General features: G+C 39.5%; 4 protein-coding genes and 1 non-coding gene across 8 annotated transcripts; 3 read left to right on the top strand and 2 right to left on the bottom strand.

Moving 5' to 3' along the window:
• The first annotated feature begins 40,719 nt into the window (after window positions 1-40,719).
• LOC129776722 (class E basic helix-loop-helix protein 23) lies at window positions 40,720-48,026 on the top strand. Of its 2 annotated transcripts, none has more exons than XM_055782527.1 (5): window positions 40,720-41,126; window positions 41,201-41,846; window positions 46,943-47,176; window positions 47,246-47,506; window positions 47,564-48,026. In XM_055782527.1, exons 3-5 carry the CDS (start codon window positions 46,956-46,958, stop codon window positions 47,760-47,762), a joined length of 681 nt encoding a protein of 226 aa, XP_055638502.1. In that variant the 5' UTR covers window positions 40,720-41,126; window positions 41,201-41,846; window positions 46,943-46,955; the 3' UTR covers window positions 47,763-48,026. The 2 variants fall into 2 exon arrangements, with proteins under 2 accessions (XP_055638502.1, XP_055638501.1); XM_055782526.1 differs by having other exon boundaries at window positions 40,725-41,126; window positions 47,237-47,506.
• A 13,590-nt stretch (window positions 48,027-61,616) lies between these two features.
• Window positions 61,617-126,829, top strand: LOC129777482 (uncharacterized). 3 transcript variants are annotated; one of them, XM_055783761.1, is made up of 5 exons: window positions 61,617-62,304; window positions 62,367-62,409; window positions 112,700-113,076; window positions 120,159-120,989; window positions 124,380-126,829. In XM_055783761.1, the coding sequence occupies exons 3-5, from the start codon at window positions 113,009-113,011 to the stop codon at window positions 125,980-125,982; spliced, it is 2,502 nt and encodes an 833-aa protein (XP_055639736.1). In that variant the 5' UTR covers window positions 61,617-62,304; window positions 62,367-62,409; window positions 112,700-113,008; the 3' UTR covers window positions 125,983-126,829. The 3 variants fall into 3 exon arrangements, with proteins under 3 accessions (XP_055639736.1, XP_055639737.1, XP_055639738.1); XM_055783762.1 differs by lacking the exons at window positions 61,617-62,304; window positions 62,367-62,409 and adding an exon at window positions 111,945-112,257; XM_055783763.1 differs by lacking the exons at window positions 61,617-62,304; window positions 62,367-62,409 and adding an exon at window positions 112,299-112,569.
• Window positions 72,126-72,842, bottom strand: LOC129780206 (uncharacterized). The gene has a single exon (XM_055788230.1). The coding sequence runs from the start codon at window positions 72,840-72,842 to the stop codon at window positions 72,126-72,128; it is 717 nt and encodes a 238-aa protein (XP_055644205.1).
• LOC129780880 (U4 spliceosomal RNA) lies at window positions 107,806-107,940 on the bottom strand. The gene has a single exon (XR_008744037.1). It is a non-coding gene; the product is annotated as a U4 spliceosomal RNA (small nuclear RNA).
• A 7,020-nt stretch (window positions 126,830-133,849) lies between the features above and the next one.
• LOC129778127 (trans-1,2-dihydrobenzene-1,2-diol dehydrogenase-like) lies at window positions 133,850-135,761 on the top strand. The gene is made up of 3 exons (XM_055784832.1): window positions 133,850-134,165; window positions 134,291-134,829; window positions 134,885-135,761. Exons 1-3 carry the CDS (start codon window positions 133,961-133,963, stop codon window positions 135,152-135,154), a joined length of 1,014 nt encoding a protein of 337 aa, XP_055640807.1. The 5' UTR covers window positions 133,850-133,960; the 3' UTR covers window positions 135,155-135,761.
• Window positions 135,762-144,179: the final 8,418 nt, after the last annotated feature.

Below are 144,179 nucleotides of genomic sequence, written 5' to 3'. Positions count from 1 at the left end.
CGGTAAACAGGCAGGTTTACCTTAAGGAGTGCCTACAGAAGCGCTTACTACCACTATTGAAGAAGCACGAGGGCCTTCTGGCCGGATCTCGCTTCGTGCCACTATTCAAAGGACGTGTTGGAGTGGTACGAAGCCAACGGGGTCACCTTCGTACCAAAAGAAATGAACCCGCCCAACGCGCCGGAGCTTCGCCCAATAGAGAAATATTGGGCGATTATGAAGCAGGCCCTCCGGAAGAACCCAAAAGTTGTCAAATCGGAGGCGGACTTCAAGAGAAAATGGATTTCTGTTCAAAAAAAACTACAACCTGACGTTGTACAGAACCTTATGGACGGGGTAAAGAGGAAGGTGCGAGCATACTGGAATAAAAAGAAAATGCCAAAAGTTGTTTAATAGTTTTTATTTTACTGTCTAAAATTTTCAAAATGATCGGTCTACTGGGCGTATTTCTACAGCGTTTTTTTCGTGATGCAATTTGATGTGACACACCCTTTAGTTCTACGGTAAAATGGTTTGTCAGTGCTAATTAACGACCGAACCAAAGTTTTCTCTGAAACAAGCTGATTGATAAAGTGCACTTAAGATCGTTGTAAAAATTTTTTTTTCGGCTTGACTATGTTACTTGAAGCCAATTTTTGGAGCAGGTTATGACCACGGAAACGTCATCTTGGTACATGCAACGAACCTCTCAAAACTGATAAATCAGTAAAAAAGCTCATCTTCCACACAGTATACACACTTTTCAACTTACTCGGATACTGGGAAACTCCTCGAACACTATTATGCACAACGTACTTCATGAACCCACTATCATCTCCATTCGAAACGTCCCACCAAGGTTTAAGTACACCGTTATCCACTTACCACCCTTCCACCCCACACTTACGGCGCTACGGCCTCTGGTGTGTGGAAGGCCAACTCCGAAGGGGTGACGAATAAACACGAGGGCCTCAGATTAGATTAATTACGTCTCCCAACGATGGGGTGTGGAAACGATGTGACTCAGTGAACTACGCAACCCAGAGGGCACTTGCACGCAACATCGGATCGAAATGAATGGGAAACAGCACCCGCAATGGTTTCTCGTCGAGGTGAAATTGCGGAAACCACCCCCTATCAGATCCGGGCAAACGCATTGGGATGTTCCAAGTGTTCGAGGTCGAGAGCCCTGTAGAAAATTGCCCGGTTTCGGTTGTCGCAGAGACAAAAAGAACCGATTGTGATGCGTATAGTGCCCCATCATTTTCCACCACCTCTGCAATCCCTGTTTTTTTTCTCGTTCTCACATAACACCCTAAATCGTACCGACTGTCACTGCTTGTAAAGCACATCTATCTCTCTGCAAACCCGGGATGCTGTTTAGCGCTTACGGCTGACAGGGCAAACATGATTGATTATAAGATTAGGTCTAATTTTCCTTTGTTCGGTGTGTTTTGTGTTTGCGTGGGTTGTCTTGTTTCACCCTCACTTCTCTGCCAGGGTTGGGCTCTACCCGTTGGCACTGCCAGAGCGCTTCCCTTTCTCGTATGTCTCTTTTGATGGCAAAATCTAATAAAAATCCCCCAAAGCGAAATAAGGACGCAAATGAAATTCGGTGGCATGCGGACGAAGATAAACAGTCATAAATCGGCTAGGCGACCTGGTTGAGCTGCTTGTTCATGCTGCTGCAATAAAATGATAAGCAAATTTAATTAAATGATCCTAAAATTGTAAAGCTTATCGAAGCCGCGATTGGAAAATGTAATTACTGTCGTCACACAACCGTTGTACATCGCGCCCTGATCGAATTTACAACAAAAGCCACAAATTGTACAATAAAATAATGAAATAAACTTGGTGGAATCGATTGGTGCAGCTAACAAACCGTGAGCTCGAAAGCCAATTCAATCAAATTTGTCCTGAAAAGTGCCGACAAAAGCAATCAAACATTTTGGTGCCTGTTTCGCCTCAAGCCACAGGTGCAAATTGGGGGTGGAAGGGAGTCTGGCAGCGAACGAAAAAAAACGCAAAGCCTTTCACCACCCACCATGACTCTAGTCCTTCCCGTCCGGACACAATCGCTTCTCCCTTTTCGTCTTCTGACAGCAGCAACAGTACACGCGCATTATGAAATTGCATCACCACCAGCAGCATCGGCAGCATCAGCAGCAGCAGCAGCACCAAGCCAACAGAGTGCGCCCTTTTGCTTCGAAAATAAGCTCCCTGGCCATTGCCATAGCAACGCTCTGGGATTTCGCACGACACATCACGTGACGTCAGAGATTCTCGTTCGGAGCGAAGAGAGATAGAGAGTCTGCAGATGTGATGCAAAACGAGCGCACACAAAAAAAAATTCGAATTCAGTGCAAATTAATACACTTGACACAACGAGAGCCATTTATTTTCACTGCAATTAATCGAAACGGCGATATATTCGGTTCAGCCCGAATTTTTAACAGCCATTTGAACGCATTCGCACCATGGAATCAGTTAGGACAGGGAACATCTGGGCTGGTAAAATTATTTTTTCGAACTAGCTTAAAATGTGAAACGCTCGAAAACAGCCCTCTACAGCATTCTTCCAAAGGCTATGGAAATAAACATTCAGTTCTGGAATCAATACTTTTCAATTTTTGTTCAAAAGAGTAAATCTCATTTCATTCAAATGATTATTGTTCTGATTCGCAAGGATTCAAAATGATACGAGATGAAGGTCTACTCTAAGTATCGTATCTAACATCGAACCATTGAGAAACCCTTCTCTAATGCCGTCGCTTCAAAACCAAAAACTCCACGTTTTGAAAAACCAGTGACTGTCAATTAAAAAAAAAACCCAAAAATTACATCGGTAAACTCTCTGATTTGGTGGCCCTGAAAATGGCCGTTTTGTTTGGTTGTTCGATTTTGTTTATTCACTCCACCAGTGTTTACCGAGTGATGATGATGAAGGATGGTAAACAGTCGTTGGATTGTGCGTATCAGATAAAAGATGCCGAAGTGGAACGAGATATGACGAAAACCGTCCTCTGTGACCCTAGACGAGATGCCTCCTGTGTTATGTATGGATGAAATGAAGGAAAAAAACTCACCAATGTAAAGATAATTACCAATACCGTACACAATTATCAATGTTTCTCATCAGTAAAAACTTGTTACTTTAATATAGAGAAAACATATTTGAAATGGAAAAGGTAATCTTCTTTTATAATTTATACTTTCTGAGTGTTTATTCAACCCAACGCAAATTTTAATTGGACTAACAACACCTAATACTATATGTAGAGCATATGGGAAATCACTTTTTCTAATATTTCTTCATTTTTCCAATTTTTCTCGCCGTATAAACTTTCCTTGGGTGAAAATGAACACAACCAAACAGACAGCTTGAACCGAACGACCCGTTCTCGAGCGGGAACACACCTTGGTTTTTATTGGCTTGTTTTTTTATCGTTTCATATATCAAGTTATTTTCAACACAACTGCTACCATATACAATTTTACACCTACACTTGTGCAAAAATTTTCACAATACACGATCGGTTATTGATATGAAATTTCACGAAGGAACCAACATTAAAGTTCCAAGTTTAAATTGTATTCGCTAGAATTGATCGTATCACTCACCTCACTTGCAATATAAAAATGCCCCCGACTTGCATATATTTGCCATGCCGAGTTCACCCGGACATCTTGGTTTTGATGTCTCTGTTAAGGAACGCTTTTCGGTGGAAACAAAAGCTCCCCCTACTTTCATGTATTTGCAATGTCGATTTCCCCCAGGCAGCTTGGTTTTGATGTTTCTGTTAGGGAACACATTTCGGCGAGAGCAAAAGCTCCCCCTTCTTTTATGTATTTGCAATGCCGATTTCCCCCAGACTGCTTGGTTTTGATGTCTCTGTTAGGGAACCGCCGCATGTGTCGTCAACTACGACCAATCAAAAGAGGGTATTTCCGTTAGGATAAGGGTTGAGATTTTTCAATTGTTCGATAGTTAATTTCATGACATACATTATTTTCGTCATTATAAAAAATTGTTGTGGAGTGCCGAAATCGATTGACGCAAAATTTTCATCAATCCATCACGAAATGTCTGAGTAATAAGCGTTTGAAATTGGACAACATTCACGATGTACTCGACTTTAGATTTTCAATTTGTACCCCATTATGTTCCCGAAGTTGTAGGTGTATACACATGGCTATTTTAAGCAACTTTGCACACTTGAAATATTCAAAAAAGAATTAGATCTTGATTTTTTACAAAAAAATATAACCCAAAAACCATAATACCTACAAAATTCTGGTCAAAGGATGAAATATGGGGAATTGTCAAACAGTGTATGAGCATCCTCAGCAATGTTTTGTTGATATTCCTTACGCACAATCAAATTGCGGATCTGTGTTGAGATTTGCTTTCCATCAATGTTCCGGAAGCATCCTCAGCGTTACAAAAACTCGTCACTACGCATAAAAAGTTGACTAATTTATTTATTTATTTATTTATTTATTTATTCATTCATTTGCTATGACTCTACATCCCATTGAGATTAGATCTGGTTCACTACTCTTATCCAATATACCCGGTCCATGGCTGCAGTTCTCCAACTCCCGGCTGCACCGATTCTTGCCAAGTCCTGCTCCACCTGGTCCAACCTCGCTCGCTGGGCTCCTCTCCTTCTTGTTCCTACCGGATTCGATGCGAACACCATCTTTGCAGGACTTCTGTCCGGCAATCTTGCAACATGCCCTGCCCATCGCTCTCGTCCAGCCTTGGCGACTTTCTGGATGCTGGGTTCGCTGTAGAGTTGCGCCCGTTCGTGGTTCATTCTCCATCTCCATACTCCGTTTTCCTGTACACCACCGTATATTGTTCTGAGCACTCGGCGTTCGGAAACTCCGAGCGCTTGTGAGTCCTCTTCAAGCATCGTCCATGCTTCGTGCCCATAGAGAACAACCGGTCGAATTAGGGATTTGTACATGGTACACTTCGTACGGGGTCGGTGCTTGTTGGACCTCAAGGATTTGCCGAGCCCATAGTAGGCATGACTTCCATTGACAATGCGTTTTCGAATTTCACGGCTGTTGTTGTTGTCAGTTGTTATCAACGAGCCAAGGTAGACAAATTCCTCCACCACCTCAAGCTCGTCACCGTCGATCACAACACTACTACCAAGAAGAACTCTGTTGCGATCAGTCCCTCCAGCTAGCATGTATTTAGTCTTAGACGCATTGATCCCAAGCCCAATCAGCCCTGCTTCGTGTTTCAGTCGGGTATACAAGTCGGCTACCGTCGCATGTGTTCTTCGGATTATGTCCACGTCGTCGGCGAAGCAGATAAACTGACTAGACTTGTTGAAAATCGTGCCCCGCATGTTGAAGCCCGCTCTCCGCATAACACCTTCCAGCGCCACGTTGAAGAGCAGACAGGAGAGTCCATCGCCTTGTCGAAGTCCCCTGTGAGTCTCAAATGATTCCGACAGCTCACCTGAGATCCGCACACTGCACCGCACACCGTTCATCGTTGCCTGAATCAGTCTTGTCAGCTTTCGGGGAAAGCCGTGTTCGTCCTGGATCCTCCATACCTGTCGTCGGTCGATCGTATCATATGCGGCCTTGAAGTCGACGAAAATGAGGTGTGTAGGGACCTGATACTCGCGGCACTTTTGGAGGATCTGCCGCAATGTAAAAATCTGGTCCGTCGTCGAGCAACCGGGCATGAATCCGGCCTGATAACTTCCCACAAATCTACTTACTATTGGCGATAGACGGCGGAAGAGGATCTGAGACAAAATTTTGTAGGCACCATTCAGGATTGTGATGGCACGATAGTTCCCACAATCTAACTTGTCGCCTTTTTTATAGATGGGGCAGATTACTACGTCCTTCCACTCCTCCGGTAGCTGTTCTGTGTCCCAGATCCTGACTATCAACCGGTGCATACACTCTACAAGTTTTCTCGGACGTCCCTTGAAGAGCTCCGCTACGAGGCCATCCTTACCAGCTGCTTTGTGGTTCTTGAGCTGATTAATGGCCTCCTTAACTTCACCCATCGTCGGGGGTGGTACGTCGTCGTTATTCATTGCACCGGTGCAGTCCTCCTCAACGCCGTCTTGGTCTCCTGTCTGCGCGCTGTTCAGGTGTTCATCGTAGTGCTGCCTCCACCTTTCGATCACCTCACGTTCGTTCGTCAAGATGCCTCCTTCCTTTATTTTTTTTTATCCCATTTATTTATTTAAGGCTCATTAGCATTTTAGATGTAACAGAGCCGAATTTTAATCGTGTACATATCACATGGTTATCATATCTATAATTAGCACATTACACAGTAGTTGTCATTCGCCAGTATTCCTTCTATACCATTACATATGGTACATTCACACAGTAGCCATTTAGGCGTAAGAGTATTCTTTCTGTTCTTCCATTATCCAGTTGGACCACCGGACAGCGGAGACAGTTGATTGATCATTGTTGAGTTATTTATAGAACAGTAGCCCGATGTGTCTGGCAGAGCAGAGCAGTTGTATGGATGAATCGATCTTATTTCGACCGTGGATCGATCTCCATCGCTGATGATTGTTGCGTGGGCGTAGCTATTCTGTAACAACACAAAGATGGTCAATGAGGGCCCTGAGTTTTGAACTCACGATCGATCGCTTACTAAGCGAACACGCAACCAATGTGGCTACGGAGACCCCCACCCTCCTTCCTTGTTTCTGCACATTTCGGCCCGCGGCACAAAGCCTTTGTACGAGGCGTTTAGTTTCTTGAAGAACTTCCGCGATTCTCGAGAACGATAAAGCAGCTCCATCTCATCACACTCTTTCTCTTCCAGGCGGCGCTTTTTTTCCGAAAGAGATGTGTTTGCTGCCTTCGCTTCAGTTTGTATCGTTCCACGTTTTGTCGAGTCGCTCGTTGCTGCATCCTTATCGTTCAGGAGCGCTCTGCACTCGTCGTCAAACCATTCGTTCCGTTGTCCTCGTTGTTCATACCCGATGACATGTCTTATGTTATTGTCGACTGACAGTTTAGAACGCAGTTTGACCATCACCAGGTAGTGGTCTGAATCGATGGTAGCGCCACGATAGGTTCTGACGTCGATGATATCTGAGAAGTGCCGACCGTCGATCAAAACGTGGTCAATTTGTGTTTCTGTTTGCTGTACTGATCTCCAGGTGTAACGGTATTGGAGGCTGTGTTGGAAGAAGGTGCTACGTATGACCATGTTCTTGGAGGCAGCGAAGTCGATAAGTCTTAGGCCGTTTTCGTTGGTTCGCTGATGGTCGCTGAACCTACCAATTACCGGTCTGAACTCCTCCTCTTGGCCGACCTGAGCGTTCAAATCACCGATAACGATTTTGATGTCGTGTTTTAGGCAGCGATCGTATTCACGCTCTAGCTGCGCGTAGAATTCTTCTTTATCGTCATCGGTGCTAGCTAGATGGGGGCTGTGGACGTTGATAGTGCTGATATTGAAGAAGTGGCCTCTCATTCTGAATCTGCACATTCTTTCATTGATCGGCCACCAACCAATCACCCGTTTTTGCATCTCCCCCATTACGATGAAAGCTGTACCCAGCTAGTGTGTGTTGCCGCAGCTCTGATAGATGGTGTACCCACCATGGAACGATCGCACCATCGAACCTTTCCAGCACACCTCCTGCAGCGCTACGATGTTGAAATTGCGGGCTTTCAATATTTCCGAAAGAATTCGGGTACTCGCAAGAAAATTGACAGGCTTGCAGTTCCATGTTCCGAGTTTCCAATCTCTAGTCCGCGTTCTTTGCGTGGGTCTAGTCCGATTGTCCTGTCTCGAACTTTTTTGTGAATTTTCCTGTGCGTTTTATTTTTACGGATGGCTTGCAGGGCCTGTACCTACCCCCTGTCTCGCAGGAGGACCGTCGTGCACAGCTCTTTTTATCAGACGCCGTTTTGAGCCGCACCTCCATGGTGAACAGACGCTCGGATAGGCCCCCTTCCCTGTCAGCATACGACCAAGATCCCACCGGGGTTGGTTACCCGATCTTCACTATGGTTGCTCGTACCCCAGCCGGCACCACGGGGAGGTAGGGATAGGAGTTACTGGACAGGAAGCTAGGGACCACGAATGGGGTCTATTTTATGCCTGCAGGTACGCGAAGTACCGATGGTTGACTAAACAGATACGAAAATTATGTTTGAGTCAGATGTAAACAACCAGCTGTCAAAACCGAGGGGTGCATCGATGAACAAAACGCGGTAAAACAAATTTATGCAAGTGGATTTTTTTATGTCATACCCTGAAAGAGTAACCGGAATGAATAAACCGCTCAGAAAAATAAATTACCTCCGCTTCTGTTATAAATAATTTGTTTCGTTTTAGTATTTCGTGTTTTGGTTTGGATGTATTTTCCCTTCGTATTTTGGTTGGGACATTTAGGGCGCAATATCATAACTCGTATACTCACGTATAACAGTATCACACTTTCGTAGATTATAATCGTAATTTAAGTTAATTTGTAAGTCACGTCGTGCAACTCGATAGATCTTAAACATGCGTTTTCCTAACACGGGCTTTATCGATTTTATAATTCGTGTTAGAGGAACGCATTGTGGACACAAATGTATGAGAAAATCGACGTTATTTTAACATATTCACTATTGAGAATTTTATAATGATTTAAATTATAATAGATGAATGAAGAGTGTTCAAATCGATTGCAACATCTCATAAATTCATCAAGAATTTATTGAAAAAAAATCAAAATGAACAATTTTCGTGAAGTGATCAATGTTCAAATGTTGAGTTTTTCAATTTGTACTCCAAATATATTCCCAAAAGACGTAATACAAAACGTATCTTTTTTTTCAGGTATTCTCAGTCCTAACAACAAGAACTTAGCAAAATAGAATTTAACGACAGTGTGAGCGATAATTTCACTTTCGCATTCCAAAATAGAGATTCTTTATAGATATTTTAAAAAATCTGTATATTCTGTATAAAATCCAAAAAATCTGTAATCTATTAAGAATCTTGGTTCGAAAAAGTCTTCATACCATCCGTTTTGTCAATTTTAAACCACCCTGTACTGACAGTAAATATATACCCTTTTCCACCAAACCGGTCATTTTGAAGTATGATATTTAGTTTTCGAAATATAAAATTTCTAATCGATATAAAATGTCTATATACAGCCATTCCATGCCAAACCGATATAGTGGTTCTCAGATTTTCGTGGTAGTTTTGTTCTTTATTGCAAATTATTAGACCCGTTTTATTTTTTTGTTAGGGTGACCATTTCCATTTTAGGGAGGTCCGAAAAATCAATTTTTTCGCATTTTTGCCAAAAATGACTTTTTTTCAAAAATTCATAACTTTTGAATCACTGGACCAATTCAGGTGTAATTAAATTAAATTGTTAATTTAATTTGTAAAAATTAAATTAAATTAGCTGGTCTTTTTTGGAAAAATACTACAGTAGCAGAAAATTTGAATTATGTTTTCGTTATCATTGATTGTATTTGTTTTTTATAGTTTTCATGGTCTCGGGACCAAGGGCGCTATATTTTTTTATATTTTTTATGGAAAACTGAGAATTACACAAAACATATCATGAAATCAGGTAGGCGGTTTTCTTTCGTTTTTGGGTAATGATTTGTCAAAGTTAACCGATGGTCCGAAAAATCTTGTGTCATTTTTTCAAGAAAGTCTAGCTAGTAGGCTTTAATTTGATATATCGATCATCTAAATCGGTCCAGTAGTTCAGAAGCAATAAATTTTTGAAAAAAGTCATTTTTGAGGAAAGATGGAAAAAATGATTTTTGGACCATCGGGTAACTCTGAAAAATCATAACTCAAAAACGAATAAAAAGCCTCCCTGATTCCGAGATATGTTATGTGTAATCCTCAGCTTTCCATAAAAAATATAAAAAAATATAGCGCCCTTGGTCCCGAGACAGTGAAACTATATAAAACGAATACAATCAATAATGACAAAACCAAAACCTGGAATTTTTGCAAGCGTAGCATTTTTCCGAGAATGACTAGCTAATTAGCTTTAGTTTGATATGTCTAAATCGGTTGACATATTATGTTCACAAGTTATGATTTATTTCACCAATGAAGAAAAAATCATACAAAGAAGAGTTAACGCCACCGCAGCGCAATTTTTTTTATAAGTTTATTTTTTCGGGATAAAACTGAGATCAATGTAATGAGGACGAGGAATCCGTCTAACGAGGATAAGGTAGCGAGTTTGCCCCAAGCCGCTGAGGTGACGCAATCAGCGGCAGCCGAAGGAAGCGGTAGCTTCTCGCAAGCAAACCTATGTTCCATCGATTACCCGGTTAGTTGAAAACATAGGAGACGATGCTTTAGTTAGGTAGCTCCTTTTTTGTAACACATTTCCTTTGACACTGTGGGGATTCGGTTTAATCCTCCCCGTAATTTCATCATAAATGAATCTGACAGTTGAGAAATCAGATAGACCAATAACCACATGAGACCACTCTGTACTGAATTATAATTGTTGAAGAACAGAAGCTAAGGTGATTTCTATTCAAGCATAAATTCCGAAATCTCTTTTCAAATCGTATCTCTCTTTAAAGAGAAAACTCGGCCTGAAATCACTTCAAATCCTATTTCTTCGTATTCAACCATTCCATTGAAAGCCCGTTTTGCTATGCAAATTATCCTGCATTCGTGACAAGAGTCAGAAATCAGAAATGGAAATATTTCTTCCTAACCCTCAAAGGGGTTTCTGTAAGTCACAGACTAGAGATGCGTCTACTGCAGACTCAACACATTCTTACCCGGGCTGTTGCAACTTTCTTCAAGAACTTCCCGTCTCGAGCTCGTAATAAATCATCGGAAGGAAATCCCTAGAAATCATTTCATATCTCGCAATGTATACAAACACACTCGCACGAAGATGGAATCCGCTTTTCAACCCCCCCTTAGCTCAGGACCACCCTTGTCCCGAGGGACTAGATTGCCTAAATCATCTCTCCTTTCGTCGCGCGCACGAATCGGAGTTTTGATGGATTGACTTTAAAAGTAGATCGGAAACAACCTACTCCATGTATGTCAAATAAAGAAAGGATGCTTCCCACCGCCCACCTCCCACCACTCACCAGTTGGCATTGAGCACCAAATCAATTGTATTCGGAATCCTGTCGTTCCAATACATCGTACCGTTCAAAAATAACTTTCTCCAATCATCTAATGTGAGTGAGTGCATAGGCGAGAGTGTAGCTGTATGTGTGCATGTGTGTGTGTGTGCGTGGGTTGAATAGAATCCATTCCCAGCAAGCGACAGCATAGCACAAAGCACTCTCCAGGGGAAGATGTGAAACTTCAGAAATGCTTCTGCCGCTGACATCAGAGTGCTTACAGAGGGATGCTGTGGCAGGGGGATGCGAAAGAGAGGGAGTGTGTGTGCTATTAGTTATATTGTACATAATGCGGAATATGCATTTTGTATCCTTTTGACTATTTTATTCCCAGATGTAATTGCATATTTCCGAGAGTTTCACTTCCGTTCCGAAAGCAGAGCGGCTTCGCTGGCTGGCAAAAGTGACCGAAGCGCCACGTGACAAACTTTTGAATTAGATTCTTTGGTAGGCATTTGGCATTTGGAAATATTCGTTGAAATCTCAATACAACACTGTTGTCTTAAAATATCGTGTTTAAAAACAAATATAATGTGCAAGGTGTTTTTAAAAGTATGGAACTTCGAATTGATAGGAAACACACGTAAATGGTGTCAATTGCCATGAGTTTGGCTGTATTCGAAAGATAATTCTTTGCATGATTTTTTTCTCGGCTGACTTGGAGAGAGCTCGAACTTTTTGCTGCAATAAGAGTCCCCGCAGACTGCAGACTTTTGTCGGCCGATTGATTGGTCGGACGACTTAATCAGTATGGAGCGATATGCAAATGCGCACACTACACTGATTCAGTACCGGCCGATAAAAAAAGTTTGATAGGCTTCCCGATTGCATTCCCAGCAAACATTAAATCGTATAATTTTACACGTGTTAATGTAAGAAATCAGAATAAATCATAATCGCATATAATATCAATCAAAGTATGTATCGTGTATATTTGAAATCGCACAAAATGTAAGAACTAGATTTTATATATCACTAGCTGACCAGGCAAACGTTGTTCTGCCAAATATATTATTTCTAGTGAATATTTTGGGTGTTGAATAAAACACACTAATGTATTGTAAGTGTGTTTGAATATTTTAACGATCTTTAAAATAAATCGAATGTGACCGATAAAAAAACGAATTAAATGATTCGAACGAAAGGTTATATGATGTTTCTTGGTGTATTTCATTAACGTAACTGACATGTTTGATCTCTTAAAAGTTAAACGTCTACTGAAAAAAGTAATATAAGTTTGTCGTAAAGTAGAAAAAATGAAATATAAAAAATCAATATTTATTGCTGTCTCCTTGTTAGAAAATACTTGCATGTGATTTTCAACATGGCTTAGTTTATAACAGCTTGGTCTCGTTCATAAATTGGAAAACAGCGATACGCCAGCTAACTTCAATGGAGCTGATTAATCGGCCTGTTTGGAATCGCGTTATTTTATCGTTGTCATTCAATCGAGGAGTATTCATATCGATAATCTAAGTTTGAAACACAGCCATATTGCTTCCTTTATTCATGGATGTTTTTATTACTCTTCACCGATTTGTAGAACTCAATATTCATATATACATATGAGTGATCGGATTTTACAATTCGATCGAAATCGACTTATACACTCTTAAATTCGTTCGCCTTGTCGCAATGGTCAAAATAAGTCATCCGTATTTGTGGTTCAATTTACTCTCTATCTGATCGGCATAATTCCGGAAACAATTCTAAATTGTTGAAATTTGAATGAATGATTCGATTTCGCTTGGTTGCTAAATTTGTTTTGAATGTGTTTGAATGCTAAATTTTGCGTGTTTATTCCACCCGGAAAACCATTACTATTTTTGCTTCATAGAAATGGAACATGGAGACCAATGTTGTTTACGTCGAATTGCGTGGCAAGGATGTCACATTTGCTCAACTCGATTGGACTTGAGCTTGAACAGAATGCAAAATTGCGCTTTTTCCATTCAACAGAATACAACCAACAATATGTGAGGACGAATACGATCGAACTTCATTTTGTGTTTGAACACACGCGCAATGTCATGACAATGCATTGCGCTTTGGCCTGGCTATAACTAAAACTGTGTCGGCGTTGCTCATGATAGTGTCTCGCAAGTGAATGTATTATTCCTCGCACCGCTTTTGTTGATTGTGTAGTAAGAATTGCAGTCGTTCAATCTCTACCATCGCGTATATGTCGACCATAAATTGTTGGCACAGCTTACGATATCTTGAATTGGCGTTTCTTGACCATGTCAAATCACCATATGATAAACATAAAAATCCTTCGAGCGCGCCCTCTGTTTGTTTCGTCGCATGTTCATAAATATTAAATCAAAATGAGAAATGATGTTCATAATGAATTAAGTATCTGTGACGAGGTCTCGTTGATCTAATGTTTATGCAAGAGATTTTTCGTTAAAGAAACCCTTCTGACTTGCACTGTAGTCACGCGTATTCTTCAGCTTGCCACTCCAGAATACATTCAAGGCGTATTGTTCGTTATCGAAATCTCAACTATTTACTAATAAAAATGACGCAAGTAGTACTACGTTGAGAAGGCAAAACTTGGGAACGTTAGTGACATTAAAGAAGAAGATAGCGAGGGTCGTATGAACGGTGTGTGTCAACGATGAATTCCAGATTATTGTTTTTTCTTCGCATTAAATTTCTAGTGTCACCGTGCTATCATGATTCCAGCAGCGCTTGTGCTTTGGATCTACACACGTCCTCTCCAGCTGATGTTTTATCAGGGTTGATGCCAATAGCGTGATTGTCATTTTGTAATCCGAGCAAATGTGATTTGAAGAATTTCGACAACTCATTGTGCTCATTCAAAAAGGCTTCCAGATCGTCGGAGATGCTCCCTGCTTTAGATGAATTGATGTTACTTGTGTATTTGTAGATGGATGTTCAATGAAGCGGGCGTTACACCATCAGTCATTGAACAACTTAAATGAATTCGTTCTGTTGAAAAAACGAACAACGGTTAAATTATTAGAATATTTTTGACACAAAAATAATATAATCGCAATTAAAAATAGGGAATTGGGATCAAAATTTAAGGTTATATGTATAGTATGAATTCAAATTTTTGAAACAAAATATCCAGATCTTTTTTTCTGCATAGAGCCACCTTATTCGGTATTAAATGTATGGTTATTGGTATCCTACCGGTATCATATATAGTTTACAACCTATTCTCATACCTACCAAGTATTTTGAGTATAATTTCATCAAAATCGGTCGAGCCGTTTCGGAGGAGTTCGGTAACAAACACCGAGACACGAGATTTTTACATATATAGATTATCAAAATAAGTCGCATTTCGGTATAATAAACATCAGTTTTATAATGTACATTGTCGTGAAATAGATTGATTCCGCATCATATGCGTATATCACGCTGATGTAGTTTGTGTGTCGTATAAGCGTATAGTTTAAATCGATTCAGTACTGCAGTAAATCGTGTTGCATGCTGAAGAAAATCATGAAACAGTTAAGTTAATATTAGATCCTAATAAAACATATTACATCAAATTGAAATGGCAATGAAATGCTTTAACATTGACAAGTTTCGTTTCATAACAGTAATGTCTGATAACATATGGAAGACTAAAATAATTAAATTTTTAAAAATGTGGCTCTTATAGTCGATTACTCACAAAACATCGTAATCGCTGGAGAGAAGCTAAACGGATCGAAACAAATATGAGCAAAACTCATAATCAATTAACAGATGAAAATGGAATGTTTAATGAATCACCAAAACAAAACAATTTGTATTTTGATTAGATTGCAGGAATAGAGCAATTCAATGACTTAATTGATGATGGTAATTTATTTTCAATTTTTAATGATTTCATAAAACGTATTCAATTTCAATCTATTACAGGAAACCATAGATTTTTTATGGATTTACAAAAATAGACTTCTGAATATCGGATATCTCAAACTGCACTGAAATCACTGATTACTATTTTGAAAACGAACCTGGAATTGAATATGCCACGTGATCCAAGGACTCTGGTGCAGACACCAAAAAGTGTAACCATACTCAATATGAAAGGGAATGGACAATATTGGCATCAAGGATTGGAATTATGCCTTCAACGTTCTTTCAATAATCTTACTATGCCAATGACAATATCGCTTAGTATCAACATAGATGGTTTACCACTGTTTTGGTAAACCGAAATGTGTGTTCGAATATCTCTCACCCTTTGTGGATGAAATATTGCCAATATTGAAATCGGGATTAGTAGTAAATGGTCACATTTTAACAGGTAAGATCCGTTGTTTTATATGTGATACCCCAGCAAGATCATTCATCCAAGGGGTTGTGAATTTTAACGATCAATTCGGTTGCATTAAATGTACTACAGAGGGACAATAATGTCTTACATCCCGCACAATGATTTATCCAGATCTGCTCCTATACGAGTGGACGAGATGTTTCGTGAAAAAAAATATCAATGTCATCAAGTTCTTGATACTCCTCTTGCAAATCTACCAATTGATATAATAGAAGATGTCATTGTAGCCGATTCTTTACATCTGTTAGAATTGGGGGTGATGCGTAGGCTTCTCAATCGATGGGATCTCTAACTAGTAAACTAAAATGAAGTACATTTGAAAAAAATGAGATCTCGAAGTACTTGTGTAGCATAACATTCCCATCAGAATTGCATCGTCGTATGCGTTCTTTAGAATTTATTTCTTTTTGAATAGGTCTTGAATATAGTTATTGTTTAAACCGCGTTGGAATAGTTCTATTCAAAAACTATTTACCAAGAGTTTTCTATAATCACTTTTCGACATTATTTTGTGCAACCCGTATATGTTCTGCCACAAGAAACAAGCATTTTCTACCTGTCGCCCGTGAATTATTCATCGACTTCATAAATAATTTCAAATTGCTGTACGGTATTCAATATATAACAAGTAATATGCATAACATATGTCATATCGTTGATGAAGTGGAAAAATGTGGAAAGTTATCAACATTATCAGCTTATCTTTTCGAAAATTCTTTACACTTTTTGAAAAAAAACTAATACACCCCGGAGTAAATCCTTTTATCCAAGTGGCAAATCGACTATCAGAATCAATGAAACATGACGTATCTATTACTATGAATTCGAGTAAAACTAGAAAAAATCAAGTCATTTCAGTAGAACACGGTGAAAGCAATTGTAAAATAATATTTTCTGCATTCATTATCAGTACTGATTTCATAGATAACTGGTTTATAACTAACGATTCAAACATTATTGGCGTAGTAGGAGCTGAAAAGAACAAATCACCTTGGTTAATCAAAGGGTTCGTTTGAAGCTAAAATGTGATTCCTTGCTAAATCCAATGAAATCTTCTTTTCTAGATATATATGTCGCTAAGATACACACAGAGAATATGTCAGACGTTAGATACTGTGATGTAGGTTTGATCATGTGTAAATTACTTACAATAGCTGATGAAGATTACACTGTATTTATTCCTCTTTCACATACATTTCTAAATCACATACAATCACATACATTAATAAATCCTATAAATATAAGAGATCATAAAACAATAAATCATAATTTATCCTAAACAATACGATTTTTGCTAATATGGCCTTTTTATACTATTCTAACGAGTATGCCGTACCGTACGTTGAGGTCAGTAGCGTAAGTCATAGTTTTCATCCAAATATTCTTCTTCGTTCGAATTTTCTCCATTGTTTGTTGGCACAAAGATTTCATTGTTCACAGCTTCATGCACATCTTCATTCACCAATGATATGTTTTCGTAATGTTCATCTATGAATTCATCATTGTCTGTCTGTTCACCTTCGATAGCAGAGTTTCCATGGATTCGTTTATCCGAAGTGTTATTACTTTTACAGTCAACCTTCTCTGTTAAACATTTGAACTTTTCTCACGGAGATTCGGCAGTAAGTCGGGTCTCTTACATGGGCCTCCCCCAGGGCTCATGTTTAAGCCCCCCTTTGTACAACTTCTATGTAAGCGACATCGACAATTGCCTTACACAAAATTGCAGCCTAAGACAACTTGCAGATGATGGAGTGGTGTCTGTCGTAGGATCAAACGAATCCGACCTGCAAGGACCCTTACAAGATACTTTGAACAATTTTTCAACCTGGGCCATTGGGCTAGGGATCGAATTCTCCACGGAGAAAACAGAGATGGTGTTTTTTTCTAGGAAGCATAGACCAGCAAAACCAAAGCTTCAACTTTTGGGAAAACCGATCACTCATGCTATGTCATTCAAGTATCTTGGGGTCTGGTTCGACTCCAAATGTACTTGGGGGGCCCATATTAGGTATCTGAGTAAAAAATGCCAACAAAGAATAAACTTTCTCCGTACAATTACCGGCACCTGGTGGGGAGCCCATCCCGAAGATCTTATAATGTTGTATCGAACAACTATTCTCTCAGTGATGGAGTATGGCAGTTTCTGTTTTCAATCAGCTGCCAAAACACACCTCATTAAACTCGAGCGAATTCAGTATCTTTGTCTCCGTATCGCGTTGGGATGTATGCCCTCAACGCATACCATGAGTCTCAAGGTTTTGGCAGGCCTACTCCCACTAAAAGATCGCTTCAAATTATTATCTCTTCGGTTCTTCATCCGGTGTAAGGTCATGAACCCATTGGTGATCGGAAAATTTGAGCAGCTGATCGAGCTAAATTTTCACTCCGGATTCATGAGTTCATATCATGAATTCATCTCCATGCAGGTTGATCCTTCTTCGTATATTCCCAACCGTGTTTGTTTCCCTGACTACATCAATTCCTTCTGTGCATTTTGATCTGTCCATGGAGCAAGATATCCATGGATATTCAGATTACCAACGATCGAGGATCGCTCCAACGATCTTCGATGAAAAATATAGGGGTATCAATTGTGATAATATGCACTTTACTGATGGGTCCACTATAAATGAGTCCACAGGATTTGGAGTGTTCAACGAATTTTTTAGCACCTCACACAGTCTTCAGAATCCTTGCTCAGTGTATATTGCTGAATTGGCAGCAATTCATTGGTCGCTGGACAGCGTCGCCTCACGACCTGTTGAACACTATTACATTGTAACGGATAGTCTTAGCTCTGTCGAAGCTATCCGTTCAGTGAGGATCTTTAATCCAGGACGTCGCAGCTGTCAGCACTCGAAATTGCTGATGTTCGATGAAAGTAACAACGGCGAACATTCCTTCTAATGAAACATGCAGCAAAACGAAGAGAACTACGCCATTGAACGCCAATCTTTGATATATACTAATCGAATTTGACACATTGCAGCCCATCGCTTTGCAAGGTTGCCAGATTGATTTATTATATGTATTATAACAGTAATCAGAACTTAGTTGATATGATTGAGAAAACAAATTGTACAGTGAAAATTGTAATAAAAATGATCTTAAATTGCAAAATATTTGCATATTGCATATTCATCCAAACTAATTCAGTAAGCATTTGCCATGTATGTATATGGCCTCCAGTTTTGCATGCATATGCCAGTTAGGCGCATTATATGCCAACCAAAATTTAGGGCATATGATGTTATATAGGGCTGGGGAAAAAGAAATGTCGTATTTCTGATCGAAATTTGACGCTTAATTTAACATACTTTAAATTATCCAATTTAGGTCAAATATGCTCTGTTTTGTTCGCAAACTTGTTGCCATTTATAAGGCAACTTATTATCCCCCCTTAAGAAACCCCCCCTTCTAATTGCAAAAAACTCAGACAGCCAGTTTTCGCAAGCCTCTTTTGAGGCCAACTTAGTATCACCAAGGAGTTTGGCATGGACCGGAAAATATGATAATCGATTGGAGCAAGGTCCGGACTATACGGTGGGTGCAATAGGACATCCCATCCGAGCTCCCGTAGCTTCTGGCGGGTCATGAAAGATGTGTGAGGCCGAGCGTTGTCCTGGTGGAAAACAACACCATTCCTATTGATCATTTCTGGCCGCTTCTGGACAATCGCCTGCTTCAAACGGTCAAGTTGCTCACAGTAGAGAACCGAGTTGAGGGTCTGGCCATAGTTGAGCAGCATAGTGGATTATACCCTTCCAATCCCACCAAACACACAGCAAAACCTTCCTGGCCGTCAATCCGCGCTTGGCGATGGTTTGGGCCGGCTCACCGCGCTTCGACCACGACTTTTTTCGCTTTAGGTTGTCGTACGTGATCCACTTTTCATCATACAGTCACCACCTTCTTCAAAAATGGGTCGAGTTCGTTCCGTTTCAGCAGTGCATCGCTAATCGTATCACTCAACTTATTTGCAATATAAAAATACCCCCGACTTGCATATATCTGCAATGCCGATTTCCTCCGGGCAACTTGGTTTTGATGTCTCTGTTATGGAACACATTACGGTAGGAACAAAAGTTCCCTCCACTTTGATAAATTTGCGATGCCGATTTCTCCGTATCTTCAATTTCGACCAATCAGTACGAGGTATTTCCGTTTGGAGATTTTTCGATTGTTTGATAATTATTTTTCATATAATATATTATTTTAAAGGGTGTGTCACATCAAATTGCATCACGGAAAAAACGCTGTAGAAATTCGCCCAGTAGACCGATCCTTTTGAAAATTTTAGACAGTCAAATAAAAATTATTAAACAACTTTTGGCATTTTCTTTTTATTCATACTTCGAGCCCAAGCCCGTATGCTCGCACCTTCCTCTTTACCCCGTCCATAAGGTTCTGTACAACGTCAGGTTGTAGTTTTCTTTGAACAGAAATCCATTTTCTCTTGAAGTCCGCCTCCGATTTGACAACTTTTGGGTTCTTCCGGAGAGCCTGCTTCATAATCGCCCAATATTTCTCTATTGGGCGAAGCTCCGGCGCGTTGGGCGGGTTCATTTCCTTTGGCACGAAGGTGACCCCGTTGGCTTCGTACCACTCCAACACGTCCTTTGAATAGTGGCACGAAGCGAGATCCGGCCAGAAGATGGTCGGGCCCTCGTGCTGCTTCAATAGTGGTAGTAAGCGCTTCTGTAGGCACTCCTTAAGGTAAACCTGCCCGTTTACCGTGCCGGTCATCACGAAGGGGGCGCTCCGCTTTCCGCAAGAGAAGATCGCTTGCCACACCATGTACTATTTGGCAAACTTGGATAGTTTCTGCTTGCGAATCTCCTCCGGAACGCTGAATTTGTCCTCTGCGGAGAAGAACAACAGGCCCGGCAGCTGACGAAAGTCCGCTTTGACGTAGGTTTCGTCGTCCATTACCAGGCAATGCGGCTTCATCAGCATTTCGGTGTACAGCTTCCGGGCTCGCGTCTTCCCCACCATGTTTTGCCTTTCGTCGCGGTTAGGAGCCTTCTGAACCTTGTATGTACGCAGGCCCTCCCGCTGCTTGGTCCGCTGGACGAATGAACTTGACAAATTCAGCTTATTGGCGACATCCCGGACCGAACTTCTCGGATCACGTCTAAACTGCTTAACTACGCGCTTGTGATATTTTTCACTGACGGAGCATCCATTTTTGCCGTTCTTCACCTTCCGGTCGATGGTTAGGTTCTCGAAGTATCGTTTTAGTACTCTGCTGACCGTGGATTGGACGATTTCCAGCATCTTACCGATGTCCCGATGTGACAACTCCGGATTCTCGAAAGGAGTGCACAGGATTAATTCACGACGCTCTTTTTCGTTCGACGACATTTTTTTCAAATTTACGAAAAATTGACAGTGAAGCATGGCCAACTTGATCTATACACTCTTATCTGATTATAAGCGAAAGCTGAAGATATAATTCCTAAAAATTAAATTTCTACAGCGTTTTTTCCGTGATGCAATTTGATGTGACACACTCTTTATTCATTGTGATGAATTGTTATGGATGGTCAGATCGATTGATTCAAATATCTCGTAAATCCATCAGGATATAACTAACCAATAATTGTAAGTACATGTGCTGCCGCACGTGTCGTCAAATTCGACTAATCAGAAGTGAGTATTTCCGTTAGGATAGGGGTTGAGATTTTCCAATTGTTTGATAGTTAGTTTCATGACATATATCATTTTATTCAATGTAAAAATTTTTTATGGAGTGCCAAAATCGATTGACGCAAAAATCTCCTCAATCCATCATGAAATGACTGAGTAATAAGCGTTTGAAATTGGACAATTTTCACGATGTGCTTGATTTTCGATTTTCAATATGTACCCCAATATGTTCCCGAAAGACGTCATCTTACGTCAAAACGAGAAATGGCTCTCCGACGGGGGTTGAACTTTGGTGTCCCATTTTTCATCGTGGACACAAAAAAGTCACAGGAGGGTTGTGTCTGAGACACGACCGCATAGACGTAGGATTCCGTTAGGCTGTTTATCTGTTTATTTTGGATATGTTTGAAGAATTAAACTCTTTGATAATGAATTGGTGGTTCTGAAAAGGGCCGTTTTGTTTGGTTGTTATATTGTTTGTTCACTCCACCAGTGTTTACAACCGAGTGATGATAATAGAAGGATGATAATTAGTCGTTAGATGGTGCGTATCAGATAAAAGATGCCGAAGTGGAATGATATATGATGAAAACCGCCCTCTGTGACTCTAGACGAGATGCCTCCTTGTGTTATATATGGATGGAATAATGAAAAAAAAACTCAAAAACTCAAAATCAATGTAATATAAAATAATTATCAATATCGAAAACAATTATCAATTTTTCCCATCAGTAAAAACATGTTACATCAATATAGCGAAAACATATTTGAATTGGGAAAGGTAATTTTCTTTTACAATTTTTACTTTCTGAGTGTTTATTCAACCCAATGCGAATTTAAACTGGACTAACAACACCTAATACTATATGTAAAGCAAATGGGAAATCATTTTTTTCGAATATTTCTTTACTTTTCCAACTTTTCTCGCTGTATGAACTTTCCTTGGGTAAAAATGAACACAACTTTACAGCTTAAACAGCTTAAACCGAACGACAAGCTCTCGAACGGGAACAAACTTTGGTTTCTATTTAGGAAAATTGAAGTAAATCGTTTCATATATCAAGTCATTTTTAACACAAATGCCACCTGTGGAGGCGATCTGGCGTAGTGGTAACATCCATGCCTCTCACGCTCAAGGTCACGAGTTCAATTCTCACTCCCGACATTCTTCCAAAAATGGAAGTAGAAGTGACGAACCAGCCAAATGAGTTGAAAGTCACTATAATACAGATAAAAAAAAAAAAAAAAAAACAAATGCCACCATATACAATTTTACACTTACACTTGTGCTAAATTTTTCACAATACATGATCGGTCATTGATATAAAATTTCACGAAGCAACCAAAATTAAAGTTTCAAATTCACATTTTATTTGCTAGAATTAATCGTGTCAGTCACCTCACTTGCAACATAAAATTGCCCGCAACTTGCATATATGTGCAATGCCGATTTCTCCCGGGCACCTTGGTTTAGATGTCTCTGTTAGGGAACACATTTCGATGACAACAAAAGCTACCCCTACTTTCATGTATTTCCAATGCTGATTTCCCCCAGGCAGCTTGGTTTAGATGTCTCTGTTAGGGAACCGCCGCATGTGTCGTCAATTTCGACCAATCAGATGTGGGTACTTCCGTTAGGATAGTGGTTGAGATTTTTCACTTGTTCGATAGTTAGTTTCATGACATATATTATTTTATAAAAAATTGTTATGGAGTGCCGAAATCGATTGACGCAAAAATTTCATCAATCCATCATGAAGTGACTGAGCAATACGCGTTTGAAATTGGACAATTTTTAAGATGTGCTCGATTTTCGATTTTCAATTTGTACCCCAATATATTCCCGAAAGACGTAATCCTACGTCAAAAGCTACCCACGAAATCAAACACTCTGATTTTGAAAGAATATACGTTTCAAACAACGTATAGGTCATTGATATTGTTTCGACAACGCCCAAGCAATTGGTGCCATTTGGTGTGAAAAATCGAGCACTCACCAGAAAACTACTTTGTGAACCTCGGCATCAGCATTCAGTGAAGTGTGTCCAGTTGTTATCATATTTTAATTATTCAAATATTGATGAAGCGCTCGTGGAAAAAATACCTTCCTCCTGCAACAACAGTTGGTGGCAGCACTCACTTAAAATCGCCAAAATGAAAATGATGTTTGCATATGACAAAGTGCTGATCTTCCATCATCCGCACGGTATCCGCGCTTCTCCACTAGCAGCATTCAGCGGGGTGAAGAACGCAGCAATGTGGGTGTTCGCAATGGGATCCATGGGGATGAAATTTCAGCGGAATAAAAAGAGAAATAAATTAAATTTGCTTTTGCAGTGAATATTTTCACAGTGGGTGGGGTGGGGCGGTGGGACTGGCATCGGCCATCGTCCCTCTCCCCTCATTTTTTTTCTTCATCAGCCCCGGGATTCACGTTTCGTCGAGCGTTGAACGGTTGAATTGCAACCCCCTGACTGAAACGGACCAAAGGGAGGTCGAGCGGGAGGAAGAGTAAACTCATTTAAATTCAATCGAGAAATTTTTAATTTGCTTATTATTAGCATTTCTTGATACTCTTGTTTTATATCGGTTGGCGCTGTGAGTTGTGTGAAGGAGGGGATCATTTGGCGATAGTGGCGTTTTTTTCTCGCTCTGCTCTTCTCGCAATCAGCTGTCGATTTCCGCATCAATGACCCTCGTTAACAAGATCCTCCGGCGGTCGTTGACGGAATAAGCATTATGCCATTGCCATTTCTATGGATGGTTGTGCTCAAACACAAACAGTGCATTTAATTTGTGCAAAGTTTTACGGCTTGTGGTTGTACAAACATATTTTCCAGCTCGCTTTCTGGTTAACTTTTGCTTCCTTTCGACCGAACGTTGGGTTTGTGGTGGAGCGTAGACTGTTTTTGGGCGCTCTGTGGGATTGTGGGGGCGCTTTAGAAGTCGTATTCCGAACAAACACAGCTGGAATTTTATACAAAGTAATTTTGAAATATTGATTTTCTGTTTCACGAAGTTGTCTCATATTTTTCTATCCCTAACCCATTAAGTCACACATCCAATTAAATGAATTCTTGATCCATGTACCGTTAAGAGTGGTTACATATGAAAAATTTAGAACCATCAAGATTACGGAGATCATATTAATAATCGTAAAAAGTAACGCCCACAGAATGGCACGGGCATCCGATACAGCATCAGCATTATCAGAGAACGATATCATCCTTAACACTCCTATACTCGCGCATTGGTCTGTCAGACCGAGAAATCAATAATTCGTTCATTTCTCAGAAAATATCAACACTACGACTTTGCGATTCGCTCTAGCTTCGTTATTCGTCGTTCGTCATCGTTTAGCGTACCACATGTGTTGGTAAGTAGGAGACGTGTGCCACTTTTTTAACACTTTCGGTCTGACACACCGACGCGAGTATAGAAGTAACTTTTTTGGACAAGTGCCTTTCTTCGTATTCTAGAATATTGTTGAATGGAATGGATAAATTACTGTTAGTGGCGTGGAATATTTATTGAATATAATGCATAAGATCATTACCGGACTATTCACATTTGATTCTTTGACTGGATTGAACGGATCCATATATTATCTATTCGTCGATATATTCTTCATTAGACTTATACGTTCAAAAGCAAAATATAAATGTTTGACTTTCGTATAGTTATTCGCTAAATATAATGATCATACATATACACGCTTGTGAAAGAATTTCACTTGTGGAATAAGTGTAAACAGTAAACTATAAACTAATCGGTGGCTTATGCTAATTATTAACAGTTAGAGTTTCGGGGATATTGTTTTATAATGGACAATATCGACAAGAAAACAAGAAAAAGAAAAGGGAGAAAAGGTTCCTAGAAATCCTTTTATATCATTTTTCATGCCCCATCTAAAAAAAAGGCATTAATTCTTAGTTTACCAAGAATACAGAGACAAACCATATTAGAAATATGCCAAATTTATATTCCAGAACGTTTATCATCTGGTAATTATATAGAAGGTCGTTATACATTCTTCTCTATGATAAAAGACCCGAAAATACGTAACAACTGCATGAAATGTAAAAAACATGTTTGTTTCGAGCATGCAGTTATGCTATGTTCTGATTCTTACTCCAATGAAACCACAATCGATTAATACGTTTTTATATTGTTTTATTGCTCTTTATACCTTCATGAATTATATTCAGTTACTTACTTTTAATTTAAAACAGTGAAAAATTCGAATTTCGTTATTTGTATTGGAGTATCAAAAATTACTCTGTTTTGAGGAGGCTGAATTAGATGACTAATAAAACATAATAAAGATGAAGAAAACATATTTTTTGGAGTTTTTTCATTCAATCATATCCTGTCCTTCAAATAAATGCCAATAAAGTCTGAAAAATACCCAATGGCAACATTACAGAGAAGTTCAATTTTCGGTCTGTGACACCGTGCGCGAGTAAAGGGTGTGTCACATCAAATTGCATCACGGAAAAAACGCTGTAGAAATTTAATTTTTAGGAATTATATCTTCAGTTTTCGCTTATAATCAGATAAGATTGTATAGATCACGTTGGCCATGCTTCACTGTCAATTTTTCGTCAATATTTGGAAAAATGTCGTCGAACGAAAAAGAACGTCGTGAATTAATCCTGTGCACCCATTTCGAGAATCCGGAGTTGTCACATCGGGACATCGGTAAGATGCTGGGAATCGTCCAATCCACGGTCAGCAGAGTACTAAAACGATACTTCGAGAACCTAACCATCGACCGGAAGGTGAAGAACGGCAAAAATGGATGCTCCGTCGGTGAAAAAGATCACAAACGCGTAGTTAAGCAGATTAGACGTGATCCGAGAAGTTAGGTCCGGGATGTCGCCAATAAGCTGAATTTGTCAAGTTCATTCGTCCAGCGGACCAAGCAGCGGGAGGACCTGCGTACATACAAGGTTCAGAAGGCTCCTAACCGCGACGAAAGGCAAAACATGGTGGGGAAGACGCGGAAGACGGCAAAAATGGATGCTCCGTCAGTGAAAAAGATCACAAACGCGTAGTTAAGCAGTTTAGACGTGATCCGAGAAGTTAGGTCCGGGATGTCGCCAATAAGCTGAATTTGTCAAGTTCATTCGTCCAGCGGACCAAGCAGCGGGAGGACCTGCGTACATACAAGGTTCAGAAGGCTCCTAACCGCGACGAAAGGCAAAACATGGTGGGGAAGACGCGAGCCCGGAAGCTGTACACCGAAAGGCTGACGAAGCCGCATTGCCTGGTAATGGACGACGAAACCTACGTCAAAGCGGACTTTCGTCAGCTGCCGAGCCTGTTGTTCTTCTCCGCAGAGGACAAATTCAGCGTTCCGGAGGAGATTCGCAAGCAGAAACTATCCAAGTTTGCCAAAATGTACATGGTGTGGCAAGCGATCTGCTCTTGCGGAAAGCGGAGCGCCCCCTTCGTGATGACCGGCACGGTAAACGAGCAGGTTTACCCTAAGGAGTGCCTACAGAAGCGCTTACTACCACTATTGAAGCAACACGAGGGCCCGACCATCTTCTGGCCGGATCTCGCTTCGTGCCACTATTCAAAGGACGTGTTGGAGTGGTACGAAGCCAACGGGGTCACCTTCGTGCCAAAGGAAATGAACCCGCCCAACGCGCCGGAGCTTCGCCCAATAGAGAAATATTGGGCGATTATGAAGCAGGCCCTCCGGAAGAACCCAAAAGTTATCAAATCGGAGGCGGACTTCAAGAGAAAATGGATTTCTGTTCAAAAAAAAACTACAACCTGACGTTGTACAGAACCTTATGGACGGGGTAAAGAGGAAGGTGCGAGCATACGGGCTTGGGCTCGAAGTATGAATAAAAAGAAAATGCCAAAAGTTGTTTAATAGTTTTTATTTTACTGTCTAAAATTTTCAAAAGGATATGTCTACTGGGCGAATTTCTACAGCGTTTTTTCCGTGATGCAATTTGATGTGACACATCCTTTATACGTGTTATGATTTTGCACGCGAGTACAGGAGGGTTAAAAGAAATCCGCATTATGCCAGCATATTTCTATTAAATGAGGGTTTACTCAACACACTTCCCAACGATGGTTTTGAGCATTCCGCATAAGTTCGAGTACAACGGAAACCTGTTGTGCTATTCCCCAATCTTTTAGCAGGCACTGTGTTTGAGGATCGAAATTGGAATTAGCCGTACATGCTCACGAGCTCTACAAGCATTGTTGCCGAGGATTGAATTGCATTATCCCGACATGGTCAGGTGAGAGCGGAATAACATATGACAGATTTTTCTCGCAGGGCTCGCAGCGTTCGGTTAAATTCGTTTCGAGTGTACGTCAACGGACAAAAGTGGGGAGGGGGAGGTTGAAATAACAAGCATTGCTTAGATAATCCTGCTCGAGCTTGTGTATTTATTAGTTTTTTATACGCGCTGTAAAAACAGGAATCTCATCCACGTCATTTGTTGCGAGGGTTCAACAGTTCTCCCTCTGCACAATCTGTCAGGTTTCTGCGATACAGCACCCTTCTTGATTTGTTTATGATTCCAGTTCTGTTTTTCCTCCGCGTTTTAAAATCATCTTTTAGGAATGGGAGAGTGGTTGAAAAATTATTGGTTACATCAAACCAACATTAATGCTGCTTGAATGTATGAATGTTTGCATTGACAACGATGAAATATTTCTTTCAATTTATCATGTAAGTCGCCATAAATTGTAAGACAACATAAATTGTTTAATTATTTAAAACAGTAGAGGAAAAAAGAGTTAGGTCATGAGTTATATCAAATGAAATCCGCAGGGTGAGTAAGATGCAGATAAAAGTTCCATTCAAAGACACACACAATTGAAAAGGTGGCATAGTTTTGGAGTAATTACCAGTTATGTTGAAATTTGATCAGGTTGATAAACGATGAAGCGGTGATATCAAATGTATTATTTAATTTAATTATTTTATTCACATATCGTAGTGAAGATGGCAATGCTAAACTGTGGTGACATATGCTGATAAACGTTTTAATCAATGAATTTTATAAATTTTGCATTACATGTTTCTAAATTCCAAACAGATGAACGCTGTGAAATAAAAAAAGTAAAGGGTTGTGTCTAGAACATGATCCGGTTTTCGAAGAAAGACTACGAAAATGTTGTATTTGGGAATTTTTTTTTATTATTCAATGGGAATCTTCTACAGAAATCATTGGTAATTTTCGATTTGACTGCCACGCGGATTATGAAAATCCGTTCATAAGTTCGTAAGCTCGTAGAAAATATGGTCAATCTTTTTTGGTCCCTTGCTTTTTCTTGGGTTTTTTTTATCCCATTTATTTATTTATCAGGCTCATTAGCATTTTATCTGTAACAGAGCCGGGTTTTTATCGTGTACATGTACATATGTTTATGTTTCTATAAATTGTAAATTACACAGTAGAAGTAGTAGCCATTTAGGCGTTAGATTTTCTGTTCCTTTACATTATGGTAAATTACACTGTAGTAGCCATTTAGGCGTAAGGGTATTCTATCTGTTCTTCCATTGTTCAGCAGACCGGACAGCGGAGACAGTTGATATTGATCATTGTTGGGTTATTTATAGAACAGCAGCCCGATGTTTCTTGCAGAGCAGAGCAGTTGTATGGATGAATCGATCTTTGTTCCACCGTGGATCGATCTCCATAGCTGATGGTGGTTGCGTGGACGTAGTTATTCTATAACAACACAAAGATGGTCAATTGAGGGTCCTGAGTTTGAACTCACGATCGATCGCTTAGTAAGCGAACGCGTAACCAAGTGGCTACGAAGACCCACTTTTCTTGGGTTTTATGCCAGCAATTACTGCTAAATAAGATTGTTAAATTAGGATTGTTCACTCGGTGCTCTCTTAACATTCAATATTTTCCATCTGTCCTTCTTTCGTCTGTTTGTCAACTAAAAGTTGAATTGAAATTTTTTTTCGATTTCTTACACAGATAAACACTGTAATCTTTTTTTTTAATTCGTATTTATTATATTCTTTGACACATGAAATACTGAGAAAACTGAGGGAAAAAAAGACGGGTGTGTAATGTCGGGGACATAACCGGAGTGACGTAGGACTATACAAAGGGGACAGCTTTTGCTAAGTATATATTTCGAATATATTTTTTTTATTTTCTTCTGCTACGTGAATACCTACCTATCTACCTGAAAAATGGATTAGTTTACTGTTTACTCTTCATGAACATGTTGGGGGTTCTGAAAAGAACCTTTGGTGTTGTGTTTTTTGCGTTTTTTTTACAAACTTGAATATTGTTTTTTTCTGAAGGCTTTGTACTTATTAAATGTTCAACGCCGGGCATCTTTCGGCGTATACACATATCGGACAATCAAAATGATGGCTGTGATAGGGAATGCATAGGTGGTTATCAGCTAATTCACTATCATATATTTCACTATTGAGCACATTTCCGTACCTTAAACTGTGGTTTCGGAGACGAATGAATTGTAAGATTTGTAGTCTCCGCAAACAAAGTAAATACAAATGAAAAAGAGCTGAGGTTTTGGAGACGAACTCTACGATCTGTCGAGAAATAAACGAGCTAGAAGCGTTCTGAAAAACCAACAGTGAATACAGTGACGGATGACCTTCGGATTAAAGTCCTTTTACAAAAAGAACAGAGCAGCAGGAAATACATAGCTCATCATGTTGCTCCTTAGTTAATTTTCTATGCAATGCAGATGTAACGTCAGTCAATTTTCAACACCAGTTATCAACCAAAGAAAGCAGTTCTTGCTACCGAGAAAATTCGTCAATGCCATCCTGCATACAATGTGTTGTAATTTGAAGCCACTTTTAATTCGGAAACCAAGCATGGGTTTGTGAAAACTGAATGATCAATTTAAAAGGCCCCAACCACCAATAAGTTCAAGAACAAGCATAAACAAAATAAATCAGTTTATATTATATGTCATATTATGTCACTTTAGAATGCATTGGTATTTTGAATAACTTTTAATAACTCTTCTTTGAATGGTTTAATGGCCCTGAAAAGCGCGGTGTTTTACGGTGGCTGGTTTTGTCACCAAAGCAGTCTGTATAAACAAACTTTTTCCTTCATCTAACTGCTGCCGTTCTGCGATTGCGTTTGCCACTCGCTGAAACTAGTTGTTACCATCGAACCGAATGTGCTCTGTTCTGTAGGCGAGTTTTCTTGTTGTCGTGAGCAGCTTTGCAAGCCAACTCGAGCACTCCGGCGGCCGAAATTCTATAACCGCTATTAGGTATACTGGTGCTCCGGCACCAATCCGTTGATGCGATGTGATGTGGAACGATGCCATACAACCACACTGATTTACGGTTTGGAAGAGAATGATATATTTTTCAGCGGATCCGCACGTTTTGTACTTTAGCGGTACACGCTCACAGGATAGAGAAAAATCGGCAGACTCAGCCAGAGGGGCGAGTCCAACGAGACGAACGAATGAGCGTTAAAAGGCAGCGATGGCAAAAAAATACATTCATTACGATTTGTTCGCTTGTTGGATTCACATACAGGCTAAAAAGGGTCCTTTTCAGGATCACAAAATTATCTTCAATCTAAAGAGTTTATTGTTTTGTTATCACTCGATATCCCCATCTTGTTCGGCTAAACCTTCCTGTTTAGCGATTTGTTGCCACTCGCCACAGCTTTCACAGTTGGAAAATTTCTTCCCATCCAGCTTTGTGACATGTTTTACAGTAAATTACATTCAATGCGACGTGCCGAAGCACTACTCATTGTCGCATTGGAGGCGATTTTAACCTGTAATTGAACATTTGCGATGACAGTGGTACAGTGTCGACTTTCAATGTGGGGTCATAATTTGAACCCCGAACTCTATGTTTACAAAAATGTCCAACTAAATATGTCGCATTACATGTCCGTCCAATTAGCTAAATGTCGAACTAATTGTAAATTACTGTACTTTCAATCTGGAAACAATTTAAGAATTGGTGAAAATTGAATAATCAGGAAAGTCCCCAGCTATCAATAAGCTCAGAACAACTGCCAAATTCACATACTCATCAGATCCTGGCAAACAAATTATGAAAAAATCAATTTATGTTTATGTTTATTATTATTTTGGATATTATTTTAGAAAGCATTGAACTGTATTTCGTAAACTCTTTTTTGAAAGGTTTAATGGCCCTGATAAGCGCCTTGTTTTATGGAATGGTTCCAATTTAGAAAACTTTGTACTCGTGGTTTTGAAAAAAACCTTTTCGAACGCCCTCGATGCCGCCTTGTTCTGGATTTGCCACCAAAGTAAAAAGAATAAACTTTTTTATTCTGCTACCAGCTGCCGTTTTGCGATTGCGTTTGCCACTCGCCACTCACTGCAACTGCCTGTTGTCTTGATGTCCACCGAATGTGTTCTGATCCGAATTCAGTTTTTCTTATTGTCGCGAGCAGCTTTGCCAGCTAACTCGATCACTTCGGCGGCCGAAACTAAACACGGTTCGAGCGGGATTTTGCCTTTCCCTTCACTTTTCCTCCTTTGCCATGTCCAGACATGTCTGCTTGGGTTGGTTTGTTGATGTGTTGAGATGCGAACCGATGTGGTGTACGGTTTGAATGAGAATGATCGTTACGGAAGGAAGGAAGGAAGGTATTGTATTATAGAGACTTTAAACTTTTGCAGTTCATTCGTCTCTAGCCTTGAGAAAGGCCCTTTGAAAACTCTACTCTACTTTACTCCAGCGCTACCACCTCCGCCCTCTTGCCTTGAGAAAGGCACTCGATCCCTCGCCGTCCAGCCCGTCCAGCAACGATGTTGTCCAGTCGGTGTCCACACAAAGAATGATCGTTACGGCAGCGGAGCGGGGATTTTTAAGCTGACTGGCTGGCTCGAGAATTACGCATGTGTGAGACTGCGACCAATGTTTTGTTAATTTTTTTCTTTTTCCTTTCCAATCGTGCTTCATTCTATTTCGCTGCTGCTCTGGTTGCCCGTTTTGGTCGGTACGATTTGAGGAGCACAAAATGGACCAATCAAAAATGGGCACATAGTGCATTTGGACAATGCTTGATATTTCACAATTATTCAATTATTTATCTCAAGAAAAATGAAATGTTATTCGTTATGATAGATGCGTAGATATATTTCCTATCAATTGATGCAAAAACCTTTGCGATCTATTGAGAAACGTTCGAGTTATAAGCGTTCCAAATCTTGCATTTTTTCCTACTTGTTCAGTGTTCAGATTTCCATTTCACCCCCTATATCTTCCGGTTAGACGTAGTCCTACGTCAAAAAGATTTACAAAAATTACAATTGTATTAAAAAAAAAAGTGACACAATTGTGCCCACTTCGAAAATCGATATGTTTTCGATAAGTCTCCATCGGAAGACCCCTCGATTGTTTTGACATTATGACAAGTTTAGACGGAAACGGCTCGACCTAGTGCTTTTGTACAGGTGCAATTCCCTTGTGTATCCGAAAGTTGGTGATTCGTGATATGATGTGATCGATGAATCGTACCGGACTATCGCTAGGAAGTGCAGTGTCAGCGCTACCTTGCTTGCTTGGTAAGTAACATTCAGGAAACCCTTCAGCTCCCAGTTTCCGGTCGAACTGTTCGTCGTCGTCTGGTAACACAGGGGTTAAATAGCAAAGTTGTCCAGAAGCGCACATTTATCAGCCAGAAAACGAAGTCATAGTCAAACATAGGTTTAGTACAATATGATATTTACCGCTTTTGAAATGCCGAAAGCAGATCCTCGGAACATTTGCTCTGCAATTGTGGAGCTCTAACAAGACGCAGATTTCAACACCTTGATAAGGCTATTTCAGAGCACAAGGAAGTTTGGTCTGTTTCACCGATCACGATTATAAATTTTATCAAACAGATTATTCCTTATTGGCATCTGTCTCGCTATAGCTTTCAGTTTACTCCTTCATCAATAAGCAGTAGATAAGCTTGAAGCGTAGTAGAAAAAAAGGAGTATACCACAATATTTCAAAATATTGGACGCAGTGGTTCACCCCCAACAGGGGAAAAATGGAAGTTTTTTTTCTAGTGTAGTGTGAAGTCGTGAAAATCGACGTTAGTTCCTATATTAAGATCCTGTGGGAAAATCTGGTGGTTCCGCTGATCCAGACGGGCCTTGAAGAGATGTTCATATTTCAGCAGGACAACAACCCCAAGCATACCACCAAGAAGATCAAGTCTTGTCGGATTAAACCGCAGGAATGGCTTCCTTAAAGCCCGGAAATCAACCCTATCGCGAATTTGTGTCCGATCCTCGATGCTAGGGTTGACGAAACTAGTGTTACCAATAAAAATAACTATTTTGAAGCCCTGGAGAGCGTCTGAATAGAGCTGGTACTACAGGACCTAAGCAAATCTGGTAAAGAGCATGCCAGAGCACATTAGCAGAATCTGAAGACTGATGAAGTGAAAATTTTGTTGTCTCTGTTTTTTAAATATCAATTTAATGTGTCTTTTTAGATAAATTTTTTTTTCTCAGTATTCCATAGGTGAAACATGAAAAGAATGCAAAAAATGAGATATCAAAAATATATCTCAGTGTGCTTAATTTAATTTCTACAAAATAAATGAGAGAAATTCGAAAAATGAAATCGATATATTTACAGGATTAGCAGGTACATAAATATGAAACACGAATTCGAAAAGAAATGGTTCTAACCAAGGTTGCCACATATACAGAATATTCTGAATTTTACAGATTTTTCGCCAAATTTCAGATACAGAATCTGTATATACAGAATTACAGAATTTCAGCAAAAATACAGAATTTACAGATTTTTTTTTAATTCAATTTTAAATATTAAACTTATTACAGTGCATACATAGATACCTTGATTTATAAACATGTTGAACGCAACGCAACGATATGCCTTTCGTTGGAGGCAGTTCTGAGACGAAATTTTGAGCGTTTTTTAGAGCTTAAACTGTTCTTTTCGTTCCAAGTTAAAGTATGGCCATAATCAATCCGCCAATCGTATATTGACTCATTTAAACGATATTATGACTAAACCGATTATGCTGTTCCTAAACATTGTTCTATCGCTTATCAACTACGTCAGTTGCAAAAGAATGTTCTCAATTTTGCGAATTTTGGGTAACTTATGGGTACCCAGCAAACATTAAATCGTATAATTTTGCACGTGCCAAGTCTTACAAGAGATCCGAATAAATCATAATCGCATATAATATCAATCAAAGTATGTATCGTGTATATTTGAAATCGCATAAAATGTAAAAACTCGATTTTATACCATTATTATATACCATTATCAAATTAAGTCACAATTCGGTATAATAAACATCAATGTTATGATGTATATTGTCGTAAAATATATTTAATCCGCATCATATGCGTATATTATGCTGATGCAGTTTGTGTGTCGTATAAGCGTATAATTTAAATCGATTGAGTACTGTAGTAAATCGTGTTGCATGTTGAAGAAAATCATGAAACAGTAAATCATATTAGATCCTAGTAAAGAACATATTACATCATATTGAAATGTCAATGAAATGCTGATGCACTCGAAAGTTTTAACTGTTGTTGAATTAAATTTCAGATAGCCGCGCGAGATAGCTGGTGGATGATAATCCAGACGACCGGAGTTCGAACCCACATCGGAGCAGTTTTCACCAAACATCAATCTGTGCCATTTTAAACATTCATATTCCACTCCCAACACAAGACAATCAAACAATTATAATTTCTACAAACATAAATACTCATATATAAAAATGGCGATTCGTGAGGCTATAATAAACATTTCACGAAAATATTTTGCGCCATTTGATTTTTTTTCTATGTCTGTAATAAACCGTATATGAGTATGGCAAAAGTCGTATTTGGTGCTTTGACAATTCATGAATATATTCATATTCGATCGCAATTCAATTTCAACCTAATCGCTATTATAGCCGGTCAAAGTTGCATATTCATCCAAACAAATTCGGTAAGTATTTGCCATGTATGTATATGGCCTCCACTTTTGCATGCATATGCCAGTTAAGCGCATTATATGCCAACCAAATTTTAGGGCATATGATGTTATATATACGCTTGTTATGCGATTTATTGTTTGCTGGGTAACTTATGTTTGAAGAGCTATGACAGCGATTCGCTAACGTTGACCTTGATGTGAAAGATTTTGAAGACATTCTGAAGAAGCCTGAGGATGTTTGCGTTGGTATCGATGCAGTAGAAGCTGAAAAAGGATTGGATGCAGCTGGAAAGTTGACCTTCAAATCGATTTGTTGTGAATTCTATATTGAACTAGTGGAACAATGCGGCCGATGATAAACCCTAAAAATTTTGTCAAGCTACCAATCTTTCATGGTTTGATGCGCAAATTTCTTCAATTCATAGAAGCAAGTAATATACAAGATTTGGATAACGAATTCAGGCTACTCAAGCCGAATCATATGGGGCAAAAATTGTGTGTCTCAGATATAATTTGGTCCCAGCTGTTGGATGTCAAAACGCTTGATGGGACATTTTTGTATCCATTGTTAAGGTCGTTTGTGCGATATTTTTTGATGACATTCATCAGCGAATATTTTTGCTTTACAATGCCATGAAATCAAAGTCCGGGAACCGGTTGGCTCCCACAATAATGTACTCTATTTTGAAAGCGAAGACCTATGTATCGGTTCAAGGAGAAGCGTCAAGGATGAAATTGAAGGCAAAGTTCGACAAAACCATGTATAAACATCATACAATTCAGAGGAGGAAAACTTTTCCATGATTTATTTTGTTGTATTGAGACGACTTTAACAACCCATAAATAAGAAAAATAAGTTCAAAGTGGAAATAAACCTTCATTTTCATTCGTTTCCCTTAACTTTTCAATACAGATTTTGTATACAGATTTTTTGGCTAGAAATATAGATAAACAGATTTTTCAGAAAATTTTACAGAACTAAATGTGGCAACCCTGGTTCTAACTGTCAATGTGATCCTATTGATCCTATTGGCAACATTACCTTGTTTCGACACCTGGCAAAGGTTTAAAATTTGAAAAAAAGCAAATTTCACTCTGCAGCATAGGTTTGGAGAGCTCTGAGCATGTCAACTTTTGTGGATGATTGTGAAAGCTCACAAAATAATATACCCTTGGAAAATCGCAATGCTTTGAGTGGTTAAAAAAATAAAAATGGTGATTTCGACATAAACAAAGAGTGTGGAAAAGTCCGAAATAGTTCAAAGACAGTAGTAAATTGCAAGCACTTTTGGACGCTCAAACGAAACCACAACTCGCGGATCAATTGGATTTGACTAAAGAGACCATTTGCATATATTTTAAGATCATGGAAGGACCTAGATGCTCAGGAAATGGGTTCCACATGAACTGAACGAAAGACAGCAAGGAAAGCCATCGCTATGGACGGAAGACAATACTCTGTGTTTGTGGGATCAGAAAGGTTTTACCTACTATGAACTACTCAAGCCAGGCGAATCTATTGATGCTGAACGCTTTGAATCGAGTTTTGAGTGAAAAACGACCAGAGTACCCAAAATGGCAACACAAAGTGATTGTGTTGCATGATGATGCGCCATCACACACATCAAAGCCGATCAGGGAAACTGTTGAGTCAAATCTTGAAAAGTTCTTCCACATGCGGCTTACTCTTGTCTTCTTCCGAATACCACCCATTTCGAAAGGACACCAACTTGCTGAACAGCGCTTGAATCGTTACGAACATGCCTCAAAATGGTTTGCTTCTAAAAAAAAACAGTTTTTTTTTTGGCATGGCATCCACAATTTGTCAAAAAAAATGGGAAAAATGTATAGCTTTCGATGGAAAATACTTTAAATAAAGTAGAGTTTTTCTTTTTAATACAATAAACGTGTGTTTTCTTCTAAAAATAAACCCTCCTTTTTGTGAAATTTTCGATTATATTGAATTCAAAAATTAAGCTGACATTATCAAAACTAAGTTATAAATATTTTTAACTTCATAGTTTCTCTGGTAGCCCACAAACCATGCGTTTCATTATCAACCAACGACTTCATCTCCCGTCGAAAATCAACGAGAATACAATCGAAGAAAATAAATATACAATTGGCGTTGATGCTGTTCGTTGGAGCGTCTCAAGCCTAGTGTTGCCTTCGATTGTTAATACCATGGACGGAAAGTACCGCCCGAGGGTGGTTCGTCAATTGAAATTCTCTTCATTTGTTGACCCGTCCCAACCAGTAACCACCCTTGTCAGCATCCAGCGGCATCCTGTATTCGTGCGGTTTCCCGTTCGCCTGAAAGAGAATTTAATGCGAGATTCGGTGGGGTGGAACGAGCAGGTTCACCTCCCACACTCTCACCCCATCATCCACACAATCAGAGCTGGTGACGAGATTTCCCCGGTATTCGCGCACTATGGGTACATGATTTTTATGAATGTGTTCAATGGAGCAGCGATAACAAACGTTCGGGAGCGAATCCTCCGCCATTAACACCCCAAAATCGAACGGAATCCGAAAGTTGAGTGGCGGTTGCTACCTTCATATTTGCTTCGCTGCCTTGTGACGATCCTGTTTCGATTGTTGCCAGTGGAGGGAAGCTGTGGGATTCGATTCCAATTTTGTTCGTTTGAATTCTGTGCAGCAGCCCAGGCGGGAGAACTAGCGTTTGACCCGTGACATTCTTCAAATGCATGCAGTTTAATTAGAAGCGTCAAAATATTGGATTATTTTGTCAATGAGCCATGTTAGGTGTTCTAGCAATGTCCAATTCATTCATTCATTAAATGAAGTCCTTATATTCAACAATCAAACTTAATTATTATTGCAACAAAATATTCCTGACGGATTTCGCGCCAACTCGACCAGATGTTGGCATGACCCTCTCAGAACTTAATGAAACTTTCTGGGCGTGAACTAAGATAAGATCAGACAATAGGGGGTCTTTTACGGACCAAATTTCTGTCAGTCGTTCTGATTTCTGATTGGCTGATTTCGATAAATTTTGTGAACAAAGCCGATTTTTTCAGTGTTGCCAATAAAAATAAATAGCGTTGGATTTGTATTGAATTTAAAAATGGTGAATTTAATTAATATTACGATATTTGGTGAAAAGGAAATGTAAAGGAATTATATGCAAGTTATTATAATGTAGGGGAAATGAGGTTAAAATGAACAGGGTTGGTAAAATGAACCAGTGCTTCAACATCGATAATTTAACTATAAACAAATTGATACTTCTTCATTATCCTATTCTTAGATCATTTGAAGCTGTTTAGGACACCCTGTTATGCATGAAACTGTCAAATGTAAAAAAATTATAAATAAAACAGAAATTTCACCCACGGTAGCCATTTTGAAGTAATTTTGTGCGCATCATAGCGTGGAAACACACTAGACGGCTCTCCCGCGCGATTCTCGCAATGACAAGTCGCAGCAGGAGCTCGATGAAAAACACATTCAGCGGCTTTCGACGGCTTCACTAGCGGCCATTATCATATTTTTATAGACGGATGCAAGACGAGTCTATGGTACAAGGTACAACTGTTTGGACAGTAAGCGGATTAGAGGGGAGGTATATAAAGACAGAATGGTGGAAAACGGAAGAGGGATGTTTACCTGAGCGAGAGGGAGAAAGAAGTTGATCGCACACGTCTGAAATATTGCATTTCTCGATAATTTGGGTAGTATTCGAGAATCCGCAGCTACATGACCGCAGAGTGATTTTCACGTATTGGCTCACCGATAGTACATTAACTATTACCTTGCTTCATGTGCACCGCATAAACACTAATACTATCACAAAACCGTTGCGGCGCATCATCTCCATCGAGCCACCGCAGAGAATGAGGAACCTTACAACAGTGACTTTAGAACCGGCCGTACCCGCTCCGCCTTGTGTGTTTTATCTCATTCACATTCCATTATCGAGGCCCCGCGGCGGTCTGTCATTGCAAATTCCGCGCGGGGAAGCCGTCCAGTGTGTTCTTACGCATATTTAAGTAATTTCCCGTGAAACGACAACTGAAACCCCCCAAATGTCAAAGTTAAGCGAGGAGCGCTCGAATTGTTTGTTTTGGTTTATGTTTTTGTTCGCTTAAGTTGTTACGTATTGTGAGTAGCTGGTTCGTGTGCTTCATAATTTTTTTTTATTTTTCTCTTGTGAATCTTGCGATACAGGTACCTTGTGAATTCATACGTTAACTTTATGTATTGAAGAAGTATTTGCCTCAAATTTATTCAGTTTACACGATGGAAGGAACATCAACGTCGAACTCCGGGACGAATAACAAGGAAGGTGTAAAAAGAAAGCATACAACGCTCACCTTAGCGGAGAAAGTTACAATAATAGAAGAGTTTGAGACAGGAAACAGTTCCTACGAAACACTCAAGAAAAGTATGGTGTCGGAGCATCCTCCATTTGTCGATTTGCGAAACTAGAAAAATTCAGGGAACATTGCGTAGAAAACCGTAAGACCATGAAGGAGCAGAATTTTCCATTGGTAGAGGAAGCGCTTTGCCTATGGATATTGCAGCAACGTGAGTCGAATATTATTGTTACTCTAGGTGCCATCAAAGTCAAAGCAGAATTGATATTTCAATGCGTTTGGATTGCGTATGTTGGTAGACGCGGGAGAGAAAGCTTCTGCAGATAAGGAGGCTGATCTTAAATTCAAAGAAATGCTCATGAAGAAAATATTGAAAATGAATTTGACAAAAGCTCAAGTTTTTAATGCAGATGAGTCAGCCCTCTTTACTAAGCTAATGACATCACGCACTATCGCGCTATGGGACGAGACAGTTGCCTCGGGACGTAAACTGGATCCTTGAAAATGAAGCTGATGTTCATTGGGATAGCCGGCAACCCTCGTGAATTTCCTCGTGGAGTTAAGGAATCACTACCGGTGTCCTATTATAGTTCGAAAAATACTTGGATGACTCGTCAATTGTTCCGCACATGGTTTTATGATGAATTTATTCTCGCTGTCCGTAAGTTTTATGTTGAACGAGGTTTAGAGCCAACAGCAATTTTTGGTTTTAGATAACTATACTGCCCACTACGACGGATGTGATGATTTGAAGAGTGATGACGAATTGATTCAAGTCATTTACTTACCGTCAAATGTGACGGCAGAATGTCAGCCAATGGATCAGTCAGTGATCAACGCAATCAAAACGAGATACAAGCGTATACTAATGCTAAAACTTGTTTTGGAGAACAAGGACTTGTCTTCCGAACAGCGTCTGAAAAATGTATCTCTACGGCAGAGCATCGATTGGATTGCTGAAGCATGGGACGAAATCAGTCAGGCTACCATTGGCTACCACTGAAAAAAAATAAACTTAATTTCCATTAATTTTTGTTAGAAATTGTTTTTTTTTGTCTTAAATATGCACAAGTTGCAATGTATGGAAGAGTTATAGGGCACTTATTCATCTACCATTTATCTATCATTTCATTAAATTGTTTACTCAGGTAAGGTCTTCACGCCCATAAAGTTTCATTAAGTTCTGAGAGGGTCATGCCAATCCCATAGACGAGTTGGCGCGAAATCCGTCTCCTTTCAATCAATTTTGAATGGTTATTGTGTTCTCTGGCAACGATGGCAACATACAAATTACCAGCAACAACGCCAGCATCCGCTCAAGCAGCACAAAAATCGTTTACCCTCATTTTCCCCGCGGCGTAAGGAGTCCAACTACCCACAAAATGCTTTTTCATGCGTAGTTTTCCTTTCACACCATCTGATCATTTACCAACTGCGAGGAATCCACATAATAAAATCGACAACTACATTTATTACGCGCGCCACATTATGGCACCAATACCAACCTCCACAAAGATGCACACAAACACCTCTGCAGGACCACAAAAGGATGCTATTCAAAAAAAAATCTGCGCTCTCCCTCGAGAAGTGATGAAACTAGTTTTTGTAGTTCAGTTGTTGTTATCGTTGTTATAAATATTACATGTGTTGCTGGTGGGGAGAGGTGTTCGGTTCGGCATTTACGTTACCTCCGCGATAAAATCATACACAAGGTTCATCAACTACTGGCAGGCTAGCCTGCCACCAAAAAGTAAAGTATTTGTTCAAGGATTCATTAATTAAAACAAATAGCAAACTAATTAATTTCGGTTTTTCGTAAATCAGGGTCTGTGCTCCATTCAAAGCATCCAGCATCTGGCGGTGGATCGGAGCGGCAACGGAAAACCAAACAAAAGTTCAGACAAAGGCAAATACAACCCTTGTAACCAAACACACACACGTACGTACGGCAAGGACCTTGTACGTTTGTATGTGTGCACTCCCTGGAGCTTTCGTTTAAATACCCTAAACGAGCCAAATGGCTGACAGCGGCGCCATCACTGGTGATCACCCGAAATTGTGAAACAACAATTACAACCAGAGCACCAGAGGCACAGGGATTGAAGTAAACCGCAAAACCATCATTATCGAGGTGGTCCTTCCGTAAGCGGATGAGAAAACAGCTCGACGGTGGTCGCACCAAAAAAGAAGGAAAGTTTTGCCCGTCAGTGAGTTATTGGCGAATACAGACGAAAGCCAGCGTGGAAGCGGAAAACTTATCAAGTGTTTTGTAACCCAACATCGTTTCGCGGAGAACGTTTGATGCTACAACATTAACAGAGTCGAGCATCCCGACGCGAGGAATGAGGCTGGAAAATTAAATTTTGTGGAAAACCTCTCTCCATCACACGCTTTATTCGCGGCGCTTCTCGAATTAGAACGGAAGGGTTGACTGTCACACAGTGTCATCGAGAAGAATCCTATCGGAGTGGTATGTATATTCATCCATTTAGTAAGCTGTGTACTTGTGTTTATGTGCTTCCATTGTACCTGCAGCATCCCATTTTGCTCGTTCATATGATTATCTCAGTATCGGCCTAAGCGAAAGGATTCTCTCTGTCTTTTACTCTCTTTTTGAGATATTTAGAGGGTCGAGAATTTTTGATTGTATTAAAGATTTGAAGGGGGTGGTAAGACGCCATCTATTTGTCGACCCTTGGAACACAAACATGTTTGCTGCATTTTTCTTTTACATTCGGGACACAAGCCTATGTGATTCCAATAGGATTGTGTTTCAGATATTTGAGACCTAGATGGAGCCTGATTAATTATACGAAACATCACGCATTTTACTGTCTGTATTTGACGAATTTACGCAAAACTGAATCTGCTCATGCGACACCTACATTAGAGCCCAGAACTACAAAAGTGATGATGTATGTTTATTCTACGCACCTAAAAGCAAGATTCGGTCGTGATTATTCATTTTATTTCTATTAAGATTCATTTCAACCATTAAATGTGATCAGTATATGGTAAGAAAGTTAGAGTGTTGCATATTTACGATTGTTTCAACAAGCAATTTGACCAAAGTCGTAATTTTCTATAAAATTCTCTCCTGAAATAGTGTTTCTATACCCGACTGGGTGAAGTTTTCCTCTGTTTCACCAGGGTTATCAACTATAGCTCTGAAAAAACAGGAAAAATGGAAATTAAAATCAGGAAGAAATCAGGGTAGCTCATGTTTTTATTGACGAATTTACGCAAAACTGAATTAGCTCATGCGACACCTACATTAGAGCTCAGAACTACAAATATGATGATGTATGTTTATCCTGCGCACTTAAAAGCTTTCATTAATTTCTATTCAAAACCATTTAAGCCAATAAATGTAATCAGTTAATAGTAAGAAAATTATATTTTTGTCTATTTGTGATTTCACAAATATTCACTGCACGCTATCACATTAGCCTTATATTCAGCGGGAACTATAAAACAATGTACGTTTTTAATTGATAAATTACTTCCTGAAAATAGCATTTTCACATGGATGCGGTGGGCAATCAAAGATAAACACAACGACTGACTTCACTATTTGAGAAATAGTTATGGCAGCGCATGCTATGTCGCTCGAAACTCTATCATCTTCATTACCTTTTTCCCAGTACCGTTCCGAATCATATTTCGGACGCTTAAGGCATATGATGCAGAAAATAGATCTAAGCTTTATGCACAGGTATTATTTGGTTGATATTTTCAATAAATTTGTTCAATATGCTCTTAAGCTTTCCACTTTGGTACCTATTTGATTCAAAACATAAAAAAATCATCGAATAAAATGCTTTTCAAATGAAGCGAATAAGAATCAAACTTCGGACACTAAATCAAATATCGGACAGAATTAATTCAAATTTCGGACACTTTATTCTGTTATTTTTTGGACGAAAATTACATTACACTTGATTATATTTTATAATCAACTGCGAAACACTTACCAAGCAATCACAGTAAACCGTTAACGATGATGAGAACTGATGAAACACGGGAGAAATTTAAATATTGAAGAACGGGTAAATTCTACGTGCTCACGCTAAGCAAACGTCAAACACAAACGATAATGAGTAGTGTTGTCAGACTTTTGGCGATTATGTTATAATTCAAATGTAGTTCTCATATGAAATGATAGTGAAACCAAGAGATTACTCTAGAGCAGCAATTGTGGTATTAATTTTATAGTTATATCATCTGTGCATTAAGCAATTCAAGATATTAGAACAAAGTGTCCGAAATATGATGCTGTCCGGAATATGATTCTGAACGGTACATCGAACTAGATTGGTATCGCCCAAATTGACATTTTCTCATTAACACATTCGTCGCTCAACACAACGTTTCAGAGTTTCTTGCGGGGTCCAACTTGCGGATAAATTATTGAATGAAGATCAAACTTAAAGACGATTTAAAGACGAATTGACAACAATAACAAATACCTATTATACGGGGTTCGCAAAAAACTGCAGTACAAACCATCCGTACTACTATGAATTAATGAAATGTATGGTATAAACATTATAATAATATTGTTATTGTTGTATTCGTATTTCCCGGATGGAATCGAATTCAACCAATGAAACGCGCATTCAATTGCTCACTCTAGTAACTTCTACACTGAGAGGAATAATTAGTATATATGACCAATTTTTTGATAAATATTACCAATTCGTTAGTCATATTCTACCCTACTAATCATTGGTACATCCTACGAATAAAAATTGGTAGGCATAAATGTCAAACAAAACTACAGTTTGTAAGTCCAATGTTGGCTCAATTTCGAACTTAGTAATGGCTGATTTGTTGGCCCTCCATTGGTTGGATAATGACGATATTTTTTCAAATAAAGGATGTGTCACATCAAATTGCATCACGGAAAAAACGCTGTAGAAATTCGCCCAGTAGACCGATCTTTTTGAAAATTTTAGACAGTAAAATAAAAACTATTAAACAACTTTTGGCATTTTCTTTTTATTCATACTTCGAGCCCAAGCCCGTATGCTCGCACCATCCTCTTTACCCCGTCCATAAGGTTCTGTACAACGTCAGGTTGTAGTTTTTTTTGAACAGAAATCCATTTTCTCTTGAAGTCCGCCTCCGATTTGACAACTTTTGGGTTCTTCCGGAGGACCTGCTTCGTAATCGCCCAATATTTCTCTATTGGGCGAAGCTCCGGCGCGTTGAGCGGGTTCATTTCCTTTGGCACGAAGGTGACCCCGTTGGCTTCGTACCACTCTAACACGTCCTTTGAATAGTGGCACGAAGCGAGATCCGGCCAGAAGGTGGTCGGGCCCTCGTGCTGCTTCAATAGTGGTAGTAAGCGCTTCTGTAGGCACTCCTTAAGGTAAACCTGCCCGTTTACCGTGCCGGTCATCACGAAGGGGGCGCTCCGCTTTCCGCAAGAGCAGATCGCTTGCCACACCATGTACTTTTTGGCAAACTTGGATATCTCCTCCGGAACGCTGAATTTGTCCTATGCGGAGGCCCGGCAGGCCCGGCAGCTGACGAAAGTCCGCTTTGACGTAGGTATTGTCGTCCATTACCAGGCAATGCGGCTTCGTCAGCATTTCGGTGTACAGCTTCCGGGCTCGCGTCTTCCCCACCATGTTTTGCCTTTCGTCGCGGTTAGGAGCCTTCTGAACCTTGTATGTACGCAGGCCCTCCCACTGCTTGGTCCGCTGGACGAATGAACTTGACAAATTCAGCTTATTGGCGACATCCCGGACCGAACTTCTCGGATCACGTCTAAACTGCTTAACTACGCGCTTGTGATCTTTTTCACTGACGGAGCAACCATTTTTGCCGTTCTTCACCTTCCGGTCGATGGTTAGGTTCTCGAAGTATCGTTTTAGTACTCTGCTGACCGTGGATTGGACGATTCCCAGCATCCTACCGATGTCCCGATGTGACAACTCTGGATTCTCGAAATGAGTGCACAGGATTAATTCACGACGCTCTTTTTCGTTCGACGACATTTTTCCAAATTTACGAAAAATTGACAGTGAAGCATGGCCAACGTGATCTATACACTCTTATCTGATTATAAGCGAAAGCTGAAGATATAATTCCTAAAAATTAAATTTCTACAGCGTTTTTCCCGTGATGCAATTTGATGTGACACACCCTTTAATTATTTTGTATTGCGAATAGTTTTATTCTTTTTAATATTCTTATTCTATTCTTAATTTTATAAAATTATTGAAAAAGCGTTTCCTGTAGGTTTTCCTTTCCCTTTCCTGCTTCCTCAAATCGGCACCACGTCGTACGTACTCGGATGGGACATCAAAACAGTAATCCTCGATAATGCATGTCGCACGTTCTTCGTTTTCCTTGATGTGGCTTACGCTGGTTACGGGTGTCTCATAGAGCCCCCGCAGACTGCAGACTGTTTCACGGCCGATAGTTTGATCAGTATGGAGAGATATGCATATGCGCACATTATACCGATTCAGTTGGGTCGGTTTTTGCACTAACAGGCCAACTCGATCAAATTTTCTGCCGATAAAAAGTATGCAGTCTGCGGGGGCTCTTATGCGAATACGTTGTCAAATATGACAACCACACAGAATAGCGATATTTCTACAAAATAGAACGAATTGCGTAACAAAGTGGCAAACATTTTTAAAATAATTAAGCATTTACCTATTTTCACTGGAAATCCCAATCGAAACTGACAGAAGAACATCAAATCTGCCGTAAGAAAAAATTTTTTATTGATAATATTCCAAACATCTTTCACACATCTAACTACACAGAAAAGTCGAAATTTACCTAAAATAGCCACGTTCGTAGCACTGTCAACCGGTTTCGAAACCATCGCCAAATCTTTTTCATTCTTGCCACTATCGATCGCCTTCGTCGAAGGATCTTTACCTTTGTCTATTCCCCTTGGCGGATTGGCTGATTACCGACGCCTCCGCCTCGGTCGAGTTATCCGGTTGCGCATCCAATGATGTCCTCCGCGCTTCGACCAGAATTAGGAATGTTACTACTTGATGTAGCGCTCCATATCAGAGCGAAGGCAGCATGTACCGATCCAACAATAAAGCGCCTTGGAGTAAATTTTCCACACAAACTGACTCTCCCCATTATCCTTGGACGCGGTTTTTTGTTGTTGTTGAGCGACCGGACGTGAAGTCGTGATTTGCAAAGGAAATTATATCGTAGATCACATAAACACATTGTTGTTTATTTTATGCGTTACCAAACAAAGATTGAAGTGGCAGCCTTAACAATGAATAAATCTCGATTTCGTTAGGATCTTCATGCAAAAAATCCTCTGCGGATATTTAGTTTGTGCTAAAAATTATGAGAGACCGAAATAAAGATTTTTCTAGATACCACCTCTTTCCAGCATCTACTTGACTGTCTCTCAGTACTCCTTTGGTGAGTTGAGTGATTTTAGGAACAATTTATTGGATTGGGATTTTTTTGATGAAGCAGGATCTGAGAAAAGTACATCGTAGCCTTAGAACGAACGGGCAAGCTATAGGTAGAATAAATCAACTATAAGCTTCGTTTATTTCTACTCTACAGACAGAACATAGCTATGGATCCCCACAATCCCTTCAACTTCCATCTGGGCCCTCCAGCCGGCAGCTCTGTGCATTCTCATACTCACCCGGAACCGACACCGAGTCCTCCGCAAAGCGTGCCTGGTAGACGAACCCCATTGGGAACCGTCGGATTGGGAGGTTTCTTCGCCCAACCACACGCTTCAGCATCAACCTCGTTAACAGACGAAAACCGCCCTTCAGGGAGCGCAGAAAGGTATCATAAAAAACTGTTACCATAACTGTCTTGGACAAATTTAAATTTACCGAACCAAAGTCATTTCAGTCCGCCACCGCCTCACCACCACCAGACAGCACCGGTCGCCGCGGGGAAGCAAAAGAACCGCCAGGGTAAGTCTGTGCGACTGAACATCAACGCTAGGGAGCGACGCCGGATGCACGATTTGAACGACGCGCTCGATGAGCTGCGAAGCGTGATTCCTTACGCACATTCGCCATCCGTGCGGAAGCTGTCCAAGATCGCAACCCTGCTGCTGGCCAAAAACTACATCCTGATGCAGGCAAATGCGTTGGATGAGTTGCGACGGTAAGGATGATCGAAACAACACACAAAACCATTTTGTCATCTGACTTTTCCCTGTAGATTGCTGGCTTACATACAAAGTGCAGCCGGAGCGGGAGCTCCCGCGATCGACTTCAGAACCATGCCTTCCGCTTTGAAGTTACAACAATTGCTTCAAACTCCACAGCACGAATTACAACAACAAGCGCAACAACAATTACAACAGCAGCAGCAGCAGCAACATCACCAGCAAAGCGCTCCCCCTCCATCAAACCCGTGAACATAGAATTCTGAAATTTTCCCCCGAATGCCAAATGTTCTATAACCCCCACAATTATTAAGCAAACGTTTGTGAACTATTATGCTAGTCATTTGAGTAGTAGGATCATACTTTGTAGTAAGACAAATGGAAATTTATAAACGATCCTGTTAGGAATAAGTTTCGATACTAGTCATTTTTGTGAAAAGCAGAAACAAAATGCAACAGTTGCCAAAACATTTTCATATATTTAGAATGATCAATAAAGTGTAGTAGATGCAATTACAGATATGCGTTTTCTAGATGCTGAAGCCCCTGAAGCCATGTAAACGTGAAGCCCATGTCGACTGTCGAGTAACTGTTGTCACAACACCATGAACGCGGATGAACTTTTAAGTTTGAAGCCTCTATACCAGTGATTTTCAACCGGTGGGGAATTCCCCCCTAGTGGGCCTAGTGAGTAGCCTAACCCTTTTTTGAGCCGATACTCTTGAACCGCGGCTCTTTTTTGAATCGTGGTTCATTTATAAAAAAAAACCGTGGATTATATGCTCATTCTGACGAATTGGCTCAAATGAGCAGCTCGTGGGCGCTCGCCAATCTCTACTCCAAGGCGCGTAGAAGTATATCCTAAGGTGGGCCAACTTACTAGAACCACTCTTCAGCCATCTTGGAAGTCTACTGTGTTTTGTTCGTAAACAAAACACAATACGCTTGTGGCCAAGCTCGCTCGTGATCAGTCCGTCTCTTTCACGCTTCAAGGAAATAAATCCCCTTCTGCTTTCTTCTGTACTGTTTTCATATACCGCTCCCCTAACCCAAGGCGCCTAGAAGTATATACTAAGGTGGGCCAACTTGCTAAAACCACTCTTCAGCCATCTTGGAAGTCTACTGTGTTTTGTTTGTAAACAAAACACAATACGCTATTGCCGAAGCTCGCTCGTGATCAGTCTGTCTCTTTCACGCTACAAGCAAATAATTCCCCTTCTACTTTCTTCCGTGCTGTTTTCATATACCGCTCCCCTAACCAACTTAGTGACGAAACGGCCTCACCTAGTACCATAGATCCGTCTTGCCCTACCAACTTAGTGACGAAACGGCCTCACCTAGTACCATCCAAGGCGCGTAGAAGTATATTCTAAGGTGGGCTAACTTGCTAAAACCACTCTTCAGCCATCTTGGAAGTCTACTGTGTTTTGTTTGTAAACAAAACACAATACGCTTGTGCCCAAGCTCGCTCGTGATCAGTCTGTCTCTTTCACGCTTCAAGGAAAAAAATCCCCTTCTGCCTTCTTCCGTACTTTTTTATATACCGCTCCCCTAACCAACTTAGTGACGAAACGGCCTCACCTAGTACCATAGACCCGTCTTGGTACCATCGACCCGTCTTGCTCTACTCCAAACAGTAAACAATACGTGAGCCCTGAGTGCAAACCCTGGCTGATGCTGCCTACGCTTAGTTTGTGTTGGTTGAAATAGTGTTGCCAGACCCCCGCTCTATACAATGAACAAGCAAGAAAAGTTGTGACACCACGTTAGTGTTTAGTTTGATTTGGTCCTAATAATAATAATTTTTTTCATGTACAACTGATGAGTACAGTGTAAATCATAGCAACTGCCACCAATTTTCTAAACCGTCTTGGTCAAAATTGATAAATTGAGTGGCTCTATTTTGACGTGTATTCAAATGTCAACATTACGCGTGAGATTGGAAATTATATCGTTTGGGTGTTAGTGCGCCGTTTATAATTTTGTTTTCGAAAAACGGGACCACGAGATATCTTCAAAAAACTTAAAGTGCTTGGAGTGGAGTGGTGCATTGAAAATTCATTCAAAACCTGAACTCAAGCGGTTCGTTACTAAGTGGTGTGGACTCAATTCACCTCATTTTCAAGCAAATCCATGCATTTTTTCAAGTGATTTCTTGCAATAAATTCTCATACCACCAATGTTGCCAGATTTACAGATATGTTTGTAAATTCACAGACATATCTGTAAAATACTTTTAATTTTTGTTGCAGACTTTTTGGATATAACAATATTTCACAGGTTTATGAAAAATGAGAGGCTCTATTCATCACATCAAATATATTTTAATCACCGTATGATATTTTTCCATAGTTTTGATAAATAAACAGTTTTCATATTTAGTTTATATCAAAACACATGACGTTAGACCTATTTTTTGAGTCATTCATTAACACTTTGCCGTCCGGCGTAACCACAGTGGTTACGTTCGCAAAATAGGTCGCACCGCAGTGATGTCGTGAGCATAGTATCGCTCAGTGGCCGACGACAATACTTCAGTATTTTTTGCATTCTGTTGGTGTTTTGTTTGGTAACAATAACTTGTACACGTCTACGTTTTTTATAATTTCATAAGTACTTTTGCACTGACATCATTGCGGGCGAAAGAGACGATACGATTCTTCACGATGAATGAAAAATTGCATTAATTTACTATACATGCTTTACATTTACTATACTACACTTCGAAATTTCATGACTGTAAGGGAACAGAGTCGAGAACCTATGAGAACTATCGATGAGATGGGTAAAACTTAACAGATTGTAATTGCCCGATAATGTCAAAAACGACTGGCAACAAACTAATCCGAATAAGCGCTACCGGCGCCAAGCGAATCATATTTTAGCAAACGTGTGGACGGCAACATGTGCGTCGCTAATTTCCTTAAAAATGACTCTCCTAGAGGGGTCTCTTTTGAGCAAACAACAATGAGTGGATTCTCAAAGCCCTGACTGAACATCTTTGAGTAATATTAAGATTGACTACATCCAAGCAATAACGGAGATCGTTTCATCCCAGTTCATGAGCATCCCTTCAACCTCGCATTGTAAGCCTATATCTATCTATATAAATAAAAATGGAAAGCCAAATCTGTTCGTAAACGGAGAACCCGAAGAAGGGATGGCCCGATTTTAGCATTCTTTATTTTGTTGTATTTGTCTCTTCCCGTAGATCAATATAGTGGAGAGCAAAACCGAAAAAAAAATCGGAAAACTCTGAAAGAATGTCGGAAAATTTGGAAAATTGAATTCCCATATCACCTAAAATTACAACATGATGAGCGTTGTTAGGCCACTCGATATTTGCACTAGCGAAGTTAATCTTTGTTCGAAAGTGGAAATGGATTTTCATGCAAAACAACGCATTCCTATATCTTCTATCCATCTATCTATATGAATAAACATTGTCAAAATGGAAGGCCAAATGTGTTGCTAATCGCAAAATCCGATGAAGGAAAGGTCTCTTTTGAGCCATCTTCATTTTGCTGTATTTGTTGTATTCTACCCATAGAGCAATGTTATGATGAGGAAAAGTTTAGAAATTCGTTCTAAAGAAATCATATCAAAACAATAATTTTGGGCTGGACGAAGTTCGCCGGGTCAGCTAGTATATATATACATACAGCCATTCCATGCGTTCTCAAGGGGAAAAATTAGTTTTCGGACCACACTTTGAAGAATCATATCTCAAATCACCTAACTTTGAAGAATCATATCTCAAAAACGAAAAAAAAGCATCTCTTTAATCGAGATATGTTATGTAAAACAGCCTCATCTTTCAAGAAAAACATAAAAAATATAACGCCCCTTAGTCCAAAGCCATGAAAACAATAAAAAAACAAACGCATTCGATAATTACGAAAACAAAATCCATTTTTTTGCAAATTCGATATTTTTTAATAAAAAGCTAGCTCATTGGCTTTATTTAGATATGCCGATAATCTAAACCGGCTCAGTGGCTCTGAAATTATGAATTTTAAAGAAAGAAAGTCAGTTTTGGGAAAAAGTGAGAAAAGAAATATTTTTCGGACCACCCTAAAATGGAAATGGTCACCCTAACGAAAAAATATTAAAAAAAGGGTCTAATCATTTGCGATAAAGAACAAAACTACTACTTTTTATCGAAATCTGAGAACCACTATATCGGTTTGGCATGGTATGGCTGTATATATACAAAATATACATATACAAAATATTCAATAATATACAAAATACAATCTTAAGTGCATCGCGATGTACAAAATATGAATGAATCTATTAGCGAATTCGTTTTTGTTCAGTTTCAACCCTAGTGCCGCACTAACTGCTGTCAAAACGTTTTTTTATTCACTCAGTTTCGCACTCAGTGTCGCACTAGTTCGCCCCGAAAGCTGTTAGTTTCGCACTGAGATGTTTCACGGGTTGGCACTCGGGTTCACCAATACAACTATACTGAACTGTCAAGTTCCGAGTATTGTTTTGGAAAATCTGAAAATAAAGACTATGAAACCTACTGCTTTTGCTTTTGTATTTTTGGAATCGTAATCCAATTCGGATTCTGATTTTGAAGAGTATATTCGAGTAGACAGCATTAAGCTACGTGTTCTTTCATTGGGAGGCGGAAATAATGATGGATATTCAGGTGGAATAAACCTGCTTTCAAAATCATGATCTAATGATGATTTTATATTATAATAGTAATTATTTGTGGATCAAACAGGAAATGCATTGACAAATGGTTAAGTGAGTGTTAGAACTACATGTGTTAGGGAATCAAACAATATGAAGTAAAAATTTTCATTCAAACTTTTATATTTTTACAGTGCACTTGGTCCTTCTGATCTGATAGAGAATAATTTACCTCCCAAGCACGAATATCGTCACCAGATGTCGACACTGTACATTTGTCGTAGCTAATATAAACAAATCAAACTATATAACGCACACCAACAAACCACCGCATTCGTGAAACTGAAAAGGTTTTTTTATTACAGAGTCAGTTTGGCACTGACTCAGTTTTAAAAACGAATTCGCTATATGAAAATTAACGTTAAAAGACATTTCTACAGATTCGCACACTTTTACAGACATTTCCACATTTTAACAGACTTTCACATATTTTTACAGACTTTTTTTTTAAAATCATCTGGCAACTGTTCGTTTCACTTTTCATCGAATGTTTTCAAATCGCAGGAGTAAACATTTACGTGACTGTGACTTTGTTTGTTTTTATTTCGTTCGGAGAAATGTTATATCAGGAAAAGTGGACATTAAAAATGTGTTGCTCAGTGAAAGGCTGCCCGAATATGAGTGAAAATGTTCGCGTTAGCTTTTATCGTATACCCTCGGAAACGTATTTACAGTCGCGCTGGGTTGATTTTTGCGGAGACGACAAACTAGTTCCGAATAAGGGTTCCCGTATCTGTGGAGTAAGTACGATGTTTCGATTATTGAAAACCAAAAGTGTAGCAAACCTTTCAAACACATTTACAGGTTACAAATACGTCATTACATTTCAACCGGAAAAGAAACCTCGTAAGAAACCGTAATGCCTTCTCCACAATTAAGCCGATAGTTGACTCAGAAGATAACGTCCATCATCAACACGAAGCGCTGAATGCTTTAGCGGTATATTCATCACCAGGACTAGCGGATCATAATTAAGCGGATTTCATTCGATTAACTTCATTAGCAAAGCTGTTTTCACCGACGTTAGAAAATAACGCCTTCAAAACATTTCACTTTTGATATGTATGTATGTATCGAAATTCGCCGATGTTAAATAATTAAAATCTTGGAGTGAACTAAGCGTTATTCGTAGGTTGTTTATATTCTTTCAGGTTCTGATACCTTGCAATATAAGATGTTCTTTCAGAGATACAGTGGTCAATTGAAAAATTGACGGAAAAATGTAGTTCGTTCATTTTATAAATTTAACTATTTTTGCCTCTGATAACAATACCTGTATATATTTTTCATAGTGTTGATTATCATAAGAAAAATAACACTCCTGATCATTGGATCTTTTTTGACATTTCAATTGGATCTATTTTGACAGCCGTTTTGATTCAGTCCGCACTACCTAGGTTCGTCAGATCTCCACAAACGATGAAAATAGTTAACCACTGGATTCATCGAGATCCTAATCAATGTAAAATCCCAGAAACTGTTCCAATTCGGTAAGCATTAACGTTGTAATAGAGGCGTTTCTGTTAACAGTGTAGGTGTAGCTAATAATTGATTACTATTCATTCTCTATACATTCTCTTTACAGTGTATAACTTGTTGTTATGTCAAATAAATACCATTCGTATGTTATCCTTCACATGTAAACCACGCGTTTTATTTTCACTACTGTTAAGAGGTTATGGGCCCACCCAGCAAACATTAAATCGCATAACAAGCGTATATATAACATCATATGCCCTAAAATTTGGTTGGCATATAATGTTCCTAACTGGCATATGCATGCAAAAGTGGAGGCCATATACATACATGGCAAATGCTTACCGAATTTGTTTGGATTAATATGCAACTTTGACCGGCTATAATAGCGACTTGTGCCATACTCATATACGATTTATTACAGACATAGAAAAAAAAACAAATGGCGCAAAATATTTTCGTGAAATGTTTATTATAGCCTCACGAATAGCCATTTTTTATATGAGTATTTATGTTTGTAGAAATAATAATTGTTTGATTGACTTGTGTTGGGAGTGGAATTGAATGTTTAAAATGGCACAGATTGATGTTTGGTGAAAACTGCTCCGATATGGGTTCGAACTCCGGTCGTCTGGATTATCATTCACCAGTTATCTCGCGCGGCTATCTGAAATTTAATTCAACAGCGGTTAAAACTTTCGAGTGCATCAGCATTTCATTGACATTTCAATATGATGTAATATGTCCTTTATTAGGATCTAGTATAATTTACTGTTTCATGATTTTCTTCAGCATGCAACACGATTTACTACAGTACTGAATCGATTTAAATTATACGCTTATACGACACACAAACTGCATCAGCGTAATATACGCATATGATGCGGATTAAATATATTTTACGACAATGTACATCATAAAATTTATGTTTATTATACCGATATGCGACTTAATTTGATAATGGTATATAAAATCGAGTTTTTACATTTTATGCGATTTCAAATATACACGATACATACTTTGATTGATATTATATGCGTTTATGATTTATTCGGATTTCTTGTAAGACTTGGCACGTGCAAAATTATACGATTCAATGTTTGCTGGGCAGCCATCCCAGCCAACATTAAATCGCATAACAAGCGTATATACAACATCATATGCCTTAAAATTAGGTTGGCATATAATGCGCCTAACTGGCATATGCATGCAAAAGTGGAGGCCATATACATACATGGCAAATGCTTACCGAATTTGTTTGGATGAATATGCAACTTTGACCGGCGATAATAGCGACTTTTGCCATACTCATATACGATTTATTACAGACATAGAAAAAAAAACAAACGGTGCAAAATATTTTCGTGTAATGTTTATCCTCACGAATCGCCATTTCTATATATGAGTATTTATGTTTGTAGAAATTATAATTATTTGATTGACTTGTGTTGGGCGTGGAATATGAATGTTTAAAATAGCACAGATTAATGTTTGGTGAAAACTGCTCCGATGTGTGTTCGAACTCCGGTCGTCTGGATTATCATCCACCAGCTATCTCGCGCGGCTATCTGAAATTTAATTCAACAGCGGTTGAAACTTTCGAGTGCATCAGCATTTCATTGACATTTCAATATGATGTAATATGTTCTTTGTTAGGATCTAATATGATTTACTGTTTCATAATTTTCTTCAGCATGCAACACGATTTGCTACAGTACTGAATCGATTTAAATTATACGCTTATACGACACACAAACTGCATCAGCGTAATATACGCATATGATGCGGATTAAATATATTTTACGACAATGTATATCATAAACCTGATGTTTGTTATACCGAATTGCGACTTAATTTGATAATGGTATATAAAATCGAGTTTTTGCATTTTATGCGATTTCAAACATACACGACACATACTTTGATTGATATTATATGCGATTATGATTTATTCGGATTTCTTGTAAGACTTGACACGTGCAAAATTATACGATTTAATGTTTGCTGGGATACCTCAGTTTGTAAAAAGTTTTCGGAAGTGATATTAAAAAGAACAGATTCGATATGGAGAAGGAAGCGAACCTCTTGCGGATTAAACCTTTCGACGACAACGGATTTAATAACTGGTGCTTTCGAATGAAAGTATATTTGCAACAGTTGGATGTTATTCACTGCGTCGAGAAAGTGGCCGAAGAGGAGGACTTCTGGAACATTCCGGAAACGGATAGCAATGATGTGAAGGCGACTAAAGAAGGACAACGAGCGTTGCGGAGATGTTTTTGCTGGGACTCAATATTCATTATGATCGTGAAGCGAAAGTCATGACGATTGATCAACATGCGTATATTAAAAGTGTTCTCGAACGTTTTGGGATGAGTGATTGCAAGCCCTCTGCCATCCCGATGGAACCGCGTTTGAAGATGGAAAAAGGAAAAGATCGTAACGAGTACACAGACAAGCCGTACAGGGAGTTAATCGGATCGGTCTGATGTATTTAATGGTAACGTCGAGACCGGACTTGTCAGCTGTTATTTATCAATTTTCATATTTTGGAGTTCAGGGTAAATATTTCAGTAAGTTGTTATGCCAATCTACCTCACTTATAAAATATAGTTGAAAGCTGAAAGTTTATTTAAACAGTCTTGTTAAACAGTGAAATTCGCGTCGCTAATATGAAATATGTTTTATATTATATCATATTGTGCTCGATAATTTTGAGATGGACGTTCTCGGCTTGGGTACAGTTTTGCTATAGCATTTATTGCAATACATCATAAGCAAAGCAGCACAATGCTAGTTTATGCTGAAAATAATGAATAACGACTCAAACAAAATTAAAATTTCAAAATCAAAGTTTGATTTTTCATTGTGCTAAGTTATTTCTAATGAATATCGGACATATCCCGCCACTGTACAAAAGAGTGAGTGAACTGCTCAAAAGAACTAGTTCACTTAAGTGAACGGTTGGTCACTGAACGGTTCATTAAAGTGAACCGTTTTGCCCACCTCTAGTAGGGACTGACGTTCCATCGAACTAGTGATATGCATCAGCCACAGAGATATCCGGTAATTGCTCATTTTTCGTATACTCTTTCGGACCAATGGTGCCAATGTTTCCCAATTTTATTATTTATACTTCTCATGCATCTGAATTATTGTAAAAGACATTTGGCAACGCTGGTTCTTTTCGCTCTTATATTATTTTCCTCTCCTTGTTTGTGGAGGAATATTCTCACGTCTTGCTCGTGTGTATGCGTAGTCCATGAATTAACTTTCACACAGAGCCAAAGCACAAAATGAAACTTTATAATCGATTTATATTTACATATACATCTTCTTCTTCTTCAATGGCACTAACGTTCCTAGAGGAACTTCGCCGTCTCAACGTAGTATTACTTGCGTCATTTTTATTAGTACTTAGTTGAGATTTCTATGCCAAATAACACGCCTTGAATGCATTTGGAGTGGCAAGCTCTAGAATACGCGTAATCACAGTGCAAGTCGGAGGAAATTTCTTTTACATATACATATACCTATTTTAATTATTTAAGAATTTCTTCTCTTATCTTCATCTCATCTCCTACATATGTGTGGTTGGGATACAAAACCATGGCTTCACACATTTTTGCTATTGTTTTACATATTTTGTTGTATTTGTGAATGAATAGTGAATGATTAGAATTAATTGTATTGCTGAATATCCAGGCGAGCTCACAGTAACCATTCCATGCCAAACCGATATAGTGGTTCTCAGATTTTCGTGAAAACTGGTAGATTTGTTCTTTATTGCAAACAATAGGACCTGTATATCTTTATTTTTTTCGTTAGGATGACTATTTCCGTTTTAAGGTGGTCCGAAAAATCCCTTTTTTCACTTTTTTCCTAAACTGCCTTCTTTCAAAAATTCATAACTTTTGAATGTTTTAAAAATTCATAACTTTTTAAGTACTCAACCGATTCTAATGGTCGACTTATCACATTAAAACCAATCACCTCTTTTTAGTAAAAATACTTCAAAAATTCATAACTCTTTAACTACTGTACCGAGCCAGATGATTGACATACCAAATTAAAGCACGTTCAGCTTTCTAGAAAAAAAGACGGGTGGGTAATGTGGGGGACATAACCGGAGTGACGTAGGACTATACAAAGGGGACAGCTTTTGTTAAAGATATATTTTAAATATGTTGTTTTATTTTCTTCTCCTGCGTGAACCTGAAAATCTACCTGAAAAACGGATCAGTTTACTGTTTACTCTTTATGAATATGTTGATGGTTCTGAAAAGAACCTTTGGTGTTGTATTTTGTTATCACTCGATATTCCTATCTTGTTCGGTTAAACCTTCCTGTTTTGCTATTGCGTTTGCCACTCACCACAGCTTTCACAGTTGGAAAATTTCTTTGCTTTGCTTTGCAGCTTTGTGACATGTTGTACAGTAAATTACATTCAATGCGACGTGCCGAAGCGCCGCTCAGTGTCGCATTGGAGGCGATTTTAACCTGTAATTGAACATTTGCGATGACAGTGGAACAGTGTCGACTTTCAATGTGGCGTCATAATTTGGACCCCGAACTCTATGTTTACAAACATGTCCAACTAAATATGTCGCATTACAGGTCCGTCCAATTAGCTAAATGTCGAGATAATTGTAAATTAATGTACTTTCAATCTAGAAGCAATTTAAGAATTGGTGAAAATCAATAAGCTCAGAACAACTGCCAAATTCACATACTCATCATATCCTGGCAAATAAATTATGAAAAAATCAATTTGTGTTTTATTATTATTTTGGATAATGTTTTAGAAAGCATTGAACTGTATTTCCTAAACTCTTTTTTGGAAGGTTTAATGGCCCTGAAAAGCGCCTTGTTTTATGGAATGATTCCAATTTAGAAAACTTAGTACTCGTGGTTTTGAAAAAAGCCATTTCGAACGCCCTCGATGCCGCCTTGTTCTGGATTTGCCACCAAAGCAGTTTGTATAAAGAACAAACTTTTTTCTTCTGCTATCTGATGCCGTTTTGCGATTGCGTTTGCCACTCGCCACTTGCTGCAACCGCCTGTTGTTGTCTTGATGTGTTCTGTTCTGAATGCGGTTTTTCTTATCGTCGCGAGCAGCTTTACCAGCCAACTCGATCACTTCGGTGGCCGAAACTATATAACGATGGCTAGGTGGACTGGTGCACTGGTACTAACGCGCTCGGCCTAGCTACCCTTGCTGAGCAATTGGCGGATACACCTACGGGGAACTGCACACCTGCACGGTTCGAGTGGGACTTTTCCTCTCCCTCAACTTGTCCTCCTTTGTTACGTCCACGATGCCGATGCCGTACAACCACACGGGTTTACGGTTTGAAAGAAAATATGATATTTTTTTGGGGTCCGCGTGTTTTATACTCTAGCGGTACACACTCACAGGATAGAGATAAATCGGCAGACTCAGCCAGAGGGGCGAGTCCAACGAGACGAACGAATGAGCGTTAAAAGGGAGCGATGGCAAAAAAATACATTCATTACGATTTGTTCGCTCGTTGGATTCACATGCAGGCTAAAAAGGGTCCTTTTGAGGATCACAAAATTATATTCAATCTAAAGAGTTTATTGTTTTGTTATCACTCGATATCCCCATCTTGTTCGGCTGAACCTTAGCGATTTGTTGCCACTCGCCACAGCTTTCACAGTTGGAAAATTTCTTCCCATTCAGCTTTGTGACAGTAAATTACATTCAATGCGACGTGCCGAAGCGCCGCTCAGTGTCGCATTGGAGCCGATTTTAACCTGTAATTGAACATTTGCGATGACAGTGGAACAGTGTCGACTTTCAATGTGAGGTCATAATTTGGATCTCTATGTTTACAAAAATGTCCATCTAAATAAGTCGCATTACATGTCCGTCCAATTAGCTAAATGTCGAACTAATTGTAAATTACTGTACTTTCAATCTGGAAACAATTTAAGAATTGGTGAAAATTGAATAATCAGGAAAGTCCCCAACTATCAATAAGCTCAGAACAACTGCCAAATTCACATACTCATCAGATCCTGGCAAACAAATTATGAAAAAATCAATTTGTGTTTTATTATTATTTTGGATAATGTTTTAGAAAACATTGAACTGTATTTCCTAAACTCTTTTTTGGAAGGTTTAATGACCCTGAAAAGCGCCTTGTTTTATTTAATGGTTCCAATTTAGAAAACTTAGTACTCGTGGTTTTGAAAAAAACCATTTCGATAAGTTTGTATAAAGAACAAACTTTTTTCTTCTGCTACTTGATGCCGTTTTGCGATTGCGTTTGCCACTCGCCACTCGCTGCAACTGCCTGTTGTCTTGATGTCCACCGAACCGAATGTGTTCTGTTCCGAATGCGGGTTTTCTTATCGTCACGAGCAGCTTTGCTAACTCGATCACTTCGGCGGCCGAAACTATATAACGCCGGCTAGGTGGACTGGTGCACTGGTACTAACGCGCTCGGCCTAGCTACCCTTGCGGGGAACTCCAGATCAACACGGTTCGAGCGGGATTTTGCCTTTCCCTTCACTTTTCCTCCTTTACCATGTCCAGACATGGCTGCTTGGGTTGGTTTGTTGATGTGTTGTGATGCGAACCGATGTGGTGTACGGTTTGAACGAGAATGATCGTTACGGCAGCGGAGCGGGGATTTTTAAGCTGACTGGCTGGCTCGAGAATTACGCATGTGTGAGACTGCGACCAATGTTTCGTTCATTTTTTTCTTTTTCCTTCCCAATCGTGCTTCATTCTATTTCGCTGCTGCCGCTGGTTGCCCGTTTTGGTCGGTACGATTTGAGGAGCACAAAATGGACCAATCAAAAATGGGCACATAGTGCATTTTGACAATGCTTGATATTTCACAATTATTCAATTATTTATCTCAAGAAAAATGAAATGTTATTCGTTATGATTGATGCGTAGATATATTTTCTATCAATTGATGCAAAAACCTTCGCGATCTATTGAGAAATGCTCGAGTTATAAGCGTTCCAAATCTTGCATTTTTTCCTACTTGTTCAGTGCCTAGATTTTCATTTCACCCCCTATATCTTCCGGTTAGACGTAGTCCTACGTCAATATAAAACAAAATAGCACCCTTGATCCTGAGACCATGAAAAACAATAAAAAACAATTACAATCAATATTAATAAAATAAAATTTTCTGCTACTGAAGTATTTTAACTAAAAATAAGAGGTCATTTGCTTTAATTTGACATACCGATAATTAGAATCAGTCGACTAGTTCAAAAGTTATGAATTTTTGGAAAAAGTCATTTTATGAAAAAAGTCAAAAAAGGATCACCCTAAAACAGAAATGGTCACTCTAACGAAAAAATAAAAAAAAATCTGGTCTTATTGTTTGCGATAAAGAACAAATCTACCACTTTTCATGGAAATCTGAGAACCGCTATATCGGTTTGGTATGGAATGGATGGATTACAGTGCTATTTTTCATGTCAAAAATTTTACTTTTTTTAAATTTTAGAGTTTGTACGCGTGCCACTTCCTTTTTACTATAGCGACGCAAATATAATTTCTGAAAATATACCACATCATAAAAATGATCTTGGTCTTGTTAAAATATAATTTTAAGTTTGGCTTTTTTGACAACAAGCCTTCTCGGTCCGCGACAAGACTGATGGGAAATTCAATTCCCATAGTCATAACAAGGCAATACCCCATTAAATAAATGTTAGCAAACTATTCAAAATCGACTGATAAAAGCATTTTGAATGCAATACAACCATTTAAGATGAGAACCACAACATGAAACATTTGTCACTTTACCCTATTTCTTTCGCGAAACAGATTCTGAAAAGGCCTTTTCGCTTTTCTGCATGTTTGCGTTTTGTGTGTAGCGGCGCTGCCCTTCGAAAGACTCAAATTTTGACGTCAGTTCTCATACACTGAAAGCAGAGTGAACGCAAAGCACCAAACCGATTATTGCCAGCTAGAGCGAATAGCGTTTTATATACGAAATATACGCTGCAGTGTGTGGAGAGTGTTATATATGTCATTACTGAACACCATACAGAATTATCGTTTCATTAAAACGGAACGGAAAAGCGTAGAGACATTCGCTGGGTGTTGTGCCTCGGCGGAAACTTCGGGCCCAGTTTCGCGGAGAGTCCTCCCCGTAGTCCTTGAGATATCCGTGGGTGCTGTGCAGAGTTGTGTGGATTTTTTTTTAAGCGATATCAAGTTTTTTTTCTTTCGAGCTATGAGAGCACTGTACAATAATACAACTCGATGATAGTGGTCTACGCTAATAGTGAAAAGTAAAAACGTTCGGGCAAGAGAGAGAGTGCCATCATATGCAGTGGAAAGTGTTTTTTCCGATGGTAAAAATGATATCTTCGAATCTAATGTTACAAGGATAAAGGAAGGCGTTTTGCATCGTAACGTCAAACAATGGTTTGAGGGCAAAATGTGATGCGAGAATGAGTGAAGCTACCCACATTTGAAGCTAGGAAGGATTTTACTGTGTACCACATAAAAGGGAGTAGGGAGGAACTTGAATTCTTATCGGTTACTCGGAAGTTGTTGGTGGAAGGATGTGTCACCAGCTTTAGTTTATATGGTTCCCTAAAGCACAACCTGGTAGGTTATTGAAGAATCAACAGTTCCGGAAGTGATACAATAACAGATGCTCTACTTTTCAGCCACGGACTGGAGAATTGAACTGCGAGAGAAAAATAGCTGCTGGTATGTATTTTTGAATTTTACGAATAGTATTACACAGTTCTAGAGAACTTTGCCAATGAATCAGTTTCGTTAAAGCTTACAATTCAAATAATGAAGTCCTATAACTGTATGGAAGAATATACAACAGTACTATGCCATCCTTCACGGTTTAAAATGGTATTAAACATTTGATTCATGTATGATCATGTTCTGAAAAGGACCATCTTTTTTTTTAAAATCAGATATTAATTTTCTTTTAGAATACATATTCCATTTCATTTTTTTAATAAGGCATGATGTTCAATTGGCAATTTTCTACTGCCAATCTTCATCCAACAAACTATTGTTCAAAGATATGAGAATTTTGAGAGAATGTTGTTGTAATCATAACAGAATGTGTATCAGATATATATTTTATCAGAAAGTTCAGGAGTTGTTAAGATATTCTTACTAAAACTCATCTTCATAATATAAAATTATCTTCAGATAATTTTTTTTAAAGAGATTGTTCTATCACATGAAGAGAACAAAGTTTTCTATTCACATTGAACATTAATTTGATGCGAAGAAATTAATTTTCATTCATTATTTTGTGGGTCGGAAATGACGAGGAGCAAATAACGCGACGAAATAAATCAATTAAATTTAACTTTATTTCTGTACATGTGTTTACATACGTGAGGATACTTTTAGACTGACTTTGCTGCACTTGCAGTGCAGCCAGGTGCTAGGACGACTTATTGAATAGGGTTACCACATATGCCCCTCCAGTTACACTAAGAAACGAACTCTGTGTCCTGATTGTGTAACTACGGTTTTAGTGTCGTCCTGGGGATGACGCGAGATGCTTCCATCGCATATGAACGCTGGTTTTACACGGTCGATGGATACGATATGCTTGTTTCCTCGAATTGAGATTTCGAAAAAAATTTCATTCCTTTTTAAAATCTCGTAAGGTCCCTCATATGGTTGTTGGAGCGGCTTCTTTACCGAATCTACTCGCAGAAAGACATGGCTACAATCTTTCAATTTTTGGTGTACAAACGCTTTTTCTTTCGCATGGTGGATCGGAACTGGTGCATTTAACTCGCTGAATGTCCTGTGCAAAAAACTTGATAGCTCTGAACGATCGATGTTTGTTGTTGGATGGTCGTAGAATTCTCCCGGAATTCCGAGGGCTTGACCGTACACCAACTCTGCAGATGAACATTTTAAGTCTTCTCGGTAAGCGGAGCGAAGTCCTAGTAGTACTAAAGGAAGCCGATCATGCCAATTCCGCCCACCGGCACACATGAGGGATGCTTTTAGAGTTCGGTGAAATCTTTCGATAATTCCGTTGGACTGCGGGTGGTATGCAGTGGTACGTATATGATGTACACCAAGCCTTGAAAACCTCTGACTCAAACTGCCTCCCTTGGTCTGATGTGATCGTCTCTGGAGTCCCAAAACGAGCTATCCATCCTGCGTAGAGAGCTTTAGCGACGGTTGGCGCAGTCATTTCGCTAAGTGGAATCGCTTCCGCCCATCGCGAGTAACGGTCAATGATGGTCAACAAATAACGATTTCCACAAGAAGGAGCAAATGGTCCAACGAGATCGATGTGGATGTTCCGAAAGCGAGCTTTGGGTATATCAAAAGTAGATGAAGGTGCTACGGTGTGCCTTGTTACTTTTGATAATTGGCACTGCTGACATGTTCTCACGAATTGGTTGATATCTTTGTTCATGCCGGGCCAAATAAATCGAGCGGTGATCAACCTTCTTGTTGCACGAGCACCTGTATGAGCTAATCCATGAAGTTGTGTCATTACGCTGTTTCGATGGTTTTCTGGAACATAAGGACGAAGGTTTTTGTTAGTAGATACATCAACAACCAACGGTGAGCGCAGATGAATAAATGTCCGAAGCTCGAGTTTTAAGGAAGAATTTTTCGACGACAGAATTTTTTTCAATTGTTGGTCATTTTGTTGATCTTTAGCGATCGCATCAAAATCGATCCCGGTTGTTACCGCATCAACTCGAGAAAAAACATCCGCAACGATGTTGTCTTTTCCACTTATGTGGCGAATGTCACTTGTGAATTCCGCTATGAATGCCAGATATCGCTCCTCGTGGGGGAGACGGCTACTCGGATTCGTGGTCAAAGCACAAGTCAGCGGGAAGTGATCAGTGAAAATGGTGAATTCTCGTCCTTCCACTAAATGCCGGAAGTATTTCACTGCTAGATGTGCAGCAGTTAATTCTCTACCAAAAGTAGAGTACTTTTTTTGACTAGTAGAAAATTTTTGAGAGAAAAATCCAATGGGTTTCCAGCTTTCACCATCGTATTGTTGCAACACAGCGCCCGCAGCGCTGTTAGATGCATCTACCATGAGCCCAAGAGGCTTTGATGCGTCGGGATAGTGAAGCAATGTTGCCTCGGCTAGCGATTGTTTGCATCGTTCGAAACAATGAGATGTTTCTTTATCCCATGAAATTTTTCTGTTGTCGTTTTTTCGATTGTCAGGAATTAGCTTTCGTAACTGCTCTTGAACTTCTGCAGCATGTGGTACGAAACGTTTGTAGACATTAATCAATGCCAGGAACCGGCGCAAGTCCTTCACCACGCTCTACGCCTCGCGTTCATCGCGTTCTGATCAAGCCTCCCGACGAACTCTGGATACGCTTCCTCGAACATTGTTAGTATTCGAGGGCGACCGCTCATGTCCGTCTCCAAAGCAGTGCAGATGTAATAGGCGCGGATCACGAATTCATTCATTTCGTGTGTCCACATGATCCGGCGCCTAGTGGTACCCACAAGTGTGGACGACTGTCGTCTGGCAGTCGCAACACGTCTCGTAGGCGCAGCGTTTCTTGGGTGATGTCGATGGCTGCTGTTTCCGTGTGGCGGTAGCTCTTCGGGTTGAACCCGGCTGGTGGCCCGCTCTTGCACATCGCCCTCCAGCCGCTGGCCGCTCGCTCTTACGCCCGTTCCAGGACCAGCTCCAGTTCGGGGACCCTCCTCGGGCGATCGCATTCTAATTAATCTTCGTGATCGTAGCTCCATTTTATTGGGTGTATCTCCTTTGCCCGGGAGACAGCGGGTTGGCAAGGCCTCCATGACCCGGGAGGCCTTCCCCGGGAGAGATATAGCGCTCTGACTCGCTCGCACCCCCTCACTTAGCCACTTTCGACACCCGTTCTCGGAGCCAAGACCAGGTGTGTGTTTCCAGTTCACGCCCGATCTAAAAATGTCGTCATATGATCTTCGTGGAGGCGTGAGATAGGAACATTTGAGACCAACAGGCAGGCTCCTACCCTATGTTGATCCCCATTTGAGAACCTCACCACTGTTCTGTTCTGTTCTTGTTCTTCTGAACCTCACCACTTTGGTTACACTAAGATTCTTTTTTTTGGCAGACTTATCTCACTTCTTAACTAGGCGAACCTAGCCAGAATTTTCACCTGCCCCCGGGCTTCTGAATGCCAAAGGGGGACTAGGCTCTGCGGAATGCACGTATCTGCATGCTCGTGCTGTTTCAGTCCTGACCGAGAAATTGTCGGACAATCGCGCAGGTGCTAAGGATGACCGACTTTTGGATGCCGGCCAATTCCTTCTCCATATTCAACACCTTTAGCGCTTCCAGAAGTGTCTTCGGGACAATTCCAGTTCCAGAGAGAACGACTGGAACAATTCTTGGGACCTCCCTTAGCCCCCACAGTTCCTTGAGCTCCACGGCCAATGGTCGGTACTTGCAGATTTTGCGACCGTGGGTCTCCTCCAGATTCTGGTTCAGTGGAATAGCGACATCGATGATGGTGACTTTGCGGTAGCTCTTGTCGTAAACCATTATATCTGGGCGGTTGTGGTGGATCGAGAGGTCGGTCAGAACAGTGCGATCCCAGTACAGCTTGAAACGGTCATTTTCCAGGACAGGTGCAGGCAGGTACCGGTAGTTTGGTACGTTGTCTTCCAGTAGAGCACATTGGAGCGCCAGTTGTCGATGAACAATACGGGCCACGTTGTTGTGGCGCTCGGTGTAGGCTGCGTTGGCCAAAACGGGACAGCCTCCCATAATGTGCTCTATGTTTTCACCTGGTTGATGGCACATCCGGCAAATGTCATCAACGTCTTGATGCCAGACGTACCGCCTGCAGTTTCTCGTCGGCATTATCCTGTCCTGGATGGCTATCATGTCGGCTTCTACTACTGAAGAGAGTTCACCACGCGTTAGCCACAGATTAGATGCGGCCTTGTCGACGTGTGGCCGGTCCAGTTGATGGGGGTGGGCACCATGCACTGCCTTCTGCTTCCAAGCTGCAATCTTCTCCTCCACTGTCTGCAGATTGCAGTTGAGTTGGTACTCCGCTTGCGCCAAGTGCAGAGCGCTGTATCCTCTGTCGGCGGCGCAGACAGCCCGGTATAGCGCGTTTTGGTTGGCGCGTTCTGCGAAGTACTCGCGCAGTTGTCGTACCTGGGCAACACACCGGGCAGAAATGTCGACGATTCCAAGTCCCCCTTCTTTGCGTGGTAGTGAAACTCTCTCCAGTGCCGATTGAGGATGGTGCATTCCGGCCTCTTTGAATGCTTTCCTCATCCTCCTCTCAAGGTCCTCTAGGTTAGTTTTGCTCCATTTGACTACACCAAAACTGAAGGTCAGCAGGGGAACCGCGAATGTGTTGATCGCGCGTACCTTGTTCCCCGCGTTGAGGAAAGTCCTCAGGACACAGTTCACTCGACTCAAGAACTTGTCTCGCAGCTCCGTCTTGATGTCGGAGTGGCGAATCCCGGTGAGCTGTCGGAATCCAAGATATTTATAGGATTCGCCACGAACCATGTCTCTTATAAACTCGCCGTCATAGACCTCGTAGCCTCCGGATTCGGTAAGTTGTCCTTTCAGCAGGTGGACACAGCGACACTTGTCGAGGCCGAACTCCATACAGATGTCCCTGCTTATGTCTTCGACAACCCGGATAGCTACACCTAGACGCTGACGTGAATCAGCGTAGACCTTGAGATCGTCCATGTAAAAGGTATGGGTCACTTCTTCGTGGGCGCCGTCGCCATACCTTATTTTATAGCCATGACCGTTTCTATTGAGCGTTCTACTGAGGGGGTTCAGTGCCAGACAAAACCAAAGCGGGCTGAAAGAGTCGCCTTGGAATATCCCCCTCTTTATCTGCAGCGTTCTAGACTGCAACACATTTTCCCCATCACTAAGGTGCAGAGACGTGCTCCACTGCCTCATCGCATGCTGCAGGAACCTAACGACGACGGGATCAATTTTGTAGAGCTCCAATACCCGGACGAGAAACGAGTGAGGTATGGAGTCATAAGCCTTCCTGTAATCGATATAGGCCATGCTTAGGTTCCGCTGATTATAAACCGCCTGGCCGACTATGGTTGCGTCGATGATGGCCTGGTCTTTGCAGCCATGCGTATTTTTTCTGCATCCTTTCTGCTCTTCTGCGATGATATGGTGTTGTTCGCAGTGGGCAGAAACTTTGGCGGTTATGATGCTGCTTAATATCTTGTACAGACTCGATAGGCACGTTATCGGTCTGTACTTTGATGGGTTCAATGTGTTGCTGTCTTTCGGGAGGAGGAAGGTGACGCCACGGGTGGCGAATTCAGGAAGGTTGTGTGGGTCACGTAGCACCTTGTTGAAGCACTCAGCTATCTTTGGATGTGCGACGGTCAGCTTCTTGTGCCAAAAGTTCTGGACACCATCGGGGCCCGGTGCTGCCCAGTTCCTCAGGTACCGCGAGGCTTCGCGGACATCGTTCTCTCCGACGATGATAGCTGGCATCTCTCCAATTTCACCACAACTCTCCTCCTCCCGTCTTAACCACATTTGCCCGTCGCGATGTTCTACTGGGGTCTCCCAAATACCAGCCCAGAAGTTCGTCACATCGCTAATATCTGGCAAACCTTCGCGGTAGTCGGGCTTCTCGTCGCTAATGTGGTCGTAGAACGCTTTTTCGTTATCTCTGAACATCCGATTTTGTTCCTGGCGCTTTGCAGAGTCAGAGTAACGTTTCAGCCGTTTAGTTAGGACGCTCAATTGCTGTACCAGTGTGTCGAGTTTTTCCGTCAGCTGGTGAGCTCCCAGCTGGCGAAGTTCAGTAGGCCGCACGATCACAGCAACTTGGCGACATAATTTCGCCGATCTGCTGCCTCTTTTGTACGCCATCAGTCTTCCAATTGCGGCGCGCTTGTTTAGGATCCGTTGCTCCAATCTCCTTCGCCATGGAGGCTCACGCCTTTCACGGAGATGTTGGAGCAGTCCGCCTCTTGGCCTAATACGGTATCCTAAACTTTTGGCGGTCGCCACAGCAGCACAGTAAACTTTCAGTTGCAGCTCCTCCATGTTCTCAGCATCAACCAAGTGCAGCGGAAGAACGTGCTCGTTCATGAGCTTTACTGCACTTGTCAGCCTGCGGGAATGCTGCAACTTCGGGATCCTGGGGCGCGACAAAGGGTCCGTGTCGCGGAACTGTGAGATCGCCTCGTCGTAATGGAAGACCAGATCGCGTAGTAGTTGTTGATCTGGCTGTGGATCTTCCGGCTCAGGGGGTTGTTGTACTGTGGCCTCCACTGGTGCTGATTCGCGTGCCCCACTCGCGAATGAATTGCTCAGCCGTACTGAACTTCGTCTCGACACATCGCTTGCTCTGCTTGTTCTGGAGCTTAGTTCTCTCTGCACCTGCTGCTTGATCTCGTCGACTTGCGTTTGGGAGAGCATATTGTTGCGTACAATCGCTCTACGCCTCGCGTTCATCGCGTTTTGGTCAAGCCTCCCGACGAACTATGGATACGCTTCCTCGAACATTGCGAGTATTCGAGGGCGACCGCTCATGTCCGTCTCCAAAGCAGTGCAGATGTAATAGGCGCGGATCACGAATTCATTCATTTCATGTGTCCACATGATCCGTCGCCTAGTAGTACCCACAAGTGTGGACGACTGTCGTCTGACAGTCGCAACACGCCTCGTAGGCGCAGCGTTTCGTTGGTGATGTCGATGGCTGCTGTTTCCGTGTGGCGGTAGCTCTTCGGGTTGAACCCGGCTGGTGGCCCGCTCTTGCACATCGCCCTCCAGCCGCTGGCCGCTCGCTCTTACGCCCGTTCCAGGACCAGCTCCAGTTCGGGGACCCTCCTCGGGCGATCGCATTCTGAGTATTCTTCGTGAACGTAGCTCCATTTTCTGGGTGTATCTCCTTTGCCCGGGAGACAGCGGGTTGGCAAGGCCTCCATGACCCGGGAGGCCTTCCCCGGGAGAGATATAGCGCTCTGACTCGCTCGCACCCCCTCACTTAGCCACTTTCGACACCCGTTCTCGGAGCCAAGACCAGGTGTGTGTTTCCAGTTCACGCCCGATCTAAAAATGTCGTCATATGATCTTCGTGGAGGCGTGAGATAGGAACATTTGAGACCAACAGGTAGGCTCCTACCCTAGTGTTGATCCCCATTTGAGAACCAAATTTTTTTTTTTTTTTTTTTTTTTTTTTTCTCTATTATAGTGACTTTCAACACATTTCGGCTGGTTCGTCACTTTTACTTCCATTTTTGGAAGAATGTCGGGAGTGAGAATTGAACTCGTGATCTCTGCGTGAGAGGTATGGATGTTACCACTACGCCAGATCAGCTCCAGACTGTTGGTATCTTATATTCAAGAACAGCGCGAACACGTGAGGCAATGGGACGTATTCCGTCCTTATCAATCAAATATCCTAGAAACTCTACCTGCGGTTTCGAAAAAACACACTTTTCGGCATTTATTACAAGACCGTATGTCTTGAGGCGTTCGAGGACAACTTTGACATGTTCCTTATGCTCAGCCATGCTTGCTGACGCTATACAAATATCGTCGATAAACACGATAACGAAGTCCAAATCTCCGAAAAGTTTGTGCATGAACCGCTGGAAGGTCTGACTTGCATTGCATAGGCCAAATGGCATGCGCATAAACTCATACAGACCGAAAGGAGTGATGACGGCCGTTTTTGGAATATCTGTAGTTTCCACCGGAATATTATAATACGCTCTGACAAGATCCAACGTAGTGAAAATGATCTTACCTTGGAATCTGTTGACAAGATCGTGGACGTGAGGTACGGGGTACCTGTCAGGGATTGTAGCTTTATTCAAGCGCCGATAATCGCCCACAAACCTCCATTCACCACTTTTTTTTGGGAACACAATGGAGAGGGCTTGCCCAGCTGCTGCTCGAAGGGCGACATATTCCCATTTCGCACATAGTTTGGAACTCGTTTTTTGCTGCTTGAAGTTTTTCTGGATGCATACGACGCGGCTTTGAAGCCACCGGAGGCCCCCGTGTAATTATATGATGTGTGACATCGTGCTTAACTTCCTGTTGAATTGATGACGGAATTAATATTTCTCGATACGATGTCAGCAAGTCTCGAAACGGATGTTGAGCGTCCACCGTTATTCCATGGAGAGGCACTTCCGACAAACTACCAGTAGTTCGTAGTTTCGTTGTCTCGTCAATCAAGAGCCGGTTTTTTAGATTCACTAGCAATCCAAAATGTGCTAGCAAGTCCGCACCAATGATGGCAATATTTACATCTGCCACTAGGAAGCGCCACTTGAAACATCGTCGAAGGCCGAGATCCACTGCGATAAATTTACTCCCATAGGTCTGTATTTTTGTTCCATTTGCTGCATGTAGAGAAAACGAAACTGTTGCTCCTGCTCTATCCTGTCTTGTCGCTGGAATGATGGACACATCCGAGCCTGTGTCGATGAGGAAACGAATCTTGCTTGTTTTGTCGAAAATTACAAGTCGGCGGTTTTGGACATTGCTACCCACCTGTGCCGATTCAGGCGGGCAACCAACTAGTTTTTGACGTGGGACTACGTCTAACCGGAATATATGGAGGGTAAAATGAAAACCTAAACACAGAACATGCAGGAAAAAATGCAAGATTTCGAGTGCTTATAACTTATCGAACATTTTCTACTGGATCGGAAAGATGTTTGCATCAATTGATAGGGAATATTTCTACGCATCTATCACAATTAACAAAATGTTATTTTTCATTAGTAAAATAATTGAATAACTGTAAAATGTTAAGCGTTATCTGAACGCCCTAGCTGCCTCGTTTTGATTGGCCCGCTTTACGGTTTCCCCAACACAGACTTCAAAACCAAGCAGCGTTGGAGAAATCGACATTGCAAATACATGAAAGTAGGGGAAGCTTTTGTTCCCACCGAAATGTGTTTCCCTAACACAGACTTCAAATCCAAGGAGCGTGGGGAAGTTGGCATTGCAAATTCATGCAAATCGGGGGCATTTTTGTTCCGACTAAAAAATGTTTCCTCAACACAGGCTTCAGAACCAAGTTGTCTAGGAAAATTGGGATTGCAAGTTCATGCAGATCGGGAGTATTTTTGTTCCGACTGAAATCTGTTTACCTATAAAGACTTCTAAACCAAGGTGTCTGGGGAAATCGGCATTGCAAATACATGCAAACTGTGGATACTTTTGTACTCGCTTGCCTTCGTGTAGACTAGAGTGCGTTTCCCTAACACGGTCTCACAACGCAAATATATTGAATTCAATTGAATTCGGAAATTGTTTCATTCAATCAAAAGTTTAATAAATACAAACAAATTATTACTAAGCTAAGGTGGTCCCACGTCAACCTTGCGGTTATATCATAGATATAATCCACCCATTTTTTGACGTGTGAATGAACAAGGCTCTCTGCAACGATCTATTCAACGATCAACGATCAACGATCGATTGCCATATTTACGGTGGTACCAGCAAACGTCTTCGCCACGGGGTCTCGAGTTTGAAGAAATCTACTATGGTTTCGTTCTGGGGTAGTCTTGAGGCGTCGAATTTCGGCTGTAAGAACTTCAATTTCTTCCTTCAGATTGATGTAATCAGCATTCTGTCCAGTGGGTTGAGCTGGAATCTGAACAGCTGCGGTAGTGACCGTAGATGAATCGATCATTTTATCGGCCATTTCTGCTAGTTTCTGCAAACTTCCATCACTTATGCTCAGTACCACTCGAACATTCTGCGGCATCCTTTGGAGGAATAGCATCTTCATTAATGCATCGTCGACGTTCAATCCCGTGGAGCTTTCCTGCATCTTGGCGAGAAGATGTGTGGGTCGAAGATCACCCAAATCGCAAGAACCAAGTAATTGTTCGAGTCGCGCCTGTGGCGAAAGAGCAAAACGAGCAATCAGTCGATCTTTAACTGCATCGTATTTATTTTCAAGTGGAGGATTTGACACTAAGTCCGAGACGTGGCATATTACGGACTGATCTATTTTTGCAATGATGTGCCAAAATTTTGTTTCATCTTTCGTAACCTGTGCCAGATGGAATTGCGCCTCCGCCTGTGCGAACCACATGTGTGGATCGTTCTTCCAGAAATCTGGCAACTTAATTGCCACTGCTGCAATATTTTGCTGCGCTGGAGCTGAGTCCACCATTTTGTTTATTGCTTCGGAAAAAAGCAAAATTATCCGATTGTCGATTTAGTTTTAGCGTTTTTTCGACTGGAGTCCGTTTCAATCACGTCGGGGTCACCAAATGTGGGTCGGAAATGACGAGGAGCAAATAACGCGACGAAATGAATCAATTAAATTTAACTTTATTTCTGTACATGTGTTTACATACGTGAGGATACTTTTAGACTGACTTTGCTGCACTTGCAGTGCAGCCAGGTGCTAGGACGACTTATTGAATAGGGTCACCACAATTTCTATTTGAAAAATGTTTATTCTGTCTGAAAACCCATTATTATCTTTGATGATTCATCAACTCGTTAAACGTTTACGTGTTTACGTAAAACGTAAATCTTTGTTCGCTCTGACTGTTCCTAAAAGTCTATGAAAATTTGGAGCAGGACAATGACTAGGAGCAGATGATTGCGCATAGTTGTATAAGAAAATTTTGATCTGCCCTAACTTTACGCCGATCATAGACGCGATTCGATAGTATGGTTTCGTGTATCGTGCTTTAAAAGTCTAAAAGTATTCAACTTGAAGAAGTTTGTACGAAATAAGACCTCACGTTCCGGTCCAGATTTGCAACGATATTTGTTCAACGGTTGAACCCTTATCAGACGCATCTTGCCTTAGATCTATTCTCTTATCGCTACTAGATTGAATTTAATGATTAATAATTTTGATTATGGCTAAATGGTTGCATGTCACAAATAACATACACTTTGAAGTCCAGTTTCTGAGGCTTAGCTGGTAAAGGTTGGTTCATATTGTGATATTTTACTTAATAATTGACGATTGAACGCTTGAGCCCGATTCAGGGTATTGATCGTTTCCAGCTGAGTGAACGTTTTGGTCTCGATAAGATTACTAACTTTTTGGGATTGAATATTGTCTGAAACATGTTTCCTACTGGGAGACTTTACCAAAACATGACATCAAGATCATCATCGGAGATTTCAATGCCCAGATCGGTAAAGAGGAGGAGTTCGAACCTGTAATTGGTATGTACAGTGCACACCAGTTAACAAATGAAATCGGCCTAAGACTCTTCGATTTCGTCACCTCTAAAAATATGGCCGTACGCAGTACCTTCTTCCAACACAAATTCCTCCACCAATACACCTGGAGGTCGCCCAATCAAACAGCCATGTTCCATGTTCTGATAGACGGCTGGCATTTCTCGGACATAACTGACGTCAGAACCTATCGAGGCGCTAACCTCGTCTCGGACCACTACCTAGTGATGGTTAAGATGCGCCCAAAACTGCGTCGTGAACAACATTCGGTACCGATGCCCGCGACGGTACAACCTTACGCAACTGAAACAAGCAGATGTCGCCGAAAACTACTCACATTCGCATGAAGCTGCGCTGCCGGAAGAGGAACACATTAACGAAGCTCCTCTTGAGGACTGTTGGAGCATGATTAAAACAGCCATAAACAGCGTAGCGGAGAACATCCTAGGACAAATGGAACGAAGACGACGGTACGAGTGGTTCGATGATTAGTGTCAGCAAGAGTTACAGGAGAAGAACACTGCGCGGGAACTCATGCTGCGTCAAGCTACCCGTCAGAACGTGGAACGATATAGACAGAAGCGGAGACAGCAAACTCAACTCTTCCGGGAAAAGAAGCGCCGCCAGGAAGAGGAGGAGTGTGAAGAACTCGAACAGCTGCACAGTTCTCATGAGACGCGAAAGTTCTACCAGAAACTCAATGCATCCCGAAAAGGCTTCGTGCCGCGAGCAGAAATGTGTCGGAATAAGGATGGGAGCATACTGACGAACGAACGTGATGTGACCGAAAGGTGAAGGCAGCACTTCGATGAACACCTGAATGGCGTACAGGCAGAGGACCAAAATAACGTTGGTACAGTAAATAATGAAGATGTACCACCCCCAACGATAGGTGAAGTAAGGAATGCTATTAAACAGTTGAAGAACCGCAAATCAACTGGCAAAGATAGCATCGGATCGGAACTTCAATATGGGCCCAGAAAAATTGGTTAGTTATCTGTATCAGCTGATCGTCAGAATTTGGGAAACAGAACAACTACCGCAGGAGTGGAAAGATGGGGTTTTTTGCCCTATCTTCAAGGAAGGGGACAAACTAGACTGAAAACTTTCGTGCAATTACCGTCCTGAATGCCGCCAACAAAGAGCCCAAATCATCATCTGTCTTCTATCGCCACTGACAAACAGATTCGTGGGAGGTTATCAGGCTGGCTTCATCGAAGGTCGATCTACTACTGACCAAATCTTCACCTTGCGCCAGATCCTCCAGAAATGCCGTAAGTACAGAGTCCCCACGTACCATATATTCATCGACCTTAAAGCCGCATACGATTCAATAACACGAAAAGAGCTATGGAGTATCATGGACGAAAACGACTTCCCCGTGATGCTGACAAGACTGATTTAGGTTACAATGGATGGAATACAGTGCTGTGTGCGAATTTCGGGTGGATTATCTGATCCATTCGAGCTCCGCAGGGGGCTTCGACAAGGTCTCTCTTGCCTACTGTTCAACATCGCGCTAGAGGGTGTTATGAGACGAGCGGCGTTTAACTTGCGTGGTACGATTTTCAATAGATCCGGTCAATTCATTTGCTTCGCTGATGACGTAGACATTGTCGGCAGACCATTCGAGACGATGGCTGAACATTACACCAGACTTAAGCACGAAACAGAGAGAATTGGACTGAAAATCAAAACCAAATACATGCTGGCTTTCGGATCCGAGCACGACAGGACCCGATTAGGTAGTAGTGTGATGATCGACGGCGATAAGTTCGAGGTAGTGGACCAATTTGTCTACTTTGGCTCAATGGTAACGTCTGACAATGATACCTTCTTCGGCGGTGTACAGGAGGACGGCGTATGGAGGCGAAGGATGATCCACGAGCTCACGCGACTCACCGGCGAACCGAGTATCCAGAAAGTGATCAAAGCTGGAAGGATACACTGGGCAGGACATGGTGCAAGAATGTCGGACAACTATCCTGCAAAAATGGTGTTCATCGGGAATCCGGCTGGCACGAGACGACGAGGAGCACAACGAGCAAGGTGGTTAGACCAAGCGAAGCATGACATGGTGAGCACGGGATGCCCGCGGAATTGGAATTGTGAATCGGGCCATGTTGTAAAGACGTTAAGCCAAAATAAATTTAAAAAAATCATATTCATTCATTGAGAATTAAAATCAAGACCAGAACATTATTGATAATTGATTCAAAATGCAACTTCGAAAAAAACCGTTACCATTTTAACGTTAGTCCTACATCCATCTTTGTTCCTGAAAGGGTAACAAAAACGTGCTTCAAGTAAATAAATAACGCCAAGTGAAAATTTTCATTGAGATTTTAGCAAATCTGCCTTCGGGCTAATCTGAAAGTTGTAAGCCTTGTCAAGAACTAATTTCGTATCCAGGTGTCGTAATCGCGGATACACTTCATTTCGTTTTCATCGTGAAGTGTATTCGGGAAGAAAGCCCCATAATTCAACCATTTCCAAATTATAACACAGCGTATGTTTATCCAGGTTCCAACATGATTTTGAGTATTTTTTCTGCTGCCTTGATTGATATTTGTTATTCTGTTATTTTGTCCTAATTTGATTGCTAACTGACATCATCGACTTCTCTACATCGTCTCTCTCTTTTGGCCATGACTAAGCTGCAAACTCATTCCCAACTGTATTTGATAGGTCAGAACCTCATCTATCGGATTCTATAACAAACCCAACATTTGGAACGTTTTTGCAGTTGAATTATTAACTAAAGAAAAAGTTGATGAAGAGTGTTGTATTCTTCAGTCCTTTAAAGAAACGAATGAACTCTCGGAGTTTAAAGTCTCTTTAATTCAAAACCTAACCTAACCTAACCTCAGTCCAAGATAAAGACGGATTCTATATTAGTTTGGGAGTTCTTTATTTTATGACTTCCAAATACAGAATGAATCTTAAAATGAGTCTTAATTTTTTTTATTTAAATTCAATTTTATTTAATATTTTATTTTAGATATTTACATAGTTCAATTATGTACAAGTGATACAGCAGTCTCGCTTTTCATCTTCATTCTGTCAGAATTTAACCTATCTTGTTTGTTTTCGTTTATTTTCTAAAAATTCAACTTGGGGGTATTTGTGCATTTGCAACTAGTGGAGTTTGACTAAAACTAAAACTAACACAAACTATTTACATCTTATAACTAATATTTACAAGGAAAAACTTTAAAATAAAATTCTTATTAGGGGGAACTCTGAGTTCCTACATCTGCTAGCAAGGTTGTTCCTAAAATCTAGCAATTTTGTCTCAGTATTTTATATTCCCGTTAACTCATGAATGTCAGCCACTCTTGTCCCATATGGAATATTCAGAATCATTCGAAGGAACCTGTTCTAGTTTTTTTTTTAATTTTATTACGATGCGTTGCCGCACAAGAATCCCACATCGGTGAACCATAATAGATGGCGGGTGAAATAATTGGTTTATAGACGGCCAGTTTATTAGATCTGGAGAGCTTGGATTTACGACAAATTAGCGGGTATAAAGCTTTGATTAAAATTGTGCTTCTAAACAAAACTCTATCCACATGCTGACTGAAAAGTAGTTTGGAGTCAATGGTTAGCCAAGATAAGCGACATGTGAAGACCATTCTATTGGCTCACCATTGAGTACTACTTTACAATTAGGCGCTGGTATAAGCTTGGGAGAAAGTCTATGACGAAAGATGATGGTGTCAGTTTTCGAAGCATTCATTTTAATTTTCCACGATTTAGCGTAGGAAACTAAGGTATCAAGGCATTTTTGAAGTTTATTAGTCAGTTCTCGAGGGGTTCTTCCTTTAACTGTAATTGCAGTATCACCCGCAAAGAAGAAATAGTTACAACCAGCTGGAAAATTAGAAAAATCTGACGTAAAAATATTGTATAACAATGGTCCCAGGAAGCTACCTTGAGAAACACCAACATTGATGAGACAGTTTCCTGCCTCAACATTGCCCAATAAAACTCTGAATGTTCGATCTTGGAGGTAATTGCGGATAATTTTAACCAGATAAACTGGAGTATTTAGAAGGCAAAGTTTGTAAATAAGCCCATCATGCCAAACGTTGTCGAATGCTTTTTCAACCTCCAACAATGTCATAGCTGTGGACTTAGAAACTGCTTTATGTTGAATTTTATTTTTGAGCCTTAGCAGTTGATGGATTGTGCTGTGACCCCTTCGAAATCCAAACTGCTCTGGGGGAATAATATTATTTTCATTAACGAATGCTTATAAACGGTTGAGAAGAAGTTTCTCAAACAGTTTACTGATTGCTGAGAGCAAGCTTATTGGCCTATAACTGGTGGGGGGTTTGGGGTCTTTTCCTGGTTTGACCACAATTATTATTTTCGCCACTATCCACGCAGATGGATAGTAATTAAGTTTCAGTAAACAATTTTATGGACCTGGTTTGAGTTACCACCAAAACTTCAGAGCTGAAATAAACAAATTGAGTTATTACAGTTCCGTTTTTGGGGAAGAACTGGAGCGATATTCACTCAATCGACGGTTTATCAAGCCAATTATCATTTCTAAACTCATAAAATTTAGTTCGCAGTTGCGCAATGTATTCTTTGTTCACATTTATTGGAAGAAGCATTGAATAAGCTATCATACTTTGTTCAAAAGTAAGTTATGAATTTTAGTTCTCTTCGATATGATTGTGAAGACATTCGAAGACATTTTTTCGTACCATTTGAAGACATTTGAAAAAATCACCTGGTATCCCTGGCTGGAACTTCAGATGCTATCTTCGGGACCTGAACACAGGGCGTAATAATAAACGAAAATATAGAGACAATCGATAATAGAAGTTTTCACTAAATTTAAATGTGAAGTATTATTCAATTTTGAATATATTTCGCAACATTGTAGAAACATTTTTGAACCGAATGTGGTTCCGGAGTCTACCACTACTACTACTACTACTACTATTACTACCACTACCACTACCACTACCGGATTCTACATCTTTTTCAATACTAAAATCTCAAAAACTAAAATCACGAAATCGCTGAAAGTGGCTAAATCGACCGTATACCGTATGCATGATAATGTTTGCACCATTGAGCAATGTCACCAGGGTTGTCTACTACAATTTTCAAAAATCAGGAAGAATGAAAATAAAAACCAGGAAGAAATCGGGATAGCTCATTAGGTTGTCCGGCGAGTTTGTGCCGATGCAGATATATTCAATTTTATTCTACACTAGCTGACCCGGCAAATTTCACGAAATATGGCTCAATTTGCTTGATTAGTTCTCGAGTTATGCAGAAATTTGTGTTTTATTTGTACGGGAGCCCCTCTTTAGACAGGAGGGGGAGTGTCGAACTACCATAGAAACGTTTATCGATCCCTAAAACCTCTATATGCTTTATATGCTTTTTGATCCATTTGTTTGAACAGTTCTCGAGTTGTTCAACACCCTCCCACCTCCTCTTTAGGGAGGGGAAAGGAGTGTCACCACCATAAAAACATTTTTTGCTCCCTAAAACCTCAATATGCCAAATTTGGTTTCATTTGCTTGATAAATTATCGAGTAATGTAGAAATTTGTGTTTCATTTGCATGGCAGCCCCCCTTAGAGAGGGAGAGGGATCTCAAACTATCTTTTTTTTTTTTTATCTGTATTATAGTGACTTTCAACTCATTTGGCTGGTTCGTCACTTTTACATCATTTTTGGAAGAATGTCGGGAGTGAGAATTGAACTCGTGACCTTTAGCGTGAGAGGCATGGATGTTACCACTACGCCAGATCGCCTCCAAACTATCTAAAAACCCCTACATATCTACCGAGTCCATAAGATATATATATATATATATATATATATATATATATATTGGATGCAGTGTAATTGGGGGATGCTCCGACTCCAATCACACGCGATAAGCGCTTCCAATTTTAGGCAACGGGTTGGAAGAAACGCTTCTTTAAAACCCTGGGCGTTAACCCAAAAGTTTTAGTGGTCGTCTACGGGTATGTAGGTATGTTTACAGAATTTAAACGTCGCAATATATATATATATATATATATATATATATATATATATATATATATATATATATATACAATGCGGCCTCTGTTTATCAAAGATGGCCTCTTCTTCATGAGTGCTACCTTCAAGCGGTCCGGTTGTTGGCAGTACAGGTCCGAATTGAGCGTTTGGCCATAGGGAAGCAGCTCATAATAGATTATTCCTTGACAATCCCACCAAACACACAGCAGAACCTTCCTGGCCGTTAATGAGGGCTTGGCTACCGTCTGAGCCGCTTCAGCGGGCTTCGACCACGACCATTTGCGCTTCACGTTGTCGTAAGTGACCCACTTTTCATCGCCAGTCACCATCCGCTTCAGAAACGGGTCGATTTTGTTGCGATTCAGCAGCGATTCACATGCGTCGATACGGTCAAAGATGTTTTTTTGCGTCAACGTGTGTGGCACTCATACATCGAGCTTCTTTGTGAATCCAAGCTTCTTCAAATGGTTAATAACGGTTTGATGACTTATCCCCAGCTCTTGGCCGATGCTACGGCTGCTACTATGTCGGTCTTTCTCGGCTAATTCAGCGATTTTGTCGCAATTTTCGACGACGGCCTTCCGGAGCGTGGCGCATTTTCGACGACCTCTACACCAGAACGAAAACGTTGAAACCATCGTTGTGCGGTGGAAATGGAAACTGTATCGGGTTCATAAACTGCACAAATTTTATTGGCAGCTTGAGATGCATTTTTGCCTTTGTCATAGTAGTACTGTAAAATATGTCGGATTTTCTCTTTATTTTGCTCCATATTTGCGACACTATAACTCACGAACGACTTAACCAAACAAAACACTGTCAAGGACTATATTATAGCGCGCTAAAATACCTTTCCAACAAGCTATAGTATGACTCGATACAATGAATACAACTAGAACTACGCGCTTACAACGACACCTTGCGGAAATACCGCAGGACTTTTTTTTTTGACAGCCTATATCTTATATATCTGTTCAATATTTCTTTTAGAAAACTAGATACTCTATCGAGGGATGATTCAATCGTAGTTCATTACTTTTATGTAAAACTGTGTTTATTACTCCCTAAAATGCAATCCTTCATTTGCTTCATGAATACATGCAGCTTCTCCCACTTTCGTATTCGCAAAAAAGAGCTGAATATCCGGCTGCCGAATATCTGACTATCCGGCCAAACTATCCGTTTCATCACTAGTATTAATGCTTGAGTTTTAGTTGAAGGACGAGATCGAATTGATTTTGGATTTCAAGAACTGTCTTGCCAATTAAGATTAAGAAGGCTAGCATATACGACTTACATATATCTTTTAAACATCGCTGAATTTCAAGCCAATCCTCTTCAGCTCAAAGGCAATGTTCTAGCATTTGTGGCAAAGATTAGACATGTATACTGAAAAGTTAGTGGTGGATGTGTTGGAATGTTCAAGAGGCACTCCAAACGTGAATGCCGAAGAAGTGGACGAACTTGATGCGAATACAAAATCGAAAGTGTGGATGTGGATTAAATAACCAAGAATAGAATTGAAATAGTGTTTCTCTGAACTACTCCAAGTGTTTCGCTTCTTATGAAACTGGCGGTATAGAAAAATTTACCGTTTCATTTCAATGCGAAACTTCTTGAAAAAAAAATCGCAAGCTCGAAACTTTACAATTATTAAAACATAATAATAGATTAGTGATGATATTTCAGATAAAGGTTTTCATCATAGCTTTCGAAAACAACATGCGTCGTTTTCTCAACGTGCTTCCATTCATATTGTCACCAAGATCGTTAAGTTCTTCTCTATTGCTCAGACCATTTCACCCCCTGGTCAGTCTGCCTTTTCTATTTCTACCGCTCTGCGTTGAGAGTATTTCCTTCACGAAAATTGAACTACTCTTCTGCGGTAGCGGGATGATACGGGTTGAAAGATTTCTAAAGCATAGAAACGTAGTAGAGACATTGAGTGCGTTGGAGTTAACCCTTCGTATAAACACATTCATTGGCTTTCCATGCGTTGCTTTCATGTAGATGCATGGCATGTCATCGAGAAAGCTTCTTTCGAACCTTGAACAAGAGAAGATGCTCTCACTAGCCCCGGTACGCACAGAAACGTGGATCCAGCTTTCCTGCACCGATTGATGTTATTAATGTTTTTTTTTAATCTCGATTTTGTTTGTGTCCTTCCATTGAAAATTCAGGTCGGACTTACCTTGACTTCTCAGACATGTTTAGATCAAGCTTGACAAGTATTTATGATATTTCCTTTTTTAACCTTTAACGAAAGTCATACCATCCAGTCATGCCATCTAAAATAATCGAAGGACCATACACCATTTGCGCTAGAATTATGCATATTAATACAATACTAACAGTATCGTATTGCAGTTGATGATTCTACTACGCTGTGACTTGAACGTTGTTTAACTGTTGCACAACAATACGAAAGTAAATTCATACCCCGATAAATTCCCATCCTTTCCTTGTGTCCCACTCATCGTTATTGTCAACCGGGCATCCTAAACCGAATGACGATTCGCTCCCTCCCGCTTCTCATCGTTGCACCTGAAAGCTTTTTTTTTTCCTGGTGTGGATAAACGTTATGCTGTGCAGTAGCTTTCGTCCGGCAGAAGAAATACTTGCGGTTTATCAGTTGCGAAACCGAACATCAGATATGGGAAACAAAAGCCATCAAACGAAAATAAGAGCCCCCTGAATCAAAATTTTGCAATATACATTCATTACCTCGTGCATCCAATGCTATCGAACCGCCCCGACGAGAGAGAGGAGAGCCAACAACAGACACGGACATAATACCGATGATGAGTATACCAAAAGTTATGAACACGAAAGTCTCCCCCCATCACAGGGGCCGCGCCATCTCTTGCCACCAGAGATGCCATCTTACCTGATTTTTCACGTTTTCCCAGACTTTTCGGCACGTTCTCTGATATCCTGACAAGCACTCAGTTTAGCCTGGTTTTTCTTGAATTGTGTACTTTTTACATTATCAGAATAAAAACTGTACGTAATGAATGTCCCTGCCAAAGATTTTTTTTATTGGAAATGAGGACTGTCATGAAAGCCTACATAATAAAACTCTATTGTTCGTATTTGTATAATGCTTACTCTTTTTTTTGTTTATTACCAATCTGCTCCGAAGCGATTCACGCCACCGAAGGTACAGTGTCCACAATTTCTGAAGGTGTGAAAGATAATCTATCTGAAAATGACGCCCGAAGACAGGTTCAAATCGTTATGTTTTGAATAAAAATCATTACTTGATGTCTTTAAATGCTTCAAGCGCGTAATCCTGAAGGGGCTGTCCACATACCACGTGGACAGAAAAAACATGATTTCAGACACCATCCCCCTGCGTGGACAAGCGTGGACATTCCTTATACCCCTCCCCTTGTTGTCCACGTGGTTTTTGTCCAGTTTTTTGTAAAAAATCAAGAAAACTCAACTTGTTCCCTTAAACTTCATTTCAAGTTTTCAAGTTTGTTTCTCTTTTCTATTCTACGTTTTTTATTGATAAAAAATATAGTCTTATTAAATGTACCGATTTGTTTATAAATCTCAGATGTTCTTCAACATTGTCCGGGAAACTTATTGCTTTCTTCCGAATTCCATTTGCATTATCTACAAATCCATATCAAAATATCAGTTGTGAATCTACTCTCGGGTATTTTCATTGAAAACTGACTTAAGTTGGCTGAGCTGTATGAGTTTTCAAAAAATCAGTCAATGAAGTCGAACACTTTGTTTGAAAACTGTTATTGACAATTATCGAAGAAACAATACAGAATGTATTTTAAGAAACGATACCCGCCCTATTTACTATTCGCCTTGACGACATTAAGCTTTTTTGCTCTGTTTTTGGGAAGTGATAATGACAATGGATTGGTGGATTAAACAAACTTTGAAAATAAAAATTAACAATTAAAATTTATTCTAAATTGCGTTCGAACCTGCTGATCTAATAGAGAATATGTGGCCTCAAAACCCGAATGTCACATCTAATGATCAACAGTGTACATTCGTGTTCGCGAATGCACTCTCTCCTTAGAAGCGTTCTGGATCGCTGATTTTAATACCTTCATCTGCGAGCAGTACTTGTTGGATTCCATCGAATGGTTGCTTGGGCTTGGTAGAAGCTCATTATACAGATTTTCTTTCCAATCTCACCAGACTAAGACCATGGGACTTCCTTCAATTGAAAGCTTCGGGGTTCTATTCACTTGCCCGAGATTTTCTTAGCTCAACGTTGTTGTAATTGATTTGACATTCTCTACAAATAATAACCGCTATTCTCGAATCCGATCGGAGTTAAAATTAGAACAATGTTGCATTCTGTATTCTGATTTAGTCAAATCTAATCGGGTTGTGCAAATGTTGCAACCTTGGATTACATAATGCAAAAGTCAATCTCGTTCGGAATACGAAATAGCAAATCCGATCGGGTTCCGGGATATGGGTGAATATGTAATACATACATTGTAGCGTTTTTCGTACCCATGTTTATCATGGTTTCGATTTCATTGTCCTCGGTAGCATAACGAAGATTCCAGACAACCGAATAAAAGCCCAAAATACCAGATATCAATAAAGAGAAACATCACTTCAAGAAACACATCTCCGGAGATACGGCCCCTGCACCCACGAAAGAATTTGTTCTTCATCTTCCATTTTTAGAATACCTTGGAAATTATCAAAAAATCAAAACGAAGTAGTTTCGTCGTCAAGAACCGAAGCTAAATCGAATGGTGATTTTTAATATTACAAGAATCCCAACATTCTTTGTGTCTTTGGGTATCTCCAGCCTGGTGGAATTCTCGGTTTTCTATTCCTAATTAGAATAAATTGAATGCTCCCAGTTCATGCGCGTTTTTCGGAATATACAGGGTTTTCCAACTTTAAATTCTGAAATTAAATTGAAATAAAACACACTTAGAATTCGAATTTCGATGAAACTTTTATTTCAAATTAAAGTTTGGTTTATGCCATTATGTGTGAAATACAACACCATTCAAATGTCCACCTAGGGCTCCCTCGCACACCTTGATCCGGAACAGGTAATTTTCGATGACTTTTCGGCACATATGGGGCGGTATCTCGGCCATAACTTCACGAATGTTGTCTTTCAAATGTTCAAGAGTTTGCGGAGAGTTGGCATAGGCACGGTCTTTCGCATAACCCCACAAAAAAAAGTCTAGCGGGTTCAAATCGCATGATCTGGACGGCCAATTGGCATCACCAAAACGCGAAATTATGCGTCCGTCAAATTTCGTTCGCAATATGGCCATGTTCGGTCGTGTTGTGTGGCACGTGGCGCCGTCCTGCTGAAACCACATGTCATTCGTATCCATATCTTCAATTTGTGGCAAAAAAAATCGGTTAACATGCGGCCATAGCGCTCACCATTCACAGTTACCGTCTCGCCGTCCTCATTTTCAAAGAAATACGGCCCGATGACTCCACCAGACCATAATGCGCACCAAACAGTGACTTTTGGCGGATGCAATGGCCTCTCAACAGTCACGTGTGGATTTTCTGAGTCCCATATACGGAAATTTTGGGTGTTCACATAGCCACCGAGCTCGAAATGTGCCTCATCGCTGAAGAAAATTTGATGCGAAAATTCAGCATTTTGCTGCTGTTGTTCGTTCACCCCATCGACGTATGCCCGACGCATTCCATGGTCACCACGCTCTAATTTTTGTACCAGTTGGACTTTATATGGATGTAGGTGCAAGTCCAAATGCAAAATTCGCCACAATGATGTGTTTGACAAGCCCAATTGCTGAGCACGCCGTGGAATCGAAACATTCGGGTTATCCTCCACACTGGCAGCAACAGCAGCAATATTTTCGGCCGAACGCACATTACGATGATGCACAGGTTTCACAATACCCGCTACGGATTCAGTTTGTTCGAATTTACGCACTACATTAGCGATTGTGTGCTCTGTAGGCCGTCCATGACGACCAAAATCCGTCCGTAATGCTCGAAAAACATTTGCCGGTTTTTCATCATTTTTATAGTATAATTTAACAAAATTAACACGTTGTGCGATGCTAAAACGATCCATATTGTAAAAAGGCAGACATTCAACTAACGATATGACGCTTTGGTTGACAGCTATGTCAAACGGTTGTTTGCGCAGGGCTGTATACTTTCGGAAGCCCGAAATGGAAAACCCTGTACATTTCAAGGAAGAAGTTCAACCATAGGAAAAAATATGCCCGGTCAAACGGGCAACATTTTCAGACAACTCAGTCTTCTTATTGATGAATGCAGAATACACATGGTGGGCGGAAAGCTTAAAAATTCTTCTCAATACAGAGATGAGCTTATTCAATCTTTATATATAAAAGAAGGATTTTCCCATATACGTATAACTTATCATCACTGCTGATCAGATCTGTGTGGTCCATATATTTTTTGAGTTTGTTTCCACCCAAATTAGAATAATAGAATACTTTGGAAGATATTTGAGATGATTAGAAAAAATCGAAAAAAAATACTATGCATATCTTCATATAGTGAAGTCTCGAAAAAAAATTTCGCGTGATAAAATGGAAACGTGATATGTTGGAAACAGATATACAATATTTATCACATGGACACAGTATAACATGATATAAAGAAATTATAGTTGCAGTACTTTTCTCATAGCAATTTCTTTTGTTTTCTCGAAGACATTGTGTGAAAGACATTGTAGCTAAACTTGAGTTTTTTTGTTCTTCCCATTCTATCGTATTATACAAATTTTGAATTGAAGTTTTGCATGAATTGCATTCTGTTTTTCAGAGTTGATATTTCCGGTTGATTACTGTAACTATTCTTCTTTTTTTTCTTCATCACCATCTTTCCCAACATCGCTATCTTCATCCTTTTCTGATGGATCATTCATTATACCGATAATTTGGCTGTCGGAAAGTTTTGTGTGAAATATTCTTCCTTCTTCGAGGTCCGGTACCACTATTTAATTACCAGGATTAGCAATCATAAAAAAGGTGGATACAGAAATTCTGTCTTCATTAACCAAATATATATTTGTTTTGGACCACATAAAATTGTTTCCAAGATTTTGTGATTGTGGTTGACGTGCTGCCAATATTCAAATTGCTAGATCGTTGAATGTTATTTTTTCATACCTTGTCTAGTATTTCTGAATTTACACATGTTCAATCTTTAATCAGTTGGACAATCTTTAATCAGTCCACAGCCAGAGGAAATTTCATCTCTAAAAGCAATCGTGCGCAATGCAGTTATCTATTATCGGAACGCCCCTATGTTGTAGTATTTTCGGGAACTTCCAGAACAAACTGATTTATGAAGCATTCAAGAAATAGTTTTCGCTTTGAAACATCGAGAGTTCTTCGATTTTCCAATTATCATCAATGGTTTATTAATACCAGAAAAGTTGAAATGAAAATTGTCCGGTTTTCATGTGACGCCTTTTTTCTTCCAAATGAATTAACGTTTATCTCATTTTGAAAAATAAGGCAGATTCGTTGCAATTATATACCTGGTCACCGTCAAATCATAGGTCTTCAAGTAATTGAAAAAAATGTTCTTTGAAATTATCCATTGCACAAACTTTAAAATTAAGACACGAATCGCTGAACTTAAACAATCTGCGTCAATCAGCCACCACAGCCGTATACAGCCGTCTCTGTATTGTCCATGCTGTATTCTCCGTTAAAGTAAGTATAGAATATCTACCATCAATTAATTTGAACATTAAAACAATTCTACAATCAGCAGCATATTTAAATTTTTCTATAGTGCTTATAGCCGAAACATACAGTTTCACAAATTAATCCTTCTACTTTAGCATTCTTGTGGTTGTCGTACGGTGTATACCGAATTGTTGAGCGATTTGTGATTTTTGTTTTCCATTAGCTTATATCGCCTTATTGTCACTGCACAAGAATAAATCTATTATGACTGTCTCTTCCACGGTTCAAACTGGGAAACGCCATTGGTCGTGCATCTCATTTCACACAATCGAAGAGAAAGTTGCTCAGAATTATTCATAGTTTTTGATTCTGAGCTTATGAAAATAATATGCTTCCAAGCTTTCAAAGAAATATGTGGTATACACTACAAATCCAGCAGTAAGAATTTTTTCCATGAATACAGCTAATCTCGATAGGCGGCATGTATGCTCAAAAATATTTTAATAATTTCTGCTTAAATTTCATTTTTCATTCAATAATTTAACGGCAAATTGAACTTTTAATATAATTTTTCATTTTTCGAAAAACGTGATAAAAGCGAAACATTTTCAGTGATAAATTCGAGAGTGATATAATCGTGACGTCACTGTATATAAAAGAAGGATTTTCCCACGTACGTATAACTCATCATAGATCTGCGTGGTTCATATATTTTCTGTATTCACCCAAATTAGGATGATAGAATACTTTGGAGGATATTTGAGATAAATAGGAAAATTCGAAAAAATGACTATGCATATCTTATATATTGAATAAGGATAGTAAAAATAAAAAGGGAAAAATCGAAAAAAAGAGGTACGCATATTTATGTTTCGCAGTAAAAAATCATCATTCAGATCAATTTTACAGATATGAACAATAACATACGAACTCTCTTGAAATGTATTCGTTCCACGTAGACATTATCTAAAACCCCTGCCCCCTCACCGTGGACAAGCGTGGACAGTTTCGTACCCCCTATCCCCCCTAAAGTTGTCCACGTGGTATGTGGACAGCCTCGGTTCGTAATTAACCATCAGTGTTTTTATTTTCATTTTTACTGATTTTTGAAAATTATAGTTGGCAACTCTGTTTGCCACACACAATGCCACTCTACTGTGGCAGTGAGACGTGAGAAAGAAGAAACAAACCTTGTGTCTCCACGCGCATCTCGCTGCGGAGTGCACTTTGTCGAAGCGGTGAAGAATTGATGATCACACAGCTCGATCTCGCCCAAAGTGATTAATAGAGGCAGCAGAAGAGATTAATTCAACACGGCACGTGCAGAAATTTAATGTGTGTTGTTTTTTCTCCCCCTAGGATCCTCTGTGAGAATCACAGCCATCCCCGTGACTCTTCCGGATGGTCATTTTTACGCCCACCTGAAACCGCAATCGATCAAAAACCCTGAATCACTTACATCTTTGGGAATCACAAGCTACGAATTTGTTTGGATTCGTTAGAAATTAAAAGACAAACGCGAGGTTATTTCAGGGTTGAAACTCATTTGAAAAATTTACAGGAATTCATTCTTATATAACAAGAAACAAATATTTTTAGCAATGATTTTTGTTTCAATTTTGTACTACCGAATCAATGTCGAAGTTTGGGTGCTTTGTCTCGATCAGAAAAGCAATGAGATAACTTCCCACCGTCCGTCTGCAACCCTGACGAGTCACATGAATCGGGACAAAAACAAATGAATGTGTTAGCGCTAGCGTGATGGTGCTCTCTCAATTCTGGTTATTCCGTTCAAACAAAAACCTCTCCATCGAGAGAGAAAATAGATTCTGCAGTGTTGCCATCCCGACTCCCATTGACGCCGTCTCTAAATATAAATATCAACGCTTGAGTTTCGTACTCCTACTTTGCACTTTTGCAACGAGTGATTCAATTCCAAACGCTGACGGCACCAAAAACGACATACACATGAAAACACAAAACAAGACCCCCGCACACACACCGAAATTAACACATGAGATATCGCGGCCGTTCGAAGATTAACACTGGCAGACGCTTGAAGACTGCTATTGAGTGGGGCAAAAAATCGTTCACGATCTCAAGGCGCAGAGTTTTGTTGTCGTTCATCTGTTTGGTGCTTGTTTCGACCGAATGGAGCTGGGGAAAAGCGATGATTCACCACGCGACTCCATCATCGCGTAGAGCGTTGCGTTCTCGGTCCAGTGACTTGAAGCGCGTGGTATGACCAAACCACAAGGATATTCGCAAGGGCTGACAAACGAGTGGAAATAAGAACGCAATTCGATTTTCGAGTATTTTAAAGTCTTCTATTTCTGATGAATTTGACTGTGGTTTCCGTCATGTAACAATTTTATTGGTTTACAATGAATACACAGTCTATTCTTTAAATTATACTTGTACCCTTTTGACTCAAATTGAGAACACTTCATTTCAAAAACTAAATTCACTGAACAAAATGTTGTTTTGTTACCTTTTATAGTTGTTATACGGAAGGTTATACTCTAAAGAATACCGGGTGTTTCCCTTATTCAATTATTTATATCAATGTTCAGTAAAGAGCCTGGCCGGGTAAGGGAGTAAACAGTGCCCCCAAACCAAATGACCAGCTGTATGGCAAATATTGTATAGGATATTAAATAAGATATTTTGGCGGTTTATTTGAACCCCTATGTGGTTCAACATAGGATCTATAGTGAAAAACGTGCTTTTGACGTAGGACTACGTCTAACCGGAAGATATAGGGGGTGAAATGGAAATCTAGACACTGAACAAGTAGGAAAAAATGCAAGATTTGGAACGCTTATAACTCGAGCATTTCTCAATAGATCGCAAAGGTTTTTGCATCAATTGATAGGAAATATATCTACGCATCTATCATAATGAATAACATTTCATTTTTCATGAGATAAATAATTGAATAATTGTAAAATATCAAGCATTGTCAAAATGCCCTATGTGCCCATTTTTGATTGGTCCATTTTGTGCTCCTCAAATCGTACCGACCAAAACGGGCAACCAGAGCAGCAGCGAAATAGAATGAAGCACGATTGGGAAGGAAAAAGAAAAAAAAAATGAACGAAACATTGGTCGCAGTCTCACACATGCGTAATTCTCGAGCCAGCCAGTCAGCTTAAAAATCCCCGCTCCGCTGCCGTAACGATCATTCTCATTCAAACCGTACACCACATCGGTTCGCATCACAACACATCAACAAACCAACCAAGCAGCCATGTCTGGACATGGTAAAGGAGGAAAAGTGAAGGGAAAGGCAAAATCCCGCTCGAACCGTGTTGATCTGGAGTTCCCCGCAAGGGTAGCTAGGCCGAGCGCGTTAGTACCAGTGCACCAGTCCACCTAGCCGGCGTTATATAGTTTCGGCCGCCGAAGTGATCGAGTTAGCTGGCAAAGCTGCTCGCGACGATAAGAAAACCCGCATTCGGAACAGAACACATTCGGTTCGGTGGACATCAAGACAACAGGCAGTTGCAGCGAGAGGCGAGTGGCAAACGCAATCGCAAAACGGCAGCAGGTAGAAGACGAAAAAAGTTTGTTCTTTATACAATCTGCTTTGGTGGAAAATCCAGAACAAGGCGGCATCGAGGGCGTTCGAAATGGTTTTTTTTTCAAAACCACGAGTACTAAGTTTTCTAAATTGGAACCATTCCATAAAACAAGGCGCTTTTCAGGGCCATTAAACCTTCCAAAAAAGAGTTTAGGAAATAAAGTTCAATGCTTTCTAAAACATTATCCAAAATAATAATAAAACACAAATTGATGTTTTCATAATTTGTTTGCCAGGATCTGATGAGTATGTGAATTTGGTAGTTGTTCTGAGCTTATTGATAGTTGGGGACTTTCCTGATTATTCAATTTTCACCAATTCATAAATTGTTTCCAGATTGAAAGTACAGTAATTTACAATTAGTTCGACATTTAGCTAATTGGACGGACATGTAATGCGACTTATTTAGTTGGACATTTTTGTAAACATAGAGATCCAAATTATGACCCCACATTGAAAGTCGGCACTGTACCACTGTCATCGCAAATGTTCAATTACAGGTTAAAATCGCCTCCAATGCGACACTGAGTGGCGCTTCGGCAAGTTGCATTGAATGTAATTTACTGTACAACATGTCACAAAGCTGGATGGGAAGAAATTTTCCAACTGTGAAAGCTGTGGCGAGTGGCAAACGCAATAGCTAAACAGGAAGGTTTAACCGAACAAGATGGGAATATCGAGTGATAACAAAAACACAACACCAAAGGTTCTTTTCAGAACCATCAACATATTCATAAAGAGTAAACAGTAAACTAATCCATTTTTCAGGCAGATAGGTAGGTATTCACGTAGAAGAAGAAAATAAAACAATATATTTAAAATATATATTTAACAAAAGCTGTCCCCTTTGTATAGTCCTACGTCACTCCGGTTATGTCCCCGACATTACCCACCCGTCTTTTTTTTCATTTATTTCATCCTCAAAAGATTCGAGATAAAAATTATGAATGTGCATCTTACTACGGTGTATCAAGTAAAATTATCAAAAAAAAATATCAAAAATTGAAGTACTAAAAAAATATTGAAATTTATTTTTTTTTTATTTAGAGATTCAGTACTACTCTAATTCATATTTGAATGTGTTGAATGTGCTTTTCTAGATATATATTTTTTTTAATATTTATAATTTTATAATAATATTTATAATTTTTATTGATACACTGTAGTAAGATGCACATTGAGTATTTTTTCTTTCAAATTTTTGTCTCGGAGCTTTTGAGAATGACGTGAAATAAATGAAAAAGTACGTTTTTCATTATAGATCCTACGTTAAACCACATAGGGGTTCAAGTAATTTAAAATGAATTGTACGGAATTTGAGCCTGTTTGGAATATGAGTCTGAACGGTAACAAGTACTGGTCGGAATTTTCCCTTGAACAAGATTCTCTTATCTTTCTGCGCTAAAAATCTTTTGTTTATATCGAGTACCGTTGTCTATTATTTAGAGCAGCTTCGTATTAATTCGTGGACTGGTTTGCTACACATCTAAATTCGTTTAGAAAAAGTGTAAATTATACATGATTGAATTAGGTTTGGGCGAACTTGGATTATACATCGTATAGTTAGGACAAGAATGAATCTTTATTTCTAGTTTTCCTTACACGAAAGTTCCTTACGGCTAGATTCGTACATAATTAACATAAGGTCGAGCGAGAGAGACAAATGTACTCTCGCTGTGCGCTGTGCCTTTGGGTTCAGTTGCTGGCAGATCGATCTTTTGCATTTCGATTTCCGATTTCTTCCATCCTTTCCATCCGATTTTTTCGATCTTTGAAAAACTTTTTGTAGATTTGTTTTTCAGTGAACATCGATTTTTACACGTTGAGTCCCGTGTCGGTTCCTAGGGACTGACGTTGAGCTTTTCTTATTGTTATTCAATGATCTTCATTATTTAAGTTACAGTGTCGCTCCAGCAAGCAGATAGCAGTCTCGATGCTGATGTCAAACACAGCTGCTCGAAGAAAAGGAAGGAATATTACACACAGTGGAGCAATTTTGTTTGGTGAATGCACCTCGTCGATGTTCATGCCGTCTCGTGGAGAGTGCTTCTGCATTTTTGCATCTGTACTGGGGTGTAAAAATTTCGAAAACGAGAGAGTTACGTTTGGAGTGCAAGAATTTGAGCGTTACTATCTTTGTGTCGGCTGAACGAAGTGATCTGACATTCATTTTCGAAAAATAAAAGGTGTATGAGTGATGTTTGTTACTTATTGACCTAAAAATTTTCTTCCATAGTTCAAAAACTGCTTTGAAAGCCTCTAAATGCATTCTTAAAATATGCACGAAGTAAGCATAATGTAGAGTTTGCTCTGACAAATGAAAGCAAAGCCGAAGAGTAATATTTATGCTTTCGATTAAAGAGTTATTTTAAAAATTTCGATGCATTCTGAAATAATATTCGAAGTAATCAAAAGCGAATTGATTTTTATGATTTTTAGCTGGAAGAGAGCTTCTATGAATTTAGGAGCGTGTTCGGATTGATTAGTGTAATGATGATGATCTTTGGAATTATGGAGGCGTTCTTAGACTATCAGACTTTCTCAGTTCATTCTCCTCTAGCCTTAAAAAAGACCAATTTGGAACCTAAACTAAACACTCCGCTTTGAGAAAAGCCATTTGGAAAGCCTCGCTGCCATCTGGTGATTATTGGTGACTTTTTTGTGAATTCGAACGTTGTTTCCGAGTTAGAAGAGGCATCAAAGTGCAGTACATTTCAAGCAGGATGTATTTTTCACCGAACATGACCTTCGGTGGAAAACTGAAGGTGAAAATTTGTTCCGCAACGGTTACTGTCGACACCGCCACCTCACCATACAACCGATTCGATTAGGATTCCGTACGTTAACAACACGGTCGTGTCTTGGACACCATCCTTCTTTATTTATTTTTTTGCGGCGACATACGACACCATGACTAACACGTGTTTGTGGCCCGTCTGAAAAAAAGTTAAGTACTGCTGGTCTAGAATGTCTTCTGGGGACAGCGATACATTTTTGGATTTTTTTTCAAATCTACAATACTCGATAATGATAACTCCTACAAGTATGTGCTTAAATAACTTTAAGGAAAGGTTCATTGCTTTTTTTTTATAAATAATTTCTGAAAGAATAGCTTTTAGAATGTATATGAATTAGGCGGCGCAAACCGAGTCGGCCGCCGATTCGCCGTCGGAAGCGGCGGCCTCTCGCAATCAAACCTGTGTTCCACCGATTGCCCAGTTAGCTTGAAACATAGGAGAAGATCCTTTTGCAGGTCCTACCGAGCGCTAGCTTATGCCTGGTGTATTACGTTTGCCCGATGAATTTTTGCTTGATGAATTTTTGCTTTGAAATGTATCATTCATCTTTCAATGCAAAAATTAATAAAGGAGTTGTCGGGTTGTGTTCAACTTTAAATTCGAATCCTTTTTAAAATATTTCTTTCTCGTTCGGGATTATTTATCATTCAGGTAAATTTCCAGATAAAGGCGATTCGGGTGACCTTGTGTTTCTCATAATTCTCTAGAATCTCACTGTGTTATAATATTTTTATCTCCTCCCAACGCATTATCTGTCTTCTTTTTTTTGCTTTTTCAACGTATTCCATTATCTCATTCTATGAACTTTATGACGACTGCTTGAAATTGACAGCTTTTTTCTACGTGTATGACCTATGTCATTCAAATGACTAGATAATGTTTGGAATCGAATTTGAAAGTCCATCATTTATACTAAATTTATGTATAAATGTGATCATTTTTGAAACGCTTATCAGAATAAAATATAAAAATATCTTCTATATTAATTATATAAATGGTACATTCGGGTAAATTTATGGTTATAATTTTTAATTAAAAAAAGGTATTTCTCTAATTTTTTTAACTGAATGTTGTAAATTTTGTTTTAAGTCTATTGCTAGTTGTGTTTTTTAAGAAAAATATAATCAGAGAATGTATCTAAAAGGATAGATTTTTCTTGAATTAGCCTTTTTATACTTATTAGAGTTCATGGCACATTATCTCGACTTATTCTTGATAAATTGATATAATAAAAAAAAATTTGGCACCTTTTTTCAATTATTAGATTTTATTTGGAGTGATTTTTCTTTCTATAATGAATGATTTTAGTATCTTCTGTCAATATCTTCCAATCCCACCAGACATAGAGCCCGGTTTTGTCCGAGAGAAGACCGACCTTGGAGTTGAAATGATGGTAATTCGTTTCACTCGCCCCAAGATCTGTTTCTTCCAATACTGTTGTACATGATCCATTTTTCAGTCATTCCATGCCAAACTGATATAGTGGTTCTCAGATTTTCGTGAAAATTTAAAGTTTTGTTTCTTATCCCAAAATATTAGATCCGTATTTTTCTTTTTTTTTTTATTAGGGTGCCCATTTCCATTCTAGGGTGGAACGAAAAATGTTTTTTCACCTTTTTATGACTTATTCAAAAATTCAAACCCTTGAACTACTCGACCGATTCAGATGATTGGCATATCAAATTAAAGCCAATTATCTTAAGCCTTTTCTCGATAAATATTATATTAGCATAATATTTGGATTCTCTTTGAAGTTAATCATGGAGTTAAAAAATGGTCCAAAATATCATGTTTCACCTTTTGACGTAGGACTACGTCTTTCATTTCTATACCGGGGTGTAAAACCAAAGTTTCGAGAACGAAAGCGTTACGCTGGAGACCGAGATTTTGAGCGTTAATAGCTCTTAAACAACTGAACGAAATGGTATGATAAACACTTCATTTGAAAGATAAAATGTCTACGCGTCATATACTTGTTACTTTTTCATCCGAAAACTTGTTTCAATAGTCTTAAAATTGCTTTCAAAACAGGCTATTGAAATCAAAAATCGGTATATAAGCGAGCGCCGCTCGTAAACCCACTCAGTTATGATTGAACAGCGATTGGAGCATGTTGTCGCTGTTGTTGTGAAGCTAATTTCGTTTATCATGAAAGCGCTGATGAACGGTGTCACCAAGAGCCTGTTTGTGCACCTAAGGCCAAAAGGGAATCCATCAGGAGCAGAGTGATGCCACGGTTCCGCTTGAAACATCGGAGAAGCCGCCACACACACACATACACGCGCGGAATTCTCGTTGCTATCATTGTTGCTGAAAAATAATCTGCCAGTTCCCCTGGGAATTGAAAAATACATTCATGCGAAATAGTTTATTTTAATGTTTTCTATCCATATAACACTGCAACCAAATACATTTGGTTTTGTTATTTTTCAATCAATCGCAATTAACAGGAAAGCTTCTGAATATTTTTTTCCCCATCAGTGGAAATTTTCGTATCCAATATTGGATGCATAACATGAAAAACGGAAAATGTTTCACATCGCGAAAATCAAGTCATTTTCGAGCAATTATTTGCTTTCTACTCATATAATGCTGCGACCAAATACATTTCGTTTTTGATTTTTTCAATCAAGTGCGATCAACGTAAGACCACGTCTTTCGGCAATTTATTAGAGGTGCCATGAATCTTCAGGAATTCCCGCTCTACGCGCACTGGCAAACAATGTTTACTCAACAATTTCTCAAACTAGAAATGGGTGTTGTGAGAAAGGAGAAAGGGAGAAAGATATTTGGAGGTTGAAGGAAATTGGCAGAAAACTTCTTCATTCTATCATTCAAATAATGTGATTCATACCACATCGTTTTGCCAGAAAGAGATTATTAATGCTCAAAGGAGGAATCGAGTCCTCCGAGGAAATTACCCAGCGCAAATTAGAGTCGACTATCGATTGCGGCATTCGTACACAAATAATTTTATAATGCAGTTTCACCAAAGTGATTTCTTCGGATATATTCACTACATCATGTCATGTATTTCATATTCTTCATAAGGAAATCCATATCCATGGCACCTATCGGTAACGAATTATTATCGAAACCACGATTTTCGCTAAATGCTCCTTTCAGTTCGGCCTGTAAAAAACTTTTCTGTACTCTAATCCATCAAATTTGGAGCCCTGAAAAGGGCCGTTGATTATATTCTAAGCTAATATAGCACGCTCTCCTCGGATACGATGGGCCAGCTGGATGTCCTTGGGCATGATGTGACGCGTTTTGCATGGATAGCACACAAATTGGTATCTTCGAATAAGCCTCCTGCAGCGTCATAACCGCGGAACTTTGGAAGCGCAAGTCGGTTTTGAAGTCCTGAGCAATTCCACGAACCAAATGCTGCAAAGGTAGCTTGCGGATCAGCAATTCGGTCGACTTCTGATAGCGACGAACTTCATGCGAAGTTCTCGGTCGATAGCGATGTGGCTTCTCCACCTATCCTGCTACTGGTGCGCTTATCCGAGCTGACTTCGTGTGCCTTACCACCGAATGACTAACGAGCTGTCTGCGAAAGACTAACGAGCTCGAGTCCTCACGGTGCGAGAGTAGAGTAAGAAATGAACGAAAGCAAAGGAAGCGTCATTTTATAAACCATAAAAGTATAGAATCTAAATCCCACCCTTATTATATTCGTGAGTATACAGTAAGCTTATACAATAAAGAGGGTGGGGTTTACATTCGATTCTTTTATGTTTTATAAAATGACACGTCCCTTGCTTTCGTTTATTTCTTACTCTACTCTCGCACCGTGAGGACTCGTTTCATCGGGACTAAGCAGACAGCTCGTTAGTCTTTCGGTGGTAAGGCACCACGAAAGCAGCTCGGATAAGCGCATCAGCCGCAGGAAGCGTGAAGAAGCCACATCGCTATCGACCGGGAACTTCGCATGAAATTCGTCGCTATCAGAAGTCGACCGAATTGCTGATCCGCAAGCTACCTTTGCCGCATTTGGTTCGTGGAATTGCTCAGGACTTCAAAACCGACTTGCGCTTCCAAAGTTCCGCGGTTATGACGCTGCAGGAGGCTTATTAGAAGATACCAATTTGTGTGCTATCCATGCAAAACGCGTCACATCATGCCCAAGGACATCCAGCTGGCCCATCGTATCCGAGGAGAGCGTGCTATATTAGCTTAGCATATAATCAACAGCCCTTTTCAGGGCTCCAAATTTGATGGATTAGAGTTCAGAAAAGTTTTTTACATGCCGAACTGAAAGGAGCATTTAGCGAAAATCGTGGTGTCGATGATAATTCGATACCGATAGGTGCCATGGATATGGATTTCATAATGAAAAATATGAAATATATGACATGATGTAGTGAATATATCCCCATATCGAAGAAATCACTTTGATGAAACTGTTTACCGTTTGTCGTTTTTAATTGTTGGGAAAGGGCATTATTTCTGCTGACTAAATTCCAAGAAAAAATCCATTCCTTCTTTAAGCGTGATTCATTCTGCTTCGGATCAACGGAACAGTATGATAATCATTTTATACAAAAGATAAAATGTCCAAGAGTTATATGATTGCTATTTATTAGCGCGCCCACTTGGAAACCCATTAATCTTATTGGAATGTGAGATGGGGAAGCTCATACTTACGTCTATGCATTATGCTGTACACTACAGACTTTTTTTCTCCGTACTGATTAAGAAGCCGACCGAATTATCGGTCGACAAGTCAGTCTGCAGTCGGCGGGGGCTCTTAATTTCGTTTTTGCAGGCCGAACCGAAAAAATTTCAGTCGAGTTAACTCTTTTTTACAGTAATGCTTTTGAATCCGGACACTTTGCATTACATTCAATATCATACCACAGCCATAACATTTTTTTCATGTTGAATTTATGCGATTAATAGTTGCTAATATAGTTACTGATAGTTTCTTGATAGTTACTTATCAATCGCATTAATTCAACATGCAGAAAATGTTGTGGCTGCGGTATGGTATTAAATGTAACGCAAAGTGTCCGGATTCAAATACATTACTGTATACTTACTTCGATGTTATTCGTTTCTCTCTCAGGGTAAGCAACGAATATAATAAGGGTGGGGTTTAGATTCTATACTTTTATGGTTTATAAAATGACGCTTCCTTTGCTTTCGTTCATTTCTTACTCTACTCTCGCACCGTGACGACTCGTTTGTTTGGAACCAAGCAGATAGCTAGTTAGTCTTTCAGTGGTAAGGCACACGAAAGCAGCTCGGATAAGCGCACCAGCCGCAGGATAGGTGAAGAAGCCACATCGCTATCGACCGGGAACTTTGCGTGAAATTCATCGCTATCGGAAGTCGACCGAATTGCTGATCCGCAAGCTACCTTTGCAGCTTTTGGATCGTGGAATTGCTCAGGACTTCAAAACCGACTTGCGCTTCCAAAGTTCCGCGGTTATGACGCTGCAGGAGGCTTATTCGAAGATACAAATTTGTGTGCTATCTACGCAAAACGCGTCACATCATGCCCAAGGACATTCAGCTGGCCCGTCGAATCCAAGGAGAGCGTGCTATATTAGCTTAGCATATAATCAACGGCCCTTTTCAGGGCTCCAAATTTGATGGATTAGAGTTCAGAAAAGTTTTTTGCAGGCCAAACTGAAACGAGAATTTTCGTTTGGATGCCATACAGCATCGAGAAAATTCCGGAAAGATCTAATCGTTGCTGAAAAATAATCTGCCAGTTCCCTGGGAATTGAAGAATACATCCATGCGAAAGAGTTTATTTTAATGTTTTCTAATTATATGGCGAACACAGCGACCAAATACATTTGATTTCGTAATTTTTCAATCAAGTGTAATTAGCTGGAAAGCTTCTGAAGATTATTCTTTCCCATCAGTAGGATAATCTCGTATTCAATATTGGATGCATAACATGAAAAACGGAAAATGTTTCGTATCGCGAAAATTATATAATTTTCAATCGATTATTGCTCAGTCACCGAAATTTTCATACTCAGAGAGTTCATTCTCCTCTAGTTTGCCTTCCAAATTGCCATCGTAAACCACACCTTCTCTCGATTCAATCACGCACGAAAAGCATACTGAAATGATATTCTGGTGGTGAAACCGATTCATTTTTCGTGAGGCGTCGTGCACAAATTACGTAACGCGATAAGGGGGGAGGGGGTAGATGTTGCGTTACTTTCTGTTTATTAGAGATAGGAAATTGCGTTACGAAAGGGGGGGGGGAGAGGTGGTTCAAAATTCGGATTTTTAGCGTTACGTAATTTGTGCACGACGCCTGAGAACATCGACAAGACAACATCGTTACTGAACGAGCTGAACGGCGAGGGATCGAGGGATTCATTACCTGGCCTGACCTGACCTGAAATGCAATCAGTTTGTTTTAACTGTGAGGGAGCGCAGAAAAGCCGATGCTGATACTCTCGTGACCAAGAGAGTATCAGCATCGAAATACGGTTCCTCGGGAAGACATAGAAGCAGCCGCCACACACACACATACACGCGCGTAACTCTTTTCGTTTGCTGGTTATCGAGAGGAAACCTGGAAAGAAATGATCGTTGCTGAAAAATAATCTGCCAGTTCCCCTTGGAATTGAAAATTACATTCAAGCGAGTTTATTTTAATGTTTTCTATCCATATAATACTGCGACCACATACATTTGGTTTTGTGATTTGTCAATCAAGTGCAGTTAGCAGGAAAGCTTCTGAAGATTATTCTTCAGAACAAGGTTTTTTGTATCCAATATTGGATGCATAAAACCTTGAGTCTCCAACGTAACACTCTCGTTTTTGAAGTCACCCAAATATTTATTTATTCATTCAATCATGATGGTTTTAGATTCAACTTCAAACAAATGATCTCTAAATCAACGATAGTCCTACGTCACCCTTGCAGTTATACCATAGATATAACCCACTTCCTGTTTTTCTAACAAAAATGACTTTTTTCAAAAATTTATAACTTCTGAACTGCTGGACCGATTTAGATGATCAACATATCAAATTGAAACCAATGGATAGTCTTCTTTGAAAAAAATTTAGAATATGCTATCAAATTGCATTCTAGTTGCAAAGATCCAGTCTAGTCATATAGTGATATTGAACGAAGACTGAAAACATGTTAATTTTGAAAAATCATTACTAAAAAAAAAACGGAAAAAACATATCTTTGATTTTTGGATATGTTATGTAAAAAAACCTCAGCTTTCAAGGAAAGAATATAAAAATATATATGGTTGGGGAAAAAGAAATGTCGTTTTTCTGATCGAAATTTGACGCTTAATTTAACATACTTAAAATTATCCAATTTAAGTCAAATATGCGCCGTTTTGTTCGCAAACTTGTTGCCATTTAGAAGACAACTTCATTGATTTTTTTTAAAACATCAGTTTTTGAAAAAATGGGGAAAATGTTAATTTTACGGATCACCCTGAAACAGAAATGGGCACAAGAATAAAAAAATTAAAAATACGGGTTTAATATTTGCAACAAGTAACAAAACTACCACGAAAATCACGAAAATCTGAGAACCACTATATCGGTTTGGCATTATATGGCTAAATTATCAGTGGCAGCACGAACCTTCCGGACAACTCAACATTTATATTTCCCTTCCGTTTTTATTCAATGTCAGATTTTCGGTTGAACATTCCACGAACATCTTTCCAAAGTAGATCACGCCTTGTGACAACATTCACACGAAATCGTTTGTTATTTTCCAATGTCTGTTGTACGGAAGGTGAACAGTGTAGGTGCTAATTTTTGGAGGTTTTGTGTTCAAGTTCCCCTCGATTTTAAGGAATTTTCCATAAAATCCGTGCTTTTCATTTACGAAGTTGCAATTTCACAACTCCGATGTTTCTGTAAGTGGAGAAACAAACTTTCGGCTGACAGTTCAAATTCCATTTTTTTAATTGTCAGCACTTTGTTTCGCCGTTCAATTTTAAAACATCTGTACCAAAAAAGCACAGCACAAACATCAGCAAGACAAGACAATGTGTTTCGCTTCGATCCACGATACTCAAACAAAACAGCATACGCTAGACCCAATGTGCGCTCCACATGCTCCACTGTTTCATGGCAGGGCCCCTCTCGGAGCATATCGAACATGCAAAATCTTAACCTTTGTGTGGTTGCTTGGTAATAGCATAGTAAATTGCCACGGCGGGATTCGAATCACCCAACGCAAGCATTTCAACAATAATGATGACGACAATCACATTATATTGCCTCTTTCCGTCTCGTTCCGTCGCAACACAAGGTTGTTATCATCATCTCTCCTGTTGGCGGGTTATACCAAAATTATCAATATTCCTTTCGCAGCAAATCGTGTCATAGCGCACAGTGTTGGCTGCGACAAATGTCATCATTGGGCGTCTGTCTTATCACCTTGTTCCGTGTTTTAATGATTCTCTCCGTTTCTATATTTTTTTTTTTGCTGTTGCTTGTTTCTCATCTATATATACACAGCTCGCAAGTGAGCTGGTTTCGACCGGCTCCGAGCACTAACATTAATAAAGCTTCCAACGTTCGCCGGAATCAAAACGTTCGAGCGTTTCGTCGTCGTTCCGTTTGGTTTTATTAAATGTTGTTTCGGTCGTAATACCAGACCCGCGCGCTCACTACTGCGAAGCTGGCCACACGAGGCGCTGCTGAAAGTGTGTTGTCGGAAGCAGCAAAACGAACGACCGACCGATGAGCAAGAGAAAGGGAAGTGATGAAATGCGTGGGGCCATGGAAGGGGCTGTGCGCTGTGAATCGATCCAACGGCAGGGTTGTATCGGAGATGAATTGGAATTATGTTCATTGTCGATGAAAATTTATATTTGTAAGTATTTCACAGTATTATAACATAATGCTTCAATGCTTTGGCATTGATAGTCATTGATGGTCACGTATTGACACTAATGATGAAACGGATAGTATTCTGGCCGGATACCGGATATCCGGCAAGATTCGATACCAGCTCTTTTTTGCGAATACGAAACTGGGAGAAACTGCCTGCGTGCATGAAGCTAATAAAAGATTAGATTTAGGGAGTAATAAACACACCTTTACATACAATTAATGAATTATGATCAAATTTTTCTTATAGAATGAATATCCCTTAACACTTTCGTCGCCCAGAGCGAATCGGTCGAGTTTCTTGCAGGATCCAAATTCAACTCAGGACTACTTTTCTGTTGAATACGAATCCGAATGCTGATTAGAAACCTTATAAAAATAATGTTTCAGCCAATTGTACAGTGTTGCCAATGATAAGAAAAAATGAAATTCAACCGAACGTACTTGCGAACTCTATATACTATATTCGATGACGATGCATAACTGCAATTTTATTGGAGAACTAGCTGACCCGGCAAACTTCGTCCCGCCCAAAATTTATTTTTCGTTATCACATCTACGGTTTCTTACTAAACGCTGTTCAATGGGTCTAATCGCAGAATTACTCATTGATTGATCTTCTTATCTACCCTTTAAAATTACGTTTTACTATAAAATTCCTAGTACTTCTACCAAAACTCGACATTATAATATCAGATTATTTTCAGACACAATTCTCGTTCAAGTTTTTTCAACCACTTGCAAATAAGGGGCCGTCCACATACCACGTGGACAACTTTCCACGTGGTATGTGGACGCTTTCCACGTGGATACGTTAAGTAATTTCGTCAAGTAAAACATTCAAGTTAAAAGTAAAAATTGAATGAGATCTGTTTTGTATTTACACGATTTATTGAACTTCACGCCCGCCCTCAGTATTCATCAATAAGAAGACTGAACTGCTTGAGAGTGCTGCTTGGTCAAACATCCATATTTTTGCATATGACTAAACCTCTTTCCTGAAATGTATATACTGAAGGTAACGCACATGAACTAGGATCCATCAATTTAGTCCAATCGGTAATAGAGTGCCATTAAATCCGTCATCCCAATAACACAAAGAATGTTGGATTTTTGGTAGTATTCAAAATCACGACTTAAGTGCGGGTTGAATTCAGCTTTTGCTCTTGATGACAAAACTGTTTGGAGAACTCTTATTTTTAACTTATTCCTTTGATTCTGTTTCAATAGAGGTTTTGTCAGACAAATTACACTCTCGGGGTCTGCCGCCACTATTGAATAATATGTTATATAACTTGCTTTGTGAGAAACATTTGAACTTTTCTCACGGAGATTCGACAGTAAGTCGGGTCTCTTACATGGGCCTCCCCCAGGGCTCATGTTTAAGCCCCCTTTGTGCCTTACACAAAATTGCAGCCTAAGACAACTTGCAGATGATGGAGTGGTGTCTGTCGTAGGATCAAAAGAATCCGACCTGCAAGAACCCTTACAAGATACATTGAACAATTTTTCAACCTGGGCCATTGGGCTAGGGATCGAATTCTCCACGGAGAAAACAGAGATGGTGGTTTTTTCTAGGAAACATAAACCAGCAAAACCAAAGCTTCAACTTTTGGGTAAACCGATCACTCATGCTATGTCATTCAAGTATCTTGGGGTCTGGTTCGACTCCAAATGCACTTGGGGGCCCATATTAGGTATCTGAGTAAAAAATGCCAACAAAGAATAAACTTTCTCCGTACAATTACCGGCACATGGTGGGGAGCCCATCCAGAAGATCTTATAATATTGTATAGAACAACTATTCTCTCAGTGATGGAGTACGGCAGTTTCTGTTTTCAATCAGCTTCCAAAACACACTTCATTAAACTCGAGCGAATTCAGTATCTTTGTCTCCGTATTGCTCTGGGATGTATGCCCTCAACGCATACCATGAGTCTCGAGGTTTTGGCAGGCGTACTCCCACTAAAAGATCGCTTCAATTTATTATCTCTTCGGTTCCTCATCCGGTGTAAGGTTATGAACCCATTGGTGATCGGAAATTTTGAACAGCTGATCGAGCTAAATTTTCAATCTGGGTTCATGAGTCCATATCATGAATTCATCCCCATGCAGGTTGATCCTTCTTCGTATATTCCCAACCGTGTTTGTTTTCCTGACTACATCAATTTCTCTGTGCATTTTGATCAGTCCATGAAGCAGGATATCCATGGAACATCAGATTATCTTCGATCGAGGATCGTTCCAACGATCTTCGATGCAAAGTATGGGGATATCAATTGTGATAATATGAACTTTACTGATGGGTCCTCTATGAATGATTCCACAGGATTTGGAGTGTTCAACGAATTTTTTAGCACCTCCCACAGTCTTCAGAATCCTTGCTCAGTGTATATTGCTGAATTGGCAGTGATACACTGGGCGCTGGACAGCGTCGCCTCACGACCTGTTGAACACTATTACATTGTAACGGATAGTCTTAGCTCTGTCGAAGCTATCCGTTCAGTGAGGCCGGAAAAGCACTCGCCGTACTTCCTTGAGAGAATACGAAAAATTTTGAGTGCTTTATCCAGACGCTGTTATGTCATTACCTTTGTCTGGGTCCCTTCTCATTGCTCAATTCCGGGTAATGAGAGGGCTGACTCATTAGCAAAGGTAGGTGCAATTGAAGGCGATATTTATCAGCGTCAAATCGCCTTCAATTAATTTTATTCTTTAGTCCGCAAAAATACCATAGTTAACTGGCAACGCAAATGGAACGAAGATGAATTGGGCCGGTGGCTCCACTCGATTATCCCTAAGGTTAGCCTCAAACCATGGTTCAAAAGTCTGGACTTGAGTCGGGACTTTATTCGCACCTTCTCCCGACTCATGTCCAATCACTGTTCGTTAGATGCGCTACTCTTTCGTATTAATCTTGCCGACAACAATCTTTGTGTTTGTGGCCAAGGTTACCACGACATCGAGCACGTTGTTTGGTCGTGCGAGCTGTATCTTGTCGCCAGATCGAATTTAGAAGACACCCTTCGGGCCCGAGGAAGGCAGCCCATGGTGCCGGTGAGAGACGTGTTGGCTCGGTTAGACCTTGATTACATGTCCCAAATATATGTATTCCTTAAAGCTATCGATCTTCGTGTGTGATTGTCCTTATACCCTTAGTTTTTCCTTTTCCTTTTCCTTTGTGAGAGATCGGATCCCTTCTTAAGAATAAGATGAAATGTAAATACATATTAGATATAAGATAGGTTTAAGAATTGAGTGTGATGAGTGTGATTGAGTGTGTGAGTGTGATCATTGTCAATATATCCTCATATCCCCTCCTTTTCCTGAAGAAAATATGTCACCCTTCTAAACTCGAGTCGACCGCGAGTAATCGGTTTCCTATATTATTTACATTAGAATTAAGGAAAAATGTATATATACTAGTAACAATACAGTAAGGAGTTCGGCTCCTTTAAACCTATGTAACTGAGCCTGTAAAAATAAACGAATTAAATAAAAAAAACCATGCTTATTAATTCTTTTCGCTTTCTACGCCCGAAGAAAGATAGGCTCTGTTTCTGGTGGGATGTGGAATGAATTCTGTATTATGAGCTATTACCCAGCAACCTGTTTCTCACATGAAAGGCTCGCAGCAGTTTTAGACGATGAAGCAAACATGTTCTGGGAGTATAGAATATTTAAGCTGGTGAAAGATGGCGAAAGATTGTGAAACAGAACTGTGGATATAAAATTAAATTATAATACTTTGATTGAAAATTATGTTTTTTTTTCCCAAAAATCGACATTAACTTTTCGGATAACCCATTATGAGCTATTCTGATTTATTCTGATTTTTATTTTCATTCTTCTTGATTTTTTAAAATTATAGTTGGCAACCCTGGTTGTATGAATAACAGTAATTGACCATTTTGATTTTGTATTTTTCATGATCTAATGTGTTCTACTAATCAAGCATTTTTCGTTTGATACCCATATTGATGAATTGAAAAAAAATGTTTCCATTTTGGATTTGCATTTTTCATAAATACCTGTGTTCTACTAGTCAAGCCTAGTCAACTAGTCAAGGGGTTTTAATAAAATATGTAGTTCGCCATTTTGTAACGGTTGCCATCTTGGATTTCCAAGATCGTGGAATACGCAGTTTCATAAAGACAGCAGATATAAAGGCGTGTTCCAAATTTCAGATTAATCGGTCAACAGGAAGGGGGTTAACTGTCTATTGATATGGGACAACCCTACAGATAAATATACAACATGCTTACAATAGACCATACTAAATGAAACCGTTTGAAAGTACAGGCAAACCTTTTATTGTGCGGGAGATAGGGACCGCACAAAAAAAAATCGTGCCAAACTTCACCAATAGGTTTAAGAAATCGTGTTCGGTTCACATTTTGAAAAAAACTTTTGTTGTGCGGTAGATAGGGGCCGCATAAAAAAAGTTTCCCCCAAGAAAGTAACTCAAATCCACGCCGTTCACAGTTCAATTTCCTTTTGTTTCCCTGCTTTGCGATGGGACAGCTTGTCTTTTCGGTTCCGCGTGGCTGTTTTGTGCTTTTAGTTGCATGTCGAAACGTGTTGCTGTTAGAAATCAACTTAGAGCATTTGATGAGAGGAGAAGAATGATTTCAGAAGTGGATAATTGAGACGCAAATATGCTTTTTTCGCACTGAAATGCATATAAACCATCGAAAAAAAACTAAATGGATGATAACTTCGTCAAATATGCTTCTTTTCATATACCGCACAAAAAAAATCGCGCAAAAAAAAAATTCGCACACAACAAAAACAGGTTTTACTGTATAGTATAAAAAATATGTTCTTTATGTTTTTGATTTTTTTATTAATCTACATATTCCATGCTTACATTTAAGTACCTATTCTGTCAAATTCATTTTAAAAATCCTGGGTGACGAGGCCTCCCAAGAAATATACCCGTCACTCAGATCTGGGTGACGGAGCGACCAAAGTGTTAATAGAGTATCATTTTACCTGCAAGGAATATTGAACTATTGTTTGTGGATATATTGAAATAATGTATTTTTTTTTTTCAACTAGCAATAATCGCACCTCGAGTGTGCATCATTGGTTACAATATCGCCACTGCGCAAAGCTTAAAATAATGTTAATACTAGTTTAGTTAGAGTAAGTACTACGAATTGAAATAAGCAGAGAACATCAATCAATTATTTTCATTCAAGATTAAAAACTTGGAACTGTCTTCAAGGATGATAATCTGAGAGAGGGCATACTTACTTCGAAACAAATCAAATTAAACGAAGCAAAAGAAACGAAACTAAATTAAATCTTACACGCGAAGCTCACGACATCTTTTGGGACAGTTTCAACGAATTGGAAAATGAAAATGATAGTCATCGTCGCGTTCAGGAAAAAATCGACTACAGGGGAACTTCGATATACTGTACCCTCGTTATAACGCACACATTTTCAAAGTCCAAAGGAATAATTTCTGAATATTTTTTTCTGAAAGAACATTAAATTGTTTGTATTTTGATACTGAAGCTAGTTTTGTACCTTTAACCAATTCCGAAGTACAACTATTTTGTCATTCCGGATGACAGTGTAAATGAATCATACTTTAATCAACAGTACGAAGGAAGACATCATGGGAAAGGTTGGCTTCGTCTTCTAGTTGAATTTATTCTTCTTATAGTTTCTGAGTTCTTTATTATGCTTCGATACAACGTACAATATTGAAGTTGAATGTACGTTATATCAAAGTTATCCTGTTTTTTGAGAAAACATTTCGAATGGATCGCAATCACGTTCGGTAGTCATTAAACTCTAAGCAATACCCTAAACGGTAAGGTTTGCTAGAGTTTATCTTTCAGCTCCTTACACTAGTGTTTGCAAAAGAAGACTGTTTTCTCTGAAGCTGGACTGGTGTACGATGCGAAGCGTGATCGGTTGGTTAAAAAATTATAATAAAACAAATAGTTTTAATGAATTAATGTTCTGAGTTAATATTAATTTAATTTCGAGAAAAAATATGATTTATCGTGTTTTAATGAGAAATTATCAATTCTTTCCTAATATCCGGTATCCGGCCGGATAGAAAATATTGGCCGGATACCGGTTAGTTACCGTATATCCGTTTCATCTCTAATTGGCACAATTCAATGAATATACGAGGTCTGTTAAAAAAGTATCGCAACTTTCGAATTTACGCGGGTTACGTATACAGGTTGGACTCGATTATATATAGTCGATCATTTTTTTTCAACAATTATTTTAAAATCCTATACATAATCGAATCTCAAGAAAACATTTTTTTCATTAATGTATGAATGTCAAACATTAATAGAAAAATAACTTTTTTTGTGATTAGATTATGTATTGGATTCGAAAACTAACGTTGAAAGTGAAATTGCGATTATATATAATCGAGTCCGATCTGTATTCGATTCTAGCATTATGTTGGTTGATAATATTACACCTCATTATAAAATAAAGTTTGAAAGTGTTTTCTAAGAGTAAAAAGAAGAACATAAAGGAGATCTATATCCATCTCGGTCTGGGCCGGCTATTTTCAAAATGTCTCCTGTTTCGCTCGCTCATATTGGCTCATATTGGCTCTAGCAGATATATTATACATATGTATTGGGGAGTACACCCATACCTAGCTTTACTGCCTAGATACTTTCCACGAAATTTGGCCGCAAAGCGAAAAGCCGTATAAGGAATCAATTATTCTAATACAAATTCTCACAAATTCGATCAGATCGGTTCCAAATTAGTTAAATATGTAACATTGTTTATCATCCAAAATGCATTTTTTTTATTCAATTTGAATCAAAATTAAATTCATTTAAATTTATTTCATTTAAATAAAAAATACATACATAACATAAACATAAAACATATAATACATACAACATACATGTATAAAAACATACAATAATCTATAAACAAAAATAAAACAACTTCATGTTACATGGAATATGTGTCTGTATACATACCTATTTTTTTGTTGCCTAAGTTATTGTCTCGCAAATATTTTGGTGATTTTTGAACCAATCCTCAATTTTCTTTGCCGTTATAACGAAACATTTTAGGCCGTAAATCGAAAACATGTCTGAATTGAAGAGCGCAGTTATAGCGAAATACCGTATAAAGAGCGGCCGTATAGCAAGGTATGGGTGTAGTGCATTTTCTGTTATTTTTGGGCTCATTTAATCGGAATGACAAAATATGCGCTAACAAATAATTTTGGGTGTAGAGACTTCTTGAAAAGAAGTATTGCATAAGTTTTGATTCCGTTAGGTGAAATGTGTTTGTGTATGATTGAATCACACGTAAGCATTGTTAGTTTTATGCGTTATAAAATGTGGATTGGAACAAATATAGATTAGCTTGTAGATACGTTGGATATCAAGAAGCAAAACTTTCTGCTAAAGAGTTTTTTTTTTGTAAAATTTTGATGCGTTCTAAAGTAGTATCCTTTGAGGTGATCAGACCAAGTGGTTAACATCCATACCTCTCACGTTAAAGTTCAATTCTCACTCCCGACATTCTTTCTTCGGAATGGAAGTCTTTTTGCTAAGAGAGAGGCTTGTGTAGATTTACATTTAGCGCATGAAATTAACAATGCTGACGTGTGATTCAATCATACACAAACATATTTCACCTTCTTCTTCAATGGCACTAACGTTCCTAGAGGAACTTCGCCGTCTCAACGTAGTATTACTTGCGTCATTTGATTAGTACTTAGTTGAGATTTCTATGCCAAAACATATTTCACCTAACGGAATCAAAACTGACGCAATACTTCTTTAAGGATATGGGAAACAAAATTTGACAGGTGAATAAACCAGGAACGTTACAAATGTTTAAAGTTACTTTTCGATTCACTCCTTATATCCTTAACAATGCGATCTCAGGAGAAAAGAAAAAGAAAACCATTCATCAATTCACTGAGAACTAATTTCGATGCATCTTCAAACAAATGGCTACTAAACGAGCCAACGGACTTCTTCATAGTTCCCAAAAGCTTGTAGTCAGACGATTTAAGAAATAAATTAGTATTGATTACTACGGTAATGATTTAATTTAACAAACAGTAAAAACACTTTTGTCTTTAGCTGAAGTTTATTTTTTTTATCCCATTTATTTATTTATCAGGCTCATTAGCATTTTATCTGTAACAGAGCCGGGTTTTATCGTGTACATGTACATATAATTATGTTTCTATAAATTGTAAATTACACAGTAGTAGTGTAGCCATTTAGGCGTTAGGTTTTCTGCTCCATTACATTATGGTAAATTACACAGTAGTAGCCATTCAGGCGTAAGGGTATTCTATCTGTTCTTCCATTGTTCAGCATACCGGACAGCGGAGACAGTTGAAATCGATCATTGTTGGGTTATTTATAGAACAGCAGCCCGATGTTTCTTGCAGAGCAGAGCAGTTGTATGGATGAATCGATCTTTGTTCCACCGTGGATCGATCTCCATAGCTGATGATGGTTGCGTGGACGTAGTGATTCTATAACAACACAAAGATGGTCAATTGAGGGCCCTGAGTTTGAACTCACGATCGATCGCTTATTAAGTGAACGCGTTACCAAGTGGCTACGAAGACCCCCAATTTAGCTGAAGTTAGATGAGAATTAATTTTGTTTCTAACAATTGAATATAACATTAATGAAACGAAAATTACCGATTGCCGCTGCAGGATCTGCTTTGCAACTTCTATACATTAAAAACGAAACAGTTTTTAATGAAGCAACGTGAATGACAAGCGAATGGAGTGTGCTTCGTGAGTAACAACATGTCCGAAAATGAAAATCCCATTCCATGAATCATATTGTAATATTCAGATGGCCCCTAACCATCTTCAACCCTGGATTATTTCCCTCCCCATCGAGAGCGAGTGTCCCCCCCTACCCCCCTAAAGAGCCGATTCGTATGAATCGAGAGCTTACGGCGCCAAAGTGAACCTTCATCTCCGGTCTTGTGGAGCAAACACACTGCGAGTGAAGAGAAATTGAACAGCACTCCCCAAAACGTTGGTAGAGCTCTCTCTCCCACAGTTCTCGGGTACCGTACACTGCCATCACCGAATGATTTGTGTTTTGCCACTTCCAAACACACAGTGCTCTAGCGAATGTGAAGCCAACTAGGTTGAATAAGGTCTGCTAGAGTATCCATCCACACGGCTAGAGAAACATTGTGAAAAAAAATTCGAGCATTTGGTTCGATACCGCTTTTTTTTTGCTTTGGTTTCGTGTGGTAATACACTCACACCATCCGAGAGGCCTGTTTCTACTCGACGGGTATATCGGGACTCGTTCAGTGGTGATATTGTGTGTGGTGTATTTTGCTCATGAATACAATACTTGACTGAGTAGCTGAAAAATTCAAAAGCGGTGGGAAAACTTTTATATTTGCCTCTGCAGTTCTGGGCTTTTGGTAGGTGCACGAAACATGCTTTCGTCGTTTAATGTTATTTTCTGTACAATTGTCATATCTTCTGCTGCCGTCGAGTATCGTGTGAAGCCCTAACGTCAGGGTTTAAAAACCGCGCGCGTACTCAATCCTCTCCAGGAGCGGATCGGTGGAAACTTTTTCCGTTTTGATAACAGTCCTTTGCGATAATCTCCGGTTTTCACTATCGTACCTTGTTCCGGAATATGCCTAGAGTGCGAACAAGCCGTGCGTGAGAAGGAGAGGGACGATAATGAAAATTCTACCTGAAGCGCATTGAACAGTTTGATAAGCAGAGTAAGGCTGGAAAAATAGGAGCAAGGAAAATATTAGTTTTCCCGTTGGGCTCCTCTCGCTTCTCGCAAATCAACGCCTTCTATCGATCTAATCTCCTGACTGACTAATAAGTGCTTTTCTGTTTTTCCAGATTCTTTCTACCGTTGCCATCATCCCGAGGCCGAGATGGCCAACAGATAGGGCTAATCAACACACAAACACGACATGGCCATGTGCCAAGAAGAAGGGATGTCACCACGTTTCTGTCGCAGGACAAGTTCAAAGGTGCACCAGAATCGATCATCGACATCAGCTACGACCAATAGCTCCACCACCACCGCATCGAGCGCCGCTGTTCCATCATCGAGTGGACGAAACAAGCACTCCAAAGTAGAACGCCAATCGACTGCTGCTTCTGCTGCTGTAACCATAATCCAGCAACGAGTTCGACATCCAAACTATGCTGAAGCCTTTGAAAACATTGCTAACCTATTTGCAGAGAAATGCTAATAGTTCGTCAATATTCGGGTGAGTTTGGGAAAATGAAAATCATATGAATGGAAAATCGGCAATCGACCAAACTGGCAATTTTTTAAAGCGAACACTTAAAGTTCAGAAATTATCGAAAATTCAAAACCTAGGCCGGATAAGAAAATTAACAAGTGGTACGATTCAAGTACAATTCATTCATGCCCAGAAGTTGTTTATGGAAGGGTGGTATGTAGCTCAAAAAAAGTGGAAACTAATTTATGTTGCAAGCATTTAAAGTATATTCAGGATGCTTTCAAAATGAGCAATTCCACCGTCAAATTGACTGGCTGCTGACCCGACCCTCTCCGAATGTTTTGAAACTTGGTACTTATGATTATGAAAATTATTCATATTCCTTTTTACCATTTCGCAAAGTATTGAAACTTCATAAATTTTAAAGAATTGATATGTCCATTTTGGTGAGACCCACACGGCATCAGTATACGTCAAACTTTGTTAAATTTAAAAGGCTTTACAATAAAAATACAGTAAAATTCGGTTATTATGACTCTAATTATACTGACTGGTGGCTTTGACCATTGATGGAAATCGATAGCTCAGGAATTTACACTGTGATTTTGAAAAAAATACCGTTTGGATTACTTCAGCTGTGGAATAGAAGCACTTGTAATATACACCTTTACACTGAAGATAGGTTCCCGATTAAACCGTGTAGAATGAAATCTCCGATTTTGCTATGTAAAACCGTGTAAAACGAAATAAACCCTCAATATATACTCAATTCAAGCATTTATTTAAGTAAAACAATTATAAAAATCTACTTATGGAATTCATTATAGATTCTGGATACAAATAAACAAAGAATTCTTCAAGAAACTAAAGTGCAATAAGTTTATTCGCTATCGTCACTTTAAGAAACTACCAGTATTTTTATTCTGATTAGTAAAAAGTCATCCTTATTACTTGAGCGCTCCCGATGCGATTCTGGTTCAACTAGTGATGTCTAAATTTTTCATTTATTCGATTATCGATTAATCGAGCGAATATTTATTTCTTGTAATAATCACGTATCACGTTGTCATTCTGGTCGCGTGGTCTATCGCGTTGTCGATGTTAGATGGTTTGATAAAAAAAATATATATAGTCTAATTCTTAACCTAAAAATGCATTAAAATGCTTGAGAGAGATTCGTTTTTTCATTATTCGCGATTACATTGACAATTATTCGATATACTCATATTTTGATTTTAAACTATTCGATACAGAATAACTCGATTATAATTTCAGATATTCGATTATTAGAATTAATCGAACGATTAACCGACGTCTCTAGGTTCAACAGTCGACGAATTCGGGAACAACTGTGTAGATTTGTTTTGCTTTATTTATCATTAAATTTATCAAAGAGATTTCCAGCCGAAAGCCGAACATATAACTTTTCTTTACTTTTCATTTTTGTCGATATTCTTAGCATTCTAAGAGCTTGAAAGATTGACACAAATTACACATCAAGACTCCAAAAATGCTAGTAAATTGACAACTTGCCAGTTCTGGAACATAAAATCGCACTCGTAGTCAAAACCATGGTCCTATTTTACTTGCTTACATATGAATTACATATATACATTATTCAATTTTTTCAAAATTTGTTATTTCATATACCGTGTAAATCGTGTAATCGTGTAAAACAGGTACCGTGTAAACAGAGGGATAGGTGTATTAACACAACTGAATTTATTTCGCGATGCTACACGTTCGGAAGTTAGAATTGGAATGAATCTTTTACGTATTCGTATTCGTTTTTTTCTTCCTTTATGCTGTACGTCGGGATGTGTCCGGGGATGTTTTTGTTCGTGTAATTATGAACACACTGCCTTTCGATGGGAAGGGAGTGGCTTGAAGGATTGGAAATTCTGAAAGGATACTAGTTTATGGAATACTTGCTCTTCGTTCGCATTTTCGGTCGCGAACACTTACCTACCGGCTATTATTACGTAATTACATAACGAAGTTTGATTTTCATATATATATATATTTTTTTTTTTGCAAAAAAAGGCGAATATAATGACTTATTTACATGCATAAGTACATATTTACTTAAAAAAAGATTTTTCACAAAACGTCCGCTTATTATGACTTCCCTTCGATTGCATTATAAACGGGTTACACTGTATGCAAAAAAATATCGAACGGAGGATGTTTTGAGATATAAAAGTTTTCAATATTAGATTCAGTTTTTGAGCAATATTTTTTAACATTGTATTTTAAATGTTATTTTTCTCTAATCTCAATTTCTCGTATAGACGAGTTTCGTCCAAGATGGTAAAACTATTTTTGAAGAACTAAAATGGTAAAACTATTTTTGACGAACTTATGATTCCTGATGTGATTTAATACAAAAAAGCTCTCCATAAATCTCCTTCTAAATGCAGCCATTCTCGAGATATTTAAAAAAGTATTTCTAATTTACTGTCTTTTTCATAGTAAACTAGCTGACCCGACAAACTTCGTCCCGCCCAAAATTTGTTTTTCGTTATCAAATCCACGTTTATTTTTCTAAGCACACGTTCATGGGTCCAATCGCAGAACTGTTCATTACCTTTTTGTTCATTACTTTTTTACTTACCTTTTACTATAAAATTCCTAGTACTTCTACCAAATCTAGTCATTATAATATCAGATTATTTTCAGACAGAATTCTCGTTCAAGATTTTTCAACCACTTGCAAATAACATGTTTCTCCGTTACATGGAATAAATGTTTGATACAGAAAATATGATAGAATAAAGACAACCCTAAATCGCCCCTTGCCCTTAGAGAGGGGGTAGGTGTGTGGAACCACCATAGAAACATTTATTGCTTCCTAAAACCTCTATATGCACATTTAAGTTCAATTAGCATGATTAGTTCTCGAGTTATGTAACTTACCCCCTCCCTTTGAAACCTCCACATGCACAATTTCATTTCCGTTTGCTTGATTAATTGTCGAGTAATGCAAAAAATATATGTTTAAGAGTAAAAGTAAATTGGAGTAAATTAGAAATGTTTTTTTTTTCAAATATCTCGAAAATGGCTGCATTTAGAAGGAGATTGATGAAGAGCTTTTTTATTTTGAATCACACCAGGATTCATGATTTGTGGCTGAAAATGATTATTAACATACAAAAAAATCGAAATTTCGAAAATTCATAAGAAATCGATGTTTCACAAACTTCGTCAAAAATAGTTTTACCATCTAGGACTTATTTTTAAAATTTTCTACATGGCTTCTATTTTATATGAAAAAAAATCAAATATATATATTTTAGGTATTGCACATTGAAGTTTTTTTTGTAAATAAAAAAAGAGTCCTAATTGTTTTTCTCAGTGTATATTTTTTCACATTTTAACATCAATACTCTATAACTCTTTCTAAGAAACACTATTTCGATTCGACTCATAGTTTTTGAGATATAAATTATCAAAGATTTCTCTTACTAAAATCGATACGCCCTTTTCAAAAGTTACACTTGAGTCAAAAAAATCCCAATTGCTGTGGAAAACTCATATTTCCTCCAACCCAAACGGAATAAAGTCTGCTTCATTTAATATTGGAACAAATTCTTTTGCTCATTGTGGCGCTCCTAGTGGACGGATTTGGAAACTTTTTTCACCCACGTGTCGGGAAATTCATTACCTTTCACCATGTATTTATGTCATAACACCAAACGATAGCATTTTGTAAACAACCGCCATGGAAGCCGAACGGAGAGATAAAATTGTGCACAGTTTTCTTGAAAATCCATTGTTGTCGGCATCTAAGCTAGCTAAACAGCTTAAAATGCCCAGAAATACCGTATGGCGTGTTATCAAGCAGTACAAGGAAACATTGACGACGGCTCGGAAGCCGCATTCGAAGCGTCGGAGTGGAACTGTCGACCGGAAACTGCGTGGGAAAGTCATCAAGGCCGTCAAGAAGAATCCCAATCTTTCAGACCGCGATTTGGCCAATTAGTTCCAGGCCGCTCACAGTACGGTGCGACGAATTCGTCTCCGGGAAGGAATAAGGTCATTCCGAGCCAGCAAACAACCAAATCGGACGCTGAAGCAGAACAATGTGGCCAGAATCCGTGCTCGAAAGCTGTACGACCAAGTGCTGACCAAGTTCGACGGATGTATTCTGATGGACGATGAGACCTACGTGAAGGCGGACTTTGGGCAAATCCCAGGTCAAAAATTTTATTTGGCGACGGCTCGGGGGGATGTACCTGCAAAATTTTAGTGTTTGCGGATAAATTCGCCCGCAAGTACATGATTTAGCAGGGGATATGCAGTTGTGGACAGAAAACCAAAGTCTTTCTCACTGACAAGACAATGACATCAGAAGTCTACAAAAAAGAGTGCCTACAGAAACGGATTCTGCCGTTTATTCGTGCCCACGACCGTCCAGTAATGTTTTGGCCGGACCTCGCAAGCTGCCATTACAGCAAAACGGTTATGGAATGGTACGCAACGAACGGGGTCAGCGTAATACCGAAGGACCTCAACCCCCCAAACTGCCCCCAGTTCCGGCCGATAGAGAAATACTGGGCAATCACGAAGCGGAGGCTTAAGGCAAAGGGAAAACTTGTTAGGAACATGACTCAAATGAAGAACTGGTGGAATCAAATCGCCAAAACCGTGGACGAAAAGGGTGTGCGCCGCCTAATGTGCCGAATTACGGGAAAAGTACGAGAATTTCTTCGAAACAGCAATGAATAATTTTTTTATTTTTTTTATGAAAGAGTAAAGAAAATGCTACATTTGTATGAAAAACAAATTTTGAATTCGTTAATAAATGATTGAACTACACACAATTGTTTGTGTTCCAATTTAGACTTCATTTAGACTTTACAAACTTTCATTCGAATCAAAAATACATGTTTTAGAATCTTTATTTAATTCCTCAATAATAGTAGGTCCGCTGAGTGTGTTAAAGAATCCCTAATACCCTTCCCATCGTACCCACTTTTCTATTTGGATATTGTTAGTGTTCGCTACGAAACGTGTGGTTTCCTATGGCGGCTCCTGGTACACGAAGGTACGGAGAAGTAATCCTAGCGGTGGGTCAACATTGATGCCTCACAAGCAGTCTTGTAAACGGTCGACATTTTTGGTAACGTTCACATAGTTCTTTGTGTGAAAGTTTTGGCTCAATATGTACTGTGAACGTGACCATTTGAAATTTGAGGACACTCCAAGCAGTAGCTAATGACACGAAAACCCCAGAAACAAAGCGCAAAATCTCCTACGAGGGAAGGGTCCGATGCATTTTTTTTTTTTATAAGGACGCTGGGATGGTCGATGACGCATCGAAAGTATGATTGCTTCTGCAAAAGTTCAGTCCACGAGCGCTACAATAGTTTCGTTCAGCCGAGGCTCGCTCGTGAGCTTACATTCACAGAGACCGCCTTCTGAGCAAAAAAACGTTTTTTTTATGGTGACCCTAACACAACATAGAAAAAAGGCGCTATATCGGTTATTTCAAGAGATAGAAAAAAACATTGTTTTTATAACATTGTAGAACTGTGTTTAGCTCTATCTATAAACATAAGAAAATTAGAATTATTATTTCATCGTAAATGTTGGTCACCCCATTTTTGACAACCTCGAAAAAAGCGCTCTATCATATGCAACAACTTTGTCGAAGACAGTTTTTGTCTAGAGAATAACTGTCAAGCTCTAGATGCCAATTTCCACTTAAATGCACCTCCTGACCATTGTGCATTGGCTTCGTTATCGTCTAATTGTTGTACTAAATAAATTTTCAATAAATGGAATAATGGATGTTTTGTTTTCTCTTGAAATTGTATTCCGGTCTGTTCAAATATATACGTAATAATATTATTTCGCTTGTGGTCTCTTTCAGTCACGGGAACGACAAAAAATAAACACGGGAATACCCAGTTAACTGCCCAAATGTGTGCGAACTCATATTTTCCCACTTGGGTGCATTTACAAACAAACGATTTTGCATGTTCGTTCATCACGGTAGCAAAAAAGAAACGAACAGTTGACGCATCATGCATCGGGGCTGAAATGAAATTTCAAGGAGCTATCGATATTTATAATTACTTAAATAGTTTGCTTTCGAAGAAGTCTTGAGCCATTGCAACAAGTGTTTATGGACAATACGTAAAAAACATCTCTCGTAGATCTTTTATCTTTCGAATAATGTTATTTTCATGCAACTTCGTTCATCCGGTAGAAAGATATTAACCCTCAAAATCAGAGATCGAATTGATCTAGTCTTCGAAGAGTTGTGGAATGTTGAAATTTTCGTCACTTCCTTTTCACTGAAAGTTCTTTTTCATGGAGAAAGAGATGTGGGAAAATCTCACTCTCTCTGAAGTTCAACGAGAATGCTTTTTCGTCTCTCATTTAGTACTGAAAATATGGAGCAAAACATCAAAGCTAACTTTACCAACGTTAGCCTGTTAAGACAGCGTCTAAACCTGCTAGACCTGTAATTGGACAGCGTCTGAAATGTACGAATATTACATCATCCATCTCATGTTCACTTTAAAATGAATTAAATTTTACTGCATGTTTTCATGCAAAGTTTTCAGTGGTACTGAAGAAGTAAAATACCAAAGCGAAACCATTTCTCGGCTAATAACTCCTCGAAAAATAAAAATCGGCATTGCGTTTCTCGCGAGAATCATACCCGGGGCGGACCGTCTCCCCTACATTACGCCACTGCTTAGATCTGATAATCGGTACGTATTTCGCAGCCCAATAAGATATTTGGTTGTGCTATCAATATGGAGAGAGGTATTCACTGAGTTTTATAGAAGCGGGGCTGTTCTGAGCTGACTGATGACCGTCTCGGTAGAAGATCCCAAATCCAAAGCCATAGGGTAGTGGCCGGACGAAAATTCCTCGAAGATGGAAGTATCTCGGGGATAGCCACATTTGATAAGAATATATCCAGGATGGAATGGACTCCCGATTGCTGTCTTCATTTGTCTCATTTGAATCATTAATCGATAAAACAGTAGTGAATGAACTTTGTCTTGTATTCAGATTGATCACATTCAATCTTTTTGTTTCAAAATTACTAATGTTTTGCTAATTCTATTCTCTTCTTACCCGCACAGATTAACCAACGGCATGGGTCCCACCGAGGAGCCAACGTTGGACGCGAACGAGATCATGGCATCGGACGAGCTGAACTGCGAGGATCCACTGTATGATCCGCTCGCGCTAGATGGATGCGATACCGACCTGAACCTAAGCAATGCCAGCGTTACAACGATTGGCAGCGCGGTCGGCAGTGAGCCGGATAGTAGTTCCACCGGCAAGATAACCCTTGTGGATGTGACCAGTCTAAAGGGCAGCTCCACCACCATCTGCCTGAAGCGGGACTACGACTGCTCGGAGGATGGTGTGGAAAGTGTTGAAAATGGGACTTCCAGTGTTGTTAATGGACATGACGACAGTGGAATGTCGCTGGAAAATGGGCACAATGATGAGACGAAGTCTCAGTCTTCCGCCGTCCTGGAAGACGAGACCTTTATCGCGGTGGAAAGTTGTGTGGACGGTAATGTGGTAATTGATGGGCAAAGTTCTACGGAGGCACACGAGCTCTCTAACGTTAGGCAAGCAATAGGAGAATCGACGACGAAAGCTGCTACTGCTACCGAAAGCAGCAGCAGCACGCAACCGAACGAGGAAGAGGAGGCAAGTGACGGTTCGGATTCTGGGCTTGGTTCTGAACCACCGAGGACAGCTTTGAACCAAGTGAAAAGTAATCTCAAAAGACACTCGTCAGTGGAAGCTACGGGAGCGAGCAGCGAGAAGCGACCCAAGAGGGCCATAACTTTCGATGGTGTGACCGTATACTACTTCACACGCATGCAAGGTTTCGGGTGCGTCCCATCACAGGGTGGATGCACGTTGGGAATGGAATTCCAACATATGCATTCGAAGTAGGTTCCTTGAATTAATCTTGCATTAGACGAATTTCATGTCAACTCGTCTTAGGAGTTGGCAGCACCATCTCAGATAGTAGTGAAACGTTATGTGTGTAAAGGCATGGGTCATTTAAGCAACTTTGCATGCTTGAAATATTCGAAAAAGAATTAGACTACTTTATGAAAAAAGCCAAGTTTTTATCTTTATTTTTTACAAAAAAATATTACCTAAAAACTATGATACCTACAACATTCTTGCCAAAGGATGAAATGTAGGAAATTGTCTAAATTTTCCAAAACACCAAAAAATCTTTGAAAAAGGAAAGTCGCTGAAAATAGTTATTTTAAAAATAAAAACACACTTATTTTTTAAAATTCCCAAAAACGTTCCACCTAAAATAATTTTTTGATATGAATTCTATCGAACATTCACGTTCTCTTACTAAACGAACGTTTATGGGTTCAATCGCAGAACTCTCCATTGATTGATATGCTAATTGGTCCTTTACAATTCTCTTTTGCTATAAATTTCTTTTTACTTCTACCAAAACTCGTCATTATAATATAAATTTACATTCAGACACGATTTTCACTCAAGATTCTTGATTAACTTGCAAATAAAATGTTTCTCCGTTACATGGAATATATGTTTGATACAGAAAAGTAAATTTTTATTCTAACTTTTATTTTTACAGCGCGTTATTTCACCTGAGAATCAAATCCCATTTTCGCTTCACACCAACGGAACGCGAAGCCTAATTCCACAAACGCGAAATTCAATTGGACTAACAATGATGTAATTGTAGAACATATGGAAATTAATTTATTTCGAACCTTCTTCGAAGCTTTTCAAAAACTCTCACCATAAGAGACGAATGCAACAAAGTAAAGACGGCTCAAATCGGACCATCCCTTCTTCGGGATTTGGGGGTGTTTTGAGATAAAAGAAAGTTTTAAATATTAAATTCAAATTTTGAGTAAGATTTTTCAACAGTGTATTTAAAATGTTATTTTTCCTAAATAGCTAATTAATTTCCAACAACTTTAGTCCCCTTCATTCCGCGCGGCGAGTGAGGTGCGATTACTCAAGTCACTGCATTCCCGTAGGCGAATGGCGTGACTATAATTTGTCACTAGGTGAGATTTGAAGTCGTGTCCTTATATGTTATCGACTCGGGTATCAAAAAGATGTTGAAAAGTTAGGTAGCTTCCACAAGGGAGCGAGAAGCTTTGATATCTCACGTCACTCGCCGCGTAGAATAAGGGGGTTTGTCAAACATCATATTTTAATCAGACATCTGGATTTTGAGTTACGATTTTTTGAAAAAAATATCAATGATTTTAAAAATACGCCCTTTTCAAAAATAAATCGTAATTTAAATAAAATTATAATAAAAATTGTGATTTTGGGTAACTTCCATTATGAATACCAAGTTTCGAAAAAATCGGAGCAGGTCGGGTCCAAATTTTCTGTTTTTTGGCCGATTTGACATGGAATTGACATGTCTGATTCTTATGGACTCGGAAACTACTGAACCGATCGACATGAAAATTGCTATGTAAAGATTTTTGGGGTCTTATGGTAGTTTGAGACCCTTCCCTCCTCTCTGAAGGGGGGCTGTCATACAAATGAATCACAAATTTCTGCATAAATCGAGAACTAATCAAGCAAAAGGAACCAAATTTGGTATATGGAAGTTTTAGGAGGCAATAAATGTTTCTATGGCGGTTCGACATTCCTCCTCCTACCTAAGGCGAGGGGGGGGGGTGTTTTGTGGTTGGTTAGCATTATTTGAGAATTAATCAAGCAAACGAAACCAAATGTGGGATGTGAGGATTTTTGGATACGAGGAATGTTTCTATGTTGATATGACACCTGTCCCTCCTCTGGAATGGAAAGGGGGTCCCATAAAAATAATACACATATTTCAACCAAACATGGCAATTGAAAATTATCGGAAAACTCTGAAGGAAAATTAAATTAAATTAAATTAAGGAAATTTAAAAAAAATATGGATTTTAATGTGATAAAATGCCCTCCTCTATCGTCTTCTAACTATATAATTAAAAATGAATCGCCAAATGTGTTGATAAGAGCAAAACTCGAGAGAGAAATTGTCCGATTTAAGGCTGTCTTTATTCTATCATATTTTCTGTATCAAACATGTATTCCATGTAACGGAGAAACATGTTGTTTGCAAGTGGTTGAAAAATCTTGAACGAGAATTGTGTTTGAAAATAATCTGATATTATAATGACGAGTAGAATTGTAGTAGAAAAGTTGAAAAAAAACTCAAAATTTAAAAAAACTCAAAAAAATCTATCAGACCAACACCTACAACATTTTAGTCTAAGAATGGAATATAGCAAATTATTTAGGTTTTCAAAAAAAATTATCAAAGGAATTTTTGGAAAAAAAATCATTGAAAAGAAAATATTTTGAAAATTAAAATTCAATTTTCTCGAAAATTTGTTTCTAAAATTCTGGAAAAAATAGATAGAAATTGCCCTTAAATTTCCAGCAAGTCGCCCATACATCGGAAGATAGGCACATATACATGGAAAAAGTTTTTCGAACAACAACTTTTTCACTTTGTTATTTGAAAAAATGCTATTAATGTTTAATTCGTAACATTTTTATGTATAAATTATCGCAACTTACATGCTCTGCTAACTTTTCTCTATTTAGAAACATGTCAAACGTGAGAATTTACACACAAAAATGCTACGAGCAAAACATTATTTTCATACAAAAATGACTTATATTCCAAAAACTTTAACAGATAGAGAATTTACGTCTTCGACAGAATCGTCATATTTTAATAAGATCTGAAACTTTGTCAAAAACACTATATCGCTACCTTGAGTTTAGAACAAAATTAAGATTAGTTGTATTGTTTTTAAAGAAAACATAAAAAAGTTGTTATTAGAAAAACTTTTTCCCTGTAAAAGTGCCCATCTTCCGATGTATGGACGACTTGTTGGAAATTGTAAGGGTTATTATTATATATTTTTGGGAATTAAAAAAAAAACATTTATGAGAGAAAAGAATTTTAATTTTTAAAATAACTTCTTTTTCAGCGAATTTTTTTTCTAAAAATGTTTTGGTATTTTGTGTGAAAATTTAAACAATTTCCTACGTTTTATCCTTTAGCAAGAATTTTATAGGTATCATAGTTTTTAAGTTATAAATTTTTGTAAAAAATTAAAAAACGAAATTTGGCTTTTTTCAAAAAGTAGTATAATTCTTTTTCGAATATTTCAAGTGTGAAAAGTGGCTTAAATGACACATGTCTTTACACCCACAACGTTTCACTGCTATCTGAGATGGTGCTGCCAACGGCCAGTCGAGTTGGCATGAAATTCGTCATTAGTTTGTATACTAATTTGTTGTTTTTCTTTAAGACGTTTCACCCTCGCGGAACATGCAGCCGAGCAGCGCAAAATGCACCGGGCGCAATTGCAAGAACTGAATCCTCGTAGTAGTTCCAGCGAGGAAACGGACAGCGAAGAGGAACCAAGCGAAAGTGGTTCCGAAGCGGAAAGCGAATCGTACGGGTTTTTGCAACCAGTAACGACCCGGCAAAGGAGAGCCTTGTTAAAGGCGGCTGGTGTTCGAAAGATTGATACCTCGGAAAAGGACGAATGCAGGGTGATTAGAACATCTAGGGAAGTGTGTGGGTGTACGTGTCGAGGTTACTGTGATCCGGATACGTGTGCTTGCAGCCAGGCGGGAATAAAGTGTCAAGTGGATAGACCAAATTTCCCCTGCGGTTGTACACAGGATGGTTGTGCCAATGTGGTCGGAAGAGTAGAGTTCAATCCGGCACGAGTGCGGACTCATTTCATTCATACCATAATGCGGCTTAACCTGGATCACAAAGCGAACAATGAGGATCACAACGTAATGGGGATGCATTCGGTAAATAGCTACGGTAGTGGTAAGGACTGGTCTAGCGGACCAGTGCGATTACCTGGGTTGTATGGCATGGTTGGTGTTAATGGTGCGGAGTCCTTGGACGGTTACCATCATCATCTGCAACAGCAGCAGCATCAGTATGGTGCAAATCATAGTTATCTAGCAGGCCACTCGGTTTCAAATGCAATTCCTCCAAACAGTGATTCGTTGGATCTGCATTACGCCTTTCGAGATTATTATGGGGCTGCTCAGCATACCAACGATCAACTTGCTATGTCAAATCCCCTAATGACCTCGTACTACGGGAATTATTCTACAAATATGGACCAATACCACCAACCTCACCACTCGAGTTTAGTTATAGAGCAGAGGCAACCGGAACCACATTCCTCCTACCAAGGTCAGATGGAAAGCGCCCCAAGCAGCTCGGCCATCATTGACGAAGAAGCCACCTTGAATACCCCCATCAATCCAAACTTCAACTATGACGATCAATCTGCTATGACCGATATCGAACCCAGTATCTCTGAACAACCCGTTCACGAAACAATCCTACCGGATCAGCAGCAAAGCCCGGATACATCTGCTCCATCGTGTAATCCGGATCACAATTCCAGTTCCGAGACTGTTGCCGAAGCACCGGCAACGGTCGACCCACAAGTGGAGGATCGAGCCTCGAGCTTGAGTCCTCAAAGCGGCGATTTCATAGACCTCAACACCCCACTGACCGCAGGCAGTGATCGACTGGTGGCTATCAATGATCTTCTCGCAAGCAGTCGTCATGCGGCGAACCTCGCTAAACAATCCATTATCGCCGAAGAGGACGACGAATTGAGTGACTTCCGGGATCTGCCAGTAATGGCCCTCCCAAGTGTAGTTAACAACAGTGAGGAACAGTATTCGATCAACAGCAGCGATACTCAACCAGAAGAAGTCCTTCCGGAGGGACTTCCACAGAACGCTAAAACGGTGCAGACGGTGGAAACGTCCGCAGAAAGCAGCTCGCACCCTTCGGATGTGCTCATCGAAACGAGCGAAAACTTAAGTGAAATCATCAAGAATAGTATTGTTCAAACCGTGTCTAATTAGCTGTAGAAAGAAGCTTTAGTAATGTATATTTAATGAATTGTTCATATTAATTTTGCTACTTTTGCTAGCAAATCAGTTTTGCTTCACCTTCAGGGTTAGCTAATTACAGTTTGTTTTATACTCTAAACATAATTTGGTTACATTTCACACAACTTTCTTTCACTTTTGTCGGGTTCATTTGTTTGGAATATCATTTAACTGGCACGAACTCTTCACATACGAAAGTAGTTCCCTCCCCAATAACAATAGTACCAGTAGCTATAAATCAAAGAAAGAGAAAAGTTCACAAAATCGATTCAACAAAACAAAAAGCGAACAAAAATTTACTGAAATTACTTCTTGTAGCCAATATTTCTAAGTAGACTAAACAATGCTGATTAGGTAAATGAAATTTTGAATTTATGGCAAAATGAAGCGAGACAGAAAGAGAGAGAGGGAGTAAGTGAAAAGTTGTCTCTCCTGATACAATTGAACCATTCTTATGTAAAGTAAATTAAGCAAATTTATCGAATGAAGTAGTTTCTAGGGAAAAACTTTTACCCATTGAGGTATGAAATTCGCTCATCCCCAGATCACATGAATTCAGGAGCGGCAAATATCAAAGTGCGAATTGATCTCGGGTGGATCTTCCCAGTATAGGAATGCGAATTGAACATAATAGGAAAACAAATGTACGCTAGAAATTGGAGAACGGCTCTTAGCGATCGTTTTCCTCTGTATATAAGTTTCATTAACAATTAACCGCCCCCTCAACAATATGGAATCATTGAACAAGACAAAATTCGAGAACTGTGTAAAATGTGAACACAAAATTATTCTAATTAATGATGAGAAATTAAAACAATTAAAACATATACCGAATTGTCGGATGAAGAAGCGAATGCACCCGAGTGCGTATCACAACTCCATACAAAGTTTGACTCTTGGATGTGTGAGGTGAAATGTTAGAAATTGTTATTATGAAAGACAATTTTTAGGCCAACGGATCATCCGTGAGCAATCGTAAGCGCCTTGGGAAGAAAGCAAAGCAGAGCAGTTTGGAACGGGATTAAGCTGTGTTTATTATCATTTCTGAGACTGGCTCAGTGTAGACGGTTACATCGTCATCGATTTCGACAACATTAGGGCCCGCAATGAAAAAGTCGGTAGAATCGTTCTGACTGTTAAAACGAATTCTACATTTTGGTGCCAGTTGGACATCAACGAGCGTCGGAGAAACCTCTAATCGTAGCTGAATGTACAGACCAAAAAGTCATTTCAAAGTCGATGAAAACAGACAAGGCAACTGCCGGAGAAACCAGAGGATTGGTAAGTATTCACAAATTATTACAGCTGTTGTTATAGAAGTTTATTTAACTCAAACTTGAAAATATAATATTCCAGATTAGACATGCTTCAACGTAATCTCGTCACAAATCAGAAACTTCCTGGCAATTTTATCAGCCAAAATATACTTAAATTTGCTGGGGGCATCTCATCTGTCAGTCGCCTTATAAAAATGAAGGCCTGGGTGCTGTTCAAAATCCATCTTCACGGACGTTGCGTCATCCATTTGTACTTCGTCAAAACCTTGTGCAACTTTCGAGCGCATTTTTTTGGGCCACAAGAACTTGCTTTAGCGTCCTGATCAAGCAAACCAAATGTCATGACAATTGTCATGCGTAAAGCGAAAACAGAATAGAAACATACGGTATGAGGCATGATGTCGACGCCAACCTCTCTCAGTTTCTATTCTGTTTTCGCATGACAATTGTCATGAAAAATGGTTTGCTTGGTCCTGATTGATTGCTTGCAGGAACGGAATTTAGGAAAACCTTCTTGCAGACGGATTCTCCGGTGTTTTCTGGCGATGTCGTAGTCCGTGATTTCCGGGTTTGCCTCAATTGTTATCAATACCTCCAACCTAAGCTTCCGATCGTAGATTCCACTACGATGCGCCCTCTGATCCATCCGAATAACAGTTGTGCATTCGCGGAGACGTTTCAGCACATCATACACGATCGATTTAGCCGCTTCCGGCGATCTCGCGATTAGTTAACAAAAACCACGCCGGGTTTTTAATGTCAAAATCAAATTCTCTTCTCTCGGCTTCCATCCACCACAACTTTTTCAAAACCAAATGGATCAACGTGTTTTTTTTACCATCGAAAGATAAAAATTTCCCAAACAAATTGCTGTCAAGAGGATTTCAGATGCGCCTACTACGACCGCTGCGATAAAATGAACAGTGAATCCGGATTCTAAATGTTTCAAGCTGTATGTCCACATATACGATGATAAGTCCCATAATAGCGAAGGTTTATCGAAAACAAGTGATGTGTAGAACGTCTGGTATCGGTTGGTATCTGGGAGTCCCCAATCGACATCGTGAAAGGAAAATGTGGGTAAGACGGGAGGAGGAGAGTTGTGGTGAAATTGAAGAGATGCCAGCTATCGACATCGAAGAGATATGTCCGCAAAGCCTTGCGGTACACGAGGAACCGGACAGTATCGGCCTCGATGGTGTTCCGAGCGTCTGACGACAATAGCACGAAAACAAAACATTCAGTTCTCACACGTCGAGAAGAGTCTAGCTCAGGATTTCCCAAAGTGGTCGTGAACCAACTTGTTATAAGAATGACTATTTCTACAATCAGAATTGAATTTTAGTGAAATATAGATATTACCAGGAAAAGAATGTTTCATCCGATGTGCGATTCTGTGGAAACAAATTAAAGGACAATGATAGCGTGAAACATTACAGTCCACTCGTAAATTAAGCAACAAAAACCTTCAAAGTAGTAGTTGGGGATCACCTTTCTAGCGAGAAAGTCACTGAAAAAAGATTCGATTTCATTCCTAATACTTCACTCCATTGTCTTCTATGCGGATGGATAGAGGTCACTCAGGTCACGGATGCTGGAGTACCGGGAAATGCTTGCAAAGCGCAATTTAAAGTGTATCGATATGGGCATATGAGGTAGGGTTCTCTAGAGAGATCTACAAAACCCCGAATTTCGAGCCTAAGGGGGGACCCCTCTGTGGATGGTCGGGAAATAACGAATTTTTGTTTTTTTTTCGGATGTTAGGAATAAAGTGAAGTGTTCGGGTATTTTGGTTATTGTTTGAGGTACAGTCAATCTCAAAATTTAGTATACACCCCGTGTTGGTTTGTTATTTTTGAGTTCTTCGGGGTTAAAAAGTAAATAGTTAAAAGCGATTCATGTTCATCGAATAATTGATCCTCTTCACTCTCATGTAGTGGTAAGAAAAAAATTGAAATGGTCACATTTCTACTTCATGTTCAAAAACAAACAAAAAATCTACAATTCAGACTGATTCTCGCTGCAGATTTTTTTTTCTTCTTGTTATGTGTTAGTCTTTTCACTTAGCACTCCTAATTTCGCTGCAGTTTTTTTTCTTATTAACAATGCACCGAGAAATGAATGTTATGTATTTTCACTTAGCACTCCTAATTTTTGCTGCAATTTTTTTCTTCTTATTAACAAGTTTCTTGGCCTTACACTTAGGCTGTCATTCCACAGAACTTTTTCTCCCTTTGAATCCTTGCCTTTTTTCTCTTCTTTATTACACACTATCGCGATCCGCACACCGCTCCGAAAAATGGGCACAACCTGTTAGAACTTTCACCGTTTTCTGTATCTATTTTTTTAACTTTGAACGAAAACTGATGTAAATTGTGCCGCACTTAATGCTTTATAATTATTCTTGTTCAGTTCTGTACACTTGATATCCGCCTTCCTGCACATATTTTCTGTATCACTATCACTTATCACTAATTAATGGGTGGGCACCCACTGTCCCCACTTGGACAGTGGACACCGCTGTCACCACTTGTAGCACCTGGTTCGGCACTAGTCAGACCGTAGAATTAAAACACAACGACGCGCGGTAAGAGTTCCGAGTATTACTTTCTCGAGCCTAACCGGCTCGAATGCTTTTATTAAACGTTCTGGTTTACTAAATTTTACCTTATTTACTAACTTAAAACCTAAGGCGCGCGTTCGTCGCGCTGAACTTCCGCGCACGCAAGCGATCAAACAAACAAAACTAACGGTAACCCGGCTGACTGTAGCGTCGTCACGCTGAACTTCCGCGCGCGCAAGCGACCACACAATAAACAAACGAAAGTGTGCCAAGTTCACAACGGGGTTTTTTCTGAGCTTGAGCTTGAGCTTGGGTAGACTGTACAATTCGTAGTTGCTCTCCGTGATTGACCTGAACCAACCAAATTGCACAAAGAACACACAGAATGACGCTTGGGACTAGCAAATCATTCTCGTTGTGCAATTTTCGGTGATTCGAGCTTTCAATGATCAATAACGACGCCGGCCACGTCCTTACAGTCACCAGGGGAAGGGTAGGAATGTTAGTATGATATTCGCCGCCCGAAGGCCAGAAGGGTCGCCTCTATAGCGTGGTTCCCTAGCGTTTATCATGGAAGGGATAGTTTGTTAGTGGGAAGGGGTAATAATCAGGATTCACTGTGGTAAGTGATGTGATTATGCTAACGCAAACTAGAGATCACTTGACGAAACGAAAACATGAAAACCAAATGCATTTTGTAGCCGTGAAGATATTAAAGGGTGACCTGAAAAGGTCTCTGCAAAAGGATCATAACTCTGGTAAGTGAATTAATTTTGTAAGCGTGGACCCAATTACTCGTTGAAACGAAAACTCGAACATCAAATGCATTTCGTAGCAGCTGAACGGTAACCTGAAAAAAGAAAATCAAATGCATTTGAAGATTGAATATATTGAAGGGTCATCTGATAAGGTCTTATCAGACTCGGATCGGACTTAATACTTGTGCCTAGTCGCACGTCATGCTCTTCCATTGTAATACACGGAAATCACGGAAGTTTTCCGAATTGGGACTCTAGCATCTTGAACCTAGTCTTGCAATTTATATTTGAACCTCGAAAAGGAAAACTTGATACCTGCGATTTGGATTTGTAATAAAAACTAACAATTTCTCAAGTAATCAGTCGAGCAATTATTAACGAAATCATTGTTCTTGTAGTAAGGGTTAGAATAACATAATTGAAGGAAAAGCAACGTCAATCCTCTATTAAAAAAAAACCGAAAAGGAGATACATACAAGAAGAACTCACTGACATTCAAGGTAAACTACTAATCCCAAGAAAAAACATGGGTGAGCAAAAGAGACAAATGTAAGTTAATTCAAACTTTTCTCTCGACCTCCGTAACATTCTCATGGTCGAAACGCACACTACATTGAATATTCTTGCATGGAAATCTTATGGCCGCTTGTACATACACATCAAAGTCAACGTCTAGCTAGATTTAAAAGAAAAGAAAATCGATGTTACGTTGACGTCAATGCGCTCTTTACCACGAAGACAATATTAGATATATAAAAACCTCTAAAACTAGTTCACAACGGGGTTTTTTCGGGGGGGAAAACAAATTAATTGGATAGGTCCGTGTCGCAATAATTCGACACATTCGGGTCGCTACATAACCGTATTCTACTAGTCAATCCCTTTCATTTTGGCAAAATATGTAGTCCATCATTTGGTAGTGGCAGCCATCTTGGATTTGCATTTTTTATAAATAACCGTATTCTACTAGTCAAGCCCTTTCATTTGATACCCATATTAACGGGGTTTTGGAAAACGCATATCGATGAGGTTTTGAGAAAATATGTGATCCGCCATTTTGTAGCGGCCGCCATTTTGAATTTTCAAGATCATGAAACACACACGGCCTGATTCTACGCGGCGTGTGAGGTGAGATGACAATTGTCACATCACCATCACGCAACTCTCCTCACTCTATTCCTACAGTCGTTTCGGATGCCGTGAGAGGTTCATTTGATGTATGTGAGAGGATGAACAGCAAGTGACAAGGCGTTCATTCTGCTGGTTGCCAAATCTGATCAGAGATGCCACATTCGCACATGTGTTCACGAATTTGCAGACATTTAACTTTTATCACAACCTTTTATTCCTGCTGCAGGCTATTTAAAATAGTGACAAAACATTATTGATTCCATATGATAAACGAAGCTGGTCAGTATGTCAGACATTAGCACATATTTACAAATATTTCAGATTTTTATCGCATATATTTGAGAAAAAACATCTGGCATCCCAGAATTTTATTTGTTTCGCTCAGAGAGGTCAGATATTTGTTTTGCTGCAGTCAGTACCGTATCTATAGATCTGATTTAACCTGGCCTGTTGTTAGTGTATCAGGACATTCTGCCGAATTTGCAGGTATTTGATTTAGATTTGGTGAAACAGTTGATTGCATCCTGTAAAGTTTAGCATTTTTGTTTGTTTTGGTCGTAGTTGCTGCTGCTCTCTGCACTCTCAGTGTTAAATTGTTGCTCTGGCTCCGGCTCGGGCATATACCACGGCTTCTGAAATGGATATGCAGTTCGGTGACGATGACTCGCGGATAGATAGATGAAACACAAGACCCATATGATAGATATATTTTAGAGAAAATAAATAGATTTCATGAAATGAAAATAATTTCGGTGTGCTTATTCGTCCAATTGAGGAATAACAGACTCACTACCGCTTTCACAAAAAAAAACAAACTACTTGCAATTTGTCTTTCGTACTGTGAAAATTGAAGATAAATTGAATTTATTGATACATATAATACCATTACTATCGATTCTATACGACCCAAAAAAACACTTATTATTCCTCTTCCTTTTTTCATTTGTTTTCATGCACTGTCGACACCTCAAGACATGTCGACGATTGTCACCTAGAAATCCCAGTTCATGTGACAATCGTCACGTATATTTGAGAGCGGGAATAAAGTGAGAGTTCATTCAAGTGAGATTTCTCACGGCATACGCCTGGTGGAATCGCGTGACATAAGTGACAATTGTCATCTCACCTCACACGCCACGCAGAATAAGGCCGACAGTTTTATAATGACTACAGAGATAAAGGTATGTTCCAAATTTCAGATCAATCGGTCAACAGAAAGGGGGTCAAATTTCTATTAATGTGGGTCAGCGCTACAGACAAACATGTTACAAACATACAAACATACGAACAGATTACAGGGCAAGCTAAATAAAACCGTTTGAAAACGACGAATAGATGAGGATTAAACTAAACAAAAATTGTACTTTAGCATCCAAGGGTCACCATAAATTTATTTCTATCTGTTATTGATTTTTTCTATAACTGTATACAAAAGAAAAAGACAATTTTCGAGAAAAAATCTTGAAAAAGTTTTTGTTAGAAAAACTTTTTTGCCTTAAATATGCACAAGTTGCGGTGTATGGAAGAGTTGTAGGGCACATATTCGTCTACCATTTATCTGCCATTTCATCAAAATCTGAGATGACCATTTTGAGAAAATCGACTTTTAGTTGTTGAAATCGATTTTTTTCAGTGTAGGATCAGTTTTTTGTAGATTTGTAGAGACTTAAACCTTTCGAGTAAAAAAAAAAATTATAAAAAATGACCAAAAATATTTAGCCTTTTTTTCGTCTTTTACTTTCTTGCCCAGCCAGGCTTTTTGTTGTCTTTGTTTTTTCTTCTTTTTCTTTGCTTCTAAGAAGATTTAGACTTTGAAGTTCATTCGCCTCTATGTTTGTTTTTAGAATTATTCAATAATAAGACGTCGCATCAAACGCAAGATGATTTATGAATGGATGGCTCAGCTGGATAAAAAATGAGCTACAATCCGTACGAACAAAATGTTCGAACCGAGTTCATCCGTGCAGTGTCTCAATCCTCAACTGCAGGAAAATGCACACCTACAAACAACTGAAACACAGAGAACACCCCGTTGAACACAAAGCGGAAAATGCATCGAGCGCAAATCGTGAGCCTCCCCCGTTCGTTTTTATTATCATTACGATCTTGCAATCAGATCGAGAACAACACATCTTCCCGATGTATCCGAAGAGTGAGAGTGAAAGTGCAATTTCGATTTAGTACAAAACAGTTGTTAGTAAGCGATAGACGACGCCGATAAGATGTCACCTTTGCGGTGGGGAATTGCGGGTGCTGGAACGATTTCACACGATTTTGTGTGCGCTCTGTCGACGTTGCCCGAGAGTGACCACCGAGTTGTTGCCATTGCCGCCAGAGGACTCGAGAATGCGCAAAAATTCGCCGATCAGCACGGGATTCCGGTGTTCACCGTTGGATATGAGGCTCTAGCGAAAAATCCACACGTTGGTAGGAAGGGTGTTATTTAATGTGTGACGCCAAACAAAATTTTCGATCGTTCTCATTCTCATTCTAGAAGGAGGATGAGATCGGTTTAAGTTCGTTGTTGTTTACCCTCTAAATATCGTTTTCAGACATTGTCTATATTGGCACGGTGAACAGCCTTCACTACGAGCACGCCATGATGATGCTGGATGCCGGCAAGCATGTCCTCTGCGAGAAACCTTTGTGTGTGAACGAGGGCCAGGCGAAGGCCTTGCTCGAATATGCCCGCGAGAAAGAACTCTTTTGTATGGAAGCAATCTGGTCAAGGTTCTTCCCCAGCTACAGCCACCTGCGCGAGCGAATAAGAAAGGGTGATCTCGGCGCAATAGAGGAAGTCAACGTTGAGTTGGGTTTTCCAATTAGCAATGTGGAGCGCATCCGAAGAAAGCATCTCGGGGGAGGAACAGTGCTTGACCTGGGAGGGTATAACATTCAGCTGGCTTTGCAGGTGTTCCAGGAAATTCCCGATGAGATCGATGCTGACGGGGAGTTGAACGAGGAAAATGTTGACATTGAAACCAACGTGTTGTTACACTTTCCCAGTGGCGGTGTGGCGACAATGAGAACCAGTGGGGTGGAGAATTTATCCAACAAAGCGGTGATTGTGGGGTCTGCCGGAAGTATCACGGTATGGTGAATTGTTTTCATGATAAGCGGAGTAGATACAAATGCATTCATTACAGCTGCATGACTTCTGGTGTCCGACAGAGCTAACCGACATAGATGGCACCATTCGATCTTATCCGCTGCCGAAGTCAAAAATCGAATGTATTCAGAAGAACAGCGTTGGTTTGCGATACGAAGCGGAGGAATGCAGGAAGCGACTGCTTGCCGGTGATTTAGAATCTGCCGTTGTGTCACACGCCGACAGTTTGGCTGTGGCGCGCATCCAGGATGTAATCAGGAAAAAGGTAGGTGTTGAAATGGCGGAAGATTATATTTTCAAACCATGAAAAGTTGGGTGTTGCCAATCATTATAGCATATTTGGTATTCATCAAAATAAATCGCCAGCCTGTATATGAATTACACATCAAAAAAGTATAATGGTCAACTAAGGTTGATTTCTGATTTGAATATATTGAATAACAGTGGGGTCTATTCCCGTGTTTACTTCATGGTCGACATCTGGATACGAAATTAATTTTCCACTAAAACATATAAAATCATCTTCAAATAAGATTTTTGTAAGAGATAATTTCACAAAATGAAAAAAAAGAAGTTTTCCATTCAGATTGAACACTAATTATTATTAATTATTATCATTATAATCTTTGACGATTCACTAACTCGTAAAACGAAGTTCAATGACGTGCCGTTCATTTCGTTTTCACCGTGAAGTGTATACGGGAATACAGCCCAGTATCTATGGAAATCACTTTTCAATTTCCACAGTAAAAATATAACTATGAATATATTGATATCTTGATAAGTGTGGGATAGTGTTAGAAAACATACATGTCTAAATCTAAATAGAACGGTTAGAATACCTCTAGTATCGAAATATGGTGCTTCTCTAGACGAACGTTTCCTATTAGCTTATAGTAGAGTATGAACAAGTATTTTTCTCAAGTTCCTATCCAGAATATCACAGCCATAAAGCCGCAAGACTTGAAGTATGCTAAAACCAGTGTTATCTAGAATACTCCATTTATCCACATACGAGGGGTGGTCCGATAAGAGAGATTACTTGTCGTGTAGTACATTCTCGTAAACGGCTACTGTCAAAATTTCAGCCGAATCGGACTCGTAGTTTTGTTTTGGCCGTGTGTTGAAGCGGGCGTGCCCGCGGAGTTTATGAAAATGGAAAAAATGGAAATTCCGCCGTCACCATGGCCAATTGCACTACGAACTGCTGCCCCAACCAACGTATTCCTCAGATTAAGTCCCGTGCAATTTTTTTTTGTTTCCAAACTTGAAAAAGTCACACGCCGGGCAGAAATTTAAGTCGAATGAGGAGGTCATCGCTGCCACGGAGGCCTACTTTGCAGACCTGGAGAAAACGTATTTTTCAGATGGATTAAAGAAGTTGGAGCATCGCTGGGTCAAGTGTATCGAGCTAAAAGGAGACTATTTTGAGAAATAAATCGCAACTTTTCCAAAATTTTTGTTTTTTTTTTTGTAGGCTAAGTAAGGTAAATGATCTTGGTTTGTCCGATTTGGGGTGTTTTTACGCTACTAGTAATTGCAAATGGATTTTTCTTCATGAAAATCACACATAATCGATACGAGTTTGGGTTTGTTGAAAAACCCCAAGTCTCTAGTCGCTAATACTACCACAAGGCGTTGAAAATATTCAAATTTTTATGTTTATTGACGATTTTCCTCAAAGAGGAATTATGATCATGGTTTGACCACCTCATCATGGTTTGTCCAAAAAATGATCATGGTTTGTCCGGCTTTAGAAATCACCATTTTTGAATGAAAACATTCAAGTAGATGTTACATTTATCATTGCTCGAGTTTACTGTCATCATATTGATCCATTCATAATTTAGGCTTTCTTCAGAATAATACCTTTTCTTGGGCATTTTGAAAGTGTTACCCTCAACACACTCAACACAGAGAAACTTTATTTCTGCTATGTGCGAAGGACACAATAAACAAACTGCAGCGCGCCAAGCGGTTGCCATAGAAATCATGTGGACAAAATAACATCATTGAATTGGACAACTCATGATCAGAATTGAGTTCATCAAAATGCGTTAATTTAATGGTTAAGCTATGTAAATCTGATACAAATGGTGTGCAAGCATGATGTTTACAATATTTGCAAGTGTTATAATCCAGAAAAGGTCTGAATACGTGCGAAAAAATCATCTGGTGATCGATTAAAAGTTAGCTCGAATGAGGGGCGCATTGACACAAATAGAAGGTGTATTTTATAATCCTTCAAAACATGTGATCCCGTAAAAAATGCTATAAAACTACTGTAAATCATAAAAAAGACAATTTTATTTATATGTTTTGAAACATTCGAATACCTTATTTGACACAGGAGCGCTGAATTAGAGCATTCAAAAAAGTGAGCAAACCATGATCATATTTTCGACTGGACAAACCAAAATCATTTACCTTACTTATCGGACTGCCCTCGTACGTGACGAACATGTGAGTGCTTAACTTTTTTGGTGATGTATTTCAATAACTGATGGATTTAAATGAGAAGATAGATTGCCTGCGATTAGTGCGGTTAGTCTTTTGAAATGTTTAGCAAATAGAAAGCAAAAATGTTTAAAATCTAGGGCCGTTTAGTATCCATAGGTCCCATAAGTGCTCTATCCTGAACACCACGTATGATGGCATCCGTTCACTGGTTGCCCTGCCGCAGCACATAACGTGAGTTCTTAAGCTTGGGCAGACTGTACACTTCGTAGTTGCTCTCCGAGATTGACCTGAGTCAGCGAAATTTCACAAAGAACACACTGAATGACGCTTGGGAGTAGCAAACCATTCTCCTTGTTTCTGTGATTCGAGTTTGAAATAGTCAATGACGACGCAAGTCACAAGTCACCAGGGGAAGGAAAGGAATGTTAGTTTGATATTCGCAGCCAGAAAGGTCGCATCTATAGCGGTGTTTCCTTGCGATTATCATGGAAGATATAGTTGTTAGTGGAAAGAGATAAGAATCAGGATTCAATGAAATTCTTTATTTCATGTCAAAGTACATTTGAAGCCATTACGTATGGATTTCTTTTGTATGGCCACCACGGGCACGCTTGCAGAAGTCCAGACGCTGAACCCAATTTTCGACGGTTTTCAAGCTTAAATCGGCCGATACTGCTGCAATTTTACGTTCGATATTCGTACGAAGTTCATCAATCATCGCTGGCTTGTTGGTATAGATCATAGACTTGACGTAGCCCCACAGGAAAAAGTCTAACGGCGTCAAATCGCACGACCGAGGCGGCAATTTCGTGAGAAAAACCCGCTCACCAAACTTGGTTTTCAATATTTCGATTGTTAAATTCGCTGCGTGGCTTGTGGCGCTGTCCTGTTGAAACCACATATTGTCCAAGTCTACATCATCCAATTCGGGCCAAAAATACTCGGTTATCATTGAGCGGTAGCGATTCACATTCACAGTTACGTGCCAGTCTTCATCGTCACGGAAGAAGTACGGCCCAATGGCGCCGCCGGACCATAAACTGCACCAAACGGTATTTTTTTCGGGATGCAATGGTGACTCATGGAGCACGTGTGGATTGCTGCCTGACCAATATCGCATATTTTGCTTGTTGATAAGCTATTCAGCCAGAAATGAGACTCATCGCTGAGGATGATTTTACGATGAAAATCCGGATCATTTTCAAGTTGTTGTACGACGCTTCTGGTGGTCAAGCGGCTTCAGTTCTTGCGTCAACAAAGTTGTCCAACGCTTGAGAACGACGTGTGAGAAACTGATTTGGGCCTTCCTCAATTGATGCGCTAGCAGCAGCAATATTCTCGGCACTACGGGCACTTCTTTGTCTCACTGGCACGGGAACATTTTGTACTGTGCCTGTGGATTCAAATTTTTCCACTAGACAATTGTTGATCTGGCAGAACGATTATGACGACCATAAATTAGACGTAGCGCTCTTAAAGTTGAGGCCATTGACTCCGAATTTCGGTAGTGAATTTTAATAATCTCGACTCGTTGGATCGTATATCTTTCCCTTATGAAATGGCAAACCTTACTGAAGAGAAATATCAAGAGAGCGGGAAAAAATATGACGTCGTTTGTTGTCCCTATCGGTCTACTTATGTACCGTCCCTATTGAAATACCCGTTACTATCGAGTTAGAATTATCCGCAAATTATCTATACCGTATTAAATATTCATTGCATGTACCAAAGTAATATATTTTCTGCTAGATTTTAATCTTAAAAAAAGGTGTCTGATAATGTTCTTATATCATGGATAGAGTTTTGGCGGAAATGCAAGTAAATATATATATATATAGCCGGTTAGTTAAATTATGATCAGGGGTGGCATTTCGCATTTCGAAACAAGTAATTTTTGTTCGACCACTTGTGCCATTATGAATTTCGAAACGAGCGAAATGAATAAAGCAGTAGTAGAGTTTCGAGCAAAGTTTCACATTACGTAACATTGTGTTCGAGCATTTTTTAACTCGAAGCAAGAACAAATGTCTCGACAAGAAATGGTTGATCGTCGTATGTGAAAATGCTAGTGAAACATTGATTTTAATACTAAACCTCACATCAAAGAAAATTTCAATTGCATTTCCTTTGGTTTTGACGTCTATTTGGACAAGTATGTGAGTATAAATACAATACTTCTATTTCAGCACTATGGAGTCACAAAGAAATACATCACATTTGCAGTACATTTGTTCAATTTCCGTAAGCCTACGAATGGGTATATGAGTAACAACAATAACCGGGAATCTTGATTTTGTCTAAGAAATATTGCTTTGTTTCACTGGACGATGTTGTATCCAATTCGATCCATTTTTCGCATAAGCTTCTTTCCAGAAGTGGTATTATTTCACTCTTAGAAAACACTTTCCAGCATAAAGGAGATGTATATCCATCTCGGTCTGGGCCGTGTACATATGTGGCAAAGTAATGCGGGCTTATCTCTTGTTTCGCTCGCTTGTATTAATCTTATATTGCCGTACCATATATTAGGCTGTCAAAAAAGTCGTGCGGTATTTTTTTTGAATTTTCATTTGTTCATAAAATTAGTTACAATCATCTGTTTTAAGTCAAATATGCGCCGTTTTGTTCGAAGACTTGTTCCCAACGAGATGCCAACTTCGGATAGCCAATTTTCACAGGCCTCTTTTGTGGCTAACTTCTGACTACCTAGCTCGTTCGCCATGGACAAAAACAGGTGGTAGTCACTTGGTGCAAGGGCCGGACTATACGTCGGATGCAAAAGAACCTCCCATCCGAGCTCCCGGAGCTTCTGGCGCGTCACCAAAGAAGTGTGTGGCCTGGCGTTGTCCTGATGGAAGGCAATGCGGCCTCTGTTTATCAAAGATGGCCTCTTCTTCATGAGTGCTACCTTCAAGCGGTCCAGTTGTTGGCAGTACAGGTCCGAATTGAGCGTTTGACCATAGGGAAGCAGCTCATAATAGATTATTCCTTGACAATCCCACCAAACACACAGCAGAACCTTCCTGGCCGTTAATGAGGGCTTCGCCACCGTCTGAGCCGCTTCAGTGGGCTTCGACCACGACCGTTTGCGCTTCACGTTGTCGTAAGTGACCCACTTCTTTGGTGACGCGCCAGAAGCTCCGGGAGCTCGGATGGGAGGTTCTTTTGCATCCGCCGTATAGTCCGGATCTTGCACCAAGTGACTACCACCTGTTTTTGTCCATGGCGAACGAGCTAGGTAGTCAGAAGTTAGCCACAAAAGAGGCCTGTGAAAATTGGCTATCCGAGTTTTTTTGCCAATAAGGAAGCGAGCTTCTATAACAGGGGTATTATGAAGTTGGCATCTCGTTGGGAGCAAGTCTTCGAACAAAACGGCGCATATTTGACTTAAAACAGATGATTGTAACTAATTTTATGAACAAATGAAAATTCAAAAAAAATACCGCAGGACTTTTTTGACAGCCTTATATATTATACAAATGCTTACCAGTATTTGAGAGTCATGACATTTTCTGTTATCTTTACGCTCATTTAATGTAATAAATCGGGATGGCAAAACATGAGCTAAAAATCAATTTTGGATGTATATAAGACAAACTCACTCATTTTCACTTAGCGAAAGAGAGTCACTTTTATCGCCCAACTCCCGCCTCTGTGGAATAAGCGTGCTCTCTTCACTATCGCTGTCGTTAAAAAACATTTCGAGATCTTTTTATTTAAATCACAATTCTAATATAATATCAAATTAAATTTGTTTTTTGGCGTTGATATAGGGTGTGTCACATCAAATTGCATCACGGAAAAAACGCTGTAGAAATTCGCCCAGTAGACCGATCCTTTTGAAAATTTTTGACAGTAAAATAAAAACTATTAAACAACTTTTGGCATTTTCTTTTTATTCATACTTCGAGCCCAAGCCCGTATGCTCGCACCTTCCTCTTTACCCCGTCCATAAGGTTCTGTACAACGTCAGGTTGTAGTTTTTTTTGAACAGAAATCCATTTTCTCTTGAAGTCCGCCTCCGATTTGACAACTTTTGGGTTCTTCCGGAGGACCTGCTTCATAATCGCCCAATATTTCTCTATTGGGCGAAGCTCCGGCGCGTTGGGCGGGTTCATTCCTTTGGCACGAAGGTGACCCCGTTGGCTTCGTACCACTCCAACACGTCCTTTGAATAGTGGCACGAAGCGAGATCCGGCCAGAAGATGGTCGGACCCTCGTGCTGCTTCAATAGTGGTAGTAAGCGCTTCTGTAGGCACTCCTTAAGGTAAACCTGCCCGTTTACCGTGCCGGTCATCACGAAGGGGGCGATCCGCTTTCCGCAAGAGCAGATCGCTTGCCACACCAAGTACTTTTTGGCAAACTTGGATAGTTTCTGCTTGCGAATCTCCTCCGGAAGGCTGAATTTGTCCTCTGCGGAGAAGAACAACAGGCCCGGCAGCTGACGAAAGTCCGCTTTGACGTAGGTTTCGTCGTCCTATACCAGGCAATGCGGCTTCGTCAGCATTTCGGTGTACAGCTTCCGGGATCGCGTCTTCCCCACCATGTTTTGCCTTTCGTCGCGGTTAGGAGCCTTCTGAACCTTGTATGTACGCAGGCCCTCCCGCTGCTTGGTCCGCTGGACGAATAAACTTGACAAATTCAGCTTATTGGCGACATCCCGGACCGAACTTCTCGGATCACGTCTAAACTGCTTAACTACGCGCTTGTGATCTTTTTCACTGACGGAGCATCCATTTTTGCCGTTCTTCACCTTCCGGTCGATGGTTAGGTTCTCGAAGTATCGTTTTAGTACTCTGCTGACCGTGGATTGGACGATTCCCAGCATCTTACCGATGTCCCGATGTGACAACTCCGGATTCTCGAAATGAGTGCGCAGGATTAATTCACGACGCTCTTTTACGTTCGACGAAATTTTTCCAAATTTACGAAAAATTGACAGTGAAGCATGGCCAACGTGATCTATACACTCTTATCTGATTATAAGCGAAAGCTGAAGATATAATTCCAAAAAAATAAATTTCTACAGCGTTTTTTCCGTGATGCAATTTGATGTGACACACCCTTTATTTGCAATAACTGTGGAGTTTGCTTTGTTTCAAACCCAAAAATTTTACATTTCTCTTCGAGACAAATTTTGCTCGGAATCTAGTACACTGAAAACTTCAACTCGAAAAAGATACATAATACTAAAATCAATCAAGCGGGAGAACAGAACTATTCATTTTGTTCAGTTGAACTTTTTCTCGTCTGCGAAAATAATTTAAGGGGGTATTCTAGTCTAGAAATCTGAAAAAATCGAATTTTTTTTTTACCATATTTCTGTAGTTTAGGCATTTAAGAATATACTCTAGAAAGGACTTATCGAAAATCCTATTATTTACCTAGTTAGAGCCATCTTAGTGATGTGGTATCTAACCTGTTACGGCCATCACAATGAACTTCAAACGCGTTTCTCTCGGAACTAGTTTTTTTCTAACTGGCGTACACGATATCTCAAGTTCTACTGAACCGATTTATGTCAAATTTATATGAAAATAATCTGCATACATCTCTCTATCGCATGAACCAATAAAAAATTATAACTTTTTAATTTTACTATTTTTAAAAAATCGGTAAACGCAAAAAAAAAACCTTTTAAACAGCATTTTTGTTTTCAAACGGCCGCCATTTTGTTAAAACCCATGTTTTTGACTTGTCCGAGGTTCATGCCATAGCGACATCTTTACTGATTCAGAATCTGTTCGATTTTTTTGTTTCAGATAACCAGAAGGACTGGAATCGTGTACGCCATGGCACAACTTTTTTTTGAACACCCTCACTTCACCAGCATGTAACTATTCTAATTATGAATATTTTTTTTCCGTCCTATTTTTGTTTTATTGTTGAAAGATAGATAAACGAATAATGATATAATGGATAGTAAAAATATTCTTTGTTTTATTTTTACGGAGTTCGAAAAAACGTCCGAAATTCGTGTCTCTACACTAGAATACCCCCTTAAAATAAAAATTTTATTTGAAATGGTTTGAACGAATAAAATTTAAAAAACAACCAAGAAGACGCACAATGCTGACGAGCTTTATTATACCTCTTTCCAATCTTGAGACATGTTCCGAAATGCGAATTCTAGCCTTGCTTCTCTGTGCCGAGGTAGTATTCGTGGTCCATTAACCATTTTTGATCGTACAATGTTTTGGACACGTTTCAATGGCCGCTAAACCTTCGAAACTGAAGCGTCCAACTTAAGTTCAGCTCGAGTTTTCGAGCAAGTCACCGTTCTATTCGATGCTTTTTGACAATATGACGCACATCTCTCTCTGATAGTTTCTTTTGACGTAGGATAACGACTTTCGGGAACATATCGGGGGTACAAATTGAAAAACGAAAGTCGATAGCATCATGAAAAATGTCCAATTTCAAACGCTTATTACTTAGTCATTTCATGATGGATTGATGAGAATATTGCGTCAATCGATTTCGGCACTCCATAACAATTTTTTTAGTTAAATACCCAGTTCTGATTGGTCGAAATTGACGACCCAAGCGGCGGCTCATGCACTTACAATTATTACTTAGTTAATTCCTGATGGATTTAAGAGAGTTTTGCATCAATCGATCTGAGCACTCCATAACAATTCATTACAATGAATATGATCATATATTTTATGAAACTAACTATCAAACAATCGAAAAATCTTCAAACGGAAATACCTCATTCTGATTGGTCATAATTGAAGATACAAGTTTCCTCTTGTACTCACAATGATTGCTCAGTCATGTTCTAATGGATTTACGAGAGTTTTACACCAATCATTTTGAGCACTCCAGAACAATTCATTACAGTGAAAATTAAGGAAATTATATATTAT

Source organism: Toxorhynchites rutilus, chromosome 3, assembly GCF_029784135.1.
Source record: "Toxorhynchites rutilus septentrionalis strain SRP chromosome 3, ASM2978413v1, whole genome shotgun sequence".
NCBI classification, from domain to species: Eukaryota; Metazoa; Arthropoda; class Insecta; order Diptera; family Culicidae; genus Toxorhynchites; species Toxorhynchites rutilus.
The sequence above is the reverse complement of the archived record's forward strand: the minus strand, read 5'-3'. Positions and strand labels throughout refer to the sequence as shown.

Bases quoted from the DNA above. Each gene is read 5' to 3' on its own strand.
- LOC129778127 (XM_055784832.1), top strand. From the start codon at position 133,961: ATGTCACCTTTGCGGTGGGGAATTGCGGGTGCTGGAACGATTTCACAC. The intron at 134,166-134,290 runs GTAGGAAGGGTG...TATCGTTTTCAG, and splicing joins AGCGAAAAATCCACACGTTG to ACATTGTCTATATTGGCACG. The intron at 134,830-134,884 runs GTATGGTGAATT...CATTCATTACAG, and splicing joins GGTCTGCCGGAAGTATCACG to CTGCATGACTTCTGGTGTCC.
- LOC129776722 (XM_055782526.1), top strand. From the start codon at position 46,956: ATGGATCCCCACAATCCCTTCAACTTCCATCTGGGCCCTCCAGCCGGC. The intron at 47,177-47,236 runs GTATCATAAAAA...ACCGAACCAAAG, and splicing joins CCTTCAGGGAGCGCAGAAAG to TCATTTCAGTCCGCCACCGC. The intron at 47,507-47,563 runs GTAAGGATGATC...TTTTCCCTGTAG, and splicing joins GCGTTGGATGAGTTGCGACG to ATTGCTGGCTTACATACAAA.
- LOC129777482 (XM_055783761.1), top strand. From the start codon at position 113,009: ATGCTGAAGCCTTTGAAAACATTGCTAACCTATTTGCAGAGAAATGCT. The intron at 113,077-120,158 runs GTGAGTTTGGGA...TTACCCGCACAG, and splicing joins AATAGTTCGTCAATATTCGG to ATTAACCAACGGCATGGGTC. The intron at 120,990-124,379 runs GTAGGTTCCTTG...TTTTTCTTTAAG, and splicing joins TTCCAACATATGCATTCGAA to ACGTTTCACCCTCGCGGAAC.
- LOC129780206 (XM_055788230.1), bottom strand. From the start codon at position 72,842: ATGGTGGACTCAGCTCCAGCGCAGCAAAATATTGCAGCAGTGGCAATT.